General features: G+C 34.3%; 6 protein-coding genes and 3 pseudogenes across 6 annotated transcripts; 5 read left to right on the forward strand and 4 right to left on the reverse strand.

The window, feature by feature from the left end:
- Window positions 1-33,649: 33,649 nt before the first annotated feature.
- Window positions 33,650-74,944, forward strand: LOC120177070. Its single transcript, XM_039183315.1, has 6 exons — window positions 33,650-33,687; window positions 58,834-59,057; window positions 59,146-59,519; window positions 68,254-68,448; window positions 68,535-68,640; window positions 74,824-74,944. Exons 2-6 carry the CDS (start codon window positions 58,864-58,866, stop codon window positions 74,942-74,944), a joined length of 990 nt encoding a protein of 329 aa, XP_039039246.1. The 5' UTR covers window positions 33,650-33,687; window positions 58,834-58,863.
- Window positions 38,307-40,044, reverse strand: LOC120177229 (auxin-responsive protein IAA16-like). The gene is made up of 4 exons (XM_039183454.1): window positions 39,659-40,044; window positions 38,709-39,116; window positions 38,556-38,617; window positions 38,307-38,480 (listed from the first exon to the last, which is right to left on the reverse strand). Exons 1-4 carry the CDS (start codon window positions 39,913-39,915, stop codon window positions 38,443-38,445), a joined length of 765 nt encoding a protein of 254 aa, XP_039039385.1. The 5' UTR covers window positions 39,916-40,044; the 3' UTR covers window positions 38,307-38,442.
- A 5,233-nt stretch (window positions 74,945-80,177) lies between the features above and the next one.
- On the forward strand, window positions 80,178-82,687 carry LOC120177079. Its single transcript, XM_039183326.1, has 3 exons — window positions 80,178-80,580; window positions 82,254-82,363; window positions 82,517-82,687. The coding sequence occupies exons 1-3, from the start codon at window positions 80,178-80,180 to the stop codon at window positions 82,685-82,687; spliced, it is 684 nt and encodes a 227-aa protein (XP_039039257.1).
- Window positions 82,688-90,474: 7,787 nt separating this feature from the next.
- On the reverse strand, window positions 90,475-94,208 carry LOC120177238 (transcription factor UNE12-like). Its single transcript, XM_039183463.1, has 7 exons — window positions 93,879-94,208; window positions 93,253-93,360; window positions 92,476-92,595; window positions 92,183-92,248; window positions 92,047-92,112; window positions 91,375-91,452; window positions 90,475-91,032 (listed from the first exon to the last, which is right to left on the reverse strand). Exons 1-7 carry the CDS (start codon window positions 94,206-94,208, stop codon window positions 90,817-90,819), a joined length of 984 nt encoding a protein of 327 aa, XP_039039394.1. The 3' UTR covers window positions 90,475-90,816.
- An 18,380-nt stretch (window positions 94,209-112,588) lies between these two features.
- On the forward strand, window positions 112,589-115,066 carry LOC120177089. Its single transcript, XM_039183335.1, has 6 exons — window positions 112,589-112,762; window positions 112,865-113,008; window positions 113,881-113,958; window positions 114,087-114,314; window positions 114,689-114,834; window positions 114,895-115,066. Exons 1-6 carry the CDS (start codon window positions 112,589-112,591, stop codon window positions 115,064-115,066), a joined length of 942 nt encoding a protein of 313 aa, XP_039039266.1.
- Window positions 115,067-117,704: 2,638 nt separating this feature from the next.
- On the reverse strand, window positions 117,705-119,167 carry LOC120177190 (annotated as a pseudogene).
- A 337-nt stretch (window positions 119,168-119,504) lies between these two features.
- On the forward strand, window positions 119,505-121,009 carry LOC120177258 (annotated as a pseudogene).
- A 112-nt stretch (window positions 121,010-121,121) lies between these two features.
- On the reverse strand, window positions 121,122-124,206 carry LOC120177250 (light-inducible protein CPRF2-like). Its single transcript, XM_039183471.1, is given in 7 exon segments — window positions 121,122-121,700; window positions 121,798-121,923; window positions 122,028-122,103; window positions 122,299-122,491; window positions 122,634-122,730; window positions 123,784-124,029; window positions 124,031-124,206. Coding segments are annotated over 7 exon segments (1,224 nt in total). The 5' UTR covers window positions 124,121-124,206; the 3' UTR covers window positions 121,122-121,304.
- An 18,631-nt stretch (window positions 124,207-142,837) lies between these two features.
- Window positions 142,838-144,179, forward strand: part of LOC120177269 — a 3,284-nt pseudogene continuing 1,942 nt past the window's right edge.

The raw sequence follows: 144,179 nt of genomic DNA on the forward strand, positions 1-144,179 counted from the left end.
ATCTGAACCAATAAGGATATATATGTTTATCTGTTTCTGCACGTTCTTTAGCATCATCTGGTAGTTCTGTATTACTGAGCTTTCTGAATCTCACTCTATTACTCACAATTGCAGGTTAAAAGAATTGTACCAGGGCATGTATTGACATCAAAAAGGAAGTTCTTCTAGCATTGTTTACAGAGTATGGTACATGCGATTAGGGGGCATGTAATTGTATTCTGTTTTATATTTGAGTATGAATATCTTATTTTTGCATACTGATAAATCGTTTTATGAGTTACATGTTTTGACAAAAGTTTTAAAATTTTCGCTATTTTTACAGTGGGTCACTTCGGTGGCCCTAATGTGACATTCCAAATTGTATCGGGTTACCCGCATTGGTCTAAGGGGGCTACATTTAGTGGTATCAGAGCTATGGTTAAGTCAGTTTTTTTCAAGATAGACCGGCTGGTCGAATTTCAAAATATGTCTGAACAGTACATGCCCCTAGACTACAATCGTACCTCTCTGAGCCGAAACTCAAAGGTTGAGTCTCTATCTGTAACGAGCAAACCTAAGTTTCTATCTATTAAGTCTCTACCTTTGCATAAAGAAATACCAATAACGTTTGTCTAAATTATGTAAAGTACCCCACGCGTAATGTGAGAGGTACTCAGTCGATAAATTATGATCTGACTCCGGAAATGAAATTGTGATATGCTACTGTTTAATGAGTCTATTATCGTAACAAAGGCTAAATTGATTTCAGAAGGATGTTTTCCGTTCTGATCCTTTTATTGGAATGAGGATGAGTTTTGATAAGAATGCATACTCAACTGGTTAATGTTTAGTAGAAGATACGTATTTCTGTAAAAGTTACTTGAAGATATAGAAGAACTGATGGAATTTTCATTTATGCAATTCTATGACATGAATGAATTTCGAAGATGAAATTCTTTTAAGGAGGGGAGAATTCTCATACCCCAATTTAGGGGCTAAAATTTGAGAAATTATAAAATGGTGAATTTAATTGGTATTTTGGGAAGAAAATTTAGGATTAAATTGAAAATTTTTAAGGTTTGCAGACCGTTTTATAAAGTGCAAGAAATTCAGTGGCTAAACTCATAGTTTAACCATTTTTCTTATATATTGAAAATATAAACTCATTTCCCGTATGTTTCTGCAGAAAATGTTCTCATTTTCTCTTCCCCTCAACCCTCATTTGAACTCCGATCTACTCACCGTCCAGCCCCAGTTTAACGAACCAAAACCACCATCGTGTTCGTTGTTGACCGATCAACTAAACCCCTCAAACCTCTCGTCCATCGATTTTAACTCAATTTCTGTTGGTTTTTCGTCGATTCACGTCGATCCAGACATCCATTTTCGACACCTCCCACACCATCGCATTCCTGGCATCGTTCTGAGTCCACCGGTGTTCTCTGTTTCTTCGTCGTTGGCAGCGCATGGAGGGGTAAGAAAGTTAAAGCTTCCAACGTTTTGAAATCGAGCTCTCCACCGTTCAAAATTGTGAACCGAGCTTGATAAGTGTCTCAAAATGCCATAAAATAATTTTTAGAAAATTTTCTAGGATTTATAGGGGCTCCGAGGACGTTGCACGCGCCCCACGCGCCGCCCCTTGCGTGTGGGGATTGTTCTGCACCGGTTAACAGAAAAAAAAATCAGGTGCTAGTTTTGTAAATATTTTTTAAAATGGTGCCTAATATGTATTTAATTTCTGTTAGGGTGATATTTGTGTAAAACGTTGACCGTTGACCACCGTTGACTATAACTTTGACCGGCGTTGATCCGCCATTAAACGACTGTTGACTTTTTCCGGGTATACCTATCCTGACATTTTTTCGACGTCCTGAATCCAAATTCAAAGTCCGTTTCATCAAATTCAAACCCAGTAAGTTTTTTTTCACTGATTTATCACCCGATTCAATCATTTTTCGTAATTAAGCTCTATTTTTTATGTAATTTCTGTTGATATGCATCTGAGGAATTATTGGAAGATGATTTCAAGATCGAGGGCGTTCGAATGGAATTTAATGGTCTATCAGTATGGCACAGAAATCAAGATAATACGTTACTACCTTTTCATGCTTTATGAAACATGTTGGTATTGAAAAATGCATGAATGGAAATGTTGGGTTATCTAAATTGTTAATTAATTTTTACACTCGCTACGAATGCGGTATAAAGTAGGTAACTGAATATGGCTCAGATGAATATTTTAAGAAATTGTAGGACAGTTGGAATTAAATTACAATTTATGGGATTAAGTGATAAATGAATCAACCATGGATTTGTATATTATAATTTATCTCATTAAAGGTACTTCGATGATAAATTATGAGAATACTTTGATTAGGTAAAATTACGAAAATACCCTTATATTGTAATAAGGACAAGAATTGACTCTGGAAGTTGGGTAATAATTTTTAAAGGCATATTTATATGATGAAACTACTGATATGCATGGAAAATAATGGTTTTGCTTAGGAAATTTGGATAACGATTTCTAAACCCAAGATGGCTTGTACAAGATACTATATGTTTGATAAGTAATATTTTAAAGTTTAAAGATTATCCGAAAAAAGATATAAACCCTAGAATCTCTGAGATATAATTATCTTTGTTAAGAGTTTTAATACTGAAATTATATGGTTAAGAAATTACGAAATTACCCTTGAGAGGGAAAAGTAGCCGAATTAACCCTGAATGAAAAAGTACTCAAGAAGTCATGCCTAAATCGATGAATTACTAGTTTCATCGTTAAGTTATACGTTTATACAAAAATTTCTGATAATCCGTAAATCTCCGAGTTATGAGTAAATACATGAAGAACAAGTTATCGATGGTGCTCTTTTGACAGAATTGTTCGAAAGGACTGAAATAAATGAGAAGTTTGAATTCGATAATAAGATCGGACGGAATGAAAGGTTGTAATACACTAGATCTACCAGAATACCCCTGGAATGGAAATGACTAAGAATATCACCAATCTCAAGAATGATTGGATATCCTCGAGTTATGAAATTAATGGAATAAAATTGAGCACCTAAATGACCAAATTAAGTACTACTCTTAAAAGTTATAGAACACAACTTAAGTGGTTATAATGCTAGTGCCATATCACTACCTGAATGATATAAGTACTACTTGAATGTTTGTTCATCTCATTATGTATGGATCGATGATAATTTTGGAAGTAACCAACTTTGCTCAACTCTGGATCATATTCGGTACTATGAAGTGGATATTCGTTAGACAAATCAACCAAGAAGACCAAATTGAACTGAACGGAAGTACAATATGTATCTAAAATTCAGAAAGGTCCAAATTACTCTGGAAAACTCTGAAGTAATCGAGATAGACTTGACTACTAAGTGAATTAAGTAAGCTCAATGACTGATGATTAAATAAGTACTGAATGTTAATGAACTTATATGATGTGTTGTCATTCTGAGTTATGAACTATAAATCAAGTACTTCAGCATTACATGATATCGTGGAAGCGTGGAAATGAAATAAAGAGCATCGAAAGATTTGTTAGTTTCCTTAAGATCTATTCAGCTATGAGAATTTTGAAGATGAGTTATGGATAAGAATTTTTGGTATTAAAAAGTAAATACTCTGGAAGGATAATGAATTGACCAGTCGAAAAACATTAGTTCTGGGAGTTGTTCAGATTGAGTTATTTTTATAATCCGACATATCGACACAGACTGTAAATGTCATGAACCTTCCTTTCTTCCTTATCAGTTTAAGTCTCATTTTGAATAACTGATGATTCCATCAGTTATTGATCTATTCCAATAGTGATTCTAAATTTAATACATTCTATCGACATACTGAAGATCTGTGTTTCTCTGCCTGATAAGATTATCTAGTACCTCTGAATAATATCCGTAAACTCTGGTGTGTTCCCTAATCATATGAATATTTTATCTGATTTCGATTTGAATTCTGTTATGATACCTGACCTGAATTCTGATCTGATATTGACATGGATTCTGATTTGATACATTACCTGGATTCTGATCTGATACTTGACCTGAAATATGTTTTGATTTTTGATATATCCATTTACGGACGAAACATGTTTTATTGGGGGTATTGTTGGAGGAAGAATACTTGTAGGTTCCTCGGCTTTGTGCTCAGAGCCATACTAGTCGTGACGGGGTTGTATGGTTCTGGGGAACCTACATATTTTGTTCGTGATGGATGGGGGTATATATATATATATATATATATGTTTTAAAAGATCTGTGTATTTTTACAGGTTTTATGGGAGCACACTAGATAAATTTTTCTGATGTCCTGAACCTAGACATTTGAAATATTTCCATCTGAACTGAATACTATCTGTTACTACCTGAAATATCAATGGGACATCAACTCAGCATAAAAATCTGTAAATATCTTAAGCAATAAGGAAATATATGTTTATCTGTATCTGCAAGTTCTTAAGCATCATCTGGTAGTTCTGTATTACTGAGCTTTCCAAAGCTCACTCTATTACTCACCATTGTAGGATAAAAGAATTGTATCAGTACATGTATTGACATCAAAAAAAAAAGTTCTTCCGACGTTATTTGCAGAGTATGGTACATGTGATTAGGGGGCATGTAATTGTATTTTGTTTTATATTTGAGTCTAAAAATCTTATTTCTACATACTGATAAATCGTTTTATAAGTTACATGTTTTTACAAAAGTTTTAAATTTTCCGCTATTTTTATAGTGGGTCGCTACGGTGGCCCTAATGTGACACTGCAGATCAGATCAGGTTACCCGCATTGGTCTGAGGGGGTTACATTTAGTGGTATCAGAGCTATGATTGAGTCAATTTTTTTCAAGGTAGACCAGCTGGTCGAATTTCAAAAGATGTCTGAACAATACATGTCCCTAGACTACAATCGTACCTTTCTGAGCCGGAACTCAAAGGATGAGTCCCTATCTGTAACGAGCAAACCTAAGTTTCTATCTGTTAAGGCTCTACCTTTATATAAAAGAATACCAGTAACGTCTGTCTAAATAATGTAAAGTACCTCACGAGTAATGTGAGAGTAACTCAATCGATAAATTATGATCTGACTCCAGAAATGAAATTGGGATATGCTACTGTTTTATGAGTCTATTCTTGTAACCAAGGCTAAATTAATTTCACAAGGATGTTTTTCGTTCTTATCATTTATTGGAATGAGGGCGAGTTTTGATAAGAATATATACTCAACTGGTTAATGATTAGTGGAGGATACATATTTCTGTAAAAGTTACTTGAAGATATAGAAGAACTGATGGAATTTTCATTTCTGCAATTCTGTGACATGAATGAATTTCGAGGACGAAATTCTTTTAAGGAGGGAAGAATTCTCACACCCTAATTTAGGGGCTAAAATTTTAGAAATTATAAAGTGGTGAATTTAATTGGTATTTTGGGAAGAAAATTTAGGATTAAATTGAAAATTTTCAAAGTTTGGAGACCGTTTTATAAAGTGCAGGAAATTCAGTGGCTAAATTCATAGTTTAACCATTTTTCTTATATATTGAAAATAAAAACTCATTTCCCGTATTTTTCTGCAGAAAATGTTCTCATTTTCTCTTTCCCTCAACCCTCCTTTGAACTCCGATCTACTCACCATCCAGCCCCCGTTTGACGAACCGAAACTACCATCGTGTTCGTTGTTGACCGATTAACTAAACCCCTCAAACCTGTCGTCATGAATCGGCACCGTTCTTCATTAATTTCAGTCGAAAGTATCGTCGGTTTTAACTCAATTTCCGTTGGTTTTTCGTCGATTCACGTTGATCCAACCATCCATTTTCGACACCTCCCACACCATCGCATTCCTTGCATCGTTCTGAGTCCACCAGTGTTCTCCGTTTCTCCGTCCTCGCTGACGCATGGAGTAGTGAGAAAGTCAAAGCTTCCAACGTTTTGGAATCGAGCTCTCCACCGTTCAAAATTGTGAACAGAGCTTGGTAAGTGTCTCAAAATGCCATAAAATAATTTTTAGAAATTTTTTTGGGATTTATAGGGGCTTCGAGGATGTCGCACGCGCCGCCCCCTGCGTGTGGGGATTGTTCTGCACCGGTTAACAGAAAAAAAAACTTGGGTGCTAGTTTTGTAAATACTTTTAAAATGGTGCCCAATATGTAATTAATTTCTGTGAGTGTGATATTTGTGTAAAACCGTTGACCGTTGACCACCGTTGATCGTAACTTTGACCAGCCATTAAACGACCGTTGACTTTTTTGGGTATACCTGTCTTGACATTTTTCGATGTCTTGAATCCAAATCTGAAGTCCGTTTCACCAAATTCGAACCTGGTAAGTTGTTTTTCATTGATTTATCACCGGATTCGATCTATTTTTCAGAATTAAGCTCCGTTTTTGATGTAATTTCTGTTTATATGCATTTGAGGAATTATTGGATGATGATTTCAAGGTCGAGGGCGTTCGAATAGAATATAATGATTGATCAGTATAGCACAGAAATCGAGGTAATACATTACTTCATTTTCATGCTTTATGAAACATGTTGGTATTAATAAATGCATGAATGAAAATGTTGGGTTATCTGAATAGTTAATTAATTTTTACACTCAATACGAATGCGGTAGAAAGTAGGTAACTGAATATAGCTCAGATGACTATTATAAGAAATTGAAGGACAGTAAGAATTATATTACAAGTTATGGGATTAAGTGATAAAGGAATCAGTCATGGATATGTAGATTATAATTTATCTCATTAAAGGTACTTGGATGATAAATTATGAGAATACTTCGATTAGGTAAAATTACAAAAATACCCTTATATTGTAATAAGGACAAGAATTGACTCCGGAAGTTGGGTAATAATTTTTAAAGACATATTGATATGATGAAACTACTGATATATATAGAAAATATTAGTTTTGCTTAGGAAATTTGGATAACGATTTCTAAACCCAAGATGGCTTGTACAAGATACTATAAGTTTGATAAGGAATATTTTAAAGTTTACAGATTATCCGAAAAAAGAGATAAACCGTAGAATCTCTGAGTTATAATTATCTTTGTTAAGAGTTTTAATACTGAAATTATATGGTTAAGAAATTACGAAATTACCCTTGAGAGGGAAAAGTAGCTGAATTAACCCTGAATGAAAAAGTACTCAAGAAGTCATGCCTAAATCGATGAATTACTAGTTTCATCGTTAAGTTATACATTTATACAAAAAATTTCTGATAATCTGTAAATCTCCGAGTTATGAGTAAATATATGAAGAACAAGTTATCGATGGTGCTCTTTTGACAGAATTGTTCAAAAGGACTGAAATAAATGATAAGTTTGAATTCGATAATAAGATCGGATGGAAAGAAATGATTGTAATACATTGGATCTGTAAAATGACCAGAATACCCCTGGAATGGAAATGACCAAGAATATCACCAAACTCATGAATGATTGGATATCCTCGAGTTCTGAAATTAATGGAATAAAATTGAGCACTAGAATAACCAAAATACCCTTATGGCCTAGAATAAGTAAATGTCTTGGATTAATTAAGAAATCCAAATAAATATGGATGTTGTACTGCTCTTAAAAGTTATGGAACATAACTTAAGTGGTTACAACGCTAGTGCTATATCACTACCTGAATGATATAAATACTACTTGAATGTTTGTTCGTCTCATTAAGTATGGATCGATGATAATTTTGGAAGTAACTAACTCTGCTCAACTATGGATCATATTTGGTACTAAGAAGTGGATATTCGTTAGAAAAATCAACCAACAAGACCAAATTGCACTGAACGGAAGTACAATATGTATCTGAAATTCAAAAAGGTCCAAATTACTCTGGAAAACTCCAAAGTAATAGGGATAGACTTAACTACTAAGTGAATTAAGTAAGCTCAATGACTGATGATTAAATAAGTGATTTGGATGAGTTTGGGAATGCTAATGAACTTATATGATGTGTTTTCCTTCTAAGTCGTGAACTATAAAACAAGTACGTCAGCATTGCATGATATCGTGTAAGCGTGGAAATGAAATAAAGAGCATTGAAAGATTTGTTAGTTTCCTTAAGATCTATTCAGATATGAGAATTCCGAAGATGATCTATGTATAAGAATTTTTGGTATTAAAAAGTAAATACTCTAGAAGGATAATGAATTGACCAGTCGACAAACATTAGTTCTGGGAGTTGTTCAGCTTGAGTTATTTCGATAATCCGATAGATCGATATAGACTGTAAATGTCCTGAACCTTCATTTCTTCCTTATTTGTTCAAGTCTCATTTTGAATAACTGGTGATTCCATCAGTTATTGATCCATTCGAATAGTGATTCTAAATTTAATACATTCTATCGACATACTGAAGAATCGTGTTTCTCTGCCTGATAAGATTATCCAGTACCTCTGAATAATATCTGTAAACTCTGGTGTGTTCCTTAATCATATGAATATTTTATCTAATTTTTTATTTGAATTCTGTTACGATACCTGACCTGAATTCTGATATGATACTGACATGGATTCTGATCTGATACATGACATGGATCTGATCTGATACTTGACCTGAAATATGTTTTGATTTTTGATATATCCGTTTACGGACGGAACATGTTTTATTGGGGGGTATTGTTGGAGGAAGAATACTTGCAGGTTCCTCGGCTTTGTGCTCAGGGCCTTACTGGTCGTGGCGGGGTTGTATGGTTATGGGGAACCTACACATTTTGTTCATGACAGATGGGGGTATATATATATATGTTTTAAAAGATCTGTATATTTTTACTGGTTTTACGGGAACACACTAGATAACTTTTTCTGATCTCCTGAACCTAGACATCCGAAATATTTCCATCTGAACTGAATACTATATGTTACTACCTGAGATATCAATGGGACCTTAGCTTAGCATAGAAATCTATAAATATCTGAACCAATAAGGAAATATATGTTTATCTGTATCTGCACGTTCTTCAGCATCATTTGGTAGTTCTGTATTACTGAGCTTTTCGAAGCTCACTCTATTACTCACCATTGCAGGTTAAAAGAATTGTACCAGTGCAGCTATTGACATCAAAAAGGAAGTTCTTTCGGCGTTGTTTGCAGAGTATGGTACATGTCATTAGGGGGCATGAAATTGTATTTTGTTTTATATTTGAGTCTGAAAATCTTATTTCTGCATACTGATAAATCGTTTTATGAGTTACATGTTTTAACAAAAGTTTTAAATTTTCTGCTATTTTTACAGTGGGTCGCTCCGGTGGCCCTAATGTGACACTCCAGATCGGATCAGGTTACCCGCATCGGTCTGAGGGGGTTACAAGTTCATTTTAATTTAGGTTCCTTTAACATATTGCTCGTAATTTTAATGTTTCATATTTTAGTTCCTTGGTTTAGTCATTTTAAATTTCCATTTGTTTGTACATTTGACATGCAATTTTCGAAAATGTTATTCTAGTCCCACACATGTCTAGGGGTCTATTTTGATTTTAGTACCTGAAATGCGATTATTTGTTCTTTATGGCTTGATATTTGCTTAGTTTATGGGTTCAACTTTAGACTTGCCTATCCTTTCATTTTAGTCATTATGCTATTTCCTTTTTTTCATGCTTGTTTATGTATTTGTTTATGTCGCATTTTATTTCTTGCATGAGTGGACGATTGTTTACTGGAGGTTAACCATTTGTTTATTTGTTTAAAGACTTGTGTGCTCAATATATATATATATAATGATCATATATTTTATATTATGGCATGCATGTAAGTTTATAACATCTTGCTAAGCATATATGTTTTATCATTACGTGGGTATTTTATTCTTCATGGTCGTAATTTTCCTCCGTATGTGTTGATATTTTTGTCATAGGATGACATCTCCACATGATATTCATGATATACCCATGAGCATTACTTTATCATATCAAATAATTTGGATTAAGGGTAATACTCTTTCATTTTAAAATCGTTGTGAGAAGATTGTCTTAACTTATAAGAAAGTCACTTCTGATGATTTTAAAATGAAAGCATATCCCAAAAGTAAAACCCCTAAAATTTGACCTCACCTAAAATTTGAGAACTAAAGAAAAAGAAAGGTTCGTCTTTTTAAATTCATCGAGAAAAGATCGTTAGAACTTATCTAAGGTCCGATCTCGGCGTCTTTAAATAATCGAATATCCTTCTTTTTTCTAAAAGGATTGACAATTTCTAATTTAAATTGATTTATTTTACCATTGTTCATGCATTTTGATTCAACAATGAATTTTCCAATAAAATTATAATATTTCTTTATTTTGATTGGAGTAAGAATTGATTGCCTCAAGGTATGAGGGGTCGTTTCTTCTTGATAAGAAATAATTAAATATTGTTAAGTTTCTTTCTAAATTCATAGAGTATTGTTTTAAGGGGTCTTAAACTAAATTAAATTTGAACTTGTAATTTTCATTGCAAAGACAATTAATTAATCAACTAGGTACCGATTTTGGGCGATGTGGGGGTGCTAATCCTTTCCCACACATAACCGACTCCTGAACTCAATTTTCTGGTACGCAGATTGTAAATTTGTTGTTTTAATTAAAATCAATATTTTTATTAAAATGACAAATATGTTTTTGGGTGTTTTTTTAATTTTTTATTGTAAATAAAAATTTCAAAATTATCAGAACGTGACATGTGCCACTTAACAGAAATTTTTAACGGCGGTTAATGTTCGGGCACTTAATATGGTAACGAAAAAAACGTTAGACACCTATTTTAAGCGAAAAATTCTTTAAGCACTAAAACGTTTTTCGAAACATTGTTCGGGCACTTATTTTTGTGTTAAACCTTTTTTTCATATAAAATAGGTTATTCGAAATAAATAATTGCACTGGTGTGGTAATAATCCAAGTTATTTTGATGCGTGTAGAAAGTAGGAACGGGGATTGCCTGCCTTATCTTATCGAAAAAGAAAAAGAGAAGCATGAAAATCACATGCGAATGTAACTATTATATACGGTCTCTAAGAAGAAACTTGCGAGAAATTTTGACTATAAAAACGAAGTAAATAGCAGGAAATGATATGATTTGAAGCAATTATAACAAATTCAAAATAATAGTAATAACAAAAGTTATAATGATCTTTCTAGGAATTAGGAAGGCAGATTTGATCCTATAAAATAAGAAGAGAGTGTGAAAAAGGCAACACGATGACCGGAGTTGATAAACGACCGATGACTAATATCTATAGTAGAAGTGATGGACGGCTGCTATGTATTTAGGAATTTACTAAAATGGAAATAGAAAGGAAAGAATTTATTAAACTTGTATTTTTCAATCAAACGGTATTACAAAAGCTTAGCTCTTTAACCGACTGTATTAGTGGGTTTCTATACTAAGATTCAGTTTCAACTATCATTCAATATTATACAACTGAATTAATAACTTGATAATTAACTAATTATAGCTAACTTGATCTTATTCTCTAACACTTCAATTGTTTGAATCCTACAACCGTCACTCTTAATATCTACGTAAATCCCAATTAAGTTTTAGATATGCACTGACACTGGACTGGGAGAATCACTCATGACTTAAACTTTTTGTAACAAAAAAAAAACTCGTCAATTAATCAATGTCGACCCAATAATCATATGTATTTATCACTCGACCTCAACATTTTGATCTTCTGCTCATGACCCTCACTCCTGACCTAAACTTTTGTATCAAAAAAAAAACAATTCAATTCATCATTGTCGACCCAATAATCTTATCTATTTCTCCCTCGACCTCAACATTTTTTTCTTTTGCTCGAGACCCTCAATTAGTAAATGTAGCTCAATAACCAAATTAGATATGTTGAAATTCACCAACAATCAAGATGATTTTTTTCTTTCATACAAATTTTACATGTCACATTTTAACGGTTCCCAACTTCTTTAATACGAAGAAAAGTAAAATTTATTAAATATAATTATTTTATTTTATTCCAAAGACAAAAATTGTACTATAAATCTTTTGGATTTGAGAAAATCATTTTTATTCGTTATTGTATAGACTGTTATTGAAGTTAAGTTGTCGTTTTTCAACACCGCAAAAATGGCATTCAAAACCTTTAAATTGTGAGTAGCAGTTCTCATCTCCGCTTCTCTATTGCATAGCTAGTTGTTGTGTACAAGAACTAGTAAAATAAGAAACAAGAGAAACATTAAAATCACATGCGGATGTATATACATTAATAATTAAAGTAGATGATATGAAACAAGAATAATCAATAATTAAAGATTGTCTCCATCTCCCAAGAAATTTTCCTTAGTACATGTTCGATAGAGTTCCAAGAAAATATTGAATTGACAAGTTTCATACACTACAACAAAATAGGTATTTTCCGGCTTTTTTTACATATAGCGGCGTTTTTAAGCGTCGCTAAAAACACATGTGGCATTTTTTAAAACGACGCAAAAAACGTCGCTGAAAATAGCGCCGCTAAAGTTAGCGGCGTTTTTTGTTAAAAAAATGCCGCAATAGGTGTTGTTATTTAGCGGCGTTTGTCACAAAAACTTCGCAATAGGTTTTGATGTTTAGCGGTATTTTCCCTACAAACGCCGCAGTAGGTGTTGATATTTAGCGGCGTTTTCCCTACAAACGCCGTAGTAGGTGTTGATATTTTGCGGTGTTTTTTCAACAAACGCCGCAATAGGTGATGATGTTTAGTGGCGTTTCTTCCATAAACGTCGCAGTAGGTTTTCAGATTAAGCGGCATTTGTATCGAAAATGACGCAATAAGGGTTGAGAATTAGCGGCGTTTTTATTAAAAACGCCGCAATAGGTGTTGAGCTTTAGCGGCGTTTTTTTATAAAAACGCCACTAAAGTTCGGTATATCGCGGCGTTTATAGTATACAAACGCCGCTAAATGTATGGTATATTACGGTGTTTTTTTAACAAATGCTTGATTACTCCCAAATCTATTTTTTTCAACCTGTTCCATTATCTAACAAACAAAAACAACAATAACATCAAACTCTATATCCATAACAAACATCATCAAATACAATCTAATAAATAAAAGTTTTCATTAACGTAATATAAGTTCAGTTAAACAAGGTTTAGTAACATTAACAGAATGCTCATAACATAAATGAGACTACGATGGTGGATGCTGATATGTTGCTTCTCTCTGTGCATATCATTGAGTCGTTTTTCAAATTCTTCACATCTCTGCTGATATGTTGCTTCTCTCTGTGCTATCGTTGCTTCTCTTTGTGCTGCCGCTGCTTCTCTCTGTGCTACCGCTGCTTCTTTCTCTTCTTCCGCTGCTGCTCTGGCTGCTTCCGCTGCTGCTCTCTCTGCTTCCCTTGCTTTATTTTCCGCTTTCAAGTTAGTCATTTGTTGATCCATCTCAACCAACTTTTCTTTTAAACGACTAACTTTGTGGTGGGAATATCGAGACTGTGATGACATGTATTGTGATGAGTTGGATCCAAAATATTTGGTGGGAGTAACGAATGATCCTTGACAGCGCACCCGACCAAATCTTTCAGGACCCAAAACGTCATTAATAGCTTGGTTTTCAATGTCATCATCATTAACAATACCTTGACTCGAAGCGGTAGCATGATGCTCCGCCTTTTTCTCCCTCAATTTTTGCTAATAATAAAGTGAATAATTAATTAAAATAAAAAATGTCATGGTACAAATATAAATAAAGTCAGGTAAATTTAAAACATCTACCCAATAAACGTACCATAATTTCTGCAGTGTCAGCAGTCATAGGAGTGCCATCCTTCTTCGTATGTGTCATGTCGAAGAGTTGTATTCGACCAACTTTAGAACCAGATGTATTTTCCTACAATGTACCATAATATAATTACTATGAGTTAGTATGTACATGGAATACAAAAAACTATTTCAATAATCTTTAATACCTCCTCATGAGCTATACAAGCAAAGCTATTTGATCCAGCCGTGTGCGTAAACTTTTGTTGTTGCCTGCTAGCAACACCAACATGCTCTCGGTCCTACAATATCAAACAAACACTTTTAATGATGATTTACAATTCGTTACAATTATTTCTGAAAAATACATCATACCTGTCCTTTTTTGAACTCCAAAATCTGACTGCATCTTCCTATTGGTACCTGAGCATTCCTGGTAGGACTGTTTGCAACTTCTCTTCAAGGCTGAGATCAGTCTTGAAGTATTTCTTCTTTAAGGAGCTCTTTTGGTCCCTCCATTTCTTCCCTAACACTTGCTTAACATAATCGTCAGAGCCCTCTAAAGAAAATTTCTCCTATACAACAAATAAGTGTGCACCGTAAGTATACATTAGTATTGAATTTCTATAGAGTATATAATAATAATGAAATTATTACCTTAACAAAAATCCAACGCCTGATTTTTGTTACTATTAGGCATTTCCCGCCTAAGTAACCTGCTAGAAGACGTGATTCTGGGCTAATAGGTTGACCGACATCATTTCATGAAACTTTGACACGATGCCTAGGAGGAAGTTGGTATAATTCCTTCAAAGTTGTACGTCCTCGAGTCTTGCGCGTTCCAGTATTTTCAACTATATAATAAATTATTAAATGACAGTTTTGAAAATGAACAAAGTAGTAAATAATGTTTCGAAGATTACCTTGAATTTATACTTCTTCTTCAACAGTTTCAGGAACTTCGGAAGAGTCAGGTGCATTCGATTCCTCGTTATTTCTTTCTTCATGATCTTCAGAAGCTCGAACAACCCGCAAATCAGTTATTTTTCTCCTCGGCATGCTATCTATAATAAACAAACATGAGTAATAAAAAAAACGAATTAAGTAATGAATATATTGAAGGACAACATGTTAATAGTTATAACATTATAAATAAATAAATGAAGATATAAAATCGTACGACATTCTTATGTAATGTTAGGTGTCATAAATATCTTCATCAACATCCTCCCGAACCCATTGAAATTGTGTTGTATTAGTGATAGTTTCATCTAAGTTTTGTGGTAGTAGAGGTAAACATTCTGATCTTGTTTCAATGTCATCTCTACTTCCATCCCCAATGTCTATCAAGTCTCTGGGAGTATTTCGGAGCACAACATACCAACCGTCATCCATTGGATTGTGACAATAAAATACTTGTTTCACTTGAGAAGAAAATACATATGGTTCATCCATCAAACGTTGACCTGTGTGAATTAATCGAGAGAAATTAACCATTGTAAACCCGAATTTATCTTTATGCATCTGTTTACATCAACCCAGTCACACCAAAACAGCACAACCTTTTGTTTTCCATAATAATCCAACTCAATAATGTCTGTAAGATTTCCATAATAATCGACCTCTCTGCCCTGCAGATTATTGTCCCTTACAGTAGCATAACTTGTAGTTGACGAAGTAACTATGACTCCACAATTTTGTGTCCTCCTTAATCTTTCACGAGATTTCGTGTGGAACCTGAACCCAATAATGAGGAAGGCATTATATCTTTTAACTATTCTATTTGGACCTTGAGAAAGCCATTTAACATCTTCACTAACTTCTCTCCCACTCCAAACCTATTACACATTAATGGTGAATTAATTTGCATTGAACAAACAAGATATATATTATTTATAAGTATTCCGTAAGATTTAGTTTCTTACCGTCTGGCCTAACCATTCATGAAAAGTTTCTATGAATAACTTATGTAGGTCTCGCTGATTTAATCTTCGGGAGAGTGCACGAGATCTCAAGACTTCTTTAAACTCACTATAAAGTATATTATATCGTTAAAAATTGATAAATAGAAAAGATTAAGAGATTTCATTAGGATTGGGTTTGAAAGACTTACGTGCGAAAGGGATCTATTAGATCGTGATGGAAAAGAACATATCGGTGTGCTTTTACCCAAGACGTGTCATCTAAGTGTGCAATTTCAACTTTCCCTAATGGTTGACCGTAACTTCCAAACAAATAATGTTGAGGTAAGTCATCAGTACTTAACACATCATTTCGATTTGGTATATTCCATCTTGTTTCAACATCTTCCAAATATCTAGAGAAAAATGTTATACATTCCTCTGCCAAATACCCTTCAGCAATTGATCCTTTCGGATAACGTTTATTATGACAATAAGACTTCAACTTGCCCAAGAACCTATACATAAAACATCATACTACGTAAATACATTTTATTAAAAGGTATAATCAGTAGTAATTTGAAACGTGTAATTCAATTAACACCTCTCTATAAGGTACATCCATCGATAGAAAACTGGTCCACCAACTCTTGCTTGGTGAGGAAGATGAATTAGCAGATGCACCATAATTGTGAAGAATGAAGGCGGAAATATCTTCTCCAAGTTGCATAAAGTCAAGGCGACTCGATCTTGTAGTTTATCAAGTTCTTCAACCATTAGAGCTTTCCCACAGATGGCTTTCATTATATTAGAAAGTTCAATGATACAAGACGTCACCTTACTAGACATGCAACCGCGAACAACTACTGGTAGTAAATCTTGCATTAATATGTGATAATCATGTGACTTTAAACCATAAAGTCTTCAATCTTTAACACTGACACATCGAGAAATGTTTGATGCATACCCATCTGGTACCTTTATATCCTTCAACACCGTGCAAAACACTTCTTTTTCTTTCTTCGAAAGAGAAAAAATAGAAGGCGGCAAGAAATTTCTTCCATTCGGATGTAATTGCGGATGAAGATCATGCCGAATTCCCATCTCCACTAAGTCAAGTCAACTCTTAAGATTATCTTTAGATTTTCTGCCATCATTCAGAATGGTCCCAATAATATTCTCACAAACATTCTTCTCAATATGCATTACATCAAGATTATGTCTCAAAATTTGCTTTTTCCAATAAGGCAACTCGAAGAATATACTCCTCTTTTTCCACAAGTCTACCTCATTTGGATCATCCTCTTCATCAGACTCATCATCAGTTTGTTCGTCAACTTCAACCTGTTCATTGACCTGCTTTTCCTTTTTCTTTGATCGTGTACTACTTGGTTGATTCATCTTTCCATAAGTAAAATTGATATTCTTCAATATTTTGAATATTTCAGAGCCGGTTGTTTGGTCAGGAGCATTTCGAAACTCTTCATCGCCATCAAACATATTCTTTTGAGTTCTAAATCTATGATTATCAGGTAACCACCGATGATGTCCCATGCAGCACAACAAGGACAAACATAACGACCTTTGGTACTCCAACCAGATAAATTTGCATACGCAGGAAAATCATTAATTGTCCATAATAAAGACGCGCGTAAATTAAAGTTCTCATTCCTCAACACATCGTACGTTTCGACCCCTTCCCATAATTGTTTCAACTCTGCAATTAGCTGCTGTATGTAAATATCAATATCATTTCTGGGGCCTTTCTCGCCGGGGATTATCATGGATAAGATGAAAGATGATTGTTTCATGCAAATCCAAGGAGGCAAATTATATGGAACAAGTACAACAGGACAAGTACTATACGAAGTACTCATGATTTTAAATGGATTAAACCCATCAGTTGCAAGACCGAGCCTGACATTTCGAGGGTCTCTCGCAAAACTTGGGTACTTGTTGTTAAATGACTTCCAAGTTAAAGAATCCTCAGGATGTCGTAATAATCCATCATCGGTTCTGCCATCATGATGCCACCTCATAGACTCAGCAGTCTTGGAGGACATAAACAATCTTTGTAGCCTAGGTATGAGAGGAAAATATCATAGAATCTTGACCGGTTTATTTCTTGATCGTGTTTCAGCTTCATCCTCAGAAACATTTTCTGCCTCTCTAGTCATCCATCAAGATTTTCCGCATACAGGACAAGACTCCTGATTTTTTCGATCACCCCAATACAATATACAATCATTAGGACAACTACGAATTTTGTCATATCCAAGACCCAAATCTTTTATCATAATCTTCATATCTTTGCATGATTGAGGGATTTTTGCGAAAGGAAACACTTCTCCTAGTAACTCCAACAATTGCGTAAAGGAGTTACCAGTCCACCCTCCCAGGCATTTTAAGTGGAAAAGACGAATGCAGAAAGAAAGCTTTGAAAATTTTGATCTGTCATAAAGTTGTTCATTCATTTCATTCAGCAACTTGTAAAACTTTGCTGCTTCTCCATTTGGCTCTTCATCACATCCAATTCTTCCCATCTCAAAGAAATCATTAACATCATTCTGACAAACATTTTCTGTAACATACGGCTGATAATTGTGCATATTAAATGCATATCGTAACATCCCTTCCATGTCATCTTCTTTAAAAGTTGGATGGTGAGAAGGAGCAGGATAAGTCGAATAACTCGTGGAAACAGATCTATATGAAACAAACTCTCCATGAAAGATCCATTTTCTATACCCCCGAACAAATCCAAAAACAACTAGATGCTCGTACACAACTTCACGAGTGTGCCAATTAATGTTAACACACTGCTTACAAGGGCAAAGAATCATATTCTCTTGGCTTGCATTCAGAAAAGCAAAATTTAGAAAGTTTTCGACTCCATTTCGATATTCGACGCTCACCCTTGAGAAATCCATCCAAGTTTTTGACTCCATTTCGTCTTTCTGGAGTTGTATATTAAATGTTAAATGCTAATATTATACAGAACAAATAGAACCTAAACATAAGCTTTGAACTTCCTATTTAGTGCATAATAATATTAAGATGAATATAGAAATAATCACTCCTACATTATGAAATTTTAAATTGCTAAAATTGTATGGGAGCAAGTGTATCTATGTTATTTTATAAAAAATATAAGGGTGAATATATAAAACTGCATAGTATAGAACTAATCATTTTCACAGATGTTTCATCGAAATCAAGCATTTATATCTAAACAAACTCATGTTTCAATGGTAAAGATAGAGGCATGAAGAACTTACAACGGAGTTCATTACCTTTGTTCCATGTCAAACAGGTTCAAGAAAAATAGAAAAATAGTAACCCAAAAGTATAACGGATAGAAGATTACCTTTGTTTCTTGACAAATGAGTTCCTCAGAATAGAAAATAAAATTTGAGATGCTCAACTCAATTAGCACCTACGAAGAGAGAAACAGATCAATTAGCACATACATCATAGCAGACAAACATTCAATTATTTTTTCCAGCTATCATACTTAAATTTCAAATAAATTGATAATAAGGGTCCTATCCTATACCTATTGTTCGGATATAGGTTGGAGACAAGTCTGAAAAGACACAATAAGGTAGTAATAAACTATATAACTGAAATTGGCAAAATATCATAATACAAAAAAAATACCATTTTCCATTGCTATGGCATTATTTTTTACATAACCAACTTGAATTTTCCCTCTACACGTGGTCATCACAATTTTTAAAAAAACCCTTTATCATTAAATCGTTACAGAACCGAATCTTTACAATTCAATAGAAAATTCACAACTAAAGAATTCCTAATAGCAGATCGGTTGCTAATGTAAAATTTCATGACCATACGAGACTCCCTATGGGTATGCAAAGTTGCAAGTGTTTGTGCATGTATCTTTAGCTGTTGTAATATTATATCATTTTGGGAATAAAATCGTAGGCTTAATAAGTATTAAACGGTTAAAAAACAGCTAAAAACCATTTTAAGCATCTTATCCACAACCCCATAGATTGTAGGTCAAGATAATTCAACATAATAATGATAAGATCATATCTTGCGTGCAAGTTTCTCCAATTTATCTCGCTCAGTTTTCTGCAATAATATAAAATTTTGAGCACGTAGCAAAATACAACATCAAAGATGAAGTAAATAAACATGGTATAGGACATTTTGCAGAAGCGATCTAGAAGAAGAGGTAAAATAAGCGGAAAGAGAGAGAGATAGAGAAGTTTAACAGATCGATTTGCAACATTTAGTCACAAACTTCTATGACGCTTGACATATATACAACATTATGAAGTACAAACCTTGAGCATCATTGATTACCATGAAATATATAACATTTTCCACTCGAATTACATGTATATAAACTCAGAAACTAAAACTAGACCACTTCAAAGATATTATTTACACTACCAAAGGAAGCAATGCTTTCCCTCTAAAATACAAAGGAATTTGACAGTGATGTGAGAAACAGATGAGATTAAGGAAGATAACTGCTTTCACACTTCACATTTACTAGGCCAACATGTTTTTCAGTCTAGACATTTGAACCTCACAGGACCTATTTCCGAGAGAATATTATGATCATTACCAACTTATAGATAATCCCAAGTTGAATGAAACACAAGAAAGTGATAAACAACTTGACACTTCATCGGCATAAAGACAACCTAGTAGGACCTCAGAAGTTAAGAAAATCATAAAAGGGAAAATAATAAAATCTATAGGAAATAAACAAAATGAAAGGAGTTAAAAAATGATTATCATAAGGTTAACACAAACTAAGATCCCTGATCTCACACCAAAATGTTGATATTTATATGCTAATGGTAAATGATGAAAACAACCTGAAAAGAACGAGTACCTGTATGTAAATGTTTTTAGCAACCTTTTCTTCCTCACTGAGTACCTTCCCACTCCCACTCAAGAACCTACGAGAAATGTATCTGACGGCTGTTCTGGTTGCAATAGTAATTGACTATACAATACCTGTAATCAGCATAACATAGACAAATCATGTAACCAAAAGGAGCTGAATCAATAATCTCGTCTTACCACCATCAAACAAAGCCAATTTCTCAAAGATAAATGATGTTATGGTCAAACTAAAACTATAACACCATGATTCAAAAAGATAAAAAATCACATCAACTTCAAACAAAGGGAATCAAATAATGTCCTAAAACTAATCAAACCCTCAGGCTTTGGAGACCTAAAGGAAAAACATATGAAAGTCAAAGCAAAAAATTCATCTCTAAGTAGACTAGACTAAAATCAAGGATTTATTTTCCCATTTTCATTTAACTCATTCCTACTTTTCTCTTTCATTTCATAAATCTGATGTAGTAGACCTCAGCAAGGACTAAATTGATCATTACGAAGTTCATCAGATTAAATTACAGTAAGTAAACTAAAATTTTCCATCGCAGAAATTGCATTAAATGATCTAAAGAAAAGGAGATGTTAGTAGACAAAAAATGAAAGGAAAACGTAAGAAATAGGGATAGAAATGATTTTAGATTGGGCCTATTTTTGGACGAGTGGGGGACGAGTTGCTGTTATCCCCCGAAAGCAATCCGTAAATTTTGGTGCACGAATTGCTCCCAAAACAGGCAAGGCGAAAGCACAGAAAGCCAAGGGAGAAAAAAGCCGAAATAAGAGTGCGAAGGAGAAGAGATACATACCTTTTTCTGACCAGAAACTGGCGACGGCGGCGTAATGTTGCGCTTATGATGATGGTTTCCCAGGGTGACTTCACTCTAATGTTTAGGAAAATTAGGAAATTGTGAATGAACCAATTAGGGATTTGGAACCCGATGGCTTAAAGGATTGGACAATCGCAGCGTTTATATTAAAAAAGCCACTAATGTACATGACTATGGCGGCGTTTATTACCAAAAAGGCCACTAAATTACATTACTATTATAGCATTTTAATATAAACGCCACTAAAGTACGAGTCTATAGCGGCGTTTTCATACGAACGCCACTAAAATAGAAGTCTATAGCGGTATTTTCATACAAACGCCACTAAAATACAAATATTTTGCGGCGTTTGTTATAAAAACGCCACTATATAATACACCTATTGCGGCGTTTGTAAAAAAACGCCGCTATTATACTACTCATTAGCGGCGTTTATATCTAAAAACGCCGTAAAATGTGTAATATATAACGGTGTTTTTGGATACAAACGCCACTAAATACCTTTATTTATATAAGATTAACATATTTTAAATATTTCATTTCTTCTATACATAACCTAAAGTTACAACCATACATTTTAATTAAAACAGAAGTACTTATGCATAAAACTACTTAACAACAAAATACATTATAATTTAGAAACATTAAAGTACTTATGCATAAACAGTCTTCACCATATTGTTCAGTACAATTTAGTCTTCATTGCACCTTCGTGGGGAAAGGACGTAGGAAAGCTGTTTTCATTGTTTGATGACGCATCGTTAAGTTTTTCCCCCGTGTAAATTCTATATATAGAAACTCTTCATCCATTTCACCAAATAAATCTCCTACCTCCGGTTCACCAAGAAGACTCCTTGCGCGCTTCAGTGCTTCACTTGAAACAGATAACGACCCTCCACCTACAGTATAAAACTTGATTGGAGGTGCTTGGGAATTAAATCAAACATTAAAATATATTTAAATAGATGATATAAATTTTTACTTGGAGTAACAGTAGAGGCAACATCGTCTTCATTGAGGATCGATACTGTTTTTGAAATTGAAGATTCTTTCAACGCCACAGAGTTACCAAATTCGGTTCTAAACATAGGGTATTTATCCATTTCTCTATCATCATTCTCAATAAGCTTCGAAGATCCTACATGTATACGATCTATGAAATTTGAGTGACCGTACAAAAAGGGAAATATAGCGGCATAAAGATTTATAGAATTTTACCTTCAAGTAAGAGATCGACCATGGAAGGGTATGGAGCAATATGAGTTCCTGTCGAGTCATCATCGATTTTCAACGGCGAAACCGAACCGATAGCCTCCCAGCGATAATTTGATCCATCGTCAGAGCAAAGATGCCACGTAGACATTCCGATGATAATTTCTCTTACTCAAGGCAAGACCTGCCCTTTTTTCTCAAATATGTTAGCTTTCTGGGTTTTCCCCATTTTCAGAATACCAACCAAAACAAAATTGAAAAAGATCATTAGTGATAAGAGGGATCAAACCGTGGAATTGAGTTATAGTTCATCAGTGAGAGGGCCGATTTGGTCGCCAGGATAGACAAAAGACGACGTCGCTTGGAATCGTGTGAGGGTCGTTGTTGTACCAGAGAAGAAATTGTGAGGGAAGAAGAGTTGAAATGATTTTAGGGTTTGGGTGGGAGAAAAGGGAGGACAATATATTTAACATTTTACGACGTTTTTAAAAAACGCCACTATATCACATGTTTTTTGCGGCGTTTATACAAAAAACGCCGCTAATTTACCACTCTATTACGGTGTTTATGGTATAAACGCCTCTATATTAACACTATATTGCGGTGTTTTAGCTAAAATGCCGCTAAATGTCTACTCTATTGCGGTTTTTTACTATAAAAGCCGCTATTGTTTAACCTTTCTGTGGCGTTTGTCTAAAAATGATGCAAAAACTATTATTAATTGCGGCGTTTGTTGAAAAAATGCCACTATATACTATCCTATGGCGGCGTTTTCCACAAAAACGCCGCTATATTTATACTCTATTACAGTGTCTTCACAAAAAACACCGCTAAAGTCTCAATTTGTCGCGTTTGGATTGAAAACGCTGCTATATGTAATACTTTTATGGTGTTTTATCAAAATACGCCGCTAAAAACGCCGCTACAGAACAGTTTTGCTATAGTGATACATTTCACGCACCTCTTTTTAATCTCAGTTCTCAAGTCAAATAAGGGAACCTCTATTAGCCTATAAATTTGGGCACCTTGGAAATTTTTTCAAGACAAAACAATCTGATTCATAGGAAAACTAGAAATGGAGAGATCAATAATGAGCTTAAGTAGTCTTTTGGTGTTAGCTTGTCTGGTTGGTTATGGCACAACACAAAGCGTTCAAAATGTTTCTGCTCATTGGGTCGACTTCTTTGCCAAGGAGTACGACTGGGACATGAATAAAGCTAAAGATCCAAGATATATGATGCCGATAAGCCTTACAAATGGCGCAACAAATATAATTGGACCAACATCGGTGATCTCACCGGTCTTTCGATTGACGAAGCTTGTGGCAATTGCATCCATGTAAGTAACGCTTTCAACATCTTAGTTACTCCGATTTCAATTGAAAAAGAAAGGAAAAAAGAAGCGCATATTCATCAAGTTTTCATTACCGATGCAGGTGACAAATAGAGCGACTGGTGATGAAATAACAGTGAGAATCATTGGCCCAACCGTACATGGCCTAGAGTTGGATAAGCCGATGTTTGATCAGCTCGACAGTGATGGGCAAGGCCAAGATGTAGGACACCTTATTGTGAGCTATAAGTTTATGAATTGTGATCCTACACCACCAGGTCTTGGCGAGTCTAATGTCCGAGCTGATTATTCTAAAGACTACAATCCTATAGAGAATGATTGGACCTATCCTTCCCATGCCGAGTGCGCCATCAAGGATGCCGGTAAACCCTTGGAGTGGCGCAAAAGATATGGTTAGACGGGGTATTGCGGAAAGTATAAAACTTCCAACCCGGAAGACAGCTGTGGCAAGTGCTTAAAGGTAACCAACACAGACACGACAGATTCGGTAACAGTGAGAATCATGGATACATGCAGCGGAGAAGTGGAAGCCTTGGTGTTGGACTACGAGACAGCTTTTAAACCGATTGACACTGACGGTAAAGCGTATGAAGCAGGTTATCTTACCGTGGACTATGAATTTGTGGAGTGTGACGACGATGTTCTTGTCTATTCCCAGTAACTTTGCTTTATATTAATTACCAAAGGCTTGAGATCTCCCACTCCATTTCACATGAATCTTGTCAGTGTGAAAACCTGTGTAATAAACATGTTAATGCGGAATCATAAATTCCGCTTGCAGATTGTAACATTAGATAAATAAGAAGTGGTATTGTGCCAACTGCTTAGGATTTCGTTTCTATAAATGGAATGATATGAGCTTTATAGATATTGAAATTTAAGTATTATAGTTGAAGATGACTATACTGTTAAAAGTATTAGTTCAAAGTTTGGCAACCAACTTTGAAAAAATGGTTTTCAAAGTTTGGTAAATGTTTCTTTGAAAAATGATTTTTCAAAGTTTGGTAGATTTTGTTGAAAAATTATAATGGGGTAATTATAATTAGTCACTGGACTTTCGGGTATTTATACGATTAGTCCTTAAGTTTTAACTATAAATACCCTAACCCATTTAGCTTCAAAATCATCCCAAAATCCCAAAAATCATTTCTTTCTCCCAATACTAGAGAGATTTCTTGTGATTAGTGAGTGTTTTGTAAACACATGTAACTTTTCTCTCTTACTAAAATATCTGCATCAGTCCGGAGACGTAAGCAAATTCTTGAACTCTGTTATCAATTTCGGGTATTATTTTTCCGCTTTTATTTCGCATTCTCACTAATCTGGTTATAGGGAAAGTATTTGTTACTCGTTTATTTCCCAACAACTGGTATCAGAGCTTTTTGTTGTGAATTTTGTTAATTTTTTACGAGGTTACTATTCATTACTATTTACATAAATAGTGAATTCGTGAATAGTAAAATTTGATCGGCGATACGAATTTGTCGACGGAGGTGTTCTAATACACGGTGGTTCGCAAAAATTGTCAGAAACGATCCAAACAAAGCCAGATTCGAGTGGGAGCGATAGCTACAGAAGAAGGGAAGGTGAAAATTGAAAAGTTTGACAGTGCAGACTTTGGATTTTGGAATATGCAGATTGAAGATTTTCTGTACCAGAAAAATCTGAATCAACCCCTCTCAGGAAAGCATCCAGAGGGCATGAAGAATGAAGACTGGGCTCTTCTTGATAGACAAGCCCTCGGAGTTATCCGACTGACGTTATCCTGCAAAGTTACTTTCAACATAGCAAAGGAAAAGACCACGGCGGGTCTTATGGTGGCTCTCTCCAGTATGTATGAGAAGCCATAGGCCTCAAACAAAGTTCACTTGATGAGGCGATTATTCAATTTGCGGATGACGGAAGGGGCATTAGTGGCTCAACACCTGAATGAACTTAACACAATCACAACCCAGTTGAGTTCTGTGGAAATTGAATTCGATGATGAAGTTCGAGCTTTAATTCTCTTATCATCTCTACCAGATAGTTGGAATGCTATTGTTACAGTAGTTAGCAGCTCGTCGGGAAATAGTAAATTAAAATTCGACGATGTTCGGGATCTGGTACTGAGCGAAGAAATTCAACGGAGAGAATCGGGTGAAGCATCAACCTCCTCAGTCCAGAGGGAGAATTTCAGAAAGAAATTCAAATCGTGGCAGATCGAAATCCAGACGGGGAAAATCAAGAACGGGAAAGAAAGATTTTACATGTTATAATTGTGGCAAGAAGGGTCACTTTAAAAGGGATTGCCGAGCACTGAAGAAAGATATAGGCGTACAGGAATCTGCAAACATGACAGAGGAGACAGGTGATGCCATGATTCTAAGCGTCAACAGTCTAATTGAATCATGGATCTTGGATTCAGGGGCATCTTTCCACTTCACCCAATGCCGAGAAATCATGGAGAACTATGTCATTGGTGATTTTGGGAAGGTTCATCTAGCTGATGATGAAACCTTGAAGATCGTCGGAAAAGAAGACATCCGACTAAAGCTGCCAAACCAGACCACCTGAAAGCTGACAGGAGTGAGACATATTCCTGGCCTCAAAAGAAATTTGATTTCTGTAGGACAGCTTGATGGAGAAGGTTATAGTACAACCTTTTCAGGCTGTGAATGGAAGATTACCAAAAGAGCACTCGTCATTGCTCATGGTAAGAAGACTGGTACTCTCTATGTAACATCAAGTTTAGAGAATATCATTGCAGCCGCAGATGCTGATGGAAAATCAAATCTATGGCACCAAAGGCTTGGTCATATGAGCGAGAAAGGGATGAAGACACTTTTGTCAAAAGGGAAGTTGCCGGATCTAAAGAATGTAGATGTCGGACTATGCGAGGATTGCATCTTTGGCAAACAAAAGAAAGTCAGTTTTGCAAAGATTGGCAAGACACCCGAGGTAGAAGGTTAGAGTTGATCCATACTGATGTATGGGGACCATCTTCAGTTCCATCTCTTGCAGGCTCATTATATTATGTCACCTTCATCGATGATTCTACAAGGAAGGTGTGAGTTTATTTTAGGAAGAAGAAATCAGAAGTCTTTGATACCTTCAGAAAATGGAAGGCCATGGTGGAAAGTGAGACTGGTCTGAAAGTCAAGCGGTTGAGGTCCGACAATGGATGAGAGTACAAAAATAAGAGATTCAGAGATTTCTGCGCAAATAATAGGATCAAAATGGAGACAACAGTTCTCATGACACCGCAGCAGAATGGCGTAGCAGAGCGCATGAACAGAACTCTGAATGAACATGTCAGAAGCATGAGGATACATGTCGAATTACCCAAATTTCTATGGGTTGAAGCTATCAACACTGCATCTTACCTGATCAACTGTGGGCCCTCAGTTCCTTTGGATGGCAGAATACCAGAGGAAGTTTGGAGCAAGAAAGAAATAAACCTTTCACACTTTAGAGTGTTTGGTTGTATTTCTTATGTACACATAGACTCTGCTAAAAGAAGTAAACTTGATGCTAAGTCCAAAAAATACGTCTTTATTGGTTATGGTTGTGATGAGTTCGGTTATCGATTTTGGGACTACAAAAATTGAAAGATCATCAGAAGTAGAGATGTCATTTTCAATGAAAATATGATGTACAAAGACAGGTTAACCATAGAATCAAGCAGCTCCAATACCAAAGCTGAAACAAAGAAATTTACTGAGTTCGAGGAGATTTCTGGAAATGATGTTCAGATCAGTCCTGAAGCAGTTCAAGAAGAACCAGGCACACTGGAACTAAGACGCTCATCCAGAATTCCTAAACCAACCCATCGTTATTTTCCTTCTTTGCACTACTTGTTACTGACTGACAATAATGAACCAGAGTGCTATGATGAGGCAATGCAAGTGGAGGATTCAGTCAAGTGGGAGTCTTCCATGAAAGATGAGATGGACTCGCTTATGTCAAATCAGATTTAAGAATTAGCTGAATTACCACCAGGCAAGAAAACGTTCCACAACAAGTGGATTTACAGGATCAAAGAAGAGCACGATGGGAGAAAACGCTACAAAGAAAGATTGTTTGTCAAAGGTTTTCAGTAAAAAGAAGGTGTTGACTACAATGAAATTTTCTCTCCAGTCGTGAAATTATCTACAATCAGACTGGTGTTTAAAATTGTAGCTGCAGAGAATTTACATCTTGAGCAGTTAGATGTAAATACAGCTTTCCTTCATGGTGATTTGGAGGAAGAAATCTATATGAGGCAGCCAGAAGGCTTCATAGAGGCAGGCAAGAAAAACCTGGTATGCAGGTTGCAGAAGAGATTGTATGGTTTAAAACAAGCTCCTAGATAGTGGTACAAGAAGTTCGATAGCTTCATGAGTAGCAGTGGTTTTACCATATTCCAAGCAGATCATTGTTGCTACATCAAGAAGTTCGACAACAACTTCATTATTTTATTATTGTATGTTGATGACATGCTCGTTGCAGGCTCAGACATGCAAGAGATTATAAACTTGAAGCAAAAAATTGTCGAAACAGTTTACTATGAAGGAATTGGGCGCTGCAAAGCAGATTCTTGGGATGAGGATTTAGAGAGACACAAAGTCGGGGACTTTGATGTTATCACAGGCTGAGTATATCAACAAAGTACTCTCCAGGTTCAACATGCAAGATGCTAAACCAGTAAGTACACCTTTAGGTGTTCATTTTAGACTTTCCAAAGAACAGTCACCAAAGACGGAGGAGGAACGTGCACACATGGTGAATGTGCCGTATGCCTCAACAATTGGAAGTCTGATGTATGCCATGTTTTGTACTAGACCAGATATTGCTCATGCAGTGGGAACTGTTAGCAGGTACAGGAATAATCCGTGCAAGGTACACTGGGAAGCTGTCAAATGGATCCTTAGATATTTGCGGCGTACCACAAACAAAACACTTTGTTTCAAAGGTGGAGATACGATACTGACAGTCTATGTAGATGTTGACTTAGCCGGAAATGTTGACATCAGAAGGAGCACTACAGGGTATGTCTATACTCTAGGAGGTACTGCAGTGATTTGAGTTTCTCAACTACAGAAGATAGTTTCTCTCTCCACAACTGAAGCAGAATATGTCGCTGTTACGGAAGCCAGCAAGGAGATGGTTTGGCTCCAAAGTTTCTTGGAAGAGTTAGGCAAGAAACAAGAAAACAATGTCTTGTATTGCGACAATCAAAGCGCTATCCATCTAGCAAAGAATCCGTCTTTTCATTCCAGGATGAAGCACATACAATTGCGATATCATTTTATCCGGTCTCTTCTGGAAGATGGGATTTTGAAACTTGAAAAGATTAGTGGAGCTCAAAATATGACAGACATGTTGACAAAGACGGTGACCACAAACAAACTGAAGTTGTGTTGAACTTCAGTTGGCATGCTAGAATAACAAGACAAGAAATGTTGCTGCATCGATCGAGGTGTGAAGACATATTAAAATCAGTCTTCAAGTGGGAGATTGTTAAAAATATTAGTTCAAAGTTTGGCAACCAACTTTGAAAAAATGGTTTTCAAAGTTTGATAAATGTTTCTTTGAAAATTGTTTTCAAAGTTTGGTAAATGTTTCTTTGAAAAATGATTTTTCAAAGTTTGGTAGATGTTTGTTGAAAAATTGTAATGGGGTAATTATAATTAGTCACTGGACTTTCGGGTATTTATAAGATTAGTCCTTAAGTTGCAACTATAAATACCCTAACCCATTTAGCTTCAAAATCATCCCAAAATCCCAAAAATCATTTCTTTCTCCCAATACTAGAGAGATTTCTTGTGAGTAGTGAGTGTTTTGTAAACACCTGTAAATTTTCTCTCTTAGTAAAATATATGCATCAGTCCGGAGACGTAAGCAAATTGCTGAACTCCGTTATCAATTTCGGGTATTATTTTTCCGCTTTTATTTCGCATTCTCACTAATCTGGTTATAGGGAAAGTATTTGTTACTCGTTTATTTCCCAACAACTGGTATCAGAGCTTTTTGTTGTGAATTTTGTCAAATTTTTGCGAGGTTACTATTCATTACTATTCACATAAATAGTGAATTCGTGAATAGTAAAATTCGATCGGCGATACGAATTTGTCGACGGAGGTGTTCTAATACACGGTGGTTCGTAAAAATTGTCAGAAACGATCCAAACGAAGCCAGATTCAAGTGGGAGCGATGGCTGCAGACGAAGGGAAGGTGAAAATTGAAAAGTTCGATGGTGCAAACTTTGACTTTTGGAAGATGCAGAGTGAAGATTTTCTGTACCAGAAAAATCTATATCAACCCCTCTCAGGAAAGCAACCAGAGGGCATGAAGAATGAAGACTGGGCTCTTCTCGATAGACAAGCCCTCAGAGTTATCCGACTGACGTTATCCCGCAATGTTGCTTTCAACATAGCAAAGGAAAAGACCACTTTGGGTCTTATGGTAGCTCTCTCCAGTATGTATGAGAAGCTATCGGCCTCAAACAAAGTTCACTTGATGAGGCAATTATTCAATTTGCGGATGACGAAAGGGGCATTAGTGGCTCTACACCTGAATGAACTCAACACAATCACAACCCAGTTGAGTTCCGTGGAAATTGAATTCGATGATGAAGTTTGAGCTTTAATTCTCTTATCATCTCTACCAGACAATTGGAATGCTACTGTTACAGCAGTTAGCAGCTCGTCGGGAAATAGTAAATTAAAATTCGACAATGTTCGGGATCTGGTACTGAGCGAAGAAATTCGACGGAGAGAATCGGGTGAAGCATCAACCTCCTCAGCCTTGCACACGGAGTCCAGAGAGAGAACTTCAGAAAGAAATTCAAATTGTGGCAGATCAAAATCCAGACGGGGAAAATCAAGAACGGGAAAGAAAGATTTTACCTGTTATAATTGTGGCAAGAATGGTCACTTTAAAAGGGATTGCCGAGCACTGAAGAAAGATACCAGCGCACAGGAATCTGCAAACATGACAGAGGAGATAGATGATGCCATGATTCTAAGCATCAACAGTCCAATTAAATCATGGATCTTGGATTCAGGGGTATCTTTCCACTCCACCCCATGCCGAGAAATCATGGAGAACTATGTCAGTGGTGATTTTGGGAAGGTTCATCTAGCTGATGATGAATCCTTGAATATCGTCGGAAAAGGAGACATCCGAATAAAGCTGCCAAACCAGATCACCTGGAAGCTGACAGGAGAGACATATTCCTGGCCTCAAAAGAAATTTGATTTCTGTAGGACAACTTGATGGAGAAAGTTATAGTACAACCTTTTCAGGCTGTGAATGGAAGATTACCAAAGGAGCACTCGTCATTGCTAGTGGTAAGAAGACTGGTACTCTCTATGTAACCTCAAGTTTAGAGAATATCATTGCAGTCGCAGATGCTGATGGAAAATCAAATCTGTTGCACCATAGGCTTGGCCATATGAGCGAGAAAGGGATGAAGATACTTTTGTCAAAAGGGAAGCTACCGGATCTAAAGAATATAGATGTTAGACTATGCGAGGATTGCATCTTTGGCAAACAAAAGAAAGTCAGTTTTGCAAAGATTGGCAAGACACTCGAGGTAGAAAGGTTAGAGTTGATCCATACTGATGTATGGGGACCATCTCCAGTTCCATCTCTTGCAGGCTCATTATATTATGTCATCTTCATCGATGATTCTACAAGGAAGGTGTGAGTTTATTTTCTGAAGAAGAAATCAGAAGTCTTTGATACCTTCAGAAAATGGAAGGCCATGGTGGAAAATGAGACTGGTCGGAAAGTCAAGCGGTTGAGGTCTGACAATGGAGGAGAGTACAAAAATAAGAGAATCAGAGATTTCTGCGCAAATAATGGGATCAAAATGGAGACAACAGTTCCCATGACACCGCAGCAGAATGGCGTAGCAGAGCGCATGAACAGAACTCTGAATGAACGTGTCAGAAGCATGAGGATACATACCGAATTACCAAATTTCTATGGGTTGAAGCTATCAATACTGTAGCTTACATGATTAACCGTGGGCCCTCAGTTCCTTTGGATGGCATAATACTAGAGGAAGTTTGGAGCAAGAAAGAAATAAACCTTTCATACTTTAGAGTGTTTGGTTGTATTTCTTATGTACACATAGACTCTGCTGAAAGAAGTAAACTTGATGCTAAGTCCAACAAATGTGTCTTTATTGGTTTTTGTGGTGATGAGTTCGGTTACCGATTTTGGGACTACGAAAATCGGAAGATCATCAGAAGCAGAGATGTCCTTTTCAATGAAAATGTGATGTACAAAGACAGGTCAACCATAGAATCAAGCAGCTCCAATACCAAAGCTGAAACAAGGAATTTGCTGAGTTCAAGGAGATTTCTGGAAATGATGTTCAGATCAGTTCTGAAGCAGTTCAAGAAGAACCAGGCACACTGGAACTAAGACGCTCCTACAGAATTCCTAAACCAACCCAGCATTATTCGCCTTCTTTGCACTACTTGTTACTAACTAACAATGGTGAACCAGAGTGCTATGATGAAGCAATGCAAGTGGAGGATTTAGTCAAGTGGGAGTCTTCTATGAAAGATGAGATGGACTCGCTTATGTCAAATCAGACGTGGGAATTAGCTGAATTACCACCAGGTAAGAAAACGCTCCACAACAAGTGGATTTACAGGATCAAAGAAGAGCACGATGGGATCAAACGCTACAAAGCAAGATTGGTTGTCAAAGGTTTTCAGGAAAAAGAAGGTATTGACTACAATGAAATTTTCTCTCCAGTTGTGAAATTGTCTTTAATCAGACTGGTGTTGAAAATTGTAGCTGCAGAGAATTTACATCTTGAGTAGTTAGATGTAAATACAGCTTTCCTTCATGGTGATTTAGAGGAAGAAATCTATATGAGGAAGCTAGAAGGCTTCATAGAGGCAGGCAAGAAAAACCTGGTATACAGGTTGCAGAAGAGCTTGTATGGTTTAAAACAAGCTCCTAGACAGTGGTACAAGAAGTTCGATAGCTTCATGAGTAGCAGTGGTTTTACCAGATGCCAAGCAGATCATTGTTGCTACATCAAGAGGTTCGACAACAACTTCATTATTTTATTGTTGTATGTTGATGACATGCTCGTTGCAGGCTCAGACATGCAAGAGATTATAAACTTGAAGCTAAAAATTGTCGAAGCAGTTTGCTATGAAGGATCTGGGCGCTGTAAAGCAGATTCTTGGGACGAGGACTGAGAGAGACACAAAGTCGGGGACTTTGATGTTATCACAGGCTAAGTATATCAACAAAGTACTCTCCAGGTTCAACATGCAAGATGCTAAACTAGTAAGTATACCTTTAGGTGTTCATTTTAAACTTTCCAAAGAACACTCATCAAAGACGGAGGAAGAACGTGTACACATGGTGAAGGTGTTGTATGCCTCAGCAATTGGAAGCCTGATGTATGTCATGGTTTATACTAGACCATTTATTTCTCATGCAGTGGGAAGTGTTAGCAGGTACATGAATAATCCGGGCAAGGTACACTGGGAAGCTGTCAAATGGATCCTCAAATATTTGCGGGGTACCACAAATAAAACACTTTGTTTCAAAGGTGGAGATATGATACTGACAGGCTATGTAGATGCTGACTTAGCCGGAAATTTTGACATCAGAAGGAGCACTACATGGTATGTCTATACTCTAGGAGGTACTGCAGTGAGTTGGGTTTCTCAACTACAGAAGATAGTTTCTCTCTCCATAAGTGAAGCAGAATATGTCGCTGTTACGGAAGCCAGCAAGGAGATGGTTTGGCTATAAAGTTTCTTGGAAGAGTTAGGCAAGAAACAAGAAAACAATGTCTTGTATTGCGACAATCAAAGCGTTATCCATCTAGCAAAGAATCCGTCTTTTCATTCCAGGACGAAGCACATACAATTGCGATATCATTTTATCCGGTCTCTTCTGGAAGATGGGATTTTGAAACTTGAAAAGATTAGTGGAGCTCAAAATCCGACAGACATGTTGATAAAGACGGTGACCACAAACAAACTAAAGTTGTGTTCAACTTCAGTTGGCATGCTAGAATAACAAGATAAGAAATGTTGATGCATCGATCGAGGTGTGAAGACATATTAAAATCAGTCTTCAAGTGGGAGATTGTTAAAAGTATTAGTTCAAAGTTTGGCAACTAACTTTGAAAAAATGGTTTTCAAAGTTTGGTAAATGTTCCTTTGAAAATGGTTTTCAAAGTTTGGTAAATGTTTCTTTGAAAAATGATTTTTCAAAGTTTGGTAGATGTTTGTTGAAAAATTATAATGGGGTAATTATAATTAGTCACTGGACTTTCGGGTATTTATAAGATTAGTCCTTAAGTTTCAACTATAAATACCCTAACCCATTTAGCTTCAAAATCATCCCAAAATCCCAAAAATGATTTCTTTCTCCCAATACTAGAGAGCTTTCTTGTGAGTAGTGAGTGTTTTGTAAACACCAGTAAATTTTCTCTCTTAGTAAAAGATCTGCAGCAGTCCGGAGACGTAAGCAAATTGGCTGAACTCCGTTATCAATTTCGGGTATTATTTTTCAGCTTTTATTTCGCATTCTCACTAATCTGGTTATAGGGAAAGTACTTGTTACTCGTTTATTTCCCAACATACACTTCCAATTACACTTCAATAACACTTTCGATCGGATAATAATTTAATATAACTGAATGTTATATCAAACACAAATCAATCATCTTTTATGCAAATATGAGAGCATTAGTTTGGTGCAAGGCATTGAAAGAATTTAACTTCCTAGATGAGAAGCTGTGGTAGAAATGATCTGGGGCATTCGCTGATTCGAGTGACGTTCAGATTAGATTGAAGATAATTTGGCAGCCTCCTTGCATGGGTCAGATGAAGTTTAAGGTGGATGGGGCAGCTTCGAATGATGCAGCAGGTTGTGGGGTGTGTTAAGATCAGAAGCTGGGTATGTGGTGGTAATGTTTTTTGCCCCCATCTCATGTGTTAATTCTGATTTTTGCCGAGTTGTTAGCTATCAAAATTCCTTAGAGATATTTAATGAGTTTAGCTGGTTTGGGGAGACTAAGCTGATTATAGAATCTGATTCAAAAGTTACATTGAACTGGGTTCATTCCTCCCTCATTCGCCCTTGGAGGTAGGGAGCTTTATTTGAAGAGATTGATCGAAGATTAGTGACTGTATGGAAGGTACAACTTGTATATACTCCTAGGATATGAAACAACATGACAGATTACCTCGCAAAGATTGGAACAAATATACAAGAAATGTTTAAAGCTTGTAGGTAAGATAGTCTTCGACTCTGTGTCTATATGCCCTGCTTAGTTTAAAGCCTATATGCTTTGCTTAGCTGGTTTTATCTAGTATGATTACTGGGTTGTTTGGTAGCATGAAGTTATGTTGGTTGCTCTTTGTTATCAGCTTCTTTTTGTGTTGACTGTCTGGTGTTGTTTTGTACGTTATGTTTATAAAGGTTATTGCCTAGTTTTGGCATAATGGGGGCCCATGTATATTTTTTGGACCAGTTGTATGTATCCCAACCTTGGAGTACACTTTTCCCCTATTTAGGCCTAGAGGGGTTTTTAATGAGGCTCTCGGTTGGGGTGATTTTAAACACGGTAATAAAATTACATGTACCAACGAAGGTTGGCCTGAGTGGAAGGGGCTCTGGTCGCTTAAGCAAGTGGTCTCTAGTTCGAGCCCTTGTGGATGCAGCAAACTTTCTTGGGAGAGGTCCCCACCTTTAGTGCCCAATAGTACCTCGGAGGATTAGTCCCAGGCAAAGCCTGGGGATAATAAAAAAAAAATTACATGTTGTTGAGTAAAAAAAATCAAATAAGGCTTAAGATAAAATGGAAACAACGTTCATAAGAATTTCTTTTAATGACACCTAGAATGATATTCATTGAAATTATCTGGAGTTCACACCTCACTAAATCATCTGAACACATCTGATCGACCGAAAACTCGAACCAAAAGGAATTTAATTATACATCTGAAGCATTCATGGAATAAAAGTTATGGAACTCAAATTCATAAATCTTGGTTTTTAAGATTTCAATTTATTACAATCTCAGACCGAACAACTTCTCTCTCGACATACACATGGATTATCACAATGCTGGCTCTTACAAGATTCTGTTACACAATTTCGAGATTTCGTTCTGCCATTGAACTCTATAGAAAATCGACTAAGTAACATCATTTTAAAAATCATTGGAAGAAAATTATCAAAGCTGAGAAGACACTCACTTGTCGAAACATTAAAGAGCTCTATCGAATCACTCTAATTTTAAAACACACACAAAAACATCATCAATGAAATCAACCATAAAAAATGATAAGATCACACTGGAGCATCAGATTTACAAAATTTGCAGAGGTGTCTATCAGAACGATCGACCTCAAAGATACAGTAGAGAACTATGGATTGATAGGAACCGGATGGAGGACCACTTTGATTATCATATAGGTTTTGCTAAACTGGCTTACACTAGGTCATCGATTTAGTGAGTAAACACACACTTTTCTTTCAGAATGACTTGATCAACTGACTGGTTCACACATGAAATTTTAGAAATTTACTGTTCATTTTCATCATGATATGTATATTTTGCTTTCATTGTGCACTCTACTATTTTAGACATGACTGAGGGAGAACTTACAACTTTATTTTACAACCACGACATTGACTAAAGAAAGATATTCGAATCAATCATTTTTTAGGAATCAACTATTGCTTTGTCGAAATTTCAATTCCACACATATCTTATCACTTAAGTATTAACTTTTGCATTGTAACCTCACGATATAACTTTTAATCATCGTTTTCACTTTTGTTTTGACAATTTTTGTAACACTCTGAAAATCGGTGTAGAATTTTTCGACGTCTATCAATTGGAAAAGTCAGTGAAAAGGATTTAGTGACTAAAATGGAAGAAGTGACGAATTTAAAAAATTTAGTGAAACTGGTAAACCTTAGGTGTCAAAGTGAAAACAAAGAATAAATTAAATGGCTAGTAATTAATTAGAACATAATAAGTTGCAAGTGGTGGAGAAATGGATGACTAAATGGTGTGATTTCTTTGAATTTCTTTAATTTTGCTTCAAATTAAGCAAACCCAGTTGCCAAGAAATATAGAAAGACTTAGGAGCATGTCATCATTTTCAACCTAAGAGAAAACTCCATTGTTGCCATGAGAAGCCTTATAACCCTAAAACGTCTCTCTAAAAATTAAAGACCTTTCTTTCACCCGATTTAGAAATTGATTACATATTTAGAATTTGTATGCTATAATTTTCATTGGTAGTGTCAATTTCAAGTTTTAGGTAAGTTGATTCAAAACCCTATATGAGATTCAAGTTAGGGTTCATAGCAAAATCAAGGGATTTTGCTTAATTTGATCATTTATGTTTATGAATTTATGTTGATTAAGTGCTCTTATACCTTTCTAGTGCAAGAAGGAACGGTGAAAGCCATCACTCCAAGAGGAAAAGCTAAGGTTATCAGGGGTGGATAATCGAGCTAAACCATGCTACTTCAGTTAAGGTGAGTGTAGTCCCTATTCTTTGTGCTAATATGTATTTTAGGTCATAACCTTGTAGGTGATCTCTATGTTCATTATTGGCTCACCTAGAGCATCAAAGGATGACAACTTTTGTAAATGGATATGTTGGTAAGATTGGTAAGTTTTGGGCTTTTGATTGTTATTGAATCATGTTATGTATATTCATATGTATATGATGATGTCGTAGAGTTGCTTCAGACTTAATTCAAGCCTGTGAGATGAAATGTGTTTATGGTAAGTTATGTTTTAAATTGAAAGTACTCATGGTTAGCTTATGGATTTTGAGATACAATTGGCATGCTATATGATCCATAGTGTTTATACGAGTATTGTTTGGACTTGGGTACCATTAATGATTTGGTCAGACTTATGTCTTTCGCAGTTATAGAAGGATTGATCATTACGTTGGCTATATGCATTATCGGAAGTGAGAACAGGATTCGTGTACCAATTGTTCGAAAGTGTTCCATCAGGCTTATGTTTAATGAATTTAACATGATATTGCATGACCACTGTTGTGCTTAATGTTAAAGATGAAAAGAATGCTATGTTAATACTACGATCATTGAACTTGTCATCCTAAGTAATGTTATGTTCATGATTATCTCATCAAACTATATAAATTTACCTTGTGTGTTTCAGTAATTTCAAGACATCACTCTACTTAAAAGGATTCAGGATCGCGGTTAAGGGTTGCAAGTCATCATCTTTTGGTCATGTAAATTTCTTGCTAAGAAGTCACATGCAAAAATATTACAAAAATAAGGAGTGGATTAGAAGAAAAAAACTCGTGACAACTAATTAAAAGCATTAATAATAATTTTAAGTTTTTAATTATTACACAAGCCATGCATTGACAGAAGAAACTAAAACAAAGTCTTTTAGACATTTTAATTTCTTGTCTCCTAATAATTTCTTCTTTTTCATGCTGATGATGAACACATTCAAACTCCCTGCTCAATCCGACTCGAACCGGTTTGCTGCTCTGTTTTTTTAAATCTCTGTAACACTTGATTCTCAACCGAGATGATTGTGTAATGAAACTACCATCAGCTTCTGTTCTTGCACTTCTCCACCGCTCTTGGTGCTGAGGTTCCAATGAAAAGTTAATCAATCGTCTTATATACTCTTACATACCTATATAAAACTAATAGTAACTAACCAAGTCCGATTGCTTCAGATCCTTTCATGATTCGTAAACGTTTGCATGAATAGACAAACATCCTGTAATAATAGCAGAGAACGAGTTAACTTAAATCTCGAAATTAAAATCGAAAAATGTAGAAATAGTAATTGAACTTGGAAATTAACATACTCCCATGGGACATCACCAACAAGCATCCAATCTCCATCTTTGTCTTCATAAGTAGGAACATAATCAGAACCGTTCAAGAGATCAATCAATTTGCTTTCGTTCATGAAATCTTTCATTCCTTGTGAGCTTCCACAGTCGCCAATGGTGAAGGAACTGAACATTTTGCCCAAGGCATCGGATAGTTCCTGGTAACTCTTGTATAGTTTCAAGTCCACTTTGCGTAGATACGGTGCACCGTCCATGCTGACCTTAACGAACGCAACCGGCACGGCGGTGTTCGTGGTTGTGGTGCTGCTGCTGCTTCTGCTTCCACTGCCAACCTTCTCACCCTCGTTGGAGCTGTTTTTCTGAACCGTCATGATGTTTTTTCGGAAAGACCGGACCGGTGGCCATCCGACCACTTGTGCCCTGAAATCAAATTATTCAAATTTACCATTAGAACATCAATCATTTATCAACTATTGAACATGTGAATCTGGTAGGAATTCATTGACATTCAACAAAAACTTTGGTAGCTTAGCTGTAAACTATCTTTGCCACTTTCATGTTAACCTTTTGAATTATCGTATTGTTGGTGGAAAAATGTAATAAAGATTCCACATGTTTTGTCTTTTCCCTCTTTTCCCCGACAAAATATTAAAGCCATCTAATATCACTTAAAAAAATTACCGACGAAAAGTATTTCGCGCAAAAGATGCATTATTTCATTCAAAATCAAAGCCATGCGTAAAGTTTTGCAGGCCAAAATCTTTCGTCTCTAAAAAAAAGTACTTCGAAGCTATACTCTTTCTTGTTCATGCTCACAGCTCACTTTATTTTATTTTTTCTCTAAAAAATAGTATATCAAAACACATAAAAAGGGAAAAACATAGAAAAAAAAAAGATTGATTAACCATGAAAATATTGAACCACCAAAAGCTAGAGGAAAAAGAAAAACGACGGTAGCTTACTTTGAAGGGGACTTTGCGGGGTCAGCAGAGCGAGGAGCAACAGAGTTCTTCTCCTTCATTTTCTCAGTTTCATCCACTACAGATCCTTCCTTTGTTGTTGTTGAAAGGTTAAGCTTCAAATCAGCCATATCTGAATACCCTCTTTTCCCATTATTTTTCGCCATTTCGCCGTCGTTTCCGACGCCTCCGGGCAACCCTAAACGTAACTCCGTTTCTTCGAAATTGATCGTGCTATACTTGTCACGCTCCGAACCCATAACGCTACTCAATATGTTAATGGTACCTGAAAAAACCCTAAACTCGAAACCAATCGGACTTTAATCCTTTGCTTGTCACTCTTTAGTTGCCTTATGCTTCCTTTGTTTTCTCTTGATATGTTTTTGCTGAAAGAATAATGTGAAAAAATGTTGAGAATAAGGTCAAAATAAGGTTTATATCAAAAGATAATATATGGTTTCCGGATGTTATGTTTGTGGGTTTTGGACGGTTCTGACTGTGCCAAGTGGGAGATGGTATTCATTCAACCGTCCAAGATGTGTCCGAGAGTGATGTCATGGATGATGTCATATTTAAAATGATGTTGAAAGTTTGTGTTGTTTGCCTCCCCCTTTGCTTCCTTAGGCTCCACCAATTTTTTTAAGATGCCATAGCAACGGTGTTTACTTTGGTTTATTTTTTTTATAACTATTCATATCCGACTTATTAATTAGATAATCTGGATTGGATATGGTAAAAGTGCAGACGATTTTTCTTTAATTTATTTCATTCACTAACATAAGGATTCAAATAAAATATATAAACATGATTATCAAATTATGGATGTTAAGTATTATTTTTAATATTTCAATGAAAATAAAATTTTAATTCATTTTATGTCAGATGATTAATAAATCCTGACTATACTCGTAATCTAATCGAAATTGAATCCAATTTTTTTCATCATGTGCATTCTTATCCGGTCTTCCCACTTCATGTGGTAACCATTAAAAATAAATCAACATCAAGGAGGCATGACATGACCCTTTTGGTTCCCACTATAGTGACACAAAAGTGATAAAAAGCAAATAAAACACAATCCTTTTTTCTAAGAAAATATTATTTGATACATAAAACTTATTTCGCATCATTTTCTATTTTAAACTTAAATTCTAAAATCTTAACTTTAAACTTAAACTCTATCATTTAAATATAAACCCTAAATTCTAAACTCTAAAATATAAATTCCAAAACTGAAATATGTCATTAAAATAATCATGTTGGAGAAAACTCAAGTTTATATAAAATATAAATCCTAAATATGAAATATGTCACTGAAATATGAAATATGTCATTAAAATATATGTGGTTTGTGTATTAGATAATGTTATATAAAAAAAATTTGTAATGACTTAAATTTTGAGTCAATATATAAGAATTGACCAGAGATGCATGTGAATTGATCTGAGAGCGTGATTAATTGGTTAGGTAAATTTGGGCCTAATCAAAAGAAAATTAGATTTATTTGAACCTTAAAAGAGAATTTTTTTAATTAAAGACTAATGAGGGGCCAAAATAGTAAATGAACCATTAAGGATAATCATGATAGATTTTCCCATGAGGGAGAGTAAGAGGAAAAATTACCTTTTCTTACCTACTCCTCTCTTATTTCACCATTCTTTCTCTTTTTATTTTCTTCCTCAAGCCTACACAAGAAGTTAAGTTGGATGTTTTAGATCAAGATAGTACATTTTAAACTTTGAGATGCTTCTTGAATTTTATAAATATAATGTTTTGCTTATTGGTGTGATGTATGTTAAGTGTTTCGAGTGACAAACATGTTTTTTGATTAAATTGATGACTTTATTATTAGATATGTGTAAAAATGATGCTAAATGACTCAAACTCAAATACGTCTTAGTAGTTGAGTAAGGTCTTAAATTGAGCATTTAGAGGGTTATTGAGAGTAACTTTCGAGATTAAAAATGTTATTTTTGGATTTTGGTATCTATATTGTTCTTACAGTATTAATATTGTATGAAAGGAGAGTAAAAATCTGACCAAACTATTCAAGGTGTGTCGATATTTTCCCTTTGATATCGATATCAAACTTTGGGAATCGATATCGAGATTAAAGATTTGATTTTAGTTTATCAATTTGGTATCAATACTACCCAAGAGTATCAATTAATACTCTTTGTTTAATATCGATACTAAATGCCAACTTAGCCTAGTTTGACCCCTAATTTGATTAAGGGAAAGTTAATGAAGGGATGAACTTAAAATGAGGTCTAAATATAATAATGGAATAAAATACCCTCGATAGGTATATATATTTACCAAAAACTCTTGTTAATACCAAAATACCAAGAGTAAAATCATGAATATATCGTTATAAGCTTAAATGATTAAAAGTGAGGATTAAATTGATATCATGTGTAAGTTATCATTATGACTTATTAATTGGTTATGAGAACTTTGTGTTAAGAATAATGGAAATACCTTGAAAGTTAAAGTGTTTAAGATATATCTAGTGCTAAGTGACTAAAATGTTCCTAAGCGTAATACATCCTTCATAAGTGTTTGATGAATATTTTTAGGTCTCGTCTACTACTAAAAGATTAGAATGCCTTTGCATAACGTTCTGAGAGAAAGGACATACTATGATTGTGAATAAGTCACATAAAAAAACTTGTGAGAAAAGACTTATGTCTTGTGATTAAATAATGGATGTGATTGTGTAGTTAAGCTACACTGATTGATCTTAAAAGGAAACTGTTGACATACATGGCCTACGGACATCTATATATTTGTGTGTAATCGTATATGACAGAAAATTACCCAAACATCTGTGACTATGCAACATGACTGTTTAGTGGCATCAGGCAATCATTTCTTACATTATGTTGGTGTGAGTTATTACTTGATTGTTTAGTGAAATTAAGTACCACATGTATCATATATTACTTGATTACTTAATGACACCAAGTGTTATAATCATTTTTTACCATTATTATTCATTACTTACATGCTTTGTGGCACCATATGTCACTGTACGTTTATTATCTTTACTAGATGTAACGTTGATGAATATTTATTTCATGTATCTTATCACTATTGATTAATTGTTATTTGATACCAATATTAAGCATTAGGGTTATTTATTATATGATTCTTGGGTGATACCAGATAACTCATTGTTATTGATATGATTGTGTGGATAAACCATAAATACAATAACCAGATTGTGAATGATGACATTAATTGATGATTGATAAATGAATCTTGATAAGCATGACATGCCTATGAAACATAAATCATGTCTAGACTTATTCCTCTGCATTTATACTACCTAACATGTTTATGTTAATAAAATACACGAAGTATACAATAGTAGAAGTATGTAATTGAGCTTGTAAAGCTCAACGTTCAGATATTTTCGTTTGTAGGTTAGTAGATCAAGGATTGTGTCGATGAGCATCATCACTTAATGAATTATATCATTTCCATATTATAGTATAATATCTGATCACTTTAAAAGACATGTATTCATAGAACTCTTAATTGAACTTTAGTCTATAACTTGATAATTATTATTTGGATTATTTGGATTTGTAACAAGTTGCAGAACTCCGAATTTGTATGAATATTTTATAACTACTACTTATTTGATTATATTGATATAGATTGTATTAAAATATTTTAAATATTAACTATAAAATAAACATAAAAGATATATAAATATACTAATAATATTTATATTAAATGTATACATGCAAATGCAATGCTTTCTTGGAGAAATTCTAAACATATTGAGTATAATTTTGTTTTATTATAGCATGATAATGAGGGGTTTTTTAAAAAAAAGAAAAATTCATTTTGGTCTTCTATGGCTCATCTATTTTACTTGCACTTTGAAATTGGTAGTCGTTGGACCACCCTATGAATTGTAACTAATGTTATCTTGTAGTTTAAAATAAAGGCTTTGGTCAAACCACTTGACTTTATGTCCTTTTCTTACATTAAATATATTGCATGTGCAAAATTGCACTCTTGACTTTTGAATTTCCTATTTTGACCTCTTCCATGCAAAATACAAATTGACAATAACTGTTAGATTAAGTTACAAAAAGGCTTATTAGAAAAAATACAATGTAGTTATAAAGGTTTAATTAAATCACAAAAGAAAAGGAAAAAAATAAATTTGTACACCATTAACGAATTCAAATGAATTTTTATACTTAATTAACATGTTAAGAATATTTAAAAAAAACTTGATATAATGATAATAATTTTTTTTAAAAATTTATAAGCAAACTAAAAATCAGCCACATGTTTTAAATTTTTTACGGGAGTCAAGTATCACATTTCAACCATACTTATTTATGGAGTCTAAAAATTAATATATATATATATATATATATATATATATATATTATTTTAGGTAAAATATATTATATTCATTTAGGGATGATAATTTAATTCGAAACTGACAGGTTCTAATATGATCCAAAATGATAGGATCGAGATTTTTTTTTAAAAAAAAAAGTAGATTTAGGTTCGGGTTTTATATAGGATTAGATCAAGTCGGGTCGGATTCGAGGGGAGGGTGAAAAACCTTTGACCCGACTTGACTCGGAGTAATAGAGTAATTTTTCATATAAATTTATGGATAATTGTTATAATACCCTCTTTATATTTTTTTAATTAGGTCCTTAATTTATGTCGGGTTGGGTCAAATCGGGTCGGGTTTATACTCTAAAAAATTGGGTTATGTCAGATTCAGGTGTATGGTATATATTTTCCAGATCGAGTGGAAGGTATATATTTCTATGGTCGGGTCGAGTTCAGGTAGATTGTATATATTTTTTGAATTGAGTCGATTGATTAAAAACCCAACTCAACCTAACATGTTGCCATCTCTAATGTAATTGAATTATTTTTAAATGATTATCTTTATTTTTGAACTTTTAAAAGTTATAAAATAATTATTAAATTTTATTAAACTATTATAAAATAATTATTAAATTTATTGAATTTTACACTTATTATAACTAAAAAAGTTAACACTTGAAACAATTATTTAAAAAGTAATTTAATGATTTTATAACTAAAAAATTTAACACTTACAAAAATTATTTAAAAGTAATTTAATGACTATTTTACCTTTTTTTATTTTATCAAGATGTACCTAAAATATTTTGTTTTTAGGCAAAACGTGTGGGACATTGACATAATTGCAAGGCTCCAAAACAAGAGATTTAGCCTAACAAAAAGGAGGCCCGTTGCCAGCCAATGTGCACTGAAACATGTCCCCTCGTGTGGGATGTCTGGCCCACAAAGCCCACTGTCACCATCCCCCAAGACTCCACACTTGTGCACCCCAACCACTAACCAATTACAATGTCAACATCTCTGTGAGGCACCACACGTTAGACCATCTCATAATACACAACAAGAGGGTTGTTTTTTTTTAAAAAAAAATCATTTTGGAAGGTCAATAAATTTCTTTAATTTTTGAAATTTGTTTAGGTTGGACTCTCTTTTATTATTTTTCTTGATTAATTATTTTCGAAAAAATTATTGTGTCGACAATTAGGTTTATGTTGGGGATAATAATGAAAACATTTGTAACATAAAAGAGTTTGAAGGAAAAAAACATTTGGTTCCAAAAATAATGAAGAAGATAGTTGCTTGACTTTAGAACTTAAATATATGATATATAATAATTTTTTAGGTAAAGTACATAAATGGTCTCTTGACTATAGAATATTACTTTCTTGAGTATCTCGACTATTAAAAGTTGCAAAGTTATCTACTATCTATAGGAAGTTGTTTTGTTGAGTCCCTCAACTATTAACAATTACAAAATGGTCACCCGACTATTTATTATGTTCGAAACTCGTCATTTTCTGTTAAAAATGAACTATCTTCTGAGTTGGACGTTAACATACTGACTAAGATATGATAATTGTTTGAGATTATGAGATAAAATTTTATCATATTTCAATCAGCATGTTAACGTCTAACTCAGATTGTCGTTAATTTTTCTAAATGGAAAAAGGATGAGTTTAGAATATAATGAATAGTAGGGTGATCCTTTTGTAACTTTTAATAGTCGAGGGACTCAATAAAGCAAATCCCTATAGTCGAAGAACCATTTTGTAACTTTTAATAGTTAGGGACTCAACAAAGCAGTGTCCTATAGTCGGGAGACTATTTTTGTATTTCACCCTAAATTTTAAAATAAAAGTAAAAAATAATTTTTAAAAATAAAATTATAATTTTTTTTGTTGATACAAACAAGTTTATGTCGTCGGTAATTGACAGTTCACTCTTCTAATTTGAACGGAGAGTCGTAATAGGTGAGAAAACGATAGTTGATAGGTATTTTTATGGATAAGAGAATTGATCATGAGGAAGAAGAAGACAATGTAGAGGTTGTAAAAAATTTAGTCCATCTTTTGGTCCTATAGAGGGTATTTATAGTGATCATAGCATGATGGTGTTAAACATAGGATAATTATAGTTATTTGTAAGCTAACGAGCTAAATAGACCTGATAATCAGATCTTAGATTTTGTTCTAGCATATAATGTGAACATGTCACAGGTTTCGTCTATACATTGTGATCGACTAAGATGTCTATTCTCGAAGGATATGAACTCCTTGTCCGCTAAGCGAAGAAATTTATTTGAAGACTGAGATTGATGAAGAGTTACAATTTTCATAGGCTATATCTGACGAAGACTTAAAGATTTTTGAAAATTATATCAAAAGAATAATAGTTTTAAAAAAACTAAATGTATCATTTATCGTCACTATTGTAATCTTTTTCTAATGATCGGATAGTAAAAGAAATGTAGTAAATATCTTTAGTTTATGTGGTTTTGGAATTTAGCGTTTAGGTGTTTAGTAGTGTTATGGCAATATCACATCCTTTAAAGAAATAATATTAAAATTAAATGTGTTCCCAAAACTGGTTTTCGATTGAGACTTCACCTTTGAAAGCTTTGAATTGGAATAGAAACTCGAGGATAAAGAGATGTTCATGGCCAAACGAATTCCATTTAGCTACGCTTGAACTCTATAATTTAGCTGTGGAAACTTAAAAAAAAAAAAAGCTAAAACTTTTTTTTAGATAGAGAAGCAAATAAACTTTCATCTTAAAATAGATGGTTGAGATTATTTATTATTGAATATTTTATTATTTTTATTTTATATATATATATATAGGGTAGGATTTTGTTATAAAATGTAAAATTCTTTTAGTTTTACAAAGATTTAAGACTTTTGGATGAGTAAAAATATATGACTAAGATTATCAGTAGGAAATGAGAAGATATTCATTGAAAAAAATAATGAATCAATCTCAACCATATATATTTATTCATCCAACGATCTTAAATATATGTAAAACTAAAAGAGTTTTATATTGTTTAACAATATATATATATATATATATATATATATATATATATATATATATGTTTTATCACGTTGCTATCATTGAATCCGAGGCACATCTTGGCAATTAAAGCCTAAACGTGGCAATGCAATGCCCACGGGTGAATTGTCGCCCTCGTACCCAAACAAGTATTCATTGAGAAAGGGATTGATAAATTTTAGGTGCAATGAACCCCTACAGAGTTTCTTTCATCCCTTCCCATCAGTGTCAGGATGTCTAAAAATATTAATATATGCAATCCTTTATTTATTCTCAAGCTGTAATTTTTAGGTCTTATAGTATGGAGGTCGGATTAAATTAGTATCTTAGTCATTAATTTAATCATTTCAATTATTTGTTATATCTCATGTAGATTTGCTCTAAAATTATATATCTTCGACTTATCATGACACTTTGACATGATCAACATGTCAATGTGATCTACAATCCGATATATGAAAACATATCTATTTAGCATGCCAACCTACAAGTAATAATAATGACCATACACTTGACACCAACACTATGGTCAAAATATAAACTCCTATGACAAGTAGAAAAAGGCTTTTTCTTTTTTTCTTCACTGTCGTCGTCTTCGTCATCATCGTTCTCTTTCAAGATTCTCATTCATCACTTAATCACGAACGTTACATGCCAACCACCATATTATCATTGGCTAAGACTCTTCGTCTAAATCAGAAGAGGTAAATCGTCAATAGTTGACACAACTCAAATATTATCATCAACAATTGGTGTAGAGAGCATGAAACACCTGCTGACAGAAAAGAATCAACCAAGATGAAACCTTCCATCTCCTACTCAAATATTTGCTATAAGTCCAAAACATGCCAACATGTTTAAAAATTTTCTAATGTCACTCTCGAGCTTATGACAAGTGATATGTACAGATGAGATATCGATGATGATGTTTTTAGAAAGACTTTTGATATATCTACAACAAATTTCTGACGAAAAAGATAGAATCATCAAGGTAAATTTTTGGACCAAAAGTTCAATTTAATACCATGTAGAAAAATATTTTAGAAAAAACTCTATTTTAGTACATATTAATGTTGCAACGCCTTTAAAGCACAGAAACATCAGAGTTCTACTTCCTCTGCCTAAGTACTAGAATTTCCTAAAGGCGTACCTTCAGTGGCTACTCGGGTAAGCCCCTACAAAGGTATGCAGAGATTTTTTATTTATATTGTACCTTATTTCTTGAATGAAAAACTGAAATTGTTCAAAGGTACATTCTCGACATCTCTTATTATTGCCTCCTCGGGTATGCTTACAAATTTCATCATCCCATGATGCTGAGACACCTTCATTGTGCTACAATAGTGGGGATGCATTCTCTTTGGCCAAATGTTTTCAATTGTCTCGCATTAACCGACCAAGCGAGTTAAGATGCCTATGTTATCCATGGGAAACATAGATGCTCTATCTTGGATACCATAGAGATGCCTCAATCGGGAGTTAAAATGCATTCACCTCAAACTTACTACTTATGGAATCTACTCAGGTGGTTGGAAAGCCTTTGCTCTAGCAATATAAGTGATTCGATTATGCCTTAATGAACGTCGATATATACTTTGCCCTTATGATATGTATTTCAACTCTTCGCTTCTACCAAGGCAAAGATGTATCAATCATACCTGCAGAATCTTAAATCGTGGATATGCCTCCTCTATACATGTTGTGCATTGTTGGAGATTGAGTTACCCCATCTAAATTGGTCGAGGGTGTCGAGATACCTCCGCCCTTCTATAAAATCTTCCAAAAATTGATTGATAAAGTTTAAATACCTTCATCCTGGCAATAAGAAATATTTCGTTGTCTTTTCACAGGGCGTAGTGAAGCCTCCACTTGAAAATGTCGAGATGCCTCCACATTACTCATGACGAGAAGGAGTTGCCTATTAGTTCAGTGAATCCTTCAAAGAGTATGTGATGCCTCATCTCAATAACAGGAATTTATCCTAGCAAGGGGATAAACATGTAGAAATCAGAGTAATTCACTGTATTTTCATATTATTTTCAATAGGACATGTTACATCTTTATATACAAAACATCTTTCTAAAGTAGGAAACACTTAAGAAATGAAAGATACTAATCCTAAGATGTGATCCCTTAAAATAAGGGATTATATAAATATATGTATAGAATCCCTTAACTAAAAGAATGATATCAAATCATATCTCTATAATTTCTACACTCCCCCTCAAGCTGGAGAATATACATTGTATAATCCCAGTTTGAATAGGAATTTATTGAAAACAGGCTTTGGAAAAGCCTTAGTAAGAATGTGTGTAACTTGTTCTTCTGAAGGAATGTATGAAAGTGTGACTGTCTTTTTGTTAACTTGATCAGCTATAAAATTCCTATCAATCTCAACATGCTTTGTACGATCATGTTGAACTGGGTTCTTGGCAATTTAAATAGCATATTGATTATTACACAAGACTTCAAAGTGATCCTCTTGATTAGTGCCAAGTTCTTTCAGTAGTTTAAGTAGCCAAATTCCTTCACATATTCCTAATGCTAGTGCTCTGAATTCATCTTCAGCACTACTTCTTTAAACGAAAAATTATTTCTTACTTCTCCAAGTTGTAAGGTTACCCCAAACAAATGTGCAGTAGCCACTAGTGGATCTCCTTTCAGTAAGGTCTCTGGCCCAACTAGAGTCTGTAAAAGTTTTAACAGTTCTGTCTTGTGTCTTCTTAAACATTAAGTCGTGTCCTAGAGTTTTCTTCAAGTACTTGAGAATTCTATTTGCTGCTGCCATATGCTCTTCAGTGGGATTAGTCATGTGTTGACTTATCACATTTACGGGAAATGATATATCTGGCCTTGTCAAGGATAAATAAATTAGTTTCCCAACTAATCTTTGAAATTTCTCTTTGTCTACTAAGGACCCGTCTTCTTAGCTAAATTTCAAGCTTGCCTCCATTGGTGTATCAATCGACTTACAACCAAGAAAACCAGTTTCTTTGAGTAAATCGAGTACATATTTTCTTTGGTTGATTACAAGTCCTTCTTTTGACCTTGCCACCTCCATTCCTAGGAAATACCTAAGCTTTCCCAAGTCGTTGATTTCGAATTCCTCATTTAACAACTTCTTCAAATTGCAAATCTCTTCTTCATCATATTAAATAAGAATTATGTCGTCCACGTACACAATAAGGATAGCTTTCTTATTTGTACAAGTTATCTTGATAAAAAGAGTATGATCGGCGAGGGACTGCTTGTAGCCATTTTTCATAATGACTTTAGTGAACCTCTCGAACCAAGCTCTGGGTGATTGTTTTAATCCGTATAGAGACTTGTTGAGCTTACAAACCTTGTTACTTCCTTCAACAAACTTTAAGCCAGGTGGAAACGTTATATAGACTTCTTATTCTAGCTTGCCATTAAGAAAAGCGTTTTTCACATCAAGTTGGTGTAATTTCTAATCGCAATTTACAACCAAACTTAGGAGTACTCGAACACTATTCAGCTTCGCCACAGGTGCAAACGTTTCTGTGAAATCTATCCCATATATTTGTGTAAAGCCTCTGGCCACTAGTCTAGCTTTGTATCGTTGAATACTACCATTGGAGTTATACTTTACAGCAAAGATCCATTTACAGCCAACAACCTTTTTTCCTTGATGAAGGTCCGTAATGGTCCAAGTAGCATTTTTCTCTAGTGCACAAATTTCCTCTTCAACAACCCTTCTCCATTTTGAATTATTTAGAGCTTCAGCTATGCTTGTGGGAACCTGTTCTTTATCCAAGTTTGTTGTAAATTCTTGAAAAGACGGCATCAACGAATTATAACAAGTAAATTTTTCAATAGGATGCTTGGTACACTGTATAACCCCTTTTCTAATAGCAATTAGGAAGTCATCTAGAGTAGGGGAAGTGGACTTACTGATTTCTTCTTTGGCAGCTGAACCCAAATCCAATTCTCGACAAGCATTAGATTACAAAACAGCCTCAGGAATATGTTTTCTTTTCCTTGTATAGACACGAAGTTATTTGATTGGTGATGTTTGTGGATGATTTTGAATGTGAGTAGGTGTGTTTTCAGGAAGGGTGTTTAAAGTAGGTGTGAGTGAAGTAGTGATAGGTACTACAAATGAATCAATGGGAGTAGTTACATGTGACAAATATGTAGGTAAAGACAAAATTGGTGGCAATTCTGAAGGTTGAGAATGAAGAGTAGGATGAGATACCCGATGTGGCTGAAAATCCTTCTATGTCTCCCCCTGAATTTTAGCCTGAGTTAAATAGGGATCCTGCTCATAAAATGTTATATCCATAGTGTTAAAAAAAATTTAGAAGGAGGATGATAGCATTTATAACCCTTCTTAAGTGAAGAATACCCAACTAGTACACACTTTAATGATTTAGGATCTAACTTGGACTTATTAGGAGCAATATTTTGGATAAAAACAGTACAACCAAATATTTTAAGTGGAAGAATGGAGGAGATAGGTTTAAAATGGGGAAAGTATTACAAAAATATAGATTAAGGTGTTTGAAATTATAAAACCTTACTAGGCATTCGATTGATTAATTATGTGGCAATTAATAAGGCTTCCCCCATAAATATTTTAGAACATTAGTGGTAAATAGAAGAGAACGAGTAACTTCAAGGAGGTGTCTATTTTTTCTTTCGACAATGTTGTTTTGTTGTGGGGTGTCAACACAAGAACTAATTTGAACTATGCCCTTTTCCTGAAAAACACACCCAAAGACTTAGCAAAAAATTTACTGCCATTATCATATTTAAAGAGCTGAATTTTATACCCAAATTGAGTGGGAACTAGTAACTCCGTAAAAGGTCACATTTTGGGACCTTTTCACTTAAGTTATTGAATGCCTAAAGGCTCATTTAGGATCATGTAGATGCATTTAGAAGCATTTAGTTGTATGTGGTGGAATTCAGTTTGCTGCGACATTTTATTTTTAAAGCGGTGTTGCCTTATGGGAAAGGTGCTTGTTTAATGATGTACAAGAATTGAAAGCAAGGAAAAGAGGAAAGGAAATGTCGTGACATAAGGAGATTGCTGAGCAAAATGAAATTGCCAAGTTCGATTGGCATTTCGCCTTTCATCTAGAGTGTGAGAGGGTAGAGTGATAGGATGACTCCCCTCGTAGCAGAAGTAAAGAAAAGAAAGTAAGTTGGGAGTAAAGATTTTGTAAATGTCATGGAAAATTAAGAAAGCTTTCTTAGAAAAATTTTAAGTTTATTAAGCATGGACTGGATACAAGCACGCACACACCCACACAAAGAATCTTGCTCTAGGGGACAATACTAGATTTCTCGAACCAGCCTAGCATGTTGAAGCCATATGTGCTGAGGGCTGAAATTTTATCCCATAAGACTATTCTGCTTCTGAACTTGTCATGGTATTTTTGTTTTGCTTATTGCTATCCATTGCTTGAGGACAAACAATAGCTTAAGTTGGGGGGTGTGATAACTCCGTAAAAGGTCACATTTTGGGACCTTTTCACTTAAGTTATTAAATGCCTAAAGGCTCATTTAGGATCATATAGATGCATTTAGAAGCATTTAGTTGTATGTGGCGGAATTCGGTTTGCCGCGACATTTTATTTTTAAAGCGGTGCTGCCTTATGGGAAAGGTGCTTGTTTGATGATGTGCAGGTATTGAAAGCAAGGAAAAGAGGAAAGGAAATACTGTGACATAAGGAGATTATTGAGAAAAATGAAATTGCCAAGTTCGACTGGCATTTCGATTTCGAAAGTGATTAAAGTGCGAGAAGATATTTTTGAAGCCAGCTGTCTCCGACTTTCTGAGAGCTTTACCCGAGAAATCCACCTCGAAGATCTGCCTGGAGGGGTCGGCACTGCAACCGCCGATCCTGCTGATAACGTCGCCTGACCCTACAGATCTTGTCTGTCCTTGGGCGCCTGCAACGGGATTATGCCGATCACTCAGCCATCTACCCAGGCTGTATCATAGCCTGTTCTGCCCGACTCCCAAGCAACTTAACCATAGTTTTCGGGTTTCCTAGGAAAGTCAACACCAAGTCCTAGGATTAGTTTTCCCCTATAAATAGAGGATGAAGCCATATTATTGAAGACTTTGGTTCCACCCAGATTTGAGCTTAAAAAGTTAGAGAGAGAAAGTCTCATCTTTCTCCGTCAATCCTACTTGTCGTGGCATTTCTCCTTGACAAGCATGAGGGAGTGACGTCCTGAGTGTCCGAGAGGATCCAGTTCGCTAGGAGCAGTTATTGGTGGCAGAGGGAAGCATTGGGCAGTGCACGTCGAAGGCTTTCTCTCCTCCCCTTAGTTCTTTGCTTTCATATTTTGTTATTGGGTTGTAAGGAACGAATGGAACTTGCTTTGTGCTTGTTTATTTCAAACCCCACCATGAACTATTCCTATTTGGTGGGAGTTTTCTTGGATGTTTAAGTTTTATTTCAATGAATGGTTGTTTTTATATGCTTTAATCTGTTTTGTTTATGAAACTTAATGCCTTAAGGTTGTAGGAGCTACGAGAGTAGCCTTTCCTTAGGAGGTTGTTAGGGTTCGAGAGAATACCTTGGCAAAATATCCTTAGTATTTGAGAGAAACTAGGGAGGAACTATATAAACAAGGGGTTCTAGGTAGTAACTAGGCCTAATCCACCTTAGAGATAAGGCTAGGATTTCATTCGACTAAAAGGAGTTGTGCAAAAACGATAGGTTAGATGTTAATGCTACCGCAAAAAGGTATTGCCCAGACATATCATGTTATCTGTACCAATAGGATCACTACAGGGGTTTACGCCAATCAGATTTTCCAGGGCATCTTTAATCTGTCGAGTCCCTTACTAGAGATAGCATAGGGCACCTCAGTAGACTCTGTCGGGCAGGCTAGGCATAGAAGAAATACCATTTAGAGAAATAGGTTTAGATTTTACTAGTGACTCCTATCACTCATTCCCATAACTGCTTGTCGTGTGAGAAAGCTAAAGTCCTATAAATTAAATCATGTATTTACATTTTATTTTGCCTTGTCATTTCCATTTGTTTGCACACATCACAAATTTAATTTGCCTCAACATATCCTATTGTTACCATACTGCCATCGTTTTATTTCCACATCAATCATTCCATTTTGCCACAACATTATCATTTGTATATACCATCGCTAACTTTACTTAGGTGACAAAGTAAAGTGCCTTGACAAACCTATTTGATTTCCCCAATTCCCTGTGGAGACGATACTCAACTTATCATTGTATTACTAGTTCGATTGTGTATACTTGCACATATATCCGCACTTATTTATAGTACTCATACCGAGCTGACAAGAACCATGTTATAAAATTGGGTAAAAACACCAGTAGTTTCAGATTTATCTTTCAACAAATAAGTCCAAGTTATCTTACGGTGATCATTAATGAAAGTGATAAACCACTTACAATTATCAGCATTCTTCACCCGAGAAGGGCCCCAAATATCAATGTGGATCAAATCAAAAGGGTGAGAAGGCTTATATATAGAAGGAGAATAAGTTGATTTAGTATGTTTGGCAAGAGAGAAAACTTTGCAAGAAAAAGAATTTAGCCTTTTATGAATGAATAAAGCAGGAAAAACTTTTGCAAGATAGTGGAAACTAGGATGGCCTAAACGATAGTGCCATAACATAACATTATCAACTTTTTCTAAAGAGGTGAAAGATTTCGAGATTTCGGTTTTAGTAGAGGCAGGAAGAATATATAGACCATTCTGTAAGCTGGCTTTACCAATCATTTTCTTTGAGTTCAGTGCCTGCAAAGTCCAATCAATACCATTAAAAATTGCAGAGCAGTGCAAGTCGGTGGAAAGTTTACTAACGGAAACGAGATTGCAAGCCAGATTTGGTACGAATAGGATATTTTTAAGTACAATATGGTCATTGAGAATAACAATGCCATGTCCTTCTATTTTGCATAAGGAACCATCAGCCGTTTTTAAAGCTTTACCAAAGTTTGGAAAAAAATTGCAAAACAAATCCTTATTACCAGTCATATGATCCGTATCACTAGAATCGAGGATCTAATTAGGGGTCAACTGGGAGGAGAAAAAAACTGTAGCATCAGGTTTACCTTCTGGTTCTTTCATGACCAGATTACCTTTTGATTGAGTAGCAGAACCAGAAAAAAATTTTGGATTCGAAGTGATCTCCGGAGTAGGAGAAGAAGTTGTGGACATCGTCTAGGTTGGAAAGAAACCGTACCCTAATCTGATACCATGTAGAAATCAGAGTAATTCTCTGTATTTTCATATTATTTTCAATAGGACAGGTTACATCTTTATATACAAATTATCTCTCTAAAGTAGGAAACAATTAAGAAAGAAAAGATACTAATCCTAGGATGTGATCCTTTAAAATAATGGATTGTATAAATATATGTACAGAATCCCTTAACTAAAAGAATGATATCAAATCATATCTCTATAATTCATACAAAACATCTCCCCATCGCTCCTACCATGACAATGAAGCCTCAACCTGTCAATCGGATTCCCCTGAGGGCTTTGAGTTACCTTTTCTATCAACCAAAAATATGAAAATTCTCATCTCTTTTATTATCACCTTGACACTGACCAAAAGAGTTATGCTTCTGTCTTAACAATAAAAATTACTATGTTGTCACTTCATAAAGCGTAGAGAAGCCTCTTTATTACCAATGGCAAAGAAGTCTCCATCTATTAACCAGACTCATTCGAGGGTATTAAGTTGCCTCTTTCATTGGCCGAAGATGTGGAGATACCTCTCATGCAAACAAAATATTATAATATTTTTTTTGGCCAGATAGGATAAAGTTACCAACGCTATGGTTGACAAAGCTTATCCTCGCCCTTTATAGAATGCAGAGATGATTCTCGTTGAAGATTCAACAACATATATACAGAATCGGAGAAAACTTTGCCCAAATTGATCGTAACATCTCAAAAGCATTGAGAATCCTTCGTTTGGAGTACATATGAGATTGGACATAACCCCATCGAGTCTATTTAAACAACCTTGAAGCGTTGTGCATCCTCCAAAAAAGACACACGAGGAAAGACGGTAAACTCTGCTCAAATAAAATAAGATACCATAAAGGCATTGTGAATTCTCTGCACGATATGTTGATGTAGAAATAATTCTGCCTAGTCTGAAATTTGCCTATATGATTTTTACAAATATTAAGACAAACAAAGTGTCCAAACTACGGACCTAGGTGAATAAAAGCATTGAGAATCTTCTGCTGATACAAACATAAGCACAGAGACAACTCTATTCAGCCTAAAAATCGCATTCTTAACTTTCTTAAAAATTAAGATAACAATGCAGCTAAATTACAAGCTTACACAAACTTAAATAACAAGATCCTCGCAACATGTTTAAATTTAGAGATAACATTATCCATTTACCCCAAAATAGTGTCGAGAGTCCTTTGTGGATGTATAGGTGTTGAAACGACTCTGTTCAATTTAAGAAGTAAGGGTCCTCTGCAAAACATATTTAAACATTAAGATGCCAACCTCCATCCATATGTCAATTTAGGTGAAAGCGTGGAGATACCTTCTCTACCTCTCTATCATCCGGCTAAATGGGATAGAGATGTCTCTACTAAGATTGAAGAAACTTTCCATTGACCTCTAAAGAATGTGAAAACAATCTTATCAAAGCGTTAAGCATCATCCGTAGGGAATCTATACGGGCCTGGAGACAACTTCGTTTGTTTAATTAAAAACACAAAAGTAATTTCTAAAAGCAGTGAAAGACATTAGCAAGAAAATACAAATTGATCTAAAGATGCCTTTGAGATAACTCCACCAAATTTAAAGTGTTCATTAGTGACGTGTTCAAACTATAGATTGTGAAAAATATATAAAGACATTGAGGTCCGCAATACGTCTATGAATCCTAATTCCTTACAACAAAATAATATCCCAACTTAGCGACAAGTATCCTCCACATGATAGATATTTAAGCATTGATATAACTCCGCCTAATTTATAATTGGTCTGCTTAATCCTCTACCCGTTCGTTAGATTTCGTTAAGGAGTTGCCTTCTCATTTGTCGAGAGCGTTGTGTTGTCTCCGTACCTCTCTAACTAAAGGGAACTTTTTGCCACCTTCTTTGATGATCGACCAAAAAGATTCAAGATGATTTCATGGTGTTTATGGGAATTTATCCATTTCTTATATTGAGAATTGAGGCACTATTGTTTTCTTTATTACCTCTTTAACAATATCGAGTTCCCTTGCAACATGCTTAACCTAGAGATAACTTTACACCAGTTTCCCAATATCTCATTAAAAAGCCGAGAATCCTCAGTTATATATTACAAGCGTCCAGTTGCTTGAAATATGTTATCACACAGACTCCCGATAAGCGGCTCCATAAGCACAATAAATGCTTTCATATAGGAGTCTTAAGTCAAGCCACTTTATAGCATTCTCTCAATCATGAGGGACAATTATTATACCTCATGTAGATCTCCTCTAGAACCCTATATCCCTCAACTTGCTACAACTTATTGACATGAACAACGACAGGCCCGCATGATTTGTAGTTCATTATCTGACCAATAAATCTATTTAACCTATCAACCTATTAGTAGTTATAATAGTCTTACACGTGACACTATCACTAAAGGTCAGTATATAAACCTTCATGTAGAAAGAGGGTTTCTTCTTCTTCGCTTAGACTCTCTCTCTCAAAATTCTCCTTCATCTCTTATCACAAACATTATCGACCAACTATCGTATCATCACTGACTATGACTCTCCACCCAAACCAAAAGGAATGAATCGCCAACAATCCACACAACCTAAATATTATCATTAACACCGTTATATGAACTGATTCAAACTAGTCACTCTAATATTAAATGAACTAATTTAGTTTGAATACTAACAAAAATAATAAAATAATCCATTGGTTAGATAACAAAGTGATATGGGGTTGATAGGAAAGGAGTGGAGTTCTTGATTAGCTGGCTACCATAGGAGGAGAGACCAGACCAACCCCATCCAGAATAGAAGAGAAAAGACTCGTAATTAATGTAATCAACTGTGTGCCTGTGGCCCTTCCAAAAGGGTTAACTTAAAAGCTCAAAGATGAAGAGAAAATAACTTCGTAATTTAACGCCGACCATTCAAAGTCAAAAGTTGACACACTCGTGTGCGTGCATGAAAGCAACAACAAATTTTAACCAACGATTGAGATCGCTTGTCTTGTCGGTGCAATACCCCATCTCTACCACCTACGCATTAATAATACATGGTTGTGTATCAGATTAGTTGGTTCCATAAGGTCACCATGGCCAAATGTAAGGTTACCCATACTTTTGTATCAATTTAAAGCCCTAAATTAGACCATGTCTTACCCATCAACAACAACCCCATGTGGGACTCAACCCAAGTTCCTTAAATTTAGTCATTACATCCAATGCTCTAGATTTATTCCCTAGGAAATTGATCAATCATCTGACACCGTCTGATCTTTCTCTGATTTCAATATTTATATGGTAGGCTAACCTCTTGTCCCAACCTTGTCCCACTTTTTTTAAGACAAGTGCCTAAATTGCGTTGCTCATGTGACAAACATCTTAGCTGCCCTATGTCCAAATTCATGCACTTAACACGCCTTTATCGCCACATATTCCCTTTCTGTAAAGTAACATAGAAATTTCCCAACACATGCATATGTTCCTCATCATCATCTAAGCCTTTCTTCAATTATATATAGCACAACTCATAACAATATTTCAAGAGTTCAATAAAATCCGATATTTGAAAGCATGACATTTGAGAAAGATCTTAACCTTGATGCAAACGAGCTCCGATTAGGCCTGCCAGGCACGTCGGAGGAGTCGAAGAAGCAAGCTTCCACAACCCTTAAGATCAGTAACAAAAGAGCCTTACCTGATATGAATGAACAGTCTAGTGTTGAAGCTGCTAGAAAGAGTGATCAAGAAACAGCTCCACCCAACAACTAAGCAAATGGAAAAGTTATTATCTTCAATAGTGTTGTTTTCATTGATTAATGGTTTTACTGATGATATATGCATGTAATATTGCAGGGCACAAGTCGTCGGGTGGCCGCCAATCCTATCTTACCGGAAAAACAGCCTCCAAACGAAGAAAACCCAGGCGGAAACATGTGGGATGTACGTCAAAGTTAGCATGGATGGAGCTCCTTATCTTAGGAAGATAGATTTGAAGATGTACAAGGGATACCCAGAATTACTTAAGGCTATGGAGGGCATGTTCAAGTTCAAAGTTGGAAAATATTCAGAAAGGGAAGGATACAATGGATCAGAATTTATGCCTACTTATGAAGATAAAGATGGTGATTGGATGTTGGTTGGAGATTACCATGGGAGTAAGTCCTTGAACCTACGTACGTACGTACGTACGTACGTACGTATGTATGTATGTATGTATGTATGTATGTATGTATGTATGTATGTATGTATGTATGTATGTATATTCATATGTACGTACGTATATATGTACATACGTAAGTACGTAGGTATTGAGAATTTCAAAGAAAAAAAACCATTTTTTCGTGTATAGTTCGAAAATCGGCATGTTTTATTTTTTTCTGGAACTTGTACAAAGGAAAATGTATGAGATGCATAAGATTTTCCCCTTTTTTTTCCCATGTATCATGTGACAAGGAAATTTTATATTATCGATTTAAAAGATAAATCGAATATCATTTTGAAATTCTTTCCCTGTATTTGTCTAAATGATCTATCAATATTAAAAAAAATGAAAATTTGAAATTCATCTAATATCAATTATATAATAAGTTTTCTGGAAAATAAAAACTTAGAAAATGAAGATAAAGAGCAGACGCAAATCACAAATTTCAATAGTGTTTTTTTTCTTCTAAATGACTTCCAAATTTCAATAGTGTAATAACTAATTTTGTCCAAACATTTCGAATCGAATTGAAAGGGATCGATGATCAATTTGAAGATGTTCAGGTGTGGTGTTGAATTAATTCAGGTGAATGTATAAATTAGTTCATGGAATTTCTACATTCGATTGATGGGAGTTTTGGAAAATTTTAGCCATGAATGATGGATTTTTGCTTGATTGGGTATATTTGGGTTTAGGTAGCCATGTGTTTATTATGGGAATGTAAAAGCCCAAATTATTAAAACCTAAATTAAAAAAATTATTAGTCCAAAATTCCATTGTTCAAGTACAACCCATCATCCTAAACCATTCCCACTCAAAAACATTACATCAGCCCAACAATTCAATAAGCCCAACAAATCCAGCTATGGCCCCATATTTCAGCAACCCGTTAGCCCATTCCACGCTAGCAGCCCCCTTTCTCGTCAGCTTCAACCGTGGCCTCCATAGTGGCCCTCCAGCAGTCCTCATCAACAAGGAGACATGCAAACAAAGCAAGATATATGAAAACATTTGTAAAACAAAAAAAAAGAACCTTTTGGTCTTGTAACAGCACGGGTGGTATAAAGAACCCCAAGAAAAAGTCGTAAAGGGGGCTCCCTCTCGTCTTTTTTTTACAGAGAACACAAGCAAGATACAAAACTTTTGTAACTCCTCTTCCCCGATTGGAGCTTTCTCCATATTCTAAAAATTGTAATCTCTTTTTCATTCAAAAAACCACCAAGCAACCGAGATTTTTTCTAAAAGGTATTTTCTTTTCCTTTTTGATTTTCATGCAACCTTTTTTATTTTCGAAACGGAAAATTGAGGAAGTAGAGGGTTTACCTTCATCGGTCGTTTGAGCGCCGGTCGTCGGAGCTGGGGGTCATCGGGTTTTGAGACGAGCGGTCGGGGAGGGGAAGCAAAAAAAAAGCCGAGAATCTCTAGGTGGTTAGGAGCCATTTTTGTTTCTTCCTTTGGGTTTTCATTTTAGGGTTTAGATTAGGAAACAGGAGGCTTTGGGGGTCGTTGGTGACCGGAGAGGGTGAGTGGCCATCGATTTATGGTGGCCGGATTTGGCCTTTAAGTTTGGTGGTTTCGGTCAAGGAGAAAGGAAGAAAGTTAAGATATAGAGGGATGAGGGTTTGGCCTCGCCGGGTGTTACGTCACCTGTGTCGACCGGGGCGGTGAACGGCCACCAGGTGTGGTGGCCAGCGTGGTCCTTGGGTTTGTGAGGGGACGCCGGTTGTGTGATAGAGAAGAGAAGGAAGTGCTTCGGCTTCTTGGGGAGGCCGTTTGGGTGTTATTCGGCTGCCTAAGGTGGCGGTTGGAGAGAGGAGAGCCACCAATGTATGGTAGCTGGCCGGTGCGTCGTCGAGTCTTGGTTTTCTTTGGGTGAGGCGGCCGCACATTGGTGAGAAGTGAGGAGCGAAAGGGGGCTGGGGTTTTGGTTTTGGTTTTGGTTTTGGTTTTGGTTTTGGTTTTGGTTTTGATTTTGATTTTGATTTTGGGTTTTATTTAATTTAATATAAGCTACGTGTGAAGGTGTACTGGGTTAATCACCATCTAAGTCCCCTAAACTTTGCAGTTAATTTACATTTTGATCCCTTGTTTCCCTTTTTTTATTTATTTAAATTTGGCTCGCTATTTTGCTTTCATTTAGTTTAGTTACTGAATGCTCTTGTTCTTTTATTCTGATGTTAGCTCACTGTTTTACTTAATTAGCGTTTTAGTCACTGTGTCTTTTTTATTTTCGAATATGTATTCTGATTTTCCCTTTCTTTAATTTGGTCACTATTAATTCTAATTTTTCCCTTTCTTTAATTTGGTCTCTATTAATTCTAATTTTCTCTTTCTTTAATTTGGTTACTATTAATTTTGCTTTTCTTAATTTTAATTCGGTACTGTACTTTACTTTTTTTGTGGTCACTAACATTTTTTTTGAATTAATCATTGATATCCGATTTATTGGTCGATTAATTTAGATCGGGTATTGCAGAGGTAATGGCGACCCTCCCAACCCAGTTTGCTCTATTCGCAAACGCTAGGATTCAAACTCTGACCTTGCTTAAGGGACCTAAGTGTCTCATCCTACTAGACCAATTAGTTGTTGGTAACTCTTATTTTTTTTATTTGCTTTTAAATATTTGAATGTTAATACGATCTTGTGGTGACTCATCCTAGGGTATGATCTGCATTATTATGGTCCAAGTAAAATTCTAACTTTTAACTGCCAACTTACTAATTTAGTAATCACTAACTTATAAAAATATATTCAACTCATTTACGACCTCACGATGACCAGTCTTAGGATATGATTCGTGTGATTTGTGGTCCACGTAATAATTAAGAATTAACCCCCAACTTTTAATTTTATTAGATTGATTTATTTTCTATTATTTACATTTTAGCCCTTTAATTATATATATTTTTTAATTTCAGTCCTTTATATTTTAGCTTTAAATTTTTTGTATTATTTTAATTCAAGCTTTATATTTTGATTCCTTTCATTTTAGTCCTTTACTTAATGTTTTAATTTTGATTATGTATTTTTAGATTGTTTCGATTTAGTCTCTAGAGTTTTTTTAATTTAGATTTGAACCATAATTGATTAAAATTAATTAGGATTAATATTTGAGCCTCTATCTTACGTCTAATTTCATATTTAGTTCTTAAATTAGGTGAATTCTTAATTTGATCCTTGCTTTTGCTCGAGGTTTCAATTTAATTATTCGAATTACATAATTATTTAAATTTAATTAGGATTAATATTACAACCTGAACTTTTAGGTTTATCCCCTAGGTCCTTTAACTTTTATAAGTAACACTTTAAGATAGAGAGAAGTCGTTAATTATTTTAGAATAATTAGGTTCCATAATCGATTGCTTTACTGCACTTTGATTTTTTTAATAAGGCAATGTTCATTTATTAGATGTTAATAGTGTGTCCTTCGCTTTTTCCCGGGGGTGACCTCTAGTGATTCTCGAAGTAAATCTGTAATACCCCAAATTTTGGTTAGTGATCAAAATATAAGTTTTGAAAGTTTAGTGGCTAAAGTATAAATTGGGAAAAGTTTAAGGACCTAAGTGGTACTTTTCCTAAAATAATTACATTCCTGGTTTACTCTTGATAGTGGGGTTTTATTGAAATCAGATTCTTGATTCGGAATTTATGTTGAAAACTATAAATGATTAAAGTCCAGTAAGAAATCAGTAAATTGGGTCGAATAGAAATTTCGAGAAAAATTGAAGGATGATAAATTATGGTTAAAAATATTATTTCCACATGTTAAAATGATGTAAAATAATATGGATCATTAGATTTGAAGATTTATTTCCATGTTTAATTTGGACCGTTAGATTAAAGTGGCAAGATTGCAGTTTTTTGAAAGTTGATTGGTAAAATTGGAAAAGGGTAAAATAATTTGTTCAAATTTAAATTTTGAAAAATGATAAGGTTTATGTGGCTTGGTTGGATGGTAATGGTCAAATTTCATTAATGGCGAAATGGACATTTCTCATTAAATAAATATTTTATTCATTTAAGCTTAAATAAAGGTTAAATTAACATGAAATTACATGAAAATTTCATGAAACTTTGGCCATTTTTCATCTCCATTTTGTGTTCCCCATGACCAAGGTAAGATAAATTTTATTTTTCATTTTTGAGCAATTTCTTTTGGACTTTGGATCGTGTCGTGAAATATAAAATTGTTCAACGCGAAAAACGCTATCATTTGGTACCAATATTGCATGCTAATCTTGCTTGTGTTCAAAGATACCAAATTTTAGGGTTTATGTTCTCATTAAGATTTATGGAATTAATGAAGGATTTTGATGTTTTTGAGGTTGTAGAATCATATACAAGCATGATTAATGATTAAAATCATTTGTACATGGCTACATAAGCACATGTTGAATTCGACCAAACCCTAGCTTTAGGGGAAAGATGTATTTTGATGAAATTAAGTTAGGGTCTTGATTCTAGAGGTTTTGAAATGTTGAATAGAGGTTGGTTTCATGCTTGAATCAAGTGAAAATCATGATAAATATAACCCTAAAGCATTCGAACATGAGGAAAAAAGTTGGGAAAAATTGTGGAAAAATTCTCATGGATTAGAAATGATATTTGTAAGGTTCTAAAAGACTTAGAAAATTTTTTAGGTCATTTTGTAATTTTTCAAAAGTTAAGGGACCTATTCAAAAAAATTGAAAAGTTATGGACTGATTGTGTAGTTACTCAATAATTGATGTACATTACTGGAAATTACATTTTGAGGGTTGAAATTGAATTTAGAATGTGAAATTAAGCCATTTTGAAAAGTTGGCAAAGTTTAAGTATAAAATGGTGAATATTGAGAAAGTTAGTGGCTTAAGTGGTAATTATGGTATTGTTGAGGTATTGAGCTGGAAATCAAATGATGGAATTTTATTGGGCTTAATTGAACTTGAATTGAAGATTTTATGACAAGGGTCCATTATTAATAAAAAAAGAAAAGTTAAGATGAATTTTAAAAGAATTAAAAAATAATAGTACTTTTGAGTATTATTATTTTGTTTAAATATTAGTAAGGATACTAACATTTTGTTTTATATTTGTATGTGTGAATATGGATGCTTGCGTAGATCGTAATCAAATTCGTGAGACAAGCAAATAAAAAGGCAAGGAAAAAGTTCCAAAATAGTCGGACTACAGTAAGGCAAGGAAAAAATTCTAGAATAATCGGACTACAGTAAGGCATAATAGTGAGGCATACCAGGTGAGTGCATTTATTATGTACTTATATGATATGAGGACGATTTGCGATGAGTAAACCTTAAATGTTTTTATAAAATCATGTTCTACAATATTTTTGAAATATTTTCATAAAGTTTTTGAAAATGATTTTACGAATAATTTTAGAGTATGAACTGCTCTAAAATAGATGGATGGACTTTTATATTATTTTAACAGTTATCGAAGTTTCAAAATAAATGTTTAATCTACGAATTTGATTTAAAGGCATATTGTATGTGCATTGAGAGTCGTAGGTGCATTTTGACATACTTTGTGTATGATGGTTATCAATCGATTTTGTTTAATGCATATGTTGTATTTTCGTATTAGTACTCTGTGTACTTTCGGCACTATGTGTGCATCCATGGTATTCATAATGAGTTTGTAAATCACCATTTCGTTATATTAGTATATTGTTGCTGTCACAACAGAACATATGCTTTCGTTTAGTACTTATGTGCAACTCATGTAACTTGCATTCTCATTTGACATACATTGGGCAGTGAATGGATATTTTGGAAAAAAAAACTTATTGATAGGTATGTTGGGCATACTAAATATTGTTTCACAAGTTATTTGGAAAAAAAATACTTGGTTTACCAAGTCAGTTTTATGTATTATCATGCTTTATACGATTAAATTCATATTTTGATCTTTTATGACAAACTTATGTTTTGGTTACGCCTCATTTATATTAGTATACCTCACTAAGTCAATACTTAGCGTGTGATGATTTTCAAGTGTAGGTTTAGTGTATAAATCAGAATGAGGAGTGCAGTTGATATCATCTGTCAAGGGTTGCCTCATCAGTAACTATATGACATCTCTAGATGGTTATTTTGATATTACTAGTTGGCATGTACTTAGATATGTTGTGATGCTCTGATAAGATACTTGGTATTTGGTTGTAGTATTATATTACTTTTGCACTTAAACTGTTGTTTGATGGATTTGAAACGTTATTATTATTATTATTATTATTATTATTATTATTATTATTATTATTATTATTATGTATTTGAAGAATATTTTATAAACTATATTATTAAACCGTTTATTTAAAGAAACAAAATTTTACTGGTTTTCAAGTACGAAAATGTTTTAAAAGTCATGTGACATCTATGACTCATGTACAAAGGCGTATACGGGAAATGGGTGTTACAAAATCAACATCTTTTTTAAACCCCCGCATCATGATTTCCAAACTACTAAGGCAATGTTCATTTATTGGTATTAGTAATGAAACTTCAGCTTTTGCTTGGGGGTGGTCGTTATTAGTCCTGGTAAATCGACTTCCTTTCTAAAATATTTATACATAGTGGATTTTAAATTAAATAAATTTCAAACTCAAAACTTTCAATTTTTAAAATATAGAGAAATTGACTAGGTACCAATTTTGGGCGTTGTGGGGGTGTTAATCTTTCCCTACGTGTAACTAATTCTCGAACCTAATTTCTGATTTTAAAGACCAAAACTTGGCCTTTTTAGTAAAATAAACGTTATATTAAAATTACTTGTTTTTTAGGTGTTCCAATCTCACCTTAAAAATGATTGGTGGCAACTCTCATCTTTTCATGAAAACCATTTATTTAAAAAAATGTTGTATCGGTCTTTGATAACTCCGTAAAAATTCTACTTTAAGGCCTTTTTCACTTAAGTTTTTATTTGTCTAAGGGTTCATATAGGTCATTTTAGATTCATGTAGTTGCATTTGTGGTGATTGTGTTATTTCTACTTTGTTAAGGTGGTATATGATGGGAAAGGTGTGGTTGGTTAGTGACATGCAGGAAACAAGAAGCATACGGTGAGCTGAGAAGAATGTCCCGACATCACATGTTGCTGAAGCATACTGCAATGCCTTGGTATTTTTGGCTCAGAAAAAGAAAAAGAGATATTTTCACAAGAGGTCAGCTGTCAAAGCACGTGTTTGTTGTTGATAATCTTCTGAATAGGGTTCACTGCCACCTGTAGAGATAATCTTAATGCACAAGGAATGAATTTGGGGGTATGATGGGTATTTTGAGTGCAAAATTCCCAAGAATACCCTTAGATATTTTTTATTTAAAAGGACACCACACAAGAGGAAAAAAAGAGCTTGGAAAAAATACGTCATCATCTTCTCCATTTTCTTTACCTCCATTACCGTTCTTCTTTCTCTATTTTTTATTGGTGTTCCTCCATTGGTAAAGCTCGAGGGAGTGACGTAGTATCCGAGAGGAGCTCACGCTATAGTCGTTCATGGTGGTTTGAGGGAAGTGTCGGTCGTGCACACCTAGTGCTTTCTTCTCCAACCTTTGCTCCATTGTTAAAGCTTGAAACTTTATTTGGGTTGTAAGGTCAAATGAATGATTGGGTATACTCTATGGTTTGTTCCAACCCCACAATGAACTAAGCTATATTTGGTGGGGTTCATTCGATGGATACTTGAAACTTTATTTTAATGGTTGATGAATGTTTATCTTTTGTTTTTACTTGTTTTGTTTATGTGTGCTTCAACTTCTAAGATTGTAGGAGGCATGAGAGTGTCCATTTATTAGATGAATACTAGATGTTCGAGAGAAATCTAGTCATTAATTCTTAAATGTTCAAGAGAAACTTAAGTAAGATTAATATAAGCAATAGGGTATATTTAATCACTATAGCATAATCCCTTAGTAATTGAGAGAGACTAAGCTAGGATTTCAATGACTAAGAGGGGTAGTGCGTCATCAATAATGTAGGCTGTCATAGTTGAGACTGGGAGGAGATACCGTGGCATTATGTTCTGTTAGGTTCTTATGACTAGAGATAACGAGAACACTTTTAGCAAACTCCATCAAAGAAGTAAAGCATTAGAAGACTAAATCAGATAGAAATATAAGTTTTCAGCTCCTTAAGTGACTCCTCACCATTCATTCCCGAAGTAGTTTTGCATGTGAGGATTATCAGGCTATTCCATTTATTTGCTATTTTTACCATTTTACATTGCCTTCGTATTTTCATCATATTCATCATTATAAGTTATTCTTTTTCCATGAAATTATTCACTTAATCATTGTCAGACCCTAAATTTTATATAAAATACATTTAATTTATTTTATTTAATTAAAGGACTAAAATGGGTAATTTTGAAAAAAAAAACTAGGTCAACCTCGTAAGGTTGGGAAATTTAGGGACTTAACTCTAAATTTTCCCATTTTTCTAGTCAATAGAAAATTTAAAAATCAGAAAGTGTGTGGTTGAGTGGTGTTAATCCCCTGACTTCTCGCATGGCCGACCTTGCCCTTACCATTCGGGCTAGGCCACTGTTGTTGATAGGATGCAATAAAATTTTATTTTATGTAATGGGTGATAACCCATTTTTTACAACCCCCACAACTTGAATCCGAACCATCCCTAATTTTCTCCTAACCCCGTCGACATTCCTCGATCCATTCCGTTCTAGTCGTCGTCAGTATGTGTCGTCACAACTAGTGTGACCGACAACCTTCTGTGACTAAAACCCTTCTATCCCCTTACCGGGTAGCGTCGCCTATCGTCGTGAATAAAGCCATAGAAGTTCACCGAAAACCTTTCCCCGTCGCTCAGTTTTCCTTCGATTGCCATCGTTCTAGCCATTCTCTTGCCTCACCGCCTATATCGTTAGATTCCTCATCATCGTGCGATCGAAACTATATCGAGACTGTCGCCCATCGTTGCTCCATTGTTGATCATCGGTTAGGTAAGGTTTTTAATGTTTTATCGAGTTGATTTGAATTATTTTGGGCTGAAATTGGACTATTGCTGATTAATCTTGGTTTGTTGAAGTTATTGAAGTGTTCGGCCAAATGACCCAACCTGTCACCGTTGTCACGTGCTGCCGTGTGCGCTTGGGGCTTCTTCCCCAGCCTTGCTCCCTTCTAGAACGATCCAGGTTAATCGAACCGACCCAACCCGGTCTGAATTGGGTTTATTTGACCCGACTGAGTCAACCTAGTTGAGTCAACTCAAATAGAGTCAACTCATTGACTTTGATCAGAGGTGACTTTGACTTTCATCGTTGACCATTGACTTTCACCAAAAAGTCGAAATTTCCAAAAAGTCATATTTTATGTTTTACGACGTTCTGAGTCTGAATCTGAAGTTCATTTTTTCCAAATTCGAACTTGATAAGATGTTTTCAACATTTTATCTCCCGATTCAGTACGAATATTCACGTTTAAGTTATGTTTCTAATGTAATTGGTTTTGCCATGTATCCGAGACGTTATTAGACGTGGAATTAAAGTTCGAGAGTGATCGAATGGAGTTAAAATGATCAACCGTTGTGGTTCAAAAATCGAGATAATAATTTACTACCTCTTTGCATGCTTTATGGAACATGTTGATACTAGATAAATGCATGGATGTTTATGATTGGTGTATTATGAATATTTGGTTATGAATGAACTCGAACTGAATACGATTTAAGTGATAAATTGGTTAAGACTCGATTGAATTGCACAAAGAAATTGGTAGATTGATAAGAAATAAATTTAAGATTAGTGATTAATAGACAAATGAATTAATCTTAGAATCCTTAAACTTTGAATATTATCGTTAAATGTTTTGATGTCGAAAATGGATAGAAAGGAAATTAATAAAATACCCTTATGGAGTAAAAAGAGAACAGAATTGACTCAAATAGTGGAATTAACTTAATAATTCATTCTTGACCTGATAGAACTACAGATCCACTGACTGAACTCCTGACTGGTTTGGAAGACCTGAAAATCGGTTCCTATTCCTCAAGATCAGTAATAACTAAAATAACCCTAAAAAGTCATCCTTAATCTAATATACTACTTATTCACTTGATAAATACTCAATTTGTTTAGAAACATCTTGTTTACCGATTTTAATTCCCGATGCGATAAAAGATTTAGAATTTTTTATTTTGGAATAATAACCGGATGATTAAATTATTGGAAATTATATATATATGACTGAATCAAAGAAAATGATTGGAATACCTTGAACTCTAAGATGACCGAAGCAATCTCGAGTACAAAAATAACCCGAATACCCTTATGACCTAGAAATAAGTTAATGTTATTTGATAATTCTGGAAACATCGAGAAAACCTAAGTATTATATCGCCCCTAAAGATTGTGGAATACAACTCAAGTACGTCGGTCATGTTGGAGACTGTTACAATACAGAAATAAAACAAATACCATCGAAATGCATATTGTTCCTCAAGATCCATTCAACGATGGTTCTGAAGATGATCATTTCGACTAGTATTGTTAGTATTAAAGTGTGAATATTCTTGAAGTGCACCAATTTGAGTGGTTGACAGGTATCGTAGTGTTGGGATTTGTTCAGTTTGAGTTAACATGATATTATGATAAATTGACATGAATCTTGAATACTGTAAGTAATCGTTTTACCCTTAGTGGATTAAGTTGCTAAGAATCCATTAGAAATCAAAGTGTCTGAAATACCCCTGATGGCCGAAATAATGGAATCGCTATGTTTATATCTGAAATATTAATTTATTATAATGTAAAGGCTCCTAAATACCTTTCTGATACACCTGAAAACCTAAACGGCCCTGAAGCACCAATCTCTGAATGTATGTTTAGATCAGTTAGTAATTAAATCCCTTTTTAGTAGGAAACCTGTTTCTGAAATCCAATCAACTTACAGAAGCTTGTGTTCCCCAATTCTTCGATTGTTTCGGAACAGTGTTACATTCAATATCTACATAATCATACATTGATACATATTAGTATTCCAAATGGTATACTCTAATCTTTTATTTCTTAAACTAAAGGAAAGGCGAAATTTCCTTTTCTATTTAAAGTAGTATCGGTACCCCCTATAGGGTATCGATATATCCCTTAACTATGGTATTGGTACCATGCCTAGGTATCGATACCCATATTACATTCTGTAATTTTTCGTTTTAAAGATGGTATCGATACCATCCTTAAGGTATCGATACCCTTGGTATCGATACTGTTCTTCAGGTATCGATACCTCATGAATGCATTTCTTAATTTTTACTCTTGAAGTATCGGTACCTAATGAATAGGTACCGATACCCCTAGCCCAGAAATCACTTTTTAAGCCCGAAAATTACTTAATTTTAGCTTAAACACTTCATGTTTCATCCCCTTTCATATTATTAACTCACATACACATACTTAAACCCATTAATAGTCATTTATCACATATTTCACCTCAAAATCTTATCTTCTACATGAAATTCAAGAATCATACTCAATTTTCAACATGTTCTAAATCCAATTCTAACACTTAATACTCCTTAATTCCACTAATGACATGTCAAATTTAGTCTTGAAATATAATTACTACCTCTCTATCAAGATTTCATTTAAGAACCCCTCATCTTTAATCCTTTCTATTCTCTTCATCTTATTGTTTTAAGACAAATTAAGTTTTCCTTAAGCTTAAGTATCACCTAATGATCAAAACCAAACTTGAATTTCAACTAATTATCTACTAACAATAAACTCACCTTTGTTTTGGGACCTTCACGTATGAGGAAAGAAGAAGAAGAGAACTCTGGAAACTCACTTGGTCTCCCTTTCATTCTACGTGGGTTAATATATAACCATAACATAATTTAATTATTTCCTTTACTAAATGACTAATTTATTCTTCTATTCCTCCTTCTCTGTAATTCAATCCTACAAAATATTTCTGATATAAGTCCTTGAATTATTTAATTATTCTACTTTAATCACCAAATTCTAAAGTTTAACAATTTAGTCACTAACCCGATATTGAAGATGTTACAAATCTCCCCTTTAAGAAAATTCGACCTCGAATTTTCATTATACAAAGAGATGGGAGTATTAATTCCTCATGTCCTCTTCACGTTCCCACGTTGCTTCCTCTACCATGTGATTCCTCCACAAGACTTTGACTAATGGAATAGTCTTGTTACTTAGTTGCTTAACCTCGTGAGCTAAAATTTGAATTGGTTCTTCCTCATAAGTTAAGTTCGGTTGAACCTCGATCTCTTCTGGTGTCACGATATGAGAAGGATCCGATCTATACTTCCGAAGCATTGAAACATGAAAGACATCGTGTATCTTCTCTATTTTAGGTTGCAAAGTTAATTGATATGCCATTGGTCCCACTCTCTTAACAATCTCATAGGGTCCAATGAACCTGGGACTAAGTTTTCCCTTACGTCCAAACCTCAAAACCTTCTTCTAAGAAGATACTTTTACAAACACTTTGTCTCCAATTTGATATTCTATTTCTTTCCTCTTCAGATCCGCATATGATTTCTATCTATCAACTACTGCTTTGAGATTACTCTGAATTACTTGGACCTTTTGTTCCACTTCCTGAATCAACTCTGGACCGATGACTTCTTTATCTTTAAGCTCAAACCAATTTAAGCGCGTACGACATATCCTTTGAACTTCATAGGGAGCCATTTTGATACTAGATTGGTAACTGTTGTTGTAAGCGAACTCAGCAAGTGGTAAATATCTTTCCCAAGATCCTTTGAACTCAATAACACAAGCTCTCAACATATCCTCCAGGATTTGGATAGTCCGCTCAGATTGTCCATCTGTCTAAGGATGAAACGTTGTGCTAAAGTTCAATCGAGTTCCCAACACTCCATGCAAATTCTTCTAAAACCACGATGGGAATCTAGGATCCCAATCAGAAATAATGGAAACAGGTACACCATGTAATCATATAATCTCTCTGATATACAATTTGGCATATTTGTCCATAGAGAATCAGCTCGTACTGGAATGAAATGGGCTGACTTAGTCAATCTATCTATGATAATCCAGATTGAATCTCTTTTATTCAGAGTTAAAGGCAACCCCTCACAAAATCCATTGTCACATTCTCCCATTTCCACTGAGGAATATACATTGGTTGCAACAGTCCTGATGGAACCAAATGCTCAGCTTTGATTTGGTGGCAAGTTAAACACTTGGATATGAATTCCGTAATATTCCTCTTCATTCGACGCCACCAATATCAACTCTTGAGGTCCATATACATTTTGTTTCCTCCAGGATGCATCATCAATGGACTACAATGAGCTTCTATTATCAACTCCTTCTTTAACTCATCATCATCCGGAATCACCAATCTTTCTCGGTAATACAAGTTCCCATCAAACTTGATCTCAAAATCTTTTATCTCCTCATTCTCTACTTGTTGTAGCTTCTTCATACACTTTTCATCTTTTACTTGCAATTCTTTAATTCGATCTAGCCATGATGGCTTGAGAGTCAATTCTGTACATATTGCACCATCTCCACTTAAAGATAATCGGGCATCTAAAGCTCGCAAGGTTACAAACGTCTTTCAACTTAAGGCATCCGCTACCATATTTGCTTTTCTCGGATGAAAATCAATTACCACATCGTAATCCTTTAGAAATCTCACCCATCTTATTTGTCTTAAATTCAATTCTTTCTGAGTCATCAAATACTTCAAACTCTTATGATCAGTATACAAATAGAAACGTTCACCATACAAGTAGTGACACCAAATCTTAAGAGCGAACACTACTGCGGCCATCTCCAAATCGTGAGTCGGATAATTCTTCTCATGCGGTTTTAATTTTCTCAAAGCATAAGCCACCACCTTGCCTTCTTGCATCAACACACATTCCAAGCCATTATGAGACGCATCACTATAAACTACGAAATTCTTACCAAACTCAGGTTGAACTAATACTGGAGCTTCTGTCAAAATATTCTTTAACATTTTAAAACTCTTTTGACATTCAGGAGTCCAAGCAAATTTTACCTCTTTCTTTAACAAATTAGTTAGGTGTAAAACTATCATCAAAAAGTTTTTAACGAACCTTCGATAATAATCGGCTAACCCTAAAAAACTTTAAACTTCTGACACATTATTTGGAACTTCCCACTCCAAAATGGCTTTAATCTTTTGGGGATCTACTCGAATTACTTCTGTAAAAATTACATCTCCAAGGAATGTCACTTCGTTTAACTAGAATTCACATTTAGATAATATAGCATATAGCTTATTATCTCATAAAATCTGTAAAACTATATTCAAATACGTACTATGCTCTTCTTCTAACTTTGAATACACCAATATATCATCAATAAATACCACAACGAATTGGTCTAAATAGGGTTGAAATATTCTGTTCATCAGGTCCATGAAAGCAGTCGGTGCATTTGTAACTCCAAACGACATCACAATAAACTCATAGTGACTATACCTCATTCTAAATGTCATCTTTGGAATATCATTCTCTTATATCTTCAATTGATGATATCCCGACCGCAACTTGGAGAATACTGAAGCTCCTTTTAACTGATCAAACAAATCGTCAACTCTAGGGAGGGGATATTTATTCTTAATAGGCACCTTGTTAAGTTGCCTATAGTCGATGCAGAGACGCATTTAACCATCTTTCTTGTTAACAAACAAAACTAGAGCTTCCCAAGGTGATACACTTGGTATCGATATAACCAATCCATTCCCATTATCACTTCGAATTCGTCAAAAGGTAATTCCATCAGATTATCAGTGAATTCAATTCCCTGAATCCATATTGGACAACCTCGACACACTTTATTTACCTGAGCACTGTGCCCTAAGGGATTCGTTACTATTACTTCATTGATAGTAACTTCTAACTGAATGTTCAATTCCCTCACTAGCTTACTATTAATGTAAGAATAGGTAGAACCCGAATCAATCAGTACCAAAACACTCTTTTCATACAATTGAAAGATACCTACTATTATCTCTGGGTCTTCTCGATCCTCATTGGTCTTGAGGTTATACACTCGAGCAGTTGAGCGTATCTCCTATTGAGCAGAGGACTCTGGCTGACTTCTTCCTCTACCTCTACCTCTTTCCCTCTGAGTCGTAGAAGTAGACCTTTCTGGCTGCGCAAACTCACCAGCTATTATGGGACAATCTCAAATAAAATACATGGTGTCCCCACATTTGAAACAAGTTCCAAAAATCATTCTGCATATCCTTGAATGATTCTTTCCACAATATGGACATTGTCTGACTTGGCCCTAGTTAGATATCCCAGCTCCAGATCCCACTAACTGAGTTTATCTGGCTCTCTTCAGATTTGATCCTCTAGTGGAGGATGCCACTGACTCTGATCTAGCCTGGGGTCAAAAACCAGCATCTCTTCCCCTTTTCGATGGTGTAGAACTCGAAGAAGCACCCATTCATTTAGATGTCTGAGCTCTTGGATCTCTAAACCTCTCGTTCTGAGCTCTTTCCAGAGCTTTGGCATGGTTTACCGCCTCTTGAAATGAATACAGGTTCAACACAATCAACATTTCTTTTAATCTTGGATGCAGACCTTCCACGAACCATTCACAAGCATCCTTTTATGTCAAAATAAGCTCGACAACAAAGCAGCTTAATTTGTTGAACTCACACTCATATTCATATACTGTACGGTTCCATTTCTTCAAATTCATGAACTCTTGCTTCATCTGTCGGATGAACTATCTCCTATATACTTATACTTGAATTCTTCTAAAAATAATGACCAAGTTATCTGATCACTATTCATTCTCAGTGTAACATTGGTCCACCAAATCCTTGCTTGCCCTCTAAGCAAGAAAATCACTCCATCCACCTTCTCTGAATCAGAACAATGAAATCCCTCTAGCATGATTTTCACATCATTGAGCCACAGGTCTGCAGCAACAGGACCTTCTTCGACTTTACCCCTAAATTATGGAGCTTTTAAACCCTTCAAGTCCTTCGCAACATTTATTCTCTGAGTTGAAGAGACAAGAGGTTGGAAACGCACAAATACCGCATCCAACGTCTGGAAGAAAACATCTTGATCACTCACATACACTCCGGAAGATGTATGTTCTTCACCTTGCCTAGCCAGGGTAGATGAATTACTACTCTCAGCGTACCTATCGTCTCCCGCTTCACTTTGAGAACTATCATGTCCGGACATCTATTAAGACATAATAATATTGTTCTATTAGCAAAACAACATATTCAATATTTTATCAGATCATAAGTTCTCACTATTTTTTTGTTGGCATATATACATTTAAAAATCATTATAAACTTAGGTTTACGCCTAGAACCGGCTAAACCATGGCTCTGATACCATTAAATGTAACACCCCTAACCCGTACCTGACCCGGATACGAATCTGAGGTGTCACATTTGACTTTTCAAAATTTGACTCTTATAAAAATCATGAAAATCTAAATTTTCATTAAATAAAATTCATTAATTTATTTAAGTTAAACCAAAATATTACAAAACTGATCAAACTATGTATAATTCACAACTTGTTTACATGTCAACACATTTAATACCACAAAATACATACTTTACAAATTACTTCTGATCTGATCTACCAGTAGAGGTATGATGTCTCTGTAACTTCTAATTCTGGTCCTCCTGCTTTTTGGTACCTACGTGTAAACCACTTACACACTAAGTCAAAGACATAGGCATAATATAATATGTAACCACGAATTTACGAAACATGTACTACTATCAATCAATCATAATATTACAATTTACATATATCTACTAACTATAACATATACTATTATAGTATACACATATAAAACTTAACTTATTATAAGAGTTTACATTCAATTTATCTTTAAATGCCCATGTACATTATTGAGAACAGGAGGCACTTGAGTACACTGAGGTTGTGCACAAATATTGTCACCACATCTCGAATAAATTCCCACTAGGGGCACTGAAAATTTATCTCGAATGACCACTATGTCCCGAAGGACCACTTATAATCCATCGACTCTTGGCATGCAAATTATAACTACAACTTTCATATAATATAACATAGGCTTAAATATGAATACATTTCTCATTTTCATATCTCTTTAATCACTTCTCATATAAACACATCATTCACTGTACATACACACATATGATCACTTTTCTTATTACACATACTGGATTTGTTCTCTTATAATTGCATACGTTCATATTATATTATGTTAAAGCATTTAAAAGTTATTCAAATACTTATTATAACCATAACATATGCATGTATAAGAAAATGAAATCATAAAATCAAATATAGGAAATAGACTTATCACAAGTCTTATTTCCATTGAACTATATCTATAGTATGCACTCACCCGAGCCTCACTTGATTCGAATCAATTTTAGAACTTCTCTTTCTCTCAATCGTGTATCCTTCACATCATGTTTCCTCTTTTTAAATTTAGTCGGGTCTTACGTTTCTGTCTATATGCAGAGATTATTACGCAGGTATTTATTTGCAGGGATTACTTCCCATTACAGACGAGCATATGAAGACTGCATATGAAGATTGTTCAACTATGTATTTATCTATTTATTTATTTATACATACATTGCATTTTATCTTTATTTTAAATTTTCTGACTGTCGGAGGTCTTCCACGGAAGCTACTCTCAACCTGGTGTTGGGGGCAGCCTACTACCCTACCTCCCCTTACCCCATTGCATATGGGAATAGGGTTTTGTTGTTATCTTTCTCTCAACCATTTCTAATTCTTCGATTGTTCCAGAATAGGGTTACGTTCAATATCTACATAATCATACATTGATATATATTAGTATTCCAAATGGCATACTTTAATCTTTCATTTCTTAAACTGAAGGAAATGCAAAATTTTCTTTTCTATTTAAAGTAGTATCGGTACCCCTATAGGGTATCGATACATCCCTTAACTGTGGTATCGGTACCATGCCTAGGTATCGATACCCATATTGCATTCTGTAATTTTTTGTTTCAAAGATGGTATCGATACCATCCTTAAGGTATTGATACCCTTGGTACTGATATTGTTCTTCAGGTATCGATACCTTATGAATGTCTTCCTTAATTTTTACTCTTGAAGTATCGGTACCTGATGAATAGGTATCGATACCCCTAGCCCAGAAATCACTTTTAAGCCTGAAACTTACTTCATTTCAGCTCAAACACTTCATGTTTTATCCCCTTTCATATTCTTAACTCACATACTTAAACCCATTAATACTCATTTATCACATCTTTAACCTCAAAATCATATATTATACATGAAATTCAAGAATTATACTCAATTTTCAACATGTTCTAAATCCAATTCTAACACTTCATACTCCTTAATTTCACTAATGACAGGTCAAATTTAGTCTTGAAATCTAATTACTACCTCTCTATCAAGATTTAATTTAAGAACCCCTCATCTTTAATCCTTTTCATTCTCTTCATCTTATTATTTTAAGACAAATTAAGCTTTCCTTAAGCTTAAGTATCACCTAATTATCAAAACCAAACTTGAATTTCAACTAATTATCAACTAACAATAAACTCATATTTGTTTTGGGGCCTTCACGTATAAAGAATGAAGAAGAAGGAGAGAACTCTGGAAACTCACTTGGTCTCCCTTTCATTCCACGTGGGTTAATATATAACCATAACATAATTTAATTATTTCTTTTACTAAATGACTAATTTGTCCTTCTATTCCTCTTTTTTTGTAATTCAATCCTACAAAACATTTCTCATATAAGTCATTGAACAATTCAATTATTCTACTTTAATCACCAAATTCTAAAGTTTAACAATTTAGTCACTAACCCGGTATTGAGGATGTTGCAAGTGAACCTGTCGAAGCACTAAATTCCAACGCCAAGGTAAAAGCAATTCCTACTCCCGTAGTTGAAGAAGTTAGACCCCATCGCCCTTCCCGCAAAGATTCAATAAGCACAATCATAAAGTTCAGTTAAAAAAGTTTATGGACATTCTTGATCAGCTCCACATTAATGTACCTCTCTTGGAAGCCATTGAACAAATGTCGACTTATGCCAAATTTCTTAAGGAAATTTGCACCAAGAAGAAGAAAGTTGAGAAGTATGAGACAGTTGCCACGGCAAAAGATTATTATTCCGCATTGAGCAAGTTACCACCAAAGCAAAATCATATTGGCAGCTTTATTATTCCATGTTCTATATGAGCTAATTTCGTTAGAAATGCACTATGTGACCTTGGTTCAAATATGAACTTAATGCAAAAATATATATTCTTGAAGCTTGGTATGGGAAATGCCATACCCACCTATGTGATTTTACAACTTGTCGACCGATACCATGTTAGACCTGAAGGGAGAGTTAAATATGTCATATTGAAGGTGGATAAATTTTTATTCCCAGTCGACTTCCTTATCCTTGATTTTGAAGTTTATGTCAAGGCGCCCATAATCTTGGGTAGGTCTTTCCTATCCACTGGTCGTATTCTGATTAATTGTGAAAAAGGTGAACTTACCATGAGAGTTGCCAACCATTGTGTGACTTTTAATGTTTTTTATACTCTCAAGTATGTTGATGATTCTTAAGAATAGCAAGGCATTTTTGAAATGAACTCCTTCATTGAAGAAGAAACAGAACAATTTTTTCAAAATAATTTCATTCAGCTAGCAGACTATAAATGGTCTATTGATGATGAAAGCATAGAAGAGCATGAAAAATTACCAGCTGGGGTGGAGCAATCTAGCTTACTACTTGCTAGATCATGTATGCACTTTAAACCCCTTGATTTTGATGAATTTATTCCTCCTAAGCCATCATTATTGCATACACCTACCCTAGAGCTAAAGCCTTTGCCAGGGCATCTTAAATATGTTTACTTGGGTAGTGATAATACTTTGCCTATGATTATTTCCTCTAGTCGTACCTTGAATGAGGCAAAAATGAATTACACAACCATCAAGAATGAATTACTTGTCGTGATATTTGCATTTTATAAGTTTAGACCATACCTAATAGGCAATAAGATTATTTTTCACAGTGATCACTCAACTATAAAATACTTAGTGAACAAAAAAGATGTTAAGCCTAGACTTATTAGGTGATCTTACTTTTGCAAGAATTTGACTTAGAGGTTGTAGATAGAAAGGGTACTGAGAATCAAGTTGTCAAACATTTATCTAGGCTATAAAGCAGTTCTAAAAGCCATGACATTGTAAATATTCAAGAAGAAATTCCCTGATGAGAAAATCTTATATGCCACGGTAATCCCATGGTACACTGCAATTGTTAATTTTCTTATTAGTGGTATAATGCCTTTTGAACTAAACAGCCAGGGTAAGAAAAAGTTCAAGCACGATGCAAGGTTCTACTTTTTGGATGAGCCATATTTATTCAAGCATTGAGCAGACCAAATTATTAGACGATGTGTACCTGAAGAGGAATAACAAGACATCTTATACCATTGTCATACGGCCCCAAGTGGAGGTAATTTTGGAGGAGCGAAAACTATTGCTAAGGTTCTGCAATCAGGATTTTATTGGCCAACATTGTTCAAAGATGCTCATGCATTTTATAAGTCCTGTGATCGATGCCAACACACTGGGAACATATCCAGGCGACATAAAATGCCATTGCAAGGCATTCTGGAAATTGAGTTGTTTGATGTTTAGGGCATTGACTTCATGGGACCATTCTCATCTTCTTGTGGTGATTTGTACATATTGCTTGCTATGGATTATATATCCAAGTGGGTGGAGGCAATTGCAACATCAAAGAATGATCCCAAAATCGTGCTTAAGTTTTTACACAAGAATATATTTACACGGTTTAGAGTGCCTGGAGACATCATTAACGATGATGGAATCCACTTTGATAACAAGTTGATTAACAAGGCATTGAGGAGATATGGATTTCGTCACAAGATTGCCACGACATACATTCCACAAACGAATAGCCAAGCTAAAATATCTAACCGCGAGATAAAGCTAATCTTAGAAAAAGTGGTGAATCCGAGGCGAAAGGATTGGTCACCAAAGTTAGATGAGGCACTCTGGGCATATAGATCAGCTTTTAAGACTCCTCTAGGCAATCACCCTTCAAATTAGTGTATGGGAAGGCCTGCCACCTCCCTATTGAGCTGGAACACAAGGTGTATTGGGTCATTAAGAGGCTAAATTTTGATACTCAATTAGTTGGGGAGAAAATACTACTTGAGCTTAATGATATGGAAGAGTTCAGGGCACAAGCATATGAGAATTCCAAGTTATACAAAGAAAATACCAAAAAGTGGCATGACCAAAAACTGATGCCACGACATTTTTATGTTGGCCAACAAGTATTACTTTATAATTCAAGGCTTAAACTCTTCCTTGGAAAGTTCAAATCTAGATGGTAAGGACATTTGAGATGCATGACATCCACCCTCATGGAGCATTTGATATAAAAATATAGACGAAGGGATGATCTTTAAAGTCAACAGTCAGCGCTTGATAGTTTACAATGGAGCTCCACCTTTGCGTGACAAGTCGGTGCTTTACCTGCACGACGTTTGAGTATGCATGTCCCGTGAACCAAATTTCAATGCCAAAGCATTATATTTTGCTATTTGTAAATAATTAAAGAATTTATTTTTATTTTTCTTATTTTTATTTTTATTATTCATGGATATTTATAAATTGTTTTGTACTGTAGGAACCCACCAGAGCTCATACCTATATGATGGAGCGGTTACCAAGGGAAGAAAAGACAAAATTAAGGAGGAAAATATTCTTTTTACACTTTATTACTCTATTTTATTTTATTTCCATTTTTTGAACTGTCCTTTTACCCCTCATTTAATGTTTACAGTTTACTTTTTCACCTACCCATTTCACCTCGTCCACTCATTCTATCTCTTTCACTATTTCTTTTAACTTTTCATCTTTTTCTTCTCACATTCCCTCTACATCGACGCCATTGTTGCAAACAAAGCTCTCAACTTTTTGTTCTTTTTTCTTCCAAACCGATAAAAAAATGGTACGAACATGACCCTCAATAACTGAAACAACTATTTCTCAATAGTTCGTGGATGAAGCTACAAATGAGCGATTCTAAAATTTTAAAAATCGAAAACTCTTTTTAGAGTTAGGGTTTATTTTCACCGAGGAGTAAGATGACATTTTTGGGCTGGATGTCATGTACATTGTCGAACCACACAAATGGAAAAAGTTTACGCGACATCCTGGCTTCATCAATGCCTCGTTAGTTAAGGAGTTTTATGCGAACATCTCAAAACCAAACCAACATGTTGTTTTTGTTAGGGGTCACTATATTCATTTTACACCGTCGACGATTAACCGTTATTTCCACTTGCAGGACGTAGTCGATCAACATGTGGATTTTGAAAATGTAGTCGATAGTACGACATACGATGGTATACTCGAATATTTGTGTTTTCCTAACATCGAATGGAATGGTCGTCAAGCTAGCTATTTTTATGTCAATCGGGAGCGTCTCCAACCTCACGTGAAATTATGGAACCACTTCATGAAACACAAGTTAATTCCTACTATCCAAAACACGAAGGTAACCCTTCCATATCTAATGTTATTACACTCTATTATGGTTACTCATTCAACTGATGTTGGTTGAATAATTGTTGAGCAAGTTCATGAATGTTTAGGAAAGAAATCTAGCGTGTTGGTATTCTTTTATATTATCACATCATTGTACCGGAAAAAGAAGGTGATTGAAAACGGTTTTGACAAAAACAATTGGAGTGTCGGGCATCACAAGAGCACAACTGCCTATTCTGTTGGGATTGGTTAACCCCAAATCCAAGGCAGCCAATACTGAGGAGTCCGAGGAAGATAAACCTTATGATGTCAAGGCAAGACTAATTGCCCTCGACGAATCTATCCAACAAATAATGACTCACTTGAATGCTCTCACGGGTGATATAAAGAATTTCTTTGGCTACGCCAAGCATAGGGATATTGTTGTGGAGTCAATCTTTCAAGATATGATCCTTCATATGGAATAGAATTTCTTGGGTTTCCCGGATGAAATTCTACCGACATTTGACAATATCGAGGAAACTTCTGAGCCTGATAACGCCAATCCTGCTGATAATGAGCCTGTGCCATACCTCACAGCCTATCCCCCATCTCATATTGTTCCTGATGAGCCATCCCATGCAACCCAATCCAGATGAAGTACTAGAGCCTCTATCTATGTGTAGAATCTATAGTTGTATCAAGACTTCAGCAGGGTGCGTCAACACCTCTATTACCTACTACTACTCAACATCTCCAAAACCCAGTCCTACCCCACAAAGAAAGCACTCCAGGCGTGGAAATACAGGTACCTCTACCGTAACACCGCCACCACCATAGAAATCGAGGACCTCATTTTGCATTCATTTTTGCATAGCATGACATTGCATTTAGTTTTATTAATTACTTAGTTCTCTTAAGCATTGAGGGCAATGTTTTTCTCACGTTTGAGGGAGGTAGTGTTCTTTATTGAACATGTAAATGTAAATGACTATTGAGAATGATAGAACTGACTCTAAAACTTGATGTTTTGTGAATTATTCATATACGATTTGTATGTTCTCTATACTTAAGAATCTAGGAAGTTTTTATGAAAGAACTCTGGTTAGCCTTGACATTAAAATTTGGTATTGTGCTTAAATGATAAATCAATGTTTAAAGAACTCTCTTATGTCTGAATTTTGTTTAATCATGAATAAATGTTTTGGCATAGCTGTAGAGGGACACTCCTCTTTGTCGTGGCATTGCCTGCAACTCTCTTTAATAAATGGTAGCCACGCGCATACGAGTGAATAAAAGTAGTCACGTGATGACTATGTGTGTTTGCACTATTGAGGCAATTGCCTAGATACCACATTTCAATAAATGGTAGCCACGGTAAGTGTAGACCATAGTTGTGATGGGCTAACTCTCCTCGTAGCAGCGTAAAAAATATGTGTATTAAGTAAAAATGGAGTATAAATGTGCTTAATGAATGAGTAAATGTTGTGGCAAAACTAGGGAACTGAATTGGAAATTGCCTAAATTTGTTAAGTATAGATTGGATACAAGTATACAACCACGCACACACACAACCACAAAAAATCTTGACCTAAGAAAAAGTACTTGATTTCTTGATATGTCTAGCATGTTGAAGCCAACTTTTCTGAGGGTTGAAATTCTATTTTTGTCTTGATTGTCTTATTGTTAAAAATTGTCATGACATTTTTGTTGTGTTAATTGTTATTCATTACTTAGGAACAAGCAATAGCTTAAGTTTGGGGGTGTGATAACTCCGTAAAAATGCTACTTTTAAGGCCTTTTTCACTTAAGTTATTGTTTGTATAAGGGTTAATATAGGTCATTTTAGATTCATATAGCTGCATGTACTTGTATTTGTGGTGGTTGTGTTATTTCTACTTTGTTAAGTTGTTATATAATGGGAAAGGTGAGGTTGGTTAGCGACCTGCAGGAAATAATGAGCATAGGGTGAGCTGAGAAGAATGACGTGGCATCACATGCTGCTGAAGCAGACTGCAATGCCTTGGCATTTCTGGCGTAGAAAAAGAGAAAGAGATATTTTCACAAGAGGACAGTTGTCAAAGCACATGTTTACTTTTAATAACTGTCTGAATGGGGTCTATTGCCACCTGTAGAGATAAACTTCATGCACAAGGAATGAATTTAGGGGTATTATGGGTATTTTGAGTGCAAAATTCCTAAGAATACCCTTAGATATTTTTTATTTAAAATGACACAACACAAGATAAAAAAAGAGAGAGCTTGGAAAAAATCCATCATCATCTTCTCCATTTTCTCTACCTTCATTAACGTTCTTCTTTGTCCATTTTTTATTGGTGTTCCTCCATTGGTGAAGCTCGAGGGAGTGGTGTAGTATCTAAAAGGAGCTTACACTATAGTTGTTCATGATGGTTTGAGGGAAGAGTCGGCCGTGCACACCTAATGCTTTCATCTTCAACCTTTACTCCATTGTTAAAGCTTGAAACTTTATTTGGGTTTTAAAGTCAAATGAACGATTGGGTATACTCTATGGTTTGTTCGAACCCACAATGAATTAAGCTATATTTGGTGAGGCTCATTCGATAGATGTTTGAAACTTTATTTTAATGGTTGATGATTGTTTATCTTTTGTTTTTACTTGTTTTGTTTATGTGTGCTTCATCTTCTAAGATTGTAAGAGGCATGAGAGTGTCAATTTCTTTGATGAAGACTAGATGTTCGAAAGAAATATAGTCTTTAATTGTAACCCCATAGACTCGGCCTATGCGTTTTGACTAAGTCTAGCATATTACATTAAAGATTCTTAAAAATATTTCCCAAAAACGTTATTCGTTAATATAAATCATATTTCAAATGACCTTTATAAAAGTATAATAAATAATGATAAAACCCAACTCTTGAATATAAAACTAAAACCGACTCGATAAAATAAAACATGAAATAAATCCGGAGCATCGTAAATCAAATATCAGTAGTGAAAGCAGTGAACATTATAAAACGATATATACTTCAAAAATAAGGCACATGTCACCATAATTAAAAGCAGTTCGGAAGGCAGAATATTACAACAAAATGATCTGAACTAAATGTACCAATCTTCCAAGTGCCTGATACCGAGTGTCTATCCAAGAGTATCTGAAAGGGGGTAAAATAATTTGAAAAGTGAGCTAGAGGTTCAGTGTGTCCCAACAGTACAAAAATAAAAAAATACAGTTATGATCTTTAAAACCAGTACATATTACAATCATTAAAACATCATAGGAGTTTTTTATTTAAAAACTCTGCATCGTCCTCCAATTGAACGCCATGTGCAGTTCCCCAGAACTGCACAACCTAAGGGAGTACCTTGGGGCCTGCGAGCCTACCCAAGACAATTCCCGGGGCCACAAAGGCTTATCCAAGAAAGTCTCAGGGCTGCAGAGCCTACCCAAGGGTCGCCTTAGGTCCATAAGGAATTACCATTCGGTGCTGAACTTATTCGGGGAATTACCAACAGTGACTAAACCTGCCAAATTCTTCATACCAGAATCCAAAATACCCTGAAGAAAACATTTTTCAGACGATAACCAGTAGTAACAGTAATTCAGAGTTCAGACAAATCATCAGTTTAGTAAACTAGTAACTATAAATCATAAGTCGGGCAATCATGCTTTACATTTCAGTAAATCTGGAATCAGGTAAATCATACAGTAGTCAAATCAGATCAAACATTATATTTCAAAACAGAGAAAACAATCATGTGCATATGAGATTTCAAACAGATATTTAAAATATTTATAATGCACACAAGGAACACACCTCGATAATAGGGTCAGTCAGGAAGATCTATCGAGCACCATCTTCACTAGACTCTTCGACTGAACGGGAACCTAAGCCATATCAGAAAAGGGTTATATTCGGAATAATATTCTAAAAAGAATAACTAACAGGGTTACATAACTATACGAGTATTCACGACCTCTCGAGGACGGGCAGATCAGGAGGAATCGGGTCGAGCAATGATATAGTCAGGAGATCCCCGAGTACCTTTAACATGTCATAACAATAATTAGTCCTTGACCATTCAGTACAATTAACTGAATTAAAATACTTAGATAAATATACATTTTTTTCAAGTTTACGGGTCAATTCAGAGACTTTCGGGTTTGAATTTGGCAAAACAGGCTTCGGAATCAGGCTCAGGACGTCGAAAAACATAAAATATGATTTTTCAAAAATTTTGAATTTTTTTGTCAAAGTCAACGGTCTACGGTCGATCAACGGTCAACAGGTCAATGGTCAGTCAACGGTTGGTCAACGGGTCAGATCGGGTCAAGTCGGATCGGTCAGCGGGTCTGGTTAGCGGGTCGATTGGGTCAGCAGGTCGGGTCAACGGGTCGGACAACCCATTAAACTGTCCACCGTTTGGTGAACCTCCCCCATACGCAGGGGCGGCACGTGGGGGCACGTGAGACATCCTACGGCGTTGTAAAAGTTACAGAAAAAAATTTTAAAATTATTTTAAAGGATTTTGAGACACTTGCTAAGCTCAGTTCAAAATTTTAAACGGTGGAGAGCTCGATTTTAAAACGTAGGAAACTTTAACTTCCTCACCTCCCTCACGCGCTAGCAACGACGGAGACAAGAAGGGCATCGGTGGACTTGAAATGACACAAGGAACACGATGGTGCCGGAGGTGTCGAAAATTGAGCAACGATCGACGATGAATCGACGATTTTCACGGCGGTAGTGTTAAAAAACTTTGAAACTTTGAATCGAAATTCACGGCGTTAGACAACGTTTTACGATGAGAGTTTTGCAGGGTTTTTTTCACCGTTCGACGATGAACCAAACGGTAGTGGTAGTGTAAGCTAGAACGGTCGGACGGTGACGGAATCGACCTTGGAAGGAAGGTATGCGGGGAGGAAGTTCTGTGAAATTTGTTTTTGATTTCTCAAACAGAAACCAAATTCACGCATATATGAAGAAATGTCTGCCGTCACAAAATGGTGAAATTCAGGGCTTAGTCCCTGAATTTCATTCAACTTCTAAAATAGCCTATTTGTTCTGGAAATTTTTAATTTGAGCCTCAAATTTCACCCAAATGATTATATTATAATTTTTTTTCGGGTTGTTACATTAATTTTTAAATGTTTGAGAGAAACTTAAGTAAGATTAACATAAGCAATGGGGTATAGTTAATCACTATAGTCTAATCCTTTAGTACTTGAGAAAGACTAAACTAGGATTTCAACTACTAAGAGGGTTAGTGCGTCATCAATAGTGTAGGCTGTCATAGTTGAGATTGAGAAGAGATACCGTGTCATTCTATTCTGTTAGGTTCTTATGACTAGAGATAGCGAGAACACTTTTAGCAAACTCAGTCGAACAAGTAAAGCAATAGAAGACTAAATCAGCTAGAAAGATAAGTTTTCAGCTCCTTAAGTGACTCCCCACCATTCATTCCCAAAGTAGTTTCGCGTGTGAGGATTATCAAGCTATTCAATTTATTTTCTATTTTTACCATTTTACATTGCCTTGGCATTTTCATCATATTCATCATTATAAATTACTCTTTTTCCACGACATTATTCACTCAATCACACTCCCTCACCATCATTTCATTCACTCTCACATTTCCATTGCCGAAGCATCATCAGTGTATATATCATTTCTATACTTAGATAAATTAGTTTGGTGTTGTGGTCAAACTCATAATTTCCACCAATCCTTGTGGAGACGATATTCACTCATCACTTTATTACTTATTGCGATTGTGTATACCTTCCAATCATTTGCGTATAACTTATTAGTACTCACAATACGCAACAGTCTTCCCGTCGAAAATCAATTACGACAAATAGTTAAAAAGCATATCACATCAAAGTTTGAAATATAAAAATTGCTTGATAAAAGTCAAATTAATAATTATTCCATGTCTGTTAAAGATAAAAAAACGCACTATAATATAATGATATAATTTGAAGTAAATAAATTTAAAGTTAAACGTCTTGACTAATCCGAATCAACCCATGTCGCACACGTGGTTTTGGTGAGTGAGCCTTCCAACATAGATTTTCTCATACATAAGGACTCAAACCTGAGATCTTGTTTAAGCGATATTAAGTTGCTTATCACTTAAACCAACCCTGTAGGTGAAAAAGATTTGATTTAATCTTGCAAATATATTTATCTTTTTAAAATTTCATAATACTTTATAAATTCCCACAATTTCAACGCTGTTGTTTTTATTTTTTTTTCAAAATTTTAATTATTTATTTTTAATAATTTAATTAAAATTAAATTAAGTTGGGAGGGTTAAACGTTAAGAGTATAAATTTATATTCTTTATTATTGATTGGAATTTCGTTCGAGTCCGTTACAAGCAAAGGGCCTAAGCCCACCAGGCCCATAACTGTGATCAACCCAAATAAACATGTTAGTATTGTATGTGCCATCATAAACATGTTCAACATCAATCTCACAAACTCTAGCTTGTCATCTTTATCTTCTTCAACTAACTACAAACCATAATAAAACCGGCGTCTTCCTTTGGGACACACTCCGACATGTTGCCTCCTACGTGTTCGATACCATCGACTTTCATTGCAACAGCCACGACATGAGGAAGACCGAAGTTGATGCCGTGAATCCGAGGGAATGTCTTAATCAACATACATCGACCAAACTTTTAAGGCCATCAAACACTTGAGGACATTTAATATCATGGCCAACACCGTCACTCTAGCGTTGCAAGCCGTTGCATCATCGATGAGTTTGGTATAACCAGGGTTCGTCTCAGCATAGCTCCCATACATCCTTCCGATTTGCTGCCTCAGATGGTGAATTTCCACTGTCGAGGGCACAAGCACTTGGACTATGCCATGGCGCAAGACAGGTGCAGGTTCTTTTGCCCTCGTTTATACAAGAAAACATTAAATTAGGTTATAGTGATAAAAGTAGTTGATAATAAAATCAAAAATGGATTATCATTATTTCATTTTAGAAAAAACCCTAATATTGTAACAAACGAATACTTATTACAATAACAGTCAATCATAGTGTCTAAACAACACAAATAATATGTTTTTCCATCAACAGAGATGCATTCAATGAGACATGAAGGGCATGGATTAAAAAGTAATCCTACACTTTTGAACCTCAGATGAAGAGAGTATTGTCAAATTTGAATACAAAATTTTACACTAAAATTAAATTAAATTGAACTTCAACAATCATAAAAAGCTTATTTTTATTCAAACCTAACCTAATTCCTCATGTTTTAGAAATCACAATTAACTTTCTTTTTCCTAAAAGCCATAAATAAAGTAGTGCACTTTTGTTCCTTCAAACAAACAATTTATGAGGAAATGGATTTGGGGATGTCATGCTCCTATTATTTTCAAAATGTCTGTATTCAAACTCCAATTGATTTTCTTTCTTCACCCATTCTAAAATTCGAATTTTCTTCGATTAATTATCTATTTTATTAATGGCGTCCACCATTTAAAAATTTATGTTATTAACATATGTGTACCTTCAAAAATATTTCTGCCTTCCCCATCATACATCATCATACATGCTTTTCATAATGTCAAATAAAAATCAAAACCCCAATTGAGTTCAACAAATATTAAAATGGAACCCTAATTGTAGTGGACTTAAACTCACAAATTTTAAAAGCCAAATCTCCATGAATGATGTAGTTGACACTGAAATTTTTTTCACTTCATTTTTTTATAATAAATTATCACCATATACTTATACCCAACTAAAGTCTTTTGTACTATTCTGTATAAAATAAAAGAAAAAGGGCCATTAAATTTGTCCCATTTTAGCAGATAATATAAAATAAATTAGAAAAAAATTAAAGCTTCTTTTGCCACTTTTTCTCTGAAATAACTCACCCCTTCTATAATAATTCAGCAAAATTTGAAAAAGGGACTCAACTTTTACTTTTTTAAATCAACAAACTCACTTTATAAACGATGAATATATATGTATATATTAGTGTTTTAAAAAATAATTGTTAAAAATAATAAATAAAATTAATAACCGGATAGTCTATTACGTTTCTTATACGGTAAATCGAACTGAACAATAATTTAATTTTAGATAATGTATATTAAAAAAATACCCATAAAAATCAATATTTTAAAAACCAAACTAATCAAACCTCAATTTCTGATTCAACCCTTAATTCCTGATTCAACAATTTGATCAATTGACATATGATTCGATTTTAAACTGATAAATAAAATTGAAATTTATGTCAATAACTGTGTTATAGTGAAAATTATTCAAATAAGACTGTTGAACCGTTGAACCTATTGATTCCCCGTCCAATTAATCCGATCTCAACAATACTTAATCGATCGAACGGTTCGGTTTTAATTCTTAATTCGACCGATCGGTTAGGTTTAATTCAACGGTGAGCAAAGGCCATATAGAAAGGAAGTACATAACATAATTCAAGTTGCATTAAAATTTTCTTAAAATACATCATGGGGATGCCGATCCATCCAATTTCGATGGACCCACTTCCCATTATCCAAGAAAAAGGAAAAGAAAAGAAAGCGAGTTCCTACCACCATTATTTTTTGGTCATCCTCCACTCATATTACAAAGAAGTAGACATCAATCGACCTTTGTTTTCCATTTGACATACATCGTGGGATATCCATCGAAATACCTTCCGAAAAAGGTTGCCGGTGGTCGGAGTTAGAGCTTGGACCGAAGCACGGAACAGCTTATATCGCGAGTGAGCTAGGAGTGACTTCTACATGCATCATGATGTTGCTTTTATCTTTTATGAAGGGGTGTTTGATTCGGGCTTGACGATCGTTGGTGCATCCGATTGATGTGCGGGGAAGATCGCAGACGTCAGTGAAATCGGCACGATGCAGAGTGCCTTGGACTGAAGAAACTGCATGGCAGCTCCGATGTCTTCTTCCATCAGCTTAGCCACTTGCTGTTCGGTGCCATCGTTTGACCATTTTTCCCAAGCAGGCTGGCCTCCATCTCCCTATTCATAGAAAGATAATAGAAAGGTAAAATCGTGGAAAAATAGAAGACTAAGAGAACATGGTAGGTCCGAAAAGGAGAAAACGACAGCCAACTACTCTATCCGGTTATAGATTCATAGAAAACGACCCGGGAAAGTGAAATAATGTACATTCATAAATTCCAAAGCAACAAGGAACTTAGGCAACAACAGATACCTTAACATACAAGTCATTACTTCTTTTTCATTTTTCATGCATACATGATGATTTCGTGCCTAAACACGGACACTTACATGCTTAGTACTTCAGATGGAAAGATTCAACGATTAACAATTAACAATTACGATTATTCTGTATTTTACCTCAACGGATAATAGGGGTACATCGGCTACAAGCGGGGTCACGGCACCTGCTGCCCCAAGTCTGCTCATGCTGAGAACCTGTTCAAATAGCAAAAATAATATATAACAGAAATCAGCTGCCGGAGAAAAGGAATGAACGGTAAGTCGGTTCACAGTCTTTAGTTGTTCCAACTAACAGTGATGCAGTTCACATTCATTACTATTCGACAATAACTTATTTCGTGGCCTCGAGATTCCAGGACCAGACAAGAGTCGATTTAGTTTGACATCGAAACAGAAAGGGATTCCTTAAGGTCTTCATAGACATCTAGGATTCAGCATAAGGGTCCTACCCGAAGTACTTGCCAAAGACTTTTGCAAGATATTATCCGAACAATTAATTGAAATTAGTTGAAGTACTTTTCCATAGTGATGATAAGGTGTTTTCGTCTCGTCTTCCTTTTCGCTTTTTCAAAATTTTCCTTGGCCTTACAAAAAATGAGAAAACGACGACGAATTCGATGTTCTGAAAGCAATATTAGAAGATGTCTACAACTTTATTACCTTTACTAAAATGATTCCTTTCTAAGCATATTGAGAAAGACTAATTTAGCATAAAAGGGAAAAAACAATTAAAGTACAACGAATTTTAGTTAATCCGAGATCAGTATCGAGATTTTAAATGTTAATTACCTTAACTTGAAGTCTAAGAAACTTCACGTAATCTACAATTTCATCAAGCATAGCTGCCCTGTCCGTCTGCAGAAGATTCAGCAATGCATCAGCAAATACGGAAAGTAGTTGTCACATTGTAACAAGAAATCCTAACCTTGTTGCAGCTAGGAACCAGCTCTTGCAAAGCCTTCATTCTTTCAGCGATTCTTTCTCGACGTAACTGCATTCACCGGAGAAAATAAACACGGAGGGACCGATAGAGGTTCAAAAGAATAGAAGATAAGGACTAAATAAACAAAACGAAAAGATTACCAGAATTTTTTTTAATGATATTGCTAAGAAAACAACAAACATGGTATATTAAGACCATATGAAGTGTCCTGAATGAAGAGGAACTAAGCAGTGGCTGGTAAAGAACTTTCGACGAGAAAAGCGCTCGAGTTTTACCCGCTCAGCGATACTGTGGGGATCGGTTGCCTGTCCTCGCCTAGCTCGTACCCTTGGACGGACGGCAGGCGGATGCGGTGCAGCAGCAACTGGACCCGATGTCGGCTGGCTATGAAATGGCTGCACAAGAATGTAACAGATTATGCAATAAAAATGTTCTAAAGTAATGAACAAAACAACTACACTTTAACCTTTAATGTTTCATTATATGATAAAGTCGAATACAATTCCAAGATGAACTTTTGACGCGTTTGTAACACACGCGCCATTTCTCAAACACTCAAGTCGCGTTTGGGAAATCTATTCCGACAAAGATCATCACTTGGATGCTGAAAAGGACCGCACAGGTCCATCACCCTTTAACCTTTGTAAAACTGTATAGGATCCGAGATGATAATTGCAGAGTTCCCCACACGTGCACAACACTTTATATCCCGTGCCAAATCACCTCCCTTTTTCCCCCACCCTCACTTTAAAGAGCGTGACAGGACGAGTAGTAAAATGAAAAATAATAATTAAACCCCCTAGGTTTTCGCTAAGTATCAAATATACCCCTGACCTTAATCATGATGAAACCGTACAAAAAAGGTCAAATTTTACAGTACAGCTTTGAAAGGAAGAGCAAAACAAAAAGGCACTTCAATCCCAGATTTTCAATTTCTTTTTGGTATATGCTACAAATAAATTTTTTGCTAGAATTTTAAACTTATTTTTTATCATTGGAGAGAAAGGAAAATGAGAGAAAGAGGGTATATCTGACCAAAAAATAAGTTTTACCTGGTGGAGCTGCTGTGGAGGCTGAGGCGGCGGCGAAGGGCGGATTTGCTGAGCTTGCATTTGTCCAAAATGTGGAAACAAGCTTCCCATATGCATAGAATCTCTCTCCTGACACAAAGCAAAGTTACAAAAAGAACACACGATGACTAAAATAACCTTCTAATTTCCATCATATTAAACCTATAATTTTGAAAACATTGGAACAGTATTTTAAGAAAAATGTCATTTTCTCTTAAGTCATAGTTTGGATTAGTTTCCCAGCAGGAAAAGGCTGACTTTAAAGAGAGAAAAATAGGTCCAAAGAGCAAACTTTACAGGTAAAATTTCAGAAACCCTTGAAAATAATGTTCATGTACCTAATATCATCTTATCATTTATAGATTAGATTGTTTAAATTCTATCAGAAATTTCTTTTTCAATTCTTCATATAGGTGAAAAGAGTATAAAAAACAGAAAAAAGGACAACCCAAAGCTGCAATAATTCATTACTGATGGACAAAATGAAATTATAAACCCATATTTTGTAACAATCCTTCAAAAGGAAAGCGAAAGCGGAAGAAAGATGAGTAGAAACCATACAAAAATAAAGGGTTTTAATTGATGTAAAAGAGTGATTGATTTCATACACTGATGCCAGCAACAGCAGAAGCAGCTGAACAAGAAGCATTTTTGTTGTTGCTGCTGTTATCGACAACTCCATCTTCATGTCTCAAGAATCCATGTTCCAAATTCAACCCTAAAGGCATCATTCCCATTCCTCTAAACCCTCCACCACCACCACCAACATCTCCACCACTGGCACCGGTTGCACCACCACCACCTGACCCTAGCTGCAACCCCATAGGCAAGTTGGCACCACCACCGCTGCCGCCGCCACCACCGTAGCCAGGGGGTACTTGCAGGATCTGCTCAAAGAAATCATCACCTAACCCGGCTTCCTGTTGATTACCTGCCATATCCAAAACTCAAAAACAAAGCAACTCCTCCTCCTCCTCTTTCCCTCTATCAGTCCTGTATATATAAATCAAAAGACGTGTTTCTCGATGCTTTTGGAGAGTGGAAAGGTGGCTTCTTGTAGAAAGGTACGGGGTTTTAAGTTGAAGGGGGTAACCGAGAAAACGTGTTGGTGAAATGGGTGGCAGATCCGGAGCCCGAGAAACCGGAAAGAAAATTGTGGATTCCAAGAAGAATTCTCAAGTTATGGACTGTGTTTACTGAGTTCCAGACACAACTAATGCGCTCCCAGGAATGGTTTTAAAGGGAAACAAGTGAGGGCAAAAGAACAAAAATAATAATAAACAAGAGAGAGAGAGAGAGAGAGAGAGAGAGAGATGGTTTTAAGGCCAACTCGAACGGAAGAGAGAGTGGGGGAGCAAGCAAACAGGCCAAGTATATAAAGAAATCAAATGGGGCTCATTATTGCTGTTTGATGAACTCCATTCTCTGTTATTTATATAGATAATATACAATTCTATGTATCATAATCAATTAAATAATTGTGTATTTTTAAAAAATATATAATCAAATTTCTTTAATTCAATTTTTTATAGAGAAAATAACCTCAGTGACCAAAAATCTTAGATAATATACGATTTTGACCAATTTTTTTGGATTTGCGAAAATGACCAACAAAATCACAATGCGATCTCCACTATCGCAAATTCACGTTGCATTTCGCATTGCGATAGTTGAAAATCGCGTTGCGTTTTTCCATTTCGCGTTGTGATAGTTGGAGATCGCGTTTGCGATAGTTGAAAACCGCTTTGCGATTTTCCATTTCGCGTTGCGATAGTCTACAGTTGTCGTTGCGATTTTCCAAATTCGTTGAAAAAAAAGATTTTGTTTCTTAAGAATTCTCTCTAAAAAGATAGTATACGCGCGGACGTGTCGAAGACACACGTATTACCACGACCACGACCACGACCACGACCACGACCCGACCCGACCCGAGACGAACGGCGGCGGCGGTGCACGAGAGTCCCCCTTGTTCTCTATCACTCAACAAGGAAGTGGGAAAGCCAAGCCTTAAATACCATTCCCAATAGTGTTTCCAATACAATGTGGGATTGAGCATTACCAACACTTGTTTCCAATACAATGTGATTATTCAGGAAACAATTAACAATCATGCACCTTAAAACAACTGAATCAACAACCAATTACATTAGTATTATACGATTAAATATGTCATAATTAAAAGTCAATCTACAATCAATCGCGATTATTGTAATTTTAAGCAAAACATTCAAAAATAATATCACTATTTAAGGCTAAATCCCACATAGTATTGGGAACAAGTGTTGGTAATGCTCAAATCCTACATAGTATTGGAAACACTATTGGGAATGGTATTTAAGGCTTGGCTTTCTCACTTCCTTGTTGAGTGATAGAGAACAAGGGGGACTCTCGCGCGCCGCCGCCGCCGTCCGTCTCGTCTCGTCTCGTGGTCGTGGTCGTGGTCGTGGTCGTGGTAATACGTGTCTTCGACACGTCCGCGCGGATACTATATTTTTAGAGAAAATTCTTAAGAAACAAAATCTTTTTTTTAACTATCACAACGAATTTGGAAAATCGCAACGACAACTGTAGACTATCGCAACACGAAATGGAAAATCGCAACGCGATTTTCAACTAACGCAACGCGAAATGAAAAATCGCAACGCGATTTTGTTAAAATTAAAAAAATATCCAAATTATAATGAAAGTTTTCAATTACAGTTGTAAACTAAATACATAATAATAAATATCTTCCTATAATCATTAATACAAGAAATTAGTCACTTAATATTATAATGATCATATAAGGAAAATGTTAGAAACCTAATTAAATAAAGTCGAATAAAAGGTAAATATGAATAGATTTAACCACACCAGTAAACAAATCACAAAAGGGTATTAAGTTATTAAAGATCATCGATAAACCACAAATCATAATTGAACGACGTGAGATAACTATCCACAAACGCTAATCACGTATCCAAACTCAATCTGATTATCCAAAGCAGGGAAGATCAGTATGATAACAAATTAGTTTCATCTTTATTAGTCATGACTATGTCAAATCAGACCATGAGAAAAAAGATAAACGAAAATAACGGTCAAACGATCGAAAATGTGTCAAAATACAAAAAAAATGTAATAAAAACATAGTTATTAAAAATTAAAAAAATAAAGATATGACATAATAAAATAAAATAAAATAATAAATATCAACGGTTAACAACCAACACTATAGTCGGTGTTGCTGTCAATTACAAAAAAAAAGAATAAAAGATTAACAACGGCAAAAAAACTATGGTTAAAAACTATGGTTCCTAGTCTGGTCTATTCCTTAAATTCAAATATATATATATATTAGTTAAGCTAAAGGTGATTTTTTTAACCATTAAAGTAAATTGATTCGTATTTTAACACACATATATATATATATATATATATATATATATATATATATATTCACTTTTTTTACCTAAATATTTTCAATATTGAAAATCAGATTATTCATCGAATTAATAATTTTTGTCATGTTTACTAATAGGACATAATAATATATCATTCTTCATAGAACTCGTGTTTGAAACGCATGTTCAACCACATTCCACACTGTTAGGACTTATTTACATTTACATTTTCTTGTAACAAATCTCATTTTGTGATTTAAAGTATTTAATATTGAGAAGCATTAACATAATAATAACAATATTATCTTATGTTTCATAATGAATACTTTTATGTCTATAGATATTATCATTTTTTGTTTAAATACATATATAAGGTAGTACGCAAGGTACAACAAAAAATAATATAATCTCAACATTTCTTTGAATAAATGTTTCATCTTAAAAAAACAAAACTAGTAACTATTAATAATATTTATGTTTCTATTTAAAATTAAGTTCAATACTTGATTTAGATGTAGAGATTGAAAATCAATATGAGAGATTGTTCTACGAACGATTTTGAATATATCGATAAATTGATAAAAAAAAAGAGTATCTACCTATAAAAGACTATTGACTTTTTCTGATCCAGATATATATTATGATAAATACAACACGAGACACTTAACGAATCAAATATACTAAGAGCAAAAATTTTTGAACACGCCTAATGAATGCTATGATATGAAACTGTACTAAATTTCAATAAAATCCTCTAGAAGATCCACTTAGTGGGCCATTAGGGTCAAGGTGAGTGTGATTAATTAGTCAAATAATTAATCAATATTTTATTGTCTAATTAAAGTTTAATCGTAATCCCAATTTTCTTTGGCAAATTTACAATTCAAAAGCTAACAAAGCAATTGCCTAACATGTAAGTACTAGCCATATAAAGAAAATAAAAGGCCTTTGCTTAGGATTCTTGGCCCACCAATGAAATTATTTACTTGGAGAGAGAAGAAAGTCAATTTGAGTGGGCTCTAAATATCCATCCAAAAAGTGAAAAAGAAAGTGGAGGGGCTCAATTATAAGTGATAATATTTAGAGAAAATAACCTCAGTGACCGAAAATGTCTTATAATATACGATTTTAACTAAATTTTTTTGGATTTATCAAAATGACCAACAAAATCGCAACGCGATCTTAAATTCGCAACTCAGTTTCCAAATTCGCAACGCGAATATCCAGATTCGCAACGCGATTGTAAGATTCGTAACGTGATTCTGAAAAATGTGTTGCGATAGTTAAAATGTGTTGCGAGAGTTTGAAAAACGTGTTGTTTCGATAGTGAAAAAATATTGCGATAGTGAAAAATCCAAAATAAGTTTACATTTTAACTATTCCAAAATCACGTGGAGTTTGAAACAATAAAGAATGTGTTGCGATAGTGTAAAAGATTCTCAAGCCATTTGTAAGATCTTAGTTTGAAACAATATAGAATGTGTTGCGATAGTGTAAAAGATTCCCAAGTATTTGCAATGCTCAATCCCACATAGTATTGGAAACACTATTGGGAATGGGTATGTAATGCTTATATTTCCCACTTCCTTGTTGAGTGGAAGAGAACAAGGGGGACTCTCGCGCACCACCGCCGCTGCCGTCCCGTCTCGGGTCGTGGTCGTGGTCGTAGTAATACGTGTCTTCGACACGTTCGCGCGGATACTATCTTTTTAGAGAAAATTCTTAAGAAACAAATGCAATACCACCAGTCGTTGCAATTTTAGAAAATCGCAATGCGAACTTTGACTATTGCAACGAATTTGGAAAATCGCATTGCGATTTTATCGCGTTGTGATAGTCAGAATCGCGTTGTGATTTTGTATTATCGCGTTACGATAGTCAGAATCGCCTTACGATTTTGTATTATCCCGTTGCGATAGTCAGAATCGCATTGCGATTTACATATTCGCGTTGCGAATCGCAACGCGATAGTCAAAATCGCGTTGCGAATCTGGAAACTGATTTGCGATACTGGAGATCGCGTTGCGATTTAGAGATCGCATTGCGATTTTGTTGGTCATTTTGGCAAATCGAAAAAAAAGTTGGTCAAAATCGTATATTATAAGGCATTTTCGGTCACTGAGGTTATTTTCTCCAATATTTAATACGTAGGACATGAATGAGTTGAGTCGAACTTAAATATTATTAAACAAAGTGTCACATCCCAATTTATGACTTAAAATTTTCTTAAAACTTTTTCGAGAACTAAATTAAAATTTTAACTAAATTCATAGATCAAAGTAAAATTTTGATTAAATTCGGATCCAAATTCAGAAAGTATCAAAAAATAGAGGACTAATGGCATAATTTTACCATTATTCTTTTTTAAGGGAATATATAACCCCAAAATATGGAAAGTTTCATCTTTTAGAAATCTCATTCTCTCTCTCTCCAAGCTTTCATCTTTTAGTAAAAAATCTTTAATCAGTGTTTCGTCGCCGATCATTATTCTGTTTTTGACACCTCCCACACCATGTTATTCCTTGCATCGTCTCAAGTTCACTTGTGTCAATCTTGTCTCCGTTTTCGTCAGTGTGTGAGGGGGTGAGGAAGGTCAAGTTTTCGACGTTGTGAAATCGAACTCTCCGTCATTCACCGCTGTGAATCGAGCTTGGTAAGTGTCCCACCCCTTAAAATGCACATAGGAATTTTTTCACAATTTTTTTTATCCCCGAAGGCCCCGCAAGCGCCCTCACACGCCGTTGCTGTGCATGGGGAAGTCCCACCACTTGGTGGGTTTCTATAAAGTGAGGTGACCCGATCCGATTCGTCTGTCCGACTCGACCCATCTGTCTGACCCGATCTGACTCGACCTGAGCACATCCAGCCCAAACTGAATCATTGACTATTGTCTGTTGATCGATGTTGACTTTTTTTCAAAAATCTCGATCTTGATATTTTACGACGTCCTGAGTCCGATTTTGTTATTTGTTTTGCCAAATTCTGACTTGAAAGCCCTAAATCAAGCCCATTAATTTGAAAATGTTTAGTATTTTTAGCATTTTTTGCTTATTTATTTGAGATTTGATTATGGAATTGATTCGAGAAAATATTTTTATGAAGGTAATCGTGTTTCACCCGATCGAGGGTCGGTTAGATCCTGTGCTTCCCGTCGTCAGATCCGTTCGATTTGCGTTATTCGAAAGTTACTCGTAGGTTTTTGTAAATTGTTTTAATAGAGGTTATTATTATTCATATTAGGATTTTGATATAGATTTTCCGATTCGTAGGATCTAGCACTGTCGCTGATCGTGATCGGCAGACTCAGTAGTAGGCTTTCCTATTGTAACACCCTTAACCCGTATATATCTCGATATACGAGTTAAAGATGTCACATCAAACGAAAAACATTTACTGAACTGAAATTTCCGTAAAAATTTGTTTCTTTTGAAAATACTCTTGTTTTAACTTTAAAAATCTATTAATAAAACTATATTTCAGATTATAATTTATTTCTTTATTACAGGAAAATAAATTCATTATTTATTCAGTAATTTTACTAACCCATGTCTTTTCGTAAAACCTTTTAAAAAGATAATAATGTAATAAAATTCTTGTCATGGATAGTTACCAATAAAACTAAACTAAGTAAAATAAACTAAAATAGTTCTAGTTTACTATTACAATTTATTTAAAATAAATACAATAATTAAAAACTATTGACATAATTATACATGCCACTATAAGTCAAAAGAAACATCATAGATGTCTTACTGATACTGATGATATGTATGTCTTTTCAAAAGATGCTCCGATAGCTCCTTACTGATCGCACTTATCCTTATTAGAACCTACGCATGAAAATCATCACGCGCTAAGTATAACTTAGTGAGGCAGTAATAATAAAGGTGAGAACAATTAAATAAAATATCAAAATATATAAAATTATTAAAATAAAACAGACTGAATTTCTTCAGAACATTCAAACCAGATATCTCATGTTGAACTTTATAATAAACCTGAAAAGAATCATCTGATAATTTTCACAAGATCATAAATAATCAGATCAGACAGAATAATCAGTTCATAATTCTTTATAGTCAGACACTTTTCAGAACTTTCTTATTTCATTTTGATAGCCCAAAGTATATTTTAAGAGAATATAAGATACGTGAGTCAGACGAGTGTGCACAATACAGATCTCAGATCATCAGAGTCGGAACAGATAAGCACACACAGTGCTATAACATCGGAAATAATAATATGCACACCAAGTGCATTCATACCAGAATATATATATACTAGTGTACACTCTGGTACACCACAGTATATCGAAATCAGAACATATAATCACTCCACCTCATGGCATGCCAATTGTACCTATGACTCTCCGTGTAACATACAATGGGCTTTTTAGTCATTTCGTAATCATTTGATAAAAATCATATCATAATCAGAAATATATTTAATTCACATTCGTAAAATATGACATAGGCAGTTCATACCCCAAAATCATTCATAAAACTTATTAACAATATTACGGATATACTGCCATAGTTAAAACATAATTCATATATTTCAAAAATAAATAATGTGAGGTTGACTTATCGCAAGTCATCATCGATCAAAATAATTAAATAAATAAACTGCACTCACCTTTGCCTCACTACAGAATTTGTATATAATAATACTAGTCACAAACTTTGTCCTTTACTTTCAGATCGGTCGGGTTACTAGTTTTATTGAAATCTAACAATACCAAATTATAACACAAAATATTTAAACTACATATTAGTATCATTCCAACATAAACACATTTTGACATTTGAAAATCTATAAAATAAAATCCATAACTAAATCGATATCAACCTAACTCATAACTCCATTATAACTTCAAACCACATATTTTGAATTCTTTCTAAAATTCAACTCAACTTTTCCTTTAATTCATAATGGTCCTTCGCCATTATGATAATTTTACATTAATTACTAAAATTCCAGAACTTGAATAAAATACCCAAATAATACTTCTTCATTTAAGAACTTGTAAACAAGTCCCCAAAGTTTTGGAACCTTTCGAATTCCACCATCTAACCATTAAAATGAATTCTTTTAGAATTCTTCTCAACATTTCCAATTTATTCAAAATGGTCTCTTTCCATTTAACTTCAATTCCAAGCATCCAAAACTATACTCAACATTTAAACATTATTCTTCATCTTCTAATCCATTTCAACTTAAATTCTACAAATTTCCATATTCAGACAACTTGTACTATCTTTAAAGAATCAATATTATGTATTGATATACACACTGGAATTTGATTCCGTTTCTTCTATTGAAAAATATACTCGAATACAAATCTATCCATATAAATAGCTCCTTCTAATTCATTATTTACAATTTATGGTGAATTTTCAAAGTTAACTAACAGAACCTGTTTTGTGCAGAATCTGCTGTCCGTTTTCTGACCTTTCCTCGGTTAAAAAATCATATCTTTTTTATACACCTTGAAATTGATCCCCGTTTGTTTTAAACAAAACTAGATTGATATAATAACATAATATATAAAAATCACCTCCAAATAATTTTTATAGAATTTCTGGTGAATTTTCAAACTCACTGCCAAATTCAAAATCTAAATTGTTTTCATTAATTTGCATCTTAGGTTCTTCATCAATTCTTACAACACTTCTAATATCAAGAATTGATCTTTAATTATAAAAATAACACTTCCCCTTCATCAATATCTTACCAACTTGAGCATAAAACATGAAGATTTTTATGCCAAATGAAAGAGAAATTCATGTAGGTTATTTTATCTTTAATAACCTAACTTAAAATTCTAATAAAATGAACCAAAAATTTAAAAGAAAATCCTCTCACCTTGTAATTTGAGTCTCACGGCTGCTGGAGAAAGAAGAAACTGAAATTTTCTTCAATTTGCTAGACCTTATCCCTTAGTACACATGTCATTATATAATATAAATGAATATTAAATTCATTTAATCCACTTTACCATTTTACCCTTAATAAAACTTAATAATTCCATCCATGCCACTTATGGCATCATCACTTACCTCATAAAATTCATAAAATATCTAAATTCTAATTTTTCATGTTTGTCCTTGTAATTTTTGAAATTTGCAATTTAGTCACCTAATTCCAAAATTTTGGCTTAACATGGAAAATCGACTTTAATTCCATTGATCCATGTTAAATTTCACTTTTCTAAAATATATAAATAATATTTACAACCTTTATAACATCCTTCAAATTTTCGTAAAATTCTGATTCGGTCCGATTATCTGATTTCAATACCGAAATTTATTGCTTTATATCTTTTATCACAATTCCCGTACCAAAAATATGATCCCCACTAAAATCTCTGTTTTAATCCAAACTTTTCATTTACAGACATAAAATATAAATAACTTTTAAAAATTATAAATTTTGGGTCCTAAACTTTTCAAAGTTCATACTTTAGCCACTAAACTTTCTAAACTTATATTTTAGTCACTGGTCAAATTTTTGGGGTATTACAATTCCTCCCCCCTTAAATAAAATTCTTCCTCGAATTTTCCATATGTATTTACATACCTGAATTAAATAGATGAGGAAACTTTTTCTTCATGTCTTCTTCTCGTTCCCAAGTTGATTCCTCAACTTTATGGTTTCGCCAAAGTACTTTTACTAATGGAATCGTCTTATTTCTTAGTTCTTTGACTTCATGTGCTAAAATCTTTGATGGCTCCTCTTCGTATGATAAATCTGGTTAAATCTCAATTTCCTCCCGTGTAACTACATGTGAAGGATCTGGTTGATATCTTCGAAGCATTGATACATGAAAGACATTATGAATCTTGTCCATCTCTGGAGGTAACGCCAACTGATAAGCTACTGGTCCAACTCTCTTTACAATCTCGTATGGCCCGATAAATCTTGGACTCAATTTCCCTTTTCATCCAAATCTTAGAATCTTTTTCCAATGTGACACCTTAAGAAATACTTTATCACCCACTTGATATTCAATCTCTTTTCTTTTTAAATTAGCATAAGATTTCTGTCTATCAGCTGCTATCTTGAGATTATCTTGGATTACTTTCACTTTGTCTTCCATCTCCTTAATTAAATCTGGACTAATTACATCTCGATCTTTTAATTCGTACCAATTCAGGGGTGTTCGACATTTTCTTCCATACAATGCTTCAAAAGGAGCCATTTTGATACTTGATTGATAACTGTTATTATAAGAAAACTCTGTTAAAGGTAAATACTTTTCCCACGATCCTTTAAAATCAATAACACACGCCCTTAGCATGTCTTCAAGTATCTGAATAGTTCTTTCAGATTGACTATCTGTCTGAGGATGATAAGATGTGCTGAAATTTAGTCTGGTTCCCAATGCCTCATGCAAGGACTTCCAAAATCTCGAAGTGAATCTCGGATCTCTATCGGAAACTATCGAAATGGGTACTCCATGAAGTCGTAGTATTTCTCTGATATATAACTCAGCATACTTGTTCATAGAATAATCTTCTCGAACTGGGATAAAGTGTGTTGTCTTTGTCAATCTATCCACTATCACCCAGATCGAATCTTTCTTACTAGGTGTCAAAGGTAAACCTGTCACAAAATCCATGGTAACTCGTTCCCATTTCCATCAAGGAATTGAGATAGGTTGCAACAACCCCGAAGGTACTTGGTGTTCTGCTTTTACCTGCTGATAGGTTAGACATTTAGAAACAAACTCAGTGATAGCTCTTTTCATACCTGCCCACCAATACCGACTCTTTAAATCTTGATACATTTTGTTTCCTCCTGGATGCATAGTCAAAGGACTATAATGAGCTTAAGAAAGAAGATCTTTCTTCAGTTATTCATCAACGGGTATGCAAATTCGATTCCGATAATACAAACATCCATCAGACTTAATTTCAAAATCTTTCATTTCTCTTTTCTTTGCTTGCTTCATTCTATATAAACACTTCTTATCTTTATTCTGAAGATCCTTGATATGATCCAATAGGGCAGGTCTCAATCTCAATTCTGCAATCAATGCACCATCATCTTCCATTGATAGTCGTGCATCTAGCGCTCTCATAGCAGCAAAGGTTTTTCGGTTAAGTGCGTCAGCTACCACATTAGCCTTCCCAGGATGATAATCAATAATCACATCATAGTCTTTGAGAAGCTCAATCCATCTTCTTTGTCTTAGATTTAACTCTTTCTGAGTGAGAAAATATTTTAAACTCTTATGATCTGTATAAATATAACATCGCTCACCATATAAATAGTGGCACCATATTTTCAGAGCAAACACTACAGCTGCTAGCTCCAAATCATGTGTCGGATAATTCCGTTCGTGAGTCTTTAACTGCCTTGAAGCATAGGCTACCACTTTACCTTCTTGCATTAAAACACATCCCAAACCATTATGTGATGCATCACTGTAGATTACATAATCTTTTCCTGACTCTGGCTGTACTAATACCGGTGCCTCAGTCAGAATCTTTTTAAGCTTCTCAAAACTTTCTTGACACTTTTTATTCCAGACGAATGGTACATCCTTTCGAAGTAGTTTGGTAAGTGGAGATGCAATTATTGAAAAATTCTTCACAAATCTCCGATAATATCCAGCTAACCCCAAGAAACTTCATACTTCAGAAATATTTTTCGGAGGTTTCCACTCTACTACCGCTTGTACTTTCTTAGGATCTACTCTAATTCCTTCCACTGAAATCACGTGACCCAGAAAGGCGACCTCTGACAGCCAAAATTCACATTTTGATAATTTAGCATATAACTTTTTATCTCGTAATGTTTGAAGTACGATACGGAGATGTGTGTCGTGCTCTTCCATAGTCTTAGAATACACCAAAATATCATCAATGAACACAACCACAAATTGATCCAAATACGACTGAAAGACTCGATTCATCAAACCCATAAATGCTGCTGGAGCATTGGTTAGTCCAAACGGCATCACAACAAACTCATAATGACCATATCGAGTTCTGAAAGCTGTCTTTGGAATATCTTCCTCTTTTATCTTTAGCTGATGATACCCTGATCGAAGATCAATTTTCGAAAATACTGAAGCACCATTGAGCTGATCAAACAGATCATCGATCCTCGGAAGAGGGTATTTATTCTTCACCGTCACCTTATTCAGTTTACGATAATCTATACATAATCGCATCGAGCCATCTTTCTTTTTAACAAAAAGTACTGGTGCACCCCAAGGAGATACACTCGGTCTAATAAAACCTCGATCTAATAGCTCCTGTAATTACGCCTTTAGTTCTCTGAGTTCCGTTGGAGCCATTGAAATAGGAGATGTACCCGGGAAAACTTCAATTTTAAACTCCACTTCTCAATCAGGAGGTAATCCGGGTAAATTATCAGGAAATACATCTGAAAATTCTCGAACTGTCGGAATATTTTCTAATCGAATTTCAGATGTCCGAGAATCGAGCACATTTGCTAAGAAAGCTGTGCAACCTTTTTCCATCATTTTCATTGTCGTAAAGGCTGATATTACATTAGGCAAAGACCCCGCTTTTTCTCCAATTACTATTATCTCGGTACCCTTTGCATCCTTTATAAATAATCGCTTAATGCGACAATCTACCCAACCATAATGCCGAGATAACCAATCCATGCCCAATATAATCTCAAACTCATCAAATGATAACTCCAAAAGATTCGCTGGAAATATAACCCCTTGAATATTTAGCGGACAATTTTTGCTAATCCTTGTGACTCTAGCACTATGACCCAGTGGATTTATAGCTATCATATCACTATTGATGGGTTCTAACGGAATATTCTTATTTTTAACTAATTTCGAACTAACATAGGAACGCGTAGAACCCGGATCAATCAAAACAAATACAGGCTCATCATAAAGATAGAAAGTACCTGCTATGATCTCTGGGTCGTCACGATCATCATTAGTCTTGATGTTATAAATTTTCACTGGAGCACGAACGTCGGACTGGGAGACTGTCTCAGAATATCCCCTCCCTCTACCTCTGTCTCTACCGCCTCTCTGAGATAATGCTACAGACCTTTCTGTATGCACTGATCTCTCCCCAATTAAAGGGCAATCTCTGACAAAGTGATTGGTATCTCCACAACGGAAACAAGCTCCAGTCTTCATTCTACAAGCTCCAGTCTTCATTCTACAAACTCCAGGGTGATTTTTACCGCAATACCTCCAATCTTTCATCATCGGAACAGTGAAGACTGTCCAACATTATTTTTACATCATTCAACCACATATCTACTTCTACTGGGCCTTCGTTTGCTTCGCCTTTAAACTCTATAGCTCCTAAACTTTTTAATTCTTTCGGAACATATATTCTCGAAACTGGAGGAAGAGGTGGAGGCGGAGGAAGAGGAGGTGCTGCTGCCGGCTGATATCGAGCCAGTATAACCTCTAGATCTTGTAAGAAAGTTCCCTGATCTGGAGCGGGTACTCCTTGATGTACATGCTCTCCCTGACGTTGAGGTACGTGCTCTACTTCATTACTACTCCCACTACCAGTTCCCTCGGGAACCTCTTGTTCGGTAGCTTGTCTTATGCCTTCCGAACCCGACATCTAAACAAAAGCACAAATTTACGTTAGTAAGGAGCAGCATTATAAATAAAATCATCATACCATATAATATCAGTAATTTCGACATCCTAGTGGCATGCGCATATTTTCGACATATTATAGGCTCGGTTTAGGCCGAGAATCGACTAAATCTGTAGCTCTGATACCAATAAATGTAACACCCTTAACCCGTATATGTCTCGATATACGAGTTAAAGATGTCACATCAAACGAAAAACATTTACTGAACTGAAATTTCCGTAAAAATTTGTTTCTTTTGAAAATACTCTTGTTTTAACTTTAAAAATCTATTAATAAAACTATATTTCAGATTATAATTTATTTCTTTATTACAGGAAAATAAATTCATTATTTATTCAGTAATTTTACTAACCCATGTCTTTTCGTAAAACCTTTTAAAAACATAATAATGTAATAAAATTCTTGTCATGGATAGTTACCAATAAAACTAAACTAAGTAAAATAAACTAAAATAGTTCTAGTTTACTATTACAATTTATTTAAAATAAATACGATAATTAAAAACTATTGACATAATTATACATGCCACTATAAGTCAAAAGAAACATCATAGATGTCTTACTGATACTGATGATATGTATGTCTTTCCAAAAGATGCTCCAATAGCTCCTTACTGATCGCACTTATCCTTATTAGAACCTACACATAAAAATAATCACGCGCTAGGTATAACTTAGTGAGGCAGTACTAATAAAGGTGAGAACAATTAAATAAAATATCAAAATATATAAAATTATTAAAATATAACAGACTGAATTTCTTCAGAACATTCAAACCAGATATCTCATGTTGAACTTTATAATAAACCTGAAAAGAATCATCTAATAATTTTCACAAGATTATAAATAATCAGATCAGACAAAATAATCAGTTCATAATTCTTTATAGTCAGACACTTTTCAGAACTTTCTTGTTTCATTTTGATAGCCCAAAGTATATTTTAAGAGAATATAAGATACGTGAGTCAGACGAGTGTGCGCAATACAGATCTCAGATCATCAGAGTCGGAACAGATAAGCACACACAGTGTTATAACATCGGAAATAATAATATGCACACCAAGTGCATTCAGACCAGAATATATATATATACTAGTGTACACTCTGGTACACCACAGTATATCGAAATCAGAACATATAATCACTCCACCTCATGGCATGCCAATTGTACCTATGACTCTCCGTATAACATAAAATGGGCTTTTTAGTCATTTCGTAATCATTTGATAAAAATCATATCATAATCAGAAATATATTTAATTCACATTCGTAAAATATGACATAGGCAGTTCATACCTCAAAATCATTCATAAAACTTATTAACAATATTACGGATATACTTCCATAGTCAAAACATAATTCATATATTTCAAAAATAAATAATGTGAGGTTAACTTATCGCAAGTCATCCTCGATCAAAATAATTAAATAAATAAACTGCACTCACCTTTGCCTCACTACAGAACTTGTATATGATAATACTAGTCACAAACTTTGTCCTTTCCTTTCAGATCGTTCGGGTTACTAGTTTTATTGAAATCTGACAATACCAAATTATAACACAAAATATTTAAACTACATATTAGTATCATTCCAACATAAACACATTTTGACATTTGAAAATCTATAAAATAAAAACCATAACTAAATCGATATCAACCTAACTCATAACTCCATTATAACTTCAAACCACATATTTTGAATTCTTTCTAAAATTCAACTCAACTTTTCCTTTAATTCATAATGGTCCTTCGCCATTATGATAATTTTACATTAATTACTAAAATTCCAGAACTTGAATAAAATACCCAAATAATACTTCTTCATTTAAGAACTTGTAAACAAGTCCCCAAAGTTTTGGAACCTTTCGAATTCCACCATCTAACCATTAAAATGAATTCTTTTAGAATTCTTCTCAACATTTCCAATTTATTCAAAATGGTATCTTGCCATTTAACTTCAATTCCAAGCATCTAAAAATATACTCAACATTTAAACATTATTCTTCATCTTCTAATCCATTTCAACTTAAATTCTACAAATTTCCATATTCAGACAACTTGTACTATCTTTAAAGAATCAATATTATGTATTGATATACACACTGGAATTTGATTCCGTTTCTTCCATTCAAAACTAGACCCGAATACGAATCTATCCATATAAATAACTCCTTCTAATTCATTATGTACAATTTATGGTGAATTTTCAAAGTTGACTAATAGAACCTGTTTTGTGCAGAATCTGCTGTCCGTTTTCTGACCTTTCCTCGGTTAAAAAATCATATCTTTTTTATACACCTTGAAATTGATCTTCGTTTGTTTTAAACAAAACTAGATTGATATAAGAACATAATATATAAAAATCACCTCCAAATAATATTTATAGAATTTCTGGTGAATTTTCAAACTCACTGCCAAATTCAAAATCTAAATTGTTTTCATTAATTTGCATCCTTAGGTTCTTCATCAATTCTTACAACACTTCTAATATCAAGAATTGATCTTTAATCATAAAAATCACACTTCCCCTTCATCAATATCTTACCAACTTGAGCATAAAACATGAAGAATTTTATGCCAAATGAAAGAGAAATTCATGTAGGTTATTTTATCTTTAATAACCTAACTTAAAATTCTAATAAAATGAACCAAAAATTTAAAAGAAAATCCTCTCACCTTGTAATTTGAGTCTCACGGCTGCTGGAGAAAGAAGAAACTGAAATTTTCTTCAATTTGCTAGACCTTATCCCTTAGTACACATATCATTATATAATATAAATGAATATTAAATTTATTTAATCCACTTTACCATTTTGCCCTTAATAAAACTTAATAATTTCATCCATGCCACTTATGGCATCATCACTTACCTCATCAAATTCATAAAATATCTAAATTCTAATTTTCATGTTTGTCCTTGTAATTTTTGAAATTTGCAATTTAGTCACCTAATTCCAAAATTTTGGCTTAACATGGAAAATCGACTTTAATTCCATTGATCCATGTTAAATTTCACTTTTCTAAAATATATAAATAATATTTCCAACCTTTATAACATCCTTCAAATTTCCGTAAAATTCTGGTTCGGTCCAATTATCTGATTTCAATACCGAAATTTACTGCTTTATATCTTTTATCACAATTCCCGTACCAAAAATATGATCCCCGCTAAAATCTCTGTTTTATTCCAAACTTTTCATTTACAGGCATAAAATATAAATAACTTTTAAAAATTATAAATTTTGGGTCCTAAACTTTTCAAAGTTCATACTTTAGCCACTAAACTTTCTAAACTTATATTTTAGTCACTGGTCAAATTTTTGGGGTATTACACCTATCATATTACTCAAACCAGTACAAGTGTGTTTCGTGATGGTGTTACATTAATGTTTTAAACTATTTATATGAACTGTTTTAGATTTCTGATGACACTGAATATTTTTTACGAGAAGATATCTGATTTTATGAATATTGTTTATTTAATATCTGATTTACTGTATATTTCTGATATGATCTCTAATTACTATATTTTTGTATCTAATTTCTGAGTATGGAATATTTTCATGTTTTAATGGATTAAACTACATTTTTACTCAAATAAATACATGTTTATTACTATCATAGGGGGCATTATTGGAGGAAATATATCAGGCTTAGTCTATGACTTGTAAGATCTTACCGCATTATCCTATACTTTGTGCACATGGTAAGTCTTTACCCCTGGTCCTTATGTTATATGTATAAGGCCCTTACCAGATGTATAAGTGGGTGTATAGTTCTGGGGAACCTACACATTCTGGTGATCGAATGGGGGTAGTGGTCATATTTTTAAAACATGTTTGATAAATTGATTTTTACTGAAGTATTTTATCAGTATGTTTTTATACAATGTAAGCAAAACATTGTGCTTTTTAGTTCATTCTGTAAATTTTAACTTTTCAGATAATAGCAGACCATAAGCTAGTAGATTTGGCATTATGAGGACTAATTACTCCTATTTTTGTACCACTGTATATGTTTATATGCTTTTTTGTTATACTTTGGTGTCACGTGTTTTTGCTGCCATCTCGATATATTTATATTATCGGTATTTTGTTTTGTAAGTGTTATATACGATTTTTTTTATATATGTTTATGTTTAACGTATGAATTTTTCTTATGGCTAATATTCATATTATATTATTATATGAATTTTAACGTTATTTTAAATATGAAAAAAATTTCTGAATACGATATGTAACTGCCTAGGTTTGCTCATAACGTCCAAGTCAGGTCTAGGATGTTACACTTGATGGTATCAGAACCATTGGTTTTAAACACTCAGACTATGGATGAGTCCTAAACTCTGGATTTTTAAGATCTTTTCGATAGTTTTAAAAACTGTGTCACCATATTTTATGAGTTTTAAATATATTCGAGATTCTTGATGATAGTCTAACTTAGATTCAAATTCTTTTTGTAGAGCCTTATATATTTATTCGATGAGTGTTGCTAGAGGTTGTAAGCCAGGCCGTGATCGTGGTCCATGGCGAGCGACTCGACCTTCTGTTACGATAGACGATCCAATATCACCGCGAGATCCTCCTGTTTCGCATGTGGATCCATTTATTTCTCATGATGATCCGGTTACTCCTACGAGAGACCCTCCCATCACTGAAGACGAGGACATTTATTTAGATGAGGATGCCATTAATAGAGCTATCTTTCGCATGTTCCGAAAAGCTACTAGAGTCCCTGGTAATACATACGCATTCCATATTTTGAAGTCTATGGTAGCTGCTGGAGTAGTTTCGTTTGAGGGCATTACATGTGGACCTCCAACTGACACTAAGTATTGGTTGGAAAATACAGAGAGGATTATTGATGAGATGAATTTGATGTATGATTAGAAGTTAAAGGGAGCCCTATTTATGCTAAAGAAATAAAGTTTTATATGGTGGCAATCGATTTCTGCTAGTATTCTGGGGAATTAGTTGACTTAGGATCTTTTCAATGCACGTTTTCGAAGTCGCTACATAGGAGAGAGATACTTGCATGAGTGTCGCCAAGAGTTTTCATAATTTGAAGAAGGGTGATATATCTGTTGTGGATTATGAGATTGATTTTATCAGATTGAGTCGTTATGCTACTAGACTTATTGACACTGAATTGAATTGATGCTTGAGGTTCGAGAATGAACTCAGACATGAGATCATGTCGAGTTGCTACCCATCGGGAGAGGAAATTTGATGCCTTAGTTGAGATAGCCAGACCACGAAAGAGAGAGCAAGTGGGTATAAGCGCATGAGAGATAGACTCTGGTTGACCTGATGAAGTTACCTTTAGAGGAGTTTGACTTGATTCTTGGCATTGATTGGTTGAGCAAGCATCAAGTTAATCTCGATTATGAGACCAAGAGAGTTGTTCTGAAGACTCTGGATAACCGGAACATTGTGATGATCAAGGAGCGTCATGGATTCCTGGCGAATGTTGTAGCTGCCTTGGTAGCTGAGAGGATGATCAAGAAGGGTTTCGAGGCATTTCTTGCTTATATTTTGGATACTAGGATTTCTTGATCTGACATTGAAAGCATCCTGACCGTTAAGGAATTTCCCGATGTTTCCCTTGAAGAGTTGCATGGATTGCCATTGGATAGAGAAGTTGAGTTTGAGATTGAAGTCTATTCTAGTTCAACCCCGGTTTCGATGACTCTTTACCGTATGGCCCCAAAGAAGCTTAAAGAACTGAAAGTCCAACTATAGGGGATTTATCCGAACCAGTGTTTCACCGTGGGGAGCCCTAGTTCTCTTTGTCGAGAAGAAATATGGGACATGACTGTATTGATTTCAAGAAACTGAACAAGCTCACGGTTAAAAAAAATATCCTATACCTAGGATCGATGATTTGTTTGACTAGGTTCGAGGGGCTTCTATGTTTTCAAAGATAGACCTAAGGCCTGGTTATTACCAACTCAAGGTAAAGGATTTTGATGTCCCAAAGACTACTTTTCGTACTAGATATGAGCATTATGAGTTTTTAGTGATGTCATTCGGGTTAACTAATGCCCATGTTGCTTTCATGGATCTGATTAATCGGATGTTTCAACCCTATTTAGATCAATTTATGATTGTGTTCATTGACGACATACTAGTGTATTCTCGAACTGAAGCAGAACATGATGATCATTTAAGGATTGTTCTGCAGACTCTGAGGGGACACAAGTTATACGTCAAGTTGAGCAAGTGTGAGTTCTGGCTCGGTGAATTGACTTTTATTGGGCATATCGTTTTTGCTGAGGGTATCCGGGTGGATCTGAGTAAAGTGGAGACTATTCTGAACTAGAAGCAACCCAAGAACATCTCAGAAATCCGTAGTTCTTGGGCTTAGCTGGTTGTTACCGTCAGTTCGTAGAGGGTTTCTCTATTATTACAGCTCCTTTAACAAAACTATTGAGGAAAGATGTTTTATTTGTCTAGTTTGAAGACCAACAAGCTAGTTTTGAAAATTGAAGATTGTTCTGACTCAAGCCCAGTGTTGATTCAGCCTGAGTCTGGGAAGGATTTTTTGTCTACAGTGATCTTCTCACTCTGTATTATGATGTGTTTTGATGTAATATGGGAAGGTTATCGCTTATGTATCACGTCAGTTAAAGCCGCATGAGCGCAACTATCCTACTCATGATCTGGAGTTAGATGCCGTGGTTTTTGCTTTGAAGATCTGGAGACACAATCTATACAGAGAAAAGTTTATATTTATACCGATCATAAGAGTCTGAAGTATTTGTTTACTCAGAAATATTTGAATTTAAGGCATTGTTGCTGGTTGAAGCTTCTAAAGGACTATGATTGTGAGATAAAGTACCATCCGGTGAAGGCTAATGTGGTAGTCGACGCCTTGAGCCGTAAGACGATATCCAATCTGAGAGCCTTGTTTGTCAGTTTGAGTTTGTTTGATGATGGTAGCATGTTAGCAGAGTTACAGGTTAAACCCACTTTGGCCGAGAAGATTAAGGTCAAACAGCTCCTTGATAGCTCCTTACTTCCCATGATTGGGCAGGTTGAGCAGGGAAAAAGTTCATATATACTTTTGATCAGGATAATATTTTGTGCTTTCATGGTCGTTACTGTGTCCCTAAAGATTATGAGTTATGACGGACTATTCTTCAGGAGACTAATAGTAGTCATTATTCCATGCTCCTGGCGGTGACAAAATGTACAAGAATATCAAGTAGCGATACTTTTGGAGTGGCGTGAAGAAGGATATTTAGTTTTGTGGCGAGGTACCTGACTTGTCAGCAGGTTAAGGCATAGTACAAGAATTCGTTTAGACTGTTGCAGTCTATTAAGATTCCTGATTGGAAGTGTGAGTGTATTACAATGGACTTTGTTATCAGTCTTCCTCTTACTCATTCCAAAAAGGATTCTTTTTAGGTGGTTGTGGATCGACTCACCAAGTTAGCTCACTTTATCCATGTTCGGGTTAATTATTCTTTGGACAAGTTGGCTAGATTGTATATCTCTAAGATCTTTAGACTCTACGGTGTTCCGTTGTCTATCATCTCTGATCGAGATCTGAGGTTCACTTTTAGGTTTTAGAAGGCTTTGCACGAGACTCTGGGTACTCATTTGAATTTCAGTACAACTTTCCACCCACGGGCTGATGGTCGGTCTAAGCAAGTGATTCAGGTCCTAGAGGATATGTTACGGGGTTGTGTGATTGATTTTCATGGTAGTTTGGAAGATTTCTTACCTTTAGTCGAGTTTGCTTACAATAACAAGTACCAAGCAAGTATTCGCATGGCACCGTAAAAGGCTATGTATGGACGTCAATGTCGTACTCCTATATGTTGGACAGAGTTGTATGATAAGAAGACTTTGGGTCCAGAGTTAGTTCAAGAGACTTAGAATATTGTCATATTGATCCATGATCGCCTGATAGAGGCATTTAATAGGTAGAAATCATATGCATATCAACGACGGAATGATATTGAGTTTGAGGTTGAGGATCAAGTCTTTCTAAAGGTATCTCCATGGAAGAAGGTGTTGAGATTTGGACGTAAGGGTAAATTGAGTCCGAGATTTATTGGGTCGTATCGTATTCTAAAAAAAGTCAAACATGTTACTTATAAGCTCGAGTTGCCTCCCCAGCTCAATCACATTCATGATGTTTTCATGTATCCATGTTGAGGCGATGTCGTCCAGATCTAGGTCACATCATTCAGGTTGTTGAAGTAGAGTTGAGACCTAATTTGTCCTGTGAGGAGGAGCCCGTTTATTTTAGATCGAGATGAGAGAGTTCTTCAGAATAGGTGTATTCTGATGGTCAAAGTTCAATGGAGTAACCGTGGCACCTCAGAAGCTACTTGGGAGACATTGGAGTCGATGAAGGCTTAGTTTTCACATTTATTTTCATCAGGCAATTTCGAGGACAAAATTTCTTTTAAGGGGGAGAGTTGACACACCCCAACTTAGGGGCTAAAATTTTCTTAAATTTTTTTTCGAGAACTAAATTGAAATTTTAAATAAATTCGGGACCAAAGTGAAATTTGATTAAATTTAGATTCAACTTTAGAAAGTATCAAAAACTAAATGACTTATGGTATAATTTTACCATTTTTCCTTTTTAGGGAATATATAACCCCAAAATCTAAAAGTTTATTCCTTTAAAAACCTCATTCTCTCTATTCAAACTTTCCTCTTGAGTCTAATTTTGTAATCTGTTTTGCCAAATTCTGACTTGAAAGCCCTAAATTGGTTATGGAATTGATTCGAGAAAATATTTTTATGAAGGTACTCGTGTTTTACCCGATTGAGGATCGGTTAGATCCGGTGCTTCAAGTCCGTTAAATTCGCTCGATTCGCGTTCTTCGAGAGTTACTCGTAGGTTTTCTGTAAATTATTTAAATATATGTTATTATTATTCATATTAGGATTCTGATATAGATTTTCTTCTTTGTAGGATCTAACATTGCCGCTAATCGTGATCGGTAGACTCAACAGTAGGCTTTCCTATCAAACTACTCAGACATGTACATGTGTGTTTTCTGATGGTGTTACATTACTGTTTTAAACTATCCATCTGAACTGTTTTAGATTTCTAGTGATACTGAATATATTTTACGAGACGATATCTGATTTTCTGAATATTGTTTATCTGATATCTGATTTACTGTATATTTCTGATATGATCTATGATTACTGTATTTTTGTATCTGATTTCTGAGTATGAAACATTTTCATGTTTTAATGGATTAAACTATCATTTTCACTCGAATACATACATATTTATTAATGTCATTGGGGGTATTATTGGATGAAGTATATAAAGCTTAGTCTATGACTTGTAAGACCTTACCGTAGGCTCCTCTACTTTGTGCACAGAGTAAGTCCTTACCGCATGTCCTTATGTATATGTATAAGGTCCTTACCAGGTGTACAGATGGGTGTATGGTTCTGGGAAACCTACACATTCTAGTGATCGGATGGGGGGTAGTGGTCATATTTTTAAAACATGTTTAATAAATTGGTTTTTACTTAAGTATTTATCAGTGTGTTTTTATACACCATAAGGTTGGGTTTTTAGCTCATTCTGTAAATTTTAACTTTTCAGATAGTAGCAGACCGTAAGAGCGCAAGGCTCTTAACCTTGTGGTCGTGGGATCGAGTCCCACGGTGGGCAATTCATAATTCTGACTGTCAGAGGTCTTCCACGGAAGCTGCTCTCAACCTAGCGTTGGGGGCAGCCTACTACCCTACCTCCCCCTTACCCCATTACATATGAGAATAGGGTCAGCTAATTTTTTTATAGTAGTAGACCGTAAGCTAGTAAACTTGGCATCAGGAGGACCGACTATATTTTTGTACCACTGTATATCTCTATATGCCTTTTTGTTATACTTTGATGTCACGTGTTTTTGCTACCGTCTCGATATATCTTTATTACCGATATTTTGTTATGTAAATGTTCTATACAATTTTCTGATATATGTATACGTATATTTATCGTATGAATCTTTCTTATGGCTAATTTTCATATTATACCGTTATATAGATTTTAACATTGTTTTAAATATGAAAAAAATTTCTGAATACAATATGTAACCGCCTAGGTTTGGTCATAACATCAAAATTGGGTCTAGGGGTTACACAAAGCTTAAGTATATGAAAGTCTTATAATGCATTAGAAAAACAACATATAAATATTAATATTATTAATGATTTAATTTAAAAAATTAAAAATTTAATATATTATTTTTTTTGAGTTGCTCGCAAGTTTTTTCAAGTCGAATATCAAGTAGTTTGCTTCGACTTGTTAAGAACTCAAGTAGAGTCCATTCGAGTTGATTGTTGACCGAGCTTTAACTGGGTCAAACTCGAATAACTTAGGATCTTTCTCGTCTCATTTATAATACTATTGGTATGTCATAATAAGATATTAACTCGACGAGACAATAGATATCGTAACTACAAGGTTATCACTTTCGATGATCTGAGTTTAAACAACATTGTTTATAAAATATATAGAGGTTTTGGTTTTTTCCGCTCCTTTGCCTTGTGCAAGAAGAGTGTAGTATTACATCTCGAATGTCTACCAACGATCTCGATCCTACTACCTGGGGCACAATCCGAGTCAATGTCTTGCCATTCAATAAATAATCACTCTCCTAATTGAACTACGATCAAAATTATTTTGTCCAGGCAATGTATATGATAGATATGCATTGAGAAATCTTACCAAGTAGATGTTTGTTCTCTGAACTCATGCATCACTCCCTTTAGAGCTGGAGACATCATCAACATCTGGTTTCTTCTCTTCAGTGACTGCTGCCGGGTTCTCAGACGATCGATCGGCATCCTTTTCAGCTCATATTCAAACTCCTTTGCCGCCTGCAAAATTTAGTGACCATCAAATTTAAAACTTATCAACCTGGTAGATTGAGAAGGATGTTCATTTTCTATCCTAATGTGTAAAATCAAATCATTTCAGTTCGAAATGAAAATAAAAGAGAAAATGTGAAAAAAGTATCAAGGGTAATTAAAATTCATGAATTCTTCTGCCAATAATCTAAAGAATTCATGTCAAACATCATTATTATCACTAGAGATTTGAAGAAACAAGAGATGTGCTACTGGCTTTCAGTTTAATGAAATTTCAGTTAGTAATGTATTTTGTGTAATCTGCATAGGAACATTCAAGACACAATCAGAGATGGAAACCCAACACAATTCATGAAATTAAATTTCTATCCTATCTTTGCTCAATTATCTGTTCAAATTTGAATAAAAAAAAGCAATTAAAGGTCATCTAATTGCTCAGGTTTTAGTTGGTCACCTAATTAAACGGCACACCAGTGTAAAAAAAAAGTCTTCAAATTTTCATTTTTAACCAAAGATTCACCATGGACAATGGCAAAGCCTCCATTTTTACATCCCAAATAAACATTTTTGAATAGAAGGGTTCAAAGTCTGGATCCTTTTCCATTTTGTTTTTGTCATGTCAAGCAATACCCAGATAAGGAAATGAAAAAACCTGTTGAAAACTCTTGACAGTTTTCCCAAGACTCTTCCCTATTTCAGGCAACTTCTTTGGTCCAAACACAAGGGCAGCCACTCCAGCAATAACAGCGAGTTCAGGCACACCAAGGCCAAACAAAGCGTTGCAAGTAAGACCCTTTTTAGCAGGTTCAGCTCTTGTCTTCCTCTTTGGTTGAACAATAACAAAAACCGATTTGTTTTGAGATTTGGTTTTGTTCAACAAAGAAATAGTGTTACTGCTGGTGACGAAATTGGACCGGGAAGAAGAAAAAGGAAGCGCAGGTGATGGGAATATTGAGGGAGAGAGAGTTGTAGAAGCAACCTCCATTGTACGTGTAGATTTGTTTACAAGTGAGAGACTTCTATATTTGTGGATGAAGATGAGATTTTAGGGGCATGAGGGCTAAAAATTCTCTTTTTATTATTTTAATTAATTTTTATTCACAAATCAAATTATTTTGATAATAAAAAAATTATTGTTATTTTTTAAAATACTGAATTCGAACAAATATTAATATATGAACATTTAATATTAAATGATTAAAGAATATCTTTAAATATATATTATTTTATATTTATCTTAAATTAATAGAATTATTTTATTAGTAGTATTTTATTTTGGTCATAAACTCCATAGTCCATGCCAAAGAAAAAGAGCATAGTAGCCTAAACTCCAAGCCAACAGTTACTTCTATGGGCACATGCAGTCACTGCCAATGTTCAAGACTTCAAGTTCATGCTTCTCTTAAACCTCAAAAAACCAATAGCTTCACACCAAAGTAAACAAATCCATGCCCAGTTAATCACCAATGGCCTAAAAGATCCCTCCTTTTTCGCCAAACTAGTTGAAAACTACTGCCTTTTATCCTCTTCACAAAATACCCAATATGCACCATTGATATTCAAGCACTTTCACCCACAAAGTTTGTTCCTTTTCAACACTTTGTTAAGATGCAGCCGACCCATGTACTCAATCTTTACTTTTGCCTACTGGGTTTCAAAAGGGCACCTAGTTTTTGATTATTTCACTTATATTTTCGTGCTTGGTGCTTGTGCTAGATCACCATCGTTGTCCACGTTATGGTTAGGAAGAGAAGTTCATGTGAAAGCTTTTAAATCTGGTTTTATGTCGAATCTTTTGGTGGAGACGACATTGATTCATTTATATGCGAATAATAAGGATGTTTTGTCAGCAAGAAGAGTGTTTGATGAAATGACTGAGAGAAGTAGTGCTACCTGGAATGCCATGATTAGAGGCTATACCTCACAACAGGAGAGAGCTAAGAAATGTTGCAGGGAAGCTTTGGTGCTGTTTAGAGACATGTTGAATGGTGTTCTGGGCAGACTCCTACTGATACTACCATGGTTTTGTGTTCTTTCAGCTTGTTCTCAATTGGGAGAGCTTTACAGTGGGGCTTGTGTTCATGGTTTTATAGAGAAGACAATATGTAGGCCTGAGGATGATGTATTTATTGGAACTGGTCTTGTTGACATGTATGCAAAATGTGGGTACATTGATAGTGCTTTTATGTATTTTTAGGCTAATGAGTGTGAAAAATGTTCTGACTTGGACTGCCATGGTAGCTGGCTTAGCACTTCATGGGAGAGGAAAAGAAGCATTGGAGCTGTTGGATGCAATGGGGGATTTCGGTATTAAACCTAATCCGGCGACTTTCACTAGCTTGCTATTTGCTTGCTGTCATGCAGGGCTTACTGAAGAGGGACTAAAGTTATTTCAGAATACGAGGAGCAGGTTCAGTATCAAGCCTCATATACAACATTATGGCTGCATCGTTGATCTACTTGGCAGGGCCGGATATCTGAACGAAGCCTACGATTTCATCATAGAGATGCCAATCAAACCCGATGCCATATTGTGGCGGAGTTTATCAAGTGCGTGTAATGTTCATGGAGATCTTGCAATGGCTGAGAAGGTAGGGAAGATTCTGCTCCGACTCAAGCCATCAAAGAATTCTCTACATGTGACTGTTACCATTGAAGATTATATTGCTTTATCAAATGTTTATGCTTCTGCTGGAAGGTGGCGACAAGTGGAGACAGTAAGAAAGAAAATGAAATCAAAGAGGGTAGAAACCAGACCTGGTGGTAGTTTCATACAGACTATCAGCGAATCAACTTGATCAGTTACCGATCAAGAAAAAAAAAACAATAGCATAGCACAACCATATTCTTTCTTTTCATTTCTCTCGGGTAATATATATAGGATTATGGCATACAGTTTTTGAGTTACCATTTTAAAGATGCAGAAAAAGCTTCCTAGTAGATCACATGGAATCAGCTGTAGTAAAATCGACCACCGTATGATTGGTCACTTTCCAGCAGATATCACATGAGTAAAGAAAGGTTTAATCAAGCAGTTGCCGTTACTGCATAATTAACCAAAAGAATAACATTGTTTCCAGTAGTTAAACCAGAAAGTATGGCACACTTTAGTCAAATTCCGAGACATTCTTTAGTAACTCTCTTTGGACTCCGTTTGTGTGCCTTGCTCCTATTGCTTCCCATTCGACTGGGACACACAGGGGCTTACGCCGCCACGGATCCGCTTTTGCAGATGTTCCAAGCTAGCCACTCGCTGCATAGAAGCTGTTCGTCCAACTTGGTTTCCTGTTACTGCTGATCCTAGGGAATTTGTTTGTACGTTTTCAACTGAAGAAATTTCTGTTAGTGCATTGTTGATTCTCTGGTCGTGAGTGGATATAGGATTGTCTGCAGCAACCTGATAAAAGGTATGCTTTGGACCGCCTTGCACTAGAACAGCAGCATCTGATGTATCAGACGGACTTCCATCAAACGACGAGATGCCCATTGTCGATATCTCAGGTGAGGCATGGAACAGATGGTTCAAACCAGTAGTTCTTTTGACAGCCTCTTCAGCCAGTTTTACCTACATATGGAATTCACCAGCGGCCATATTATTAAGAAGTGATTTCAGCATCTTGTATACAAAGATCTCTAAAAGAATACATCAATGAGTAACTTACCTTTGCTCTCAATGTTTCTACATCAGCTTTTAAAACTCTGTTGTCAACAGCTGCTTCATTGTGCTTTTGGCTAATGTCAGTCAAACGCTTCAACAAGTTTGCATTTTCAACTCTTACTTGAGCAACCTACAATAAACAGTGGATTCGGATATTCGTAACTTGAGCAAATGGAAACGAGACGAAAAGCAGAGGAGAAAAGAAGAAGCAAAACGCAGGGAAAAGCAATAGACCTGTGTCTCAAGTTCTGTCAAATGAGCCTGCTTTCGTCGTCTAGACCGCCTAGCTGACTCTCGATTTGAAAGCATCCTGAACCACCATTCGGATAATCGGTGGGAATAGAACACAACAAAGTTAAGTATCTGTAGGATTAGTTTGCTCCATTAATGAACAGATCAAACATTCTCAAACAGATTAATGCAAATGTTTTTTGGTTGCTATACCCTATTTAGACAAGCATCGCCTAGTAAATACCAGCAACTTATAAGAAGAATCGATGGTTACCTTCTTACACGTTTTGCGTCCGCAGGATCCATGTTCTCCATTGTTCCATTTTCTCCTTCAACTTCATCTTCTTCCGACTGCTCTATCGACGATCCGGTACTTGTGCTTGTCCTAACCTGAGCTCCAAGTTTCTTCTGTCCATTCGGAAAAGAAGAAATTCCAACCACTGAATTATCATCCTTGTCACCGGCTCCTATATATTCAGTAAAACAGGAATATAATACATAAGATTGCATTACTCTGAAAACTCGAATTCACAAGCCACTATGAATAATACTGTGAAGGAAGCAGAAAAGAACAGTTGCTCATATGAAGCTTCGGTGATGATCCTAAACCTTTCAAAACAGTTTTGGATCCCAATTGTGCAGTATTAGATGCCTGTGATCCACTGTCGGCTCTACCAGCAGTGTCTTGTGGTGTAGCAATAGATGCCTGTTCGAAATGCACACAACATATACTCAGTCGAAAGTTTTACGAGCGATAAACGATTCACATAATTTCAAACTGGGGACAAAGCAACATGGAAGATGCACCGGACAGATGCATAGAAGATTAAAGAAACCAGAACCATGAGCATGGTTGATTTTGAATTGGAGAAAAGAGTGACATCTAGAACAAAAATGAAACAAATGACCCGGACATGCATGCATCGGTTTTCGGCTCATCAAATACAAACTTATCAGACACAAGAAATCAAAAGGAGTCTGGAACATGTTAACAGTTTCCAGCTAGTTACAGAGCCAAATAGCTTGCATCATGGTATCATGAGGAACAATGCAAGCCATGCATAGGCACAGCCCATACTTGATTAAGCTCCAGCTTTTCTCTGTCCTACAAGGTGTTTTAAGGAAATGCATACTTTTTTTAACACGATAGAGAAAACAGTGTTTGTAATATTTGATTCAGACTAATCTATCAATAAATCCGATACAAAATATTATACCAAAAAAATAATGGTCCAACCAAATTGTAAAATTTGTTTCCATTTGGCAATTTCCAAAATCAAGATGGAAAGCAAATCCAGTAACCAATCATAGCATAAATAAAGGGGGAAAAAAGAAACTTCTACTAATAGTAAAAAAAAATTTCAATGATTTACTGATACCAAGAGGCCAAAAACAATATAAATAACCAATTTAACTGAAATAATTAATAATAAATAAAATTCAAAACAAAACCTTGACTTTCTCAGAAACTTGGACAAAAGCTTCACGACCTAAAAACGTCAAAGACAAATTTTCAGATTTGAGAATAAAGGGGAAAATCTAGCCTTTAATGACCCAAAATGCAAAATCAAAGAAGTAACTAAAAAGAATCAACATCCAAACAACCAAATTTCCCTTTTAAGTTTTCTCGGAAACCAAACATAAACCAGAAAAAAAAACCATATTTTTTCGAAAGAAAAGAAGAACCATTAGTGATCTAAACGTTTCCTTTCTAAGTTATTTATTCGCTCCACTTTTTCTCATCATCCAAAATACTTACCATTGACTTGGCAACAGCAGCGCAAGCCAAGTTAAGCTTCTTCTTAAGAAAAGCCTGATAACCCTCTAAATCTGCAGGAACATTATCGTTGTTGTTACTTCCAAAACACCCATTCTTCTTCTTCTTCAGCTCCTCATCAACTTTCTCCCCCTCGTTATGATCTTCGCCTTTGTTATCAACCTCTTCTCTAAGGAACTCCTGAAAAGCCCACTCCGAAGCACTACGGTTCATTTTAGAACCGGGTTTGGTTGTCTTTGTCGTCGTCGCCACCTCCTGCGGTGGCGGATGAAGACCAGAAGTGGTCGGACATGTCTTCAACAGAGAAAACTCTATCCATTGTGATTGGTTGGATCGTTCGAGGCTATTTTTCGTCGTTTTATGCATCTGCTGATTCAGAAGCGTGTCAAATAGATTGGGATCAGAATTTTTGTCAATTTTTTTATTTATTCTTTAAATTAATATATTGAAACGTGCTTCTATTCAATTCTTTAGGGTAAAATATATTAGAGGTCACTTAACTATATTAAAATAATTTTATTAGTCAGAAAATATTCAACTGTCATAAAATGGTTATTAAATTTTCTAAATGATTACAAAATGATCCATATATGTTATAAAATAGTAATAATTTTTTTGGGTCAATTGGATAGTCATTATATCAATTCGGTATCTAATATTTCTTTAAATTATAAACAAGAACTAACTAAAACATTAACAATAATTTCAGGACATACGTGATTATTTTAGTTTTAAGGATATTTTCTATTTGTTTAAAATAAATAATAATAATTTATTTATTTATCGAATAGACAACAACAAAGTGCATGAAAGAAACTTGAGGAAAATCTACTCCAGAATTCTCATTGGATAGGAAAGCGGCTATTTTGTGAATAATTATTGAAACCGGCCCGACCAAAACATTAACAATCTATATAATATCATGCACTATACTATTAAAAATTTTATAAGAAGTTTTATCTATTATAGAAGTTAAATTTTAAGTAATTACGTACATAAATTGTATGTATTTTATTAATGATAATTTTTTAAAAATATATATAAATTAAACAATTATAATAATTAAATGAATGATTGTTATTTATATAGGTCTTAAATTCAAATACTAACTATTGTAAGATATTTAAATATTTATTATCAAATTATTAAATTTTTTTAAAATATATATTACCACTTAAAAAAATCTTAGACTAATAAAATAAAATATTTTAAACCGATATCACTTTAAATTGTTTAAAATAATAATATTATTATTTAACAAAATGATATTTTTGGCCAAAGACTCGCAAGTAAGAAACACTTTTTAAAAGATGCATTTTGTAAGGTGCACCTTTATTGATGTAATAAATGTTTTAGACACGTATCATACAAGTTATTTTTTTCAATAAAATTTGTAAAGGTTTTTTAAAAGGTTTATATTTTGAGAAATGCTCACGTGCTCTTAATATATGACTAAAAAATGTATTATTAATTTTATTATTATTTTAAATAATAAAATTGGTAAAAAATGATCGAAAATATTATTATTTCTATCGATTTTGTTATTATTATTAATTATCGATATAGGTAAATGCAGTAGGAAAATCTGATAAAAAATAATATTTTCAGTAAAGCGTTACTTAAAATATTATTTTTTACTAGATTTTTTCTACCGTTTTTACCTATATCAATAATTAAAATCAGTATAAATAATAATATTTTCGATCATTTTTTATCGATTTTATTATTTAAATAATAACAAAACCGATAATACCTTTTTTTAATTATATATTAAAACTGTCACACCATACAACTTCCCACATATTTTCCGTCTTGGTATTGGATGATTTTGTTTTAGAGAATCCGATCGAAAAACATGTCACGTCAATAAAAGTGCTCCATACAAAATATATCTTCTAGAAAATATTTTGTACATGACGCAACTTTATCAAAAAAAATATAGTTTTACTAAATAATATTATTTAAATACCATTTAAATAAATAAAAATAAAATATATATTATTCTCCTAATATCACCTTAAATATACGTTACAACAAAAAAATTAGTTGAATGGACGATATGATGTGTTCGAGTCTCATATCACATCATTTGTGGGTTTTATTTTAATTTTTAGTATAATTCATATTATAAAATTTGATTTAAATTCTGAAATATAAAATATATCAGTTCATATTTGCATTTATATTTACAACTCTTTAAAAATAAAATAATTAGTTAAATTAAATATCGGAATAAATAAATAAATATGTTATGAGTGAACGATAACAGTTGTGGAACATTCAAATTTTAGTTACTAAAAAAAAAAGTTAATGGTTCCATAAAACCATCGGCCTGCTAGAAAAATACCTATGACTAGGTCGGGGCGCGGCCATGTTCATTTTCAACTAGCAGCAACGGTACACCTCTTGTTTAGTGGCGGTATGGAGGTGCACCCCATTCTGGTGGCGGCGGTAGAAGAGGCCATTCTGGTGCCGCCGGAAAAGGTGTTGGTTGTGGAGGTAGAGGTGCTGCCCAAGCTGGCACTGGCGGTGGCGGCAGAGGTGCTTCCCAATCCGGTGTTGGTGGCGGTGGTGGTGCTGCCCATCCTGGAGGAGGGGTTGTCGGAGGCGACGGTGGGAATGATGTCTGAGGCGTTATAAGGTCCATCACTATAGTAACTCGATATGTGTTCGAGGGAACGGTGACGCAGCATTTGTGCACCATTAGGTTTGGTTCAAAAATCCACAAACTGATAAGAGAAAGGAGGGACATCATGGCATATCATAAAATAAAAATATTATGTTATTAAAATCAAATCAAATAAAATTTAAATCATTTGGGTATTACCTCTCAGGCTCTCACTGCTTGGCTTTTTCCTAGGGTTCTTGGCTCTGTTTCTATCTCTTATTTGCAGATCTTTGGCTTGTGATTTCTCTTTATAAATTTCAGTTCTACAAATCCGATGCATATCAAACTCTTTAAAGGAAAAACACTAAAATAAATTTCCGATTTTATCTCCTCTTTACCAAGTTTTTCTCTTTGAATTTCCTGGCATATCAAACTCTTTAGGGGAAACTAAAATAAATTTCCGATTTTATCTTCTTTCTGCCACTTAATTTCTTTTTATTATTTTTAGACAAAATTTTTATTATTTTAAATATATAAAAATATGTTATAGAATATATAATAAGATTTATTATAAGAAAGTGCTTGAATTATATCCATTTTTTTAATAGGAAATTTACCTATTTCGGTGGTAAAGGGATATTTGTTATATCTTGAAGTCTTGATTTTGACCACCATAAATGAAAAGAGTATAAGAATTTAAATTCAAATGGTTGAGAGTTATCTTCGAACATAAATTACCTTGTATTTACCCAAGATTAATAAATTAAAAATTCATACCCATTCTTAATTTTAAGTATCTAATTTATTATTATTATTATTATCACATTTGATCCTTTCATCTATAAAGATGATAAGATAATATTAGAAATTATCGCATGACATAATCAGAAAGTATCTAAACAGTTCAAAATTTAAAATATATTTTAAAAAATAATTTGAATTTTTAAAATATATTTTAGATTTTAATAACTTTTTTAGATTTGATGTTTTTAAAATAAAAATTCAAAAACTAATTAAAATAAAAATATCAAATATTTACAAGATATTATGATTCTTTTAAAAAAAAACTATTTGCAATTTTTTTTATAATGGTTATACTTTAAAAGCAGAATCAAAACATTTGTCGAGATCATTTGTGGTGATTCGATGTATTAGATCCAGAAATTCTCATCAAAAGCAGAATCATCATAACTTATTTTTAGTTAGATATGATTGAATACTCGTGAATCAAGTGTGCATCTAATAGCAAGATTAAAATCAAGTTTAGAAATTAATTATGTTTGGGAAATGTTAAAGTACCCTATCAAGCCCAAAACTATATACCTTAAAGAAATTATGTTGTTTCAAAAAGAAAAATAACTTCCAATTGAGAGTTAAATGTAATCACTGTGAAACGTTAAATGTAAGACTTCAAACTTTTTGTTTTTCTTGATTTTTTGGTTCCTTCCTAATATGCCTTCATTCTTCTAGGTTTTTGAATGTTTTGAGAGTTAGGGTTTAATGTTTCCCATCATAGTGTTTTATTATTATTATTATTATTATTATTATTATTATTTTCTTCTAGTGTTTTGTGCCCATCGATGGGTTTGGTGGGAGACTTTATATAAGGTGTGAATTTGACCAGTGGTAAAAGGTAAGATTCAACTTTTATGAGATTTGAGGGATAGGTTTGTTGTGATTTAAGGATAGGGTTGATTAGGATAAGGTTTGATCAACAAAAGACTCCTTGTAGGAGATGAGCTTTGATCAACAAAATAGTTGTATAGGGTTAAAATGTAGAGTTTGAAAATATTGAGTCTGGAAAATTATTATATGGATCCAGTTCATTATGTAATTTGTGGTTCAGGCCAACAAGTTATATTTATCTCAATATAACTTTTAAATAATTACTTATTTCTTATTTACATATAAGAAAGAGGTAAAGATTCACCTTAAAAAAATAGATTGATGTATTTTATTGTTTGGGACCACATGTGACGTGATGAACTAAGTTCATCTTTCAGTCTATTAAGATTAGGGCGATTTAATAGATTGGTTTAATTTGAATATAATGAGTAGGCCCAAATAAAATTGGTGTTGAAAATTGTCCCTTCTTGCTCATTGCTTGAGCAACAAAAATAGGACAAAGACTAAAAAGTAACAATTGTCTAGTCAAATTCAGATTTTTAGATAATCAATGGATTTGCTAAAGATGATTTACTTCTTTCTTCTCGATGATACTAGATTGTGAAGATGATGTTTCACTTAATTTTATCTGAGGATGATAAATTTTGAAGATGATTTTCTCTTCCGTATCAAAATATATCAAATTTTAAAGATGATTTTCCCTCCTTTTTAATAGAGGGTTTTAAATTTTGTAGACGATTTACTCCTAATATTTATTAAAATTATACATTTTATATCTAAATTTATCACTTTTTACATGTGATATTTATTTTTAATTAATTTAATATTTATGTTTATCGAACATTACAAATTTTATATTATACTTTTTTGAAATATTATGCATAACGATCCATATTAAATACCGAGAGGTAGTAAAGAAATAAATTATATTATTTACTTTAAATTATAATAAATTGTGATTTAGAATCCATATCATATTTTAAATCATTTTAGTGTGTAATGTTTGATAAAAATACAAGTATTAAATTAATTCTGAAAAACACAAATACCACTGTCGCAACCGTCTTTCGGTTGTGCTCCGGAATTGGGTTTCGACGTGAAAAATGAATTGGGAGTCGCCACCAATCATTCACTTTACGAAAAGTGGGTTGATCGGATACCTTATTTCTTACCTAATCTGCGTCTTACCAGTGATATGTCGGATCCGGGAGTCGGTTACGGTCAAGGAAGGATTAGCACCCTTGAACCGCCCTTTCGGTACTATGTAATTTCCAGTTGTCTTTAATTAAGAAAGTTGAAAGTTTAAATTGAAAGGTAAAATAACGATCCAAAACTTACATTTGATTGATTGAAAATGTACCATTAAGAAAGTAAAAAAGCCATATTAAATAAAATGGTAAGAAATTAATTAATTAATTAAATTAAAATGAAAAGAAAAGAAAACAAATTAAGTAAAATGATAAAATGAAGAAAGCAAAGATAAAATAGTAAGTAAAAAACAAATAATAAAATATATATAAAAAAGGAAAAAAATAAATAAATAAAATAAATAAAATAATAATAACAAAGTACGAATAATATATATATATATATATATATATAATAAATAAAAAAAGTAAATATATATAAATTAATAAATTAAATGACGAAATGAACATATACACATATAATGGTAAAAAAAAACCAAATAAATATAATTACAATATATATATATATAGTAACAAATACTAATAATGATAATAAGTAGTTAAAAAAGACAATCACACCGAAAAGGAAAGAAAAGAAAGTAAGGTTTGGTGAAGTATAATTGACGGGAAGAAAAAAATGATGAGGGGTGGGGATAAAGTAGGTAGATATAATTAACTTGTTTAGAATATATATATATATATATATATATATATATATAGTAAAATGTATATATAACAACAATAATATCAATAAATAAAAGAAAATAAATATAATATAATGATAATAAAAAATATAGAAAATTAATAAATATATATATATATATATATATATAATATTATAAAATATAGCACTTAAAATAAAAAAAATCAAATATATATTAATAATAGGTATAAAAACTAAAATATTTAAAAAGAACATACGCATATATATATAAAAAATAAATAATATAAAAATAATACAAGTAATAATACAAGAATAATAAAAGAAATAGAAAGTAAAAAATATAATAATAATAATATAAAAAATATACATATATAATATAAATAAGTAGAATAAAAGGAAAATATAATAGTAAAAAAAATAATAAATATAATAGTAATAATAAAAATACAAAGAAAATAAATATATATATATTGATAATAACGTATATAAATAGAGAAAAATTAAAAAAGTGATAAATTAAAAATAAAATTAGCAAGTATGTGTATATATATATATATATAACTAATTAAGGGATTAAAATGAAAGAAATGTAAATTAAGTGGGTAAATGTCAAAGAACATTGAAGATTAAAACCGACAAAAATTAAAAAGTTTTCTTTTTCTGATAGATTTTCGTACTCTCATTCCAAAAATGTAATTTGTTTTTGCGAAATAGCCTCTAGGGAGCGTAGATCTGAAATCAAAGTTTTGAAAAAACTCCCTCTGGGTCATCGGCTAAAACATTTGTCTTTGGGGTTCTCCAAAGAAAACACGATTAACAACGCATGCAAGTGAAGAGTAAAGAGAAACAAACGAAAGATTAAAAAAGCTTTCACATTTATTACTTCGAATCGTTTACAATAGCCTCGAAATCACTTTTTCTTTGCTCGTATTTTTCTGGCGTTCCTTTTGTGTAACTCCTGTCTATAAATCGTGTGTTACAATAGTGAGTTACAATGGCTATTTATAGTGCTTGTGGATCCTATCTTTAGGAGTTTAAATCATAGTAGAACTCTATCATATTTTTAGGAGTTTGAATCTTAGTAGTACGAAAAGGTGTGTTGACAGCTGCCCCTCTTTGCCCATAGTCGTGTAACGGGGATAGGGCAAAGATTAAAAGACACACTTTTCGTTCGGTGGAGTTGAAAATTGACTCTGATGTTTCAATAACTCCTTGTCGAATTGAGTTACGGATGACTCCTCCGTCGTGAAGCCGAGTTCATATTGAAATGACATGAAATTGAAGTCGTAGTTCGGAATTTGAATCAGCACGTGGCTTCTCATTGCCCTTCGGTCTTCTTCTCGGTTTAAAGACCTTGGATCGGAATCGAACTCAGAAATCTTCATTGACAAACAGCTTTTGCTTGAAAATGGTTGCTTGTCGCTAAGGCACGGTTAACCCAGGTCCTCTTCTCGACTTGAAAACCTCGACTGCAACCGAAAAGTAGTGCGATTGATGTGTTATCGAGCTGAATGGAATCGAACTCGACAATTTTGATAGCAAATAACCCTTCTAGCCTTGAGTTATGCTGTAAATGATGTGCCTTGGAGCTGAGCGTAGTCGAACTCGAAGGTCTTTGTTGACAGATACTCCTTCTTTGAGTTGGATATCCTTTGTCGTGAAGTTGAAATCCAATCTAATGATGGATGATGCTTGTGTGCACGATTCCCTTCGTCGTGAAGTTAAAACCGCGGGTGGCCCATTCGTCGTGAAGTTGAGCCTGAAATTGGATATCCTTCGTCGTGAAGTTGAAATCCAAGTAAGTAGCATTGTTCTGAGTCCAATATCCTCCGTCGTGAAGTTGAAATTGGCTCTGGAACCGGGAAATTGTTTGTTGACAACCAGTCGTCCCTTCGTTGTGAAGTTGAACTTGTGTTGTCTCGAGTCCAATATCATTCGCTGTGAAGTTGAAATTGACTCTGAATGAAATTTTGTTGACAATCAGCCGCCCCTTCGTCGCGAAGTTGAGCTTGTGTTGTCTTGGGTCCAAGATCCTTCCCTGAGAAGTTGAAATTGGCTCTGGAATTGGGAAGTTGTTTATTGACAACCAGCGGTCCCTTCGTCGTGAAGTTGAACTTGCATTGTCTTGAGTCCAATATCCTACGCTGTGAAGTTGAAATTGTCTCTGAAATTGAGAAATTGTTTATTGACAACCAGCGGTCCCTTCGTCATGAAGTTGAACTTGCGTTGTCTGGAGTCCAATATCCTTCGTTGTGAAGTTGAAATTGGCTCTGAAATTGAGAAGTTGTTTGTTGACAACCAGCGATCCCTTTGTCGTGAAGCTGAACTTGCGTTGTTTGGAGTCCAATATCCTTCGCTGTGAAGTTGAAATTGGCTCTGAAATTGGGAAGTTGTTTATTGACAACCAGCGGTCCCTTCGTCGTGAAGTTGAACTTGCGTTGTCTTGAGTCCAATATCCTTCGATGTGAAGTTGAAATTGGCTCTGTAATTGGGAAATTTTTTATTGACAACCAGCGGTCCCTTCGTCGTGAAGTTGAACTTGCGTTGTCTGGAGTCCAATATCCTTCGTTGTGAAGTTGAAATTGGCTCTGAAATTGAGAAGTTGTTTGTTGACAACCAGCGGTCCCTTCGTCGTGAAGTTGAACTTGTGTTGTCTGGAGTCCAATATCCTTCGCTGCGAAGTTGAAATTGGCTCTAAAATTGGGAAGTTGTTTATTGACAACCAGCGGTCCCTTCGTCGTGAAGTTGAACTTGCGTTGTCTAGAGTCCAATATCATTCATTGTGAAGTTGAAATTGGCTCTGAAATTGAGAAGTTGTTTGTTGACAACCAGTCGTCCCTTCGTTGTGAAGTTGAACTTGTGTTGTCTCGAGTGGCACGATATCCTCCGTCGTGGAGTTAAAATCGCGGATGGCCTCTTCGTTGTGAAGTTGAGCCTTGACTTGAATATCCTTCATCGTGAAGTTGAAATCCAATTATTGTATGTTGCAGGTGGACACAATTCCCTTCGCCGTGAAGTTGAAACCGTGGAGACCCCTTTATTGTGAAGTTTAGCTTCGAGCTAGATATCCTTCGTCGTGAAGTTGAAATCCACTCTCGAGCAAATTGTGTTGTTTCGAGAGAAACTTTCAACATGAATCTTTAAAGATGCTTTTGAATCGAGTATCATTCGTCTTGAAGTCGAAACTTGACTCTAAAAGCTGCAAAAAAAATTATGTATGTGGAAAATGATAAATATGATGCTCTAAAATGTATGCATAAGATGCATGTAACATGAATTGATTATATTTTATCTCCTGAAAAAGGTCTGATAATTTGCATTAGGATGTTAAATCCCCAAATGATGCCTCAATATCCAAAAATACCCCAATATTTGATGTTGAATCTTCAAAGATGCCCCAAATGTTCCTCATTTCTTGCTTCAGCATTGATTCTGAGCATGAGTTTTGTGTCTAAGAGTCACATGTCATTTACCAAGATCCACTCTAGAGAGACTGTCTTGCTTGAAAAAAAATATTTTTCTTTCTCTTTTATTTTCAAAGTTCTGAAAATATCAATAAAGAGTTTCGAAGAATGTTTAATCAAAAGTTTTGAAAATATTGTCTCTTTCACGGTTTTACAATTGAGACGAATCATAAAACTAGAGTTCATTGGATATCAAATGTTTAATTACAATGTTAATCCTTCAATAAATTATAGCTATTTGACACGTGCCAAAATCAAAGTTATCTTTGGGAAATGATTAAGTAAGGAAAGGATAAAAAGGTCTCAGGTTATTGTGTTTGGTTAAAGGTTTGGCATTTGATGCTCAAAGGTTTGGCATTTGATGCTCAAAGGTTTGATGGGGTAGCTTGCATGCTCATCTACTGTAAGTGTTCTCCGACTCCCAGCTTTCATAGTCACATTTGGATTGTGCGATGCCTTATCAAGGAATTTGTGTGATCGCCTCAGTTGCATAATTTTTATATTCGAGCTGCCTTTTCAGGTTTTCAACTCGAACCCTCCTTTGGTTTCAAGACGTTATTCAGGATTTACGTCTTGAACCCCCTTTGTTATTTTTCTCTACCATATATTGATTACATTGTTTTTTGCAAACAAAGATTAATCCTGATGGGCGGGATGAAATCTGAAGATAGTCTCTTCTGTTTAGAAATCCATGTATGATTAGAAGTGACTTTTAAGGCACGTAATGTAGGCCAGGGTTCATGGTTATGAAAGAAAATGATAAATAGGCCCAAACAAGTGTTTCAGGGTGTTGAACCAATGATCAATTCATTCTGATGCCTTCAATCATGTCTTGCTCAAAATGTCTCTCTCTTGATGCTCTATGATCTTTGAGTGAAGTGATTCAGTGATTCGGGAATGTTTGTGCTTGATCAATCTCATAGTTTGAAGCTTGATGTGCCATTTGTCTTCAGGGAATCTTTGCATGTGCTTTTTTGTCCCTTTTTCTTTTTGATTTTTGTTCTTTCTTTTTTCTTTTGTTTTCTTCTTTTTTTGCTTCTTTTCCTTTTTGTTTTTTTCTTTTTGTTCTGATTGAATCTTCGCACTTAGCATTTGGTTCACCTTTCGATATCTCATCTGAATCAATGCATTCACTCATGCGAGCATATTTGCTCCATCTTGCCCCCCAGTGTGGAGGGTGATCCTTGGTTAGGGTTGAATCAGAAGAAAAACAATATAGGCTCAAAAGGGGACACAAGGGATATATTTTTTTTCTCTTGTTGTGAAGGAAAGAAAAAAAATTCGTTCATCATCTCATACATGTAAATCTTCACAGAAGAGGTATCCCCAAGGGGATAGATTTTCAGGATTATTCCTATTCACATGGAAACAGTGTAATTAATGCATAATAAAATTATTTCGAATGAATTCTTTCCTTTTTCCCCCAGATGTCTCAATGTTCAAGCTCCCCGCGATATGCCACAAGCTGTGTCTTTAGAAGAATGCTCGTGTTCAAATGGACAACTCAATGCCTTGGGTTTTAATGGTATCAAAATGTCAATTTTGAGTCTAAAAAGACAATGGTGTGACTTTATTTGACTCAAACAAAGGTATGGGTGTATCAAAAGATAAAAACAATTTTTAAGGATTTCAAAGGGAGGTAATGTCAAAATTTGGTCTTTTTAGTAATGATAAAGGTATTTTTATTTCGGGATTGAGATAGGATAAGAAAGGTCTAATCTTGTCATATGTCAAAAATCTATAATTCTTGAAGAATTAAAAGAATCCTTAATTCATTTAATATTCGAAGAACTAAAGATTAAAATTTGTTCAATTGCTCCACCTTAGAAAGTAGCATAAATTCAATCGTTTAACAGATTAAGCAAACATGAAATATCATAGACGTGTTCAAACAAAACAACCCTCTAAGTGCAAATGGTATATGCCATGCCCCCTTCTTCGGCAAGCGCCTTACAGTTTTCACAGGAATGTTTGGGGCTTCTTATGTGGTAACAGCTAACAACTTTAACATCATAGCCCTTAGGATATGGAGATTCTTTTCTTAGATCATCCTGGCAGGCTTTGTCCTATAATCAGCTAATCAGGCTCCCACTGTATTGTTTTCAGTTTTCTCTTTAATGTTACAATCTTGCTTCCATGTGGTTAAATCCACTTCATCGAATCATCCATGAAGAAATTTCATGTTTATGAAAGTGCTCAAAAATGTAAATGAAGATGCAAAAATGCAAAATGCAAGAATGCATGAAATGTTTGAGGCATTGATCCAAAAACGTGTCTGTTATTATAAATAATCTTTATTGGGACAAAAGTGTTTTATCTTGTAAGAGACATAAAAACAATCAAAGGTATGTTCGGACTAAATCCTCTAGACATCAATCCGAGATACTTTCTTCCATGACTCGGCTGCTTCTTTGATCATCTTCTTATAACTGTCATTGTGATAGATAAACTCCGATGTAGATAATCCACATGTTGCTGGGACAAACTGACGTGCCCCAAACTATCTAAGTGCCAACAACGGAGCATACCCAACTGCACCCCAAAGTCCAAGTAGGGTCATAGTGTCAGAGTCCCCACATGGGAAAAGAATGTCATTGAGGAACAACCAAGGGGCTCTCCAAGTAATATCTCAGTCTTGAAGATGAGTGAAGACTTTCATCCACTTCTCTTTTAAAGCGTCTTCGTGCCATTTCATGGTGATGAACTCTCTCAAAAGTGAACAAGTAGTACTAAATCGGCGGTAGGCAACCCCATTAGTCTTCCAAAAGTGGCTGTGAATCCAGACTTGAAGGAGCTGAACATATCTAATGAATCTACCTCTGCCAGCTCTTCGACAATGGTTGAGAGACCGAAAGGTCTCGGCTGAGATGGTCGGTGCTAGGTTGACTCATTTCGGAAGTTTCTCAAATAGTTCCACCACGGCTGCGTCAATGCATCCCAAAACCTTCGGAAAGATAATCAAGCCATACAGACCTAATGAAAAAGGATCTATAGTCTTCCATTCATCAGGGTGGTCTTTCATTAATTTCCTTATGTCGATCCACTCAATTCCTTGCTCGTTACCTTTGTTTCAGAGTCGGTCAGTCACCCACTTTTCATCAACTCCTGCAATCTTAGCTAGTCCGTTCTTGAAAGGCTGACTCTTAATGTGTTTGATGTAGGCTTGCTCCAATTTAATGCTTTCACAGTGCAATAATATAGTATACTCTTTGATGGTAGGTACCATGTCCTCCTGATTAAAAGTGAAGCAGCTGTATCACGGGTTCCAAAATTGAACCAAGGCTCTGATTAAGGGCTCATTGGTCTTAACATAAAGTAAAAGTGCAATGTCACCATATCGCTGACTGAACTTCTGTTTCCAATCATTCTTCCAACTGCCCCAGATGTCCCGAAGCTCTTGCACATCGTTCTGCTTTAGGCTAATAGAGGCGTAGCTAACCAGTTCTGACACATAGCTTCCTTGAAGACTGTCTCCCTTTTCCTTCTGAGTCTTCTCGGACCATAGTCGTACCTCAGGGTTTTTAATCTCTTGTATTACAACACCTTTATCAGATTATTTTGTGTAACAAATATCTTTTTAGGGATCAATGGCATCTTGTTATGATGCAAATGATGAAAAAAAAATAAAAGAGGACAAAATAAAAAAAATAGTGAGGTAAATAAAAATAATAAAATGAAAAATCCTACCCCACATGATATCTACCCGAACATGCTTAGTATTCCTACTCGGACATGATCTCTATCCCGCATGCTAATTTCAAACAAATCCTAACCGCATATTTGTCTAGTTCGCATGCTTTGAACAGAAAGTAAAGCATGAAATAATTCTGGCATCATAGGGTTTGAAATGAGGTTTTGGGGTAGGCTCAAATTCTTCAAAATCTCTCGGTTTAGGTTCTAAAAAAAATGGTACCCGAGTTCTCCTTGTTGGTGCCCCCTTGGGCTTGCCAGACCCTTAGTCCTAAACCCATCACAGGCTTGTGTAGACTAAGTTAAACTCGAGAGGACACATTCTCTTATGTCTATGCGGAGAATAAATTCACACGAAGACATAAGGTATATGAATCCCGAAGGCTACTTGCTAGGCATATGCGGTGAATAAATTCACACGAATGCGTCGCTTTCACCCCCACTTAAAACGGGTTCTGAGATCGGGTTTAGAGCCTTAGATGAAAAAAGACTTTAAGGGTTGAAATCATTGAGAAAACGGTTAGTACAACTATTTACTCGGAAAAAAATATAATCAAAGGTAAGTAATAAGGATCGAAATGTTACCTTAAAATTTAAACTTACCTTTTTCATTAAAAAAGACAACTAGAAATTACCTTAGCCTGACTCAATTACTTGTTTCCCCAGCGGAGTCGCCAAGCTGTCGCAACCGTCTTTCGGTTGTGCCCCGGAATTGGGCTTCGACGTGAAAAATGAATTGGGAGTCGCCACCGATCATTCACTTTACGAAAAGTGGGTTGATCGGATACCTTATTTCTTACTTGATCTGCGTCTTACCAGTGATATGTCGAATCCAGGAGTCGGTTACGGTCAAGGAAGGATTAGCACCCTTGAACCGCCCTTTCGGTACTATGTAATTTCCAGTTGTCTTTAATTAAGAAAGTTGAAAGTTTAAATTGAAAGGTAAAATAACGATCCAAAACTTATATTTGATTGATTGAAAATGTATCCTTAAGAAAGTAAAAAAGCCATGTTAGATAAAATGGTAAGAAATTAATTAATTAATTAATTAAATTAAAATGAAAAGAAAAGAAAAGAAATTAAGTAAAATGATAAAATGAAGAAAGCAAAGATAAAATAGTAAGTAAAAAACAAATAATAAAATATATATAAAAAAGAAAAAGAAAATAAATAAAACAAATAAACAAAATAATAATAACAAAGTACGAATAATATATATATATAAAATAAATAAAAAAGTAAATATATATAAATTAATAAATTAAATGACGAAATGAACATATACACATATAATGGTAAAAAAAACAAATAAATATAATTACAATATATATATATAGTAACAAATACTAATAATAATAATAATAAGTAGTTAAAAAAGACAATCACACCGAAAAGGAAAGATAAGAAAGTAAGGTTTGGTGAAGTATAATTGACGGGAAGAAAAAAATGATGAGAGGTGGGGACAAAGTAGGTAGATATAATTAACTTGTTTAGAATATATATATATATATATATATATATATATATATATAATAGTAAAATGTATATATAACAACAATAATATCAATAAAAAAAGAAAATAAATATAATATAATGATAATAAAAAATATAGAAAATTAATAGAAAAATATATGTATAATATTATAAAATATAGCACTTAAAATAAAAAATCAAATAGATATTAATAATAGATATAAAAACTAAAATATTTAAAAGAACATACGCATATATATATATATATATATATATATATATATATATATATATATATATATATAAAAACAAAATAAATAATATAAAAATAATACAAGTAATAATACAAGAATAATAAAAGAAAGAGAAAGTAAAAAATATAATAATAATAAAATAAAAAATATACATATATAATATAAATAAGTAGAATAAAAGGAAAATATAATAGTAAAAATAATAATAAATATAATAGTAATAATAAAAATGCAAAGAAAATAAATATATATATATTGGTAATAACGTATATAAATAGAGAAAAATTAAAAAAGTGATAAATTAAAAATAAAATTAGCAAATATGTATATATATAAAAAAAACTAATTAAGGGATTAAAATGAAAGGAATGTAAATTAAGTGGGTAAATGTCAAAGAACATTGAAGATTAAAACCGGCAAAAATAAAAAAGTTTTCATTTTTTGATAGATTTTCGTACTCTTATTCCAAAAATATAATTTGTTTTTGTGAAATAGCCTCTAGGGAGCGTAGATCTGAAATCAAAGTTTTGAAAAAACTCCCTCTGAGTCATCGGCTAAAACATTTGTCTTTGGGGTTCTCCAAAGAAAACACGATTAACAACTCATGCAAGTGAAGAGTAAAGAGAAACAAACGAAAGATAAAAAAGCTTTCACCTTTATTACTTCGAATCGTTTACAATAGCCTCGAAATCACTTTTTCTTTGCTCGTATTTTTCTGGCGTTCCTTTTGTGTAACTCCTGTCTGTAAATCGTGTGTTACAATAGTGAGTTACAATGACTATTTATAGTGCTTGTGGATCCTATCTTTAGGAGTTTAAATCATAGTAGAACTCTATCATATTTTTAGGAGTTTGAATCCTAGCAAAATTTTATCTTATTTTTAGGAGTTTAAATCTTAGTAGTACGAAAAGGTATATTGACAACCACGTTTCTGAAAGTGAAATTTAAAACTAAAATATGTAAGATTTGATAAATACAAATATCATATTAAAAAAGTTAAAATAAAAACATAACTAAATCAAATAAAATCGAATAAAGGGTATCAATGATTTAACTGTATGGGAAGTTTTTATCCCAAATGTTAAGAAACAGTCTATTTTCCACAAGATAATCGTGGGAATAATTTTTTTCTTTTAATTGACCGAAAGGAGACTAAGCAAGAGTGAAATTATAAACTATTAAAGGACAGACTTATGAAATTTTAATTAGGGTTGGACGCAAAATTCTAAATAAAAAATGAATATAAAACTTTAAGGAATAACATACTTATACAATTTTACGAGAAAAATATATTTTTAAATAAAAAACAACTATCTCACACTCCCCTCCTCTCCATCCAATCTCTTATTACATGGTAAATTTTAACACTCTAGGTGAACATAGAGTTAGTGTGATTAATTTTTATATTCTCAACACGTAAACATAGTATTTTTTATTTGACTTAAAAGTTATTTTTATATCTGTAATAGACTTAATTTATCATTTTCGTTCCTATCATATTTTCGTATCAATTTAATCTTCATAATCGTTTAATTACATCATTCTATAACATACCCCTAACTTAAAACCTTAAATTGATAACCATAACTTTATAACGTCTAAACTCTAATCTCTAACTTAAAACCCTCAATGAACGGAAAATATTTATATATTATTATTTACATTCCTTTATTATATATATTTTTCCTAATAGAAGGTGGGTACTTCCTACTACGCGTAAATGAGTGGACAATTTTATGGAATCCTTGAGAATTATTGTTGTACCAACTAAAAAAAGAAGTTACCAAAGATGGTATATTTAGGTCAACGGTGGAAATTCAAGTCTATTTTGCCTCTGGATTTTTTGTTTATAACATTATTCCATTGACTTGACTATTCCTTTTCCTCATATATCATTTATTTTCTAATGTAAATTTTCATAGCTATAAATCTTGATTATATTAAATACGATAATGTATGGATTAAATATAAATAAAAATTATTAAAACATATGGTCGGTTGATCAAGTTGTTCATCTTTGATCTCTCATATTCTCTTAAGTTATGGATTCTAGACTTACTAGGAGTACTCTCATTGACGGAACTAAGCATGGACCAACAAGAGCCTTAATCTCAGCCAGTTAACTTTGTTTTAATGTTAATTAATATTGAAGAAAATTATATTTTAGAGAAATAAATAAAATAAAATTTACCGGACCCCTCAATTAAAAATTATATTTCTAAAAAATAAAAAAAAAATTTGTCCCCCTTTAATAAATGAACCCCTTCAATAAATCTTTGGTTCTGTCTCTGAGCATTATCGTTCATTTTCTTATAATTCTATTTTTCCCTTTCCTCTAGGTAAAATTAGGATCAGATTTAAAATTTATCAATATATATATATATATATATATAATATTAAGATACAAAAAGTGACACTATTAAAAGAATATCAGTATAAATATCTCGAGATATATAAACAATATGAATTATTAACGTTTCGAAATTTATATTACTATAAATATAATAAATATAAATCTACTTAGTCTATTTCTACTTATATTGCTGCCAATACATTACATAAGAGTTTAGATAGTTCAAATATTATAAACATAATTATCACGTATTAAAATAAATAAATAAATACATAATAAATCTAAGAAGCTTCAGTTTTACATTTATTTGTTTAAATTGACATATTTGATCTTGTATCCATTATATCATCATAGATGTGAATTATTTGTTTTATATTTATATTTCTATACGTTATTTTTGGAACTATTCGTTTTATAGTTTATTGAAACTAATCTATTAAATTATACTCTTACTAATGCAATTCGAAGTGTAATATGCCTTATTATTATATCTAAAATTTACTTATATTCGTTTTTGATAAATGTGAGATAAATGCAAAGTAATATATAATAAAAGACTCAACCGTTTGACGATAAATGTTCATATTCCTATATACATAGTACTTGAACTCATAACCTTAAGAGATAATAACAATCCCTTAACCACTAAGATCACTTGGTTATACTAAAATTTACTTAAATTTATATACATACTAGTTACTAAGAGTAAATTGCATGTTAAGATCTCATTAAAAATCCTTAAAATAAATTCAAATAATTAAACTTATTAATAATTATTATTCACTATTTGTATATAGAATTATACACTGATAGTATATTAATATAATTATTTTTATGATTTTTTAGTATCTTATATGTTTATTTTATAGATTATGTTCAAGATTTGGGATTATCCCTTTAATGATATTTGAAATTTTTTGAACTCATTGAATAACTTTAGTGATAAAATAGAATATTATTTTCCCTATAAAACTCAAATTCAAACAACTGCGTCTGCAGAATATGTGTATATTATCAATGGCTGAGATCGATTCTAAACATATATTATCTTGTAATCATCTATATTATTTAAAAGAAAAAGGATAGTACAAATTACAGTACTTGACATTTGATTTAAATAAAAACCTTTGAAAATTTCTTTTATATAGTTTTCTCTCTACGTAAACAATCTATACATACATATATCTGTAACTTTAGCTAAACAATGATATTCTTTTCTTTGTTTATAATTAAAATACAGCACAAACTCATGATTCACCACTGCAAAAACCGAAAGAAAGGGTATCAATTTCCTGGAAAAAAGCCTCACTCCGTGTATCTTCTTTATCACTTTGCTTACAGAATTTCTTATCTAAAATTTAAGATTTTCTTTCCATTCTTAACCGTCAATCACTAATCAATGTTTTCCCCCCTCACCAATCAGGTCATAGATGCCTTGGAAAAGTAAATTGCTTTAGTATCAGATGAAACTACAAGGAACTTTCTTCTGTAATCTGAAACGGTAAATGGATATTTACACGTTATCTGATTAACCTAAATTTGATTTGTTTCGGAGCAGTTAATTGGAGAAAGTTTAAGTGAATGTGCACAGAAATTTCCAGGAAAATCAAAGGAAAAGATTCAACACCTTTGCATGTATATATATATATTTGCATTTTGCAATATCTTCCTTCATCATTCATTCTGTGTTTTGACTTCATCAAGACTTCTTTTTCTTCTTTGCTTTTCCTTCCTTCTACAGTACCCTAACGTGATTCTCTTTATATCGTTTTGACCCTTCATTCGCAGCCGTTTTATCATGTCGTTGAGACATCGTAACTCCAGTGAACCAGCCATGTCTGATGCAGAAGACACTCCGATAGCGAAACTCCAGCAACGAAGGTGGCGTTCGGTTTTCGCAACCATATATTCTTCCAGGATTTTTGTTTCTTTGTACATGAAGGTTATCAACAAGAAACAGATCATGCGTAGTCTATCCTACATTGCCGTCAATATCCATGATGGGGACTCGAGTGATGATCGCTTGCCTTCTCTCTGTGTCGATCAGAAGACCCTCACTGAGGTGGTAAGAGAGAAGAACCTTGAAACCCTAAGTAATCTTGGTGGAGTGAAACATATTGCTGCAAGTCTTGAAACTGATGAAAAAAATGGTATCAGTGCCAATGAAGCTGATCTCGCACATCGGATCGATGTATTTGGCACCAACAGGTATCCGAAACCACCTAACAAAAGCTTTTTTAGCTTTGTTTTCGAAGCATTCAAGGATACCACCATTATCATACTCTTGGTTTGTGCTGTACTCTCTCTGGGCTTCGGCATTAAGCAGCACGGCATAGCGGATGGATGGTACGATGGAGGGAGTATTATCATTGCTGTCTTCCTAGTTGTTGCTGTATCAGCCGTCAGTAACTTCAAGCAAAATCGACAATTCGAGAAACTTTCAAAGGAGAGTAGTGATATAAAAGTGGAAGTAGTGAGAAATGGGCGCCGCCAATTTATATCGGTCTTTGAAGTGGTTGTGGGTGATATTGTATGCTTGAAAATCGGTGATCAAATCCCGGCGGATGGACTGTTCTTGGATGGACACTCTTTGAAGGTGGATGAATCTAGCATGACCGGTGAAAGCGACCACGTTGACATCAATGGCAGCAATAATCCTTTTGTCCTTTCTGGTACGAAGGTGACGGATGGCTTTGGATTCATGGTTGTCACTTCGGTTGGCATGAATACATCGTGGGGGCAGATGATGAGTTCCATAAGTCGTGAGTTAGACGAAGAAACTCCATTACAGACTCGCCTCAACAAGCTGACTTCTACAATCGGGAAGATTGGATTGGCAGTGGCTGTACTTGTTCTTGCAGTGCTGCTTATTCGTTACTTCACTGGAAACACAAAAGACGATAAGGGAAAAAAAGGAATATATTCAAGGCAAGACAAAGCTTGACAGCATGATGAACTCCATCGTGGAGATTTTTTCAGCAGCAATTACCATTGTGGTCGTAGCAATTCCAGAAGGTCTACCTTTGGCAGTAACCCTAACTTTGGCCTATTCTATGAAG

The sequence above is a fragment of the Hibiscus syriacus genome, unplaced genomic scaffold (assembly GCF_006381635.1).
Source record: "Hibiscus syriacus cultivar Baekdansim isolate YM2019G1 unplaced genomic scaffold, ASM638163v2 tig00003435_pilon, whole genome shotgun sequence".
NCBI lineage: Eukaryota > Viridiplantae > Streptophyta > Magnoliopsida > Malvales > Malvaceae > Hibiscus > Hibiscus syriacus.

Excerpts from the sequence above, each read along its gene's own strand:
- LOC120177229 (XM_039183454.1), bottom strand. The coding sequence starts at position 39,915 with ATGGGTTCGGAGCGTGACAAGTATAGCACGATCAATTTCGAAGAAACG. Across the intron at positions 39,117-39,658 it reads CCCGCAAAGTCCCCTTCAAA|GGCACAAGTGGTCGGATGGC; the intron begins GTAAGCTACCGT and ends ATTTGATTTCAG. Across the intron at positions 38,481-38,555 it reads ATCTGAAGCAATCGGACTTG|CACCAAGAGCGGTGGAGAAG; the intron begins GTTAGTTACTAT and ends TTGGAACCTCAG.
- LOC120177070 (XM_039183315.1), top strand. The coding sequence starts at position 58,864 with ATGACATTTGAGAAAGATCTTAACCTTGATGCAAACGAGCTCCGATTA. Across the intron at positions 59,058-59,145 it reads GAAACAGCTCCACCCAACAA|GGCACAAGTCGTCGGGTGGC; the intron begins CTAAGCAAATGG and ends GTAATATTGCAG. Across the intron at positions 59,520-68,253 it reads ATGTATGTATGTATGTATGT|CGTCGCCTATCGTCGTGAAT; the intron begins ATGTATGTATGT and ends CTTACCGGGTAG.
- LOC120177079 (XM_039183326.1), top strand. The coding sequence starts at position 80,178 with ATGGGACCATTCTCATCTTCTTGTGGTGATTTGTACATATTGCTTGCT. Across the intron at positions 80,581-82,253 it reads AGCTTTTAAGACTCCTCTAG|TGTCGGGCATCACAAGAGCA; the intron begins GCAATCACCCTT and ends AAACAATTGGAG. Across the intron at positions 82,364-82,516 it reads ATAAACCTTATGATGTCAAG|AATTTCTTGGGTTTCCCGGA; the intron begins GCAAGACTAATT and ends CATATGGAATAG.
- LOC120177238 (XM_039183463.1), bottom strand. The coding sequence starts at position 94,208 with ATGGCAGGTAATCAACAGGAAGCCGGGTTAGGTGATGATTTCTTTGAG. Across the intron at positions 92,113-92,182 it reads TGGTTCCTAGCTGCAACAAG|ACGGACAGGGCAGCTATGCT; the intron begins GTTAGGATTTCT and ends AATCTTCTGCAG. Across the intron at positions 91,453-92,046 it reads TTCTTAGACTTCAAGTTAAG|GTTCTCAGCATGAGCAGACT; the intron begins GTAATTAACATT and ends CTATTTGAACAG.
- LOC120177089 (XM_039183335.1), top strand. The coding sequence starts at position 112,589 with ATGAAGTTACCTTTAGAGGAGTTTGACTTGATTCTTGGCATTGATTGG. Across the intron at positions 112,763-112,864 it reads CGAATGTTGTAGCTGCCTTG|GAATTTCCCGATGTTTCCCT; the intron begins GTAGCTGAGAGG and ends CTGACCGTTAAG. Across the intron at positions 114,835-114,894 it reads ATCTCTGATCGAGATCTGAG|TACAACTTTCCACCCACGGG; the intron begins GTTCACTTTTAG and ends TTTGAATTTCAG.